Below are 144,179 nucleotides of genomic sequence, written 5' to 3'. Positions count from 1 at the left end.
GCCATGGGACTCAGTGACACTGCCCCCTACCATGTGGCAGGGGTATTATCCTCTGTAACCCTGATCTGTGTAGAGTGACTACAGCCAGGTAATAAACATCAGGCTTTCACCAGCACTCCTTACCTAATTACATAGTCATTTCTTGGCTTTTTATAACTGTGTATGGTCTTATGGTTAAAGCACAGGACTGGGGTTCCTGACCTGGTTTGGGTTCAGCAGCCTTCTGTTGTGAAGTTAGGAAAATAATTCACTTAACCACGCTGTGCCTCAGTTTACCTGTCTGTAAAATAATACCCCCCCCCATACACATGGGGAGAGCGAGGGAGCAAGGGCAAGTTAATTAACATGGAGCTCTTTAGATGGAAGGTGCTGTGCAAATGCAAACTGGCACAATTAACATTTGCCATTCTGTAATGGTTTCCAGCCAGGGAGCTTAATGTGTTATTAGTAATTAACTCCAGGAGTAAACAGCAGCACGTTTTTCCTTTGGAGATTTGCATGAGAATTAGAGTTATTAATCTGCTCTCGTCTCATGCTGAAACTGCAACCAAGACACATGCCACAAAGGATTCCTGCAAGAATGCAGCAGTAGCTGACTCTAGGCATTCATACATCCCCAGGAGTTGGTACGTAACACTGGCTTCTAACACTCTGGAACAAATTACCAGGAGTTGGCCTACAAAACAGGGGCCAGAGCAGGAAATTGCACTGAATGGGGAAACAGTCAGGTCCTATGCACATGGTAAGTTCAGTTGTTCGTTTTGCAACATTAGTTGTGTAATGTAACATATCTGATGGGTGTCAACTGCCTAACAGACAGTGAGGTCTTGCTGCCGGGCTAGGGAGGGTCAAAGAAACATTTGACCCTCAGATGCATGCGACGGTTCCATGCTATCAGAGACAGCTGCTGCCCTGGAGGGGCATCATGTTGTCACAGACAGTTTTCATATATCCTTCCCCTGGGTGAGGCTGATATGGGAGCAGATTCCAGGGGATTCCAGGTGGCCTGCACCCCTGTTTGAAATGAGCAAGAAGTGAAGATGTTTGGAATGCTGTTACGCTGTGCTAGTCGGCAGGGTAATCTCACAGCTATGTGCAATCAGTGGGAAAGGAGAACGGATGTGCTACAAAATATCATCATATTTGGGTGTATGAAAGTGAGGGGCAGTTAGGCTGCCAACGCCCTTCAGTGCCATTGACAACCCCAGCTGTGATCGGGAGCAAGGCAAGACATCTCTTGTTCAAAGGGGGGGAGTTTGTACATCACTGTGATGGCAGCTAGACCCCACACTGGCCCTGAAAGGGTTAAAGGGCGCTGGCTTGCTCAGTTAGGACATTGGGTGGCAACTACAGGGTGTGTCAGGGCCAATGAAGGATGAGACTCAGCTGTTGGGGGAGCTGGGTGGTTTGTATAAATTTAAAGGAAGGGCGTCAGGGCAGAAGGAGATGTCTAGGCCTTGGAAACATATCCTGAGAAGGGATCCCAGGGCTGTGAAAGCTGTGGCTAGGCTATAGGACAGGCGTGCGCACCTGTGGGGGGCCTGGATGGAGGGGCAGGGCTGTAGTGAGGGTCTCCAGGGACAAAGCCCTGGGACTGGACACTGAACAGAGAAGAGACCAGGAGGAACATGAGCTGAAGGCTTGATCATCGATATCTCAGCAGATGTGGATTGGTGCAGCGTGTTGGTACCCTGGGATGGGTGGAACTGAGCATGGCTTGGCTGGAGAGCTGAGTCACCACCCCAGTACTAGAGCAGCTGTTAGCCAGGGGAAGGGAGCCTGCTAGGCTGTCCCCAGCAAGGAGGGGCACACCAGCTGGTGAGTCTCTCGCCAACAATCCCCAGGAAGTATTTGGTCTCCCATAGCCTGGCTTGCTGTGAATGCCAGCAGCACTGCTGAGCTTTCCATAGGCAGCAATTATTCCTGCTCTGCCCCCAGAGCTGGTGCCCAGAGCCGCTCCTAGCTCTGATGTAGCAGTGTCTGGAATCTGGATCTTTCCAGTGCTCAGATGGCCAGTGGTGTCCCTTAGCCTCCCAAACAGCTACAGGCACAGACCTTTCATCTGTAATTTGCTAGCGGTCTCTCTCCCAGCCAGCCACCATGATTCCTGGTGCCACTGCAGGCAGCTCCACCCCCCAAAGCAGTGCTGCTTGGAGTTTGGGGGCAGCTCCTCAAATACAGCTCAGCTGCCCCATGTCCTGGTGGGAGCCCAGTTCAGTGTGGGACCCAAAGGCTCCTCTGCCCCTCCCTACACTCTTACACTGGGTGGGGGCTGGTCCATTTGGAGGTGGGGAGTTGGTATCAGACTGTTTCACACCCTGCCCTGCATGTTAAGGCTGACTCTGAAAGATTCCAACCCCTGCCCACACCCTCTGCTGCTACAAGATCAGAGCAGCTGTAGTAGTGCGAACTGCCCTCCTGCTCCAGGGGGGACGCCCCCTGTTTGCTGCCCCACAGGTGCACGCGTACGTGCTTCAGCCTCCCCAACAGCTGCTGCAGAGGAGGAAAGGAGGCAGGGCCCAACTACCGCTTCCCAGAGCGGGAGTGCTGCAGGTACTGCGGTTTGCCTCACTCTTGTTTAGCCCTAGAGCTGCCCCATCATAGGTGGGGGGTTGGGATCAGCTGTCCCAGAGGTGACCGGAAATGTCTGAAGAACGGGAGGAAGGGAAAGCCTGGCATGACTGAGGCCTCCTGGGCAGGGACTGTACAGAGCCGCTCACTTGTGGGAACAAGACGAGAGGGGTATCTGCCATGGGGAGTGGGCCCCCTGGTCTAGGGGGCTGGATGCCCTCACCCCTTGGAAGAGCGGAGATGAACCAGTTTGCACGGTGCAAATTAGTTTGTCTTTCTTTCAGAGAGACTTCAATGCATTGCTCAGGTTCCTTTAATATAACATTCCCTTGCAAATACGGCCCCAGGCCGGGGCAGCCTGCAGGACAGGAGGATTCCCAGCTGGAATCCCAGCTTCTTCTCTGATTGTCTACAATCTCCCAGTACAATCGTTCTGGCTGTATCCTCAGTGGCCTCCAGTCCCTGCTCGCTTGGCCACCTCTCCATGGACCCAGCTCTGCTCCTATGGTGGTTAACGGAGAAAATTCCCAGTGAAAACAATGGAAGTGAGAAGGGGCCCAACATCCCCACATTTACGGGGCTCTCCTGCCACTGCTGCCAGATCGACCCAAAAAACAGATCGACCCAAAAATCTGAACATGTCCCAAAAAGATTAAACTATGATTATTATTCTTGCCCTGTGTGAGTTTTCCCAGACTCCCCCAGCTCATGCCCAATGTGCGTGTTTGACAATTACAGGGTTGCCAAAGCTAGCAGATCTGTAGTGAGGAAGGTGATTTTGGGCCCCTGCTGAGATCAAGGCCCCATGGCCAGCTCATGACTATTCCTGTACTCAAAAGGGCCCCCATCTCCTGTTATTGCCACTGGGGATGAAGCCAGCAAGATAGCAGCCACTTCCCTACAGTCGATCTGCATGTGGGTGCGGAAGGGAGGCTGCCCTTAAACTTGTCTGCTACCTCCCACTGTTTTTAGTGATTTTGAAGCATTGCCCACAGGCAAAATGGCTGCCAGTGTATGGTTGGGGGCGGGGCTGGACCCAGGGATTGTGAGAAGCAGCAGAGACACCCTGCAAGGTAGAGTGGGAGGTAGAGTGACCAGATGTCCCGTTTTTAAAGGGACAGTCCCCTTTTTTGGGACTTTTTCTTATGTAGTATTACCCTCCACCCCCGTCCCCTTTTTTCACAGTTCCTATCTGGTTACCCTAGCTAGAGGCAGAGTTAGAAGTTGCAAGGGAATGCGGTGCAGGACGATGTGGGTTAAGAGGGGGGTCCAGAGGAGGAGGGAAGGGTGCTGGAACAGGGGGAGGAATTGGGAGAGGGGAGAGTGCTGCCCAGTCTCTGGCAGAGAAGTGGCAGGGGAGGCAGAGAAGTATTGCTCCTTACAAAAGGTAACCCAGTCCCATATTGTTTTTACTGAGACGTTATTGCTAATATGACTAATCGAAAGCATGTTAAAGTTTGTTAAGCTGTATATCTGTAGTTCATTGACCCCAGCCAGTGATATCTAGGTGCGAGTGTGAATCAATTAATGGTCCTCAAATTGTTTACCATCCAGCCCTCCTTTTATCACAGGAAATAACTGAAGAGAGCACCCAGACAGGAATAAGAAGTGAATGGCAGGTCCCCTTTCTGAGGGGCGAGGAGAGGGTAAATGGAGTCTCCAGCTGAGGAGCAAGGAGAGGTGTGCGTTAAAGGTTGGCTTTGCAACCTGAAATTATCCTACACCCATTGGCTGAGGAGTGTCAAAAGACTAAAGCACATGGTTTAAGTCAGTGGTTCTCAAGCAGGGGTACACGTACCCTTGGGGGTACGCCGAAGTCTTCTGGGAGTACATCAACTCATCTAGATATTTGCCTAGTTTTACAATAGGCTACATAAAAAACACTGGCAAAGTCAGTACCAACTAAAATTTCATAGAGACAATGACTTGTTTATAGTACTCTATATACTACACACCAGGGGTGGGCAAACTTTTTGGCCTGAGGGCTACATCGGGGTTCTGAAACTGTATGGAGGGCCGGGTAGGGAAGGCTGTGCCTCCCCAAAAAGCCTGGCCCCCTCTCCCTCCCACTTTCCGCCCCCTGACTGACCCCCTCAGAACTCCCGACCCATCCAACACCCCCTGCTCCTTGTCCCCTGACCGCCCCCTCCAAGGACCTCCTGCCCCTAACCACCCCCCTGTGACCACACCCCCATCCAACCCCCCCCCCGCTCCCTGTCTCCTGACTACCCCGACCCCTATCCACACCCCTGCCCTCTGACAGGCACCCCTGGACTCCCACGCCGATCCAACCCTCCCTGTCCCCTGACTGCCCCCCGGAACCCTCTGCCCCTTATCCAACCCCCCCGCTTCTTGCCCCCTTACCATGCTGCGCAGAGCACCAGGACTGGCAGCCGCGCCGCCTGCCTGCAGCCAGCCATGCTGCCGCGCAGTCTAGAGCAGTGGTTCTCAAAGCCGGTCCCTGGGCCGGCGCCGCTTCCCGCAGCCCCCATTGGCCTGAGCGGTGAACCGCGGCCAGTGGGAGCCGCGATCGGCCGAACCTGGTAAATGAACCGGTCCAGCCCGCCAGGGGCTTTCCCTGAACAAGCAGCGGACTGGCTTTGAGAACCACTGGGCTAGAGCACCAGGGCAGGCCGGCGGCTCTTGCAGCCGTGCTGCCCAGCAGGAGCTTGCAGCCCCGCCGCCCGGAGCGCTGGTGGCACGGTGAGCTGAGGCTGTCGGGGAGGGGCCGGGAGCTCAAGGGCCGGGCAGGAGGGTCCTGCGGGCTGGGTGTGGCCCATGGGCCGCAGTTCGCCCACCTTTGTTATACACGTCAGCACAATATTTATATTTCAGTTGATTCCGTTTATAGTTATATGGTAAAAATGAGAACAGAAGCAATTGTTTAGTAATAGTGTGCTGGGACACCTTTGTATTTTTATGTCTGATTTTATAAGCAAGTAGTTTTTAAGTGAGGTCAAACTTGGGGGTACACAAGACAAATCAAAAAGGGGTACAGTAGTCTGGAAAGGTCGAGAGCCTGGTTTAAGTCTCATGGTTATTTGAGGCCAGTCCCATGATTCTGGGGGTTCTGACTCATGATTTTGGATCTCTTGAGGCTGGCCATACCAAATCCCTGCTGGGCAGGGCAGGATTCTAGCTGCAGAGGGCCCTCCAGGGGAAAGGCTCTAAAGCTCACTGGCACTGCCTTGCGGCATCCAATGCCCCTACGTGCTGATGTGACACTGGGGTGTATAAACCCCACCCTGCCACAGACATGAAGGGGTTAAGGGACAGCATAGCTGCCTCCCGAACTGTGCTTAAGTGTTTGACCAGCAACAGTTGGGATAAGAGGCTCCAGCCCAGGTAGAGCCGGTGGCCACCAGAGATGGTGAGGGCTAACCTCTGTCAGTCAGTAACAGGCTGCCAGCAAGCTGCCCAAAGAGCAGGACCAGAAGCCAGACTCCCTGGGGGAGACCCTAAGCGGCTCCTCCTTTCCCTGCATGCAGTGTGAGAGCTAGAGGAGAACTAGGGTCTGGCTACCAGGCCCAAAGGGATTTGAGGACCGCTGGAATTGAACTGGGCAAGCAAAGGGCTGGTTTATTTCCAAAGGACCTGAGGCCAAGTGAGAGGGGCAGATGATTGAACCAAATGCTGAGCTTTTAGAGCTGATGCAGGCCCGGTCTTCCATACCCTGGATACGTAGGTAACATCTCCCCCACACTGCTCTCAATTTCACACGCTAGCTCCTGGGTCAGTTCCCCACCCTGCCACAGATGCTGTGTGTGACCCTGGGCAAGACACTTGGGCAAGATCCTTAAAGGTATTTAGCACTTAAAGAGCGTGCTGCTTGGGAGAGAATGAGAGCATCGTGCACTCTGACTTCTGCTAAGGATGCTCATTGATCAAATAGCCAAAAAGCAGCACTGTAATTAGAGATCGGCCTCTGGCACAAAGGCCCCAATCCTGCAAGTTGTCTGGTGTGCTCATACCCCTACGATGCCCCACTGGGTGTGTCTACATGGCATCTGGGAGCAAGCCTCTCAGCCCGGTTCCATAGACTTGTGATGGCAGGGCTCCCACTAGCGCGCTAAAAGCAGCTGTGTAGACAGCGCTTTGACATTGCGGCTCAGGCTCTAAGCCCACCCCAGTTTCAGAGCCCAATGTCTACACTGCTGTTTTTAGTGTGGCATGAACCTGTGGCCCCGGGCTGGGCGGCTGGCTCCGAGATGCAGTGTAGGCACACACCGAGAGAACAGCTGCCAGGAACTGTGCGGCAGTTCCAATCCCAAGTTTGCAGGCTGCTCTAATTGTAACCCCTGATATACAGTGTTTGGCACTTGGTTGCTTCTAAACTCTTCCTGTAACTGGTGGTGGTTCTGAGCTGAACAGCAGCTCTCTGGAGCCTATGCAGGCCATGGGTAGTGAGGACTCACAGGGCTCTGTCTTGAGTGCAGCTATTCGCGCTCCAGCTTAGTTTCTGTGGCAACTGAGCCCAGGGCATTTCACTTTCAGTCCTTGTAATCATAGTCTCCCTTTGCAGGAATGTTTTGGGGGAGGTTGGCATAGTTCCAAATGCCAGAACTGTCCATAGATCTGATCAGCCAGAGAAAATGTGTTCCTGCTGTAAATGCACCCTATTAGCCTGTTTTTCTTATCTCGTTCCAAATTTTGTTAACAGTCTATGCATTGTCTCAAAATAAATCCTGCCCAACATAACAACCCAACGTTCCTGGACAGCCCTACAATAACAAACCGGTGCTCATGAGCCACTCGGCAAAATCAAGCCAATGTTCACAGCCAACGCTTATGAGAACCCTACAATAACAAACAAGCTTTGGCAGCCCAGTGCTTACAAGCAAATGTACCACACCAAACTAGTGTCAGGACTTGGGACAATTTCCCCCAAAATTGAATTTAGCCAGCAGAGAGGCTGCCAAAGGAACTGCTGCTGTTGTGATTGAGAGTGGAGTTGGGGAGACATGGAAGAGGGGTATTCCTCTCTGAGAGTGAGTAAGGAGGCATCTCAAAAGGTCACGGAGGGGAAAAGTCACAGAAGGGACCAGACCTGGGAAGTGGGAGACGCGGTATGAGGGCTGCAGGGGTTCAGGAGCAGAGCTGTGTGAATAACTGATTTTTCCAGTGTGGTGGTCAAAATGTAGGGGGTGAGGAGGGAATGGCAGGGGAACCTTCATCTTGGGTCAACCTGAAATTAAATTTAAATTTTTTGGCAAAATAAAAAAAAAAAAGCTTTAAAAATTATGTTGGGTCAAACTGAAGGGTTCACTCGGCCTGAAACAAAACTTTTTCATTATTTTTTTTCACAAAATCAAGGTAAAATTCAGCACAAAAAGGCATTTCAAAATGAAAAACTGAAACAACACAAAAACAATGAGGAGTCCTTGTGTCACCTTAGAGACTAACAAATTTATTTGGGCATAAGCTTTCGTGGGCTAGAACCCACTTCATCAGATGCATGGCATGGAAAATACAGTAGCAGGTATATATAAATGGTAAGGCAACTCCCATCTTTTCATGTACTATGTATATATATCTGCTACTGTATTTTCCACTCCATGGAGCTGATGAAGTGGGTTCTAGCCCATGAAAGCTTACACCTAAATAAATTTGTTAGCTTCTAAGGTGACACAAGGACTCCTCGTTGTTTTTGCTGCTACAGACTAACACGGCTACCACTCTGAAACCTGAAACAACACAGTTCAACTTCTTTGGAATGTGTGTTTTTTTGTTTGGTTTTTTTGCTGAAACAATTCATAAAATTCATCAAATTTGACCCAGATCTCCATTTATTTCAGTGGAAAAAATTTCACCCAGCTCTCCTCAGAAGTTTTTGAATGTTTCCTGCTGTGCGCTGTTTATCTAGCCTCACCTGAGCCGGAAATCTCACACCTCCCTGTTCTCACTTGTTTGCTTTTCTTGAAAAGAGAAAACAGGCCAAGTCCGCTCCAGCCAAATATCTGGAAATCAATCACCCTTCATCTGCTTGGCAGCTGTGGTGTTCTTTCCAGGATCTAGCCCTTCATCCTGTTACTTGCCTTCTACCGGCGATGAGGGAAACCCCAGACGGCTCCACAGTAGGGTTCATCTATGTGGCAAAGTGTCCATGGCCAGGGATGGTGATAGCAGATAACACTGCCCTGATGAGGCTGTACTGTGTTAGACTCAAGCTAAGGGGTACAACTTCATTATAACCCAGTCTGTGCCAGGCTTAAAGCGAGCTGGGTTGCAAGCCAGGCCAGACAGAGGTAGGGGACTCTGGTAAGGCTGGTCAGTGAAGAGCAGCCCTGTCTAAAGCAGCATGTTCCATCTAGCCAACAGGTCGTTCCCACCCCAGAGTAGTTCTTTTAGTGACGTGTTGCTGTGTCCATTGGTGAGAGAGGCCCTGATTCTGCAAAGCATTCCCACATGAGGGACTAATGATTAATAATAAGGGTAACTAACACCGGAACAACTTACATCTCTCCATCTCTAAAATCAAAACTCAATGCTCTTGTAGATCTGTACTAGTTCAACCAGCGCTGTTGGACTTGAAGCAGGAATTAACCCAGGCCACAGGCTTTTTCTGAATTATGCAGGAGGTCAGACTGGATGATCACAGTGGCCTCTTCTGGCCTTAAACTATGAACCATGTGCACTGAAGTGCTTTGTGTTGAGCTGTGTAGTTCATGTAGGGCCCAGGTGGGTTTAGTGTGCATTTCAGGTTATGGAAATAAGTAACGGTGCATTGTTAGTCTCCTGGTCTTAGTGTTCTTGGGTTTGGCATGGCTCCTATTCGCTAACCTATTCACCTCCCAGCAGCAGTCAGACAGCATTCAACTAGCGGAGGGGTGGGGGAGTGGGGGGAGTGGAGGAGGGGAAGAACCTGGAAAGCAGTTGTTTGGCTTCAGGCTCCTTGCCAGGCTTTCCCCAGTTCTCACTCGCTTGTCTGGAGCGGGAGAATCCTTCTACATCTACATTAGTTAAGGGCTTGATGCAGGAATTACAAGGTGAGGTTCTCTGGCCTGGGTTATGCAGGAGGTCTCTTCTGGCCTTACAATCTATGGGTCCTTTGGAGAAGCAGAAATTGACAGCACAGACACATCTTCCAATAACTCTGTTGTCCACCTAGGGGCTGGACTGAACCGCAGCATCCTAGATTCCAAGGCCAGAAAGGACCATTGTGATCATCCAGTCTGACTGCTTGTACAACACAGGTCAGAGAGCTGCCCCCAAATAATTCCTAGAGGAGATCTGTTAGGAAAACATCCAGTCTTGATTTTAAAATGTCAATGATGGAGAATCTACCTTGGCCCTTGGTAAATTGTTCCAATGGGTAATTACTCTCCCTGTTAAATTATGCCTTATTTCTAGTCTGAATTTGTCTAGCTTCAATTTCCAGCCATTGGATGGCGTTAGACCTTTCTCTGCTAGATTGAAGACCCCATTATTAAGTATTTGTTCCCCATGTAGGTATTTATAGACTGTAATCAAATCCCCCCCTCCAACTTTCTCTTTGTTAAGCAAACTACATTAGCTCGTTAGAAGGAACATGTAAGGAGCGGCACATGGCTAATTGTCGGCAATGAGAGTATAACACAATACATTCCAGACACCTGACAAAGGAATGCTAATGCGATCAGTAACAACCTCAGATTAAAGGCACTTTCTTACCTCTGTGGTGGTGGCCAGTCTTGGGGCACAGTGCATGCTCATATTGGCAGGCCTTGGTGTCCTCCAGGTCACCAAGCATCAATCCTTGTAGTCTGTGTGCTGTTAGATTTTTTTTTTCCCCACCAAAATGGAACTTTTTTTTACTTCCTATCGCTGGAGGGAAACAGGGAGTGATGGGTAAATTTAAAAACAGTTGGAGAGTATTTTCCCTCACTTTCATACCTCTTTCTGCCCTTTAATTTTCCAGTGGAAAAATGGTGTTGGGGGGAGGGGAATAATTTGGGGGGGGGGGGGGAATTTCCTGCAGAAACAAATGCTTCCTCTCCCAGAAAGTCTGAACTTCATTGAAAAATTTAAAACGGTCAGAAAATGTAAATGAAAAATTTGCCATTTCTGTCCAAAAAATATGCGGAAATTATAGGCAGAGTTGGTGGAACTGCTTATTAAGGTGGCCCAACATGTCCCATTATAAGACCATTTTCAGTTGATTATAACTTTGCCAACTTTATCCATTTGGACTGCTATTTTCCATGCCAGGAGTCTGCCTCAGGCTGAATGTTTTAGGTAAATTTCAGCCAGGACAGTTCAGCCATTTCCAGGAACCAGGTAGGGGAAAAGATATCCTTGACCATGTCGAAAAATTCAGGCAGCCTTTTCTTTGAGCAGTTCTGGTGCCTCATGCTTGGGAGGAGTCCCAAGCATGGGGCGCCAGAGGTGGGGTGGCCTTTGGAACAGGGAGGTGCTTTTGGCTGTTCCTGGGAAATCCTCCAAATTTTGCCAAGCTGTCAGCCTCTGAAAAAATCATAGGGACCACAAGGGTCATCTAGTCTAACCCCCCCGCCAAGATGCAGGACTTGTTGTGTCTAAACCATCCAAGACAGATGGCTATCCAGCCTCCTTTAGAAAACCTCCAATGAAGGAGCTTCCACGACCTCCCTAGGTAGTCTGTCTTCGATTGCACTTGCACAGCTCAGGAACTGTTCTTAAATTCGGGAGCTTTTCCTGAGATTTAATCTAAATCTGCTGTGCTGTAGTTTGAGCCCATTGCCTCTTGAACTCCTGCCCTCTGTGGCAAGAGAACCACTTTTTTCCATCTTTTTTGTGGCAGCCTTGAAGGATTTGAAGACCTCTATCATGTTCCCCCTTCATCTCTTTTTCCAAACTAAACATACCCAATTCCTTCAGCCATTGCTCATATGACTTGCATTCCATCCCTTGGATTATCTTTGTCACTCACCTCTGGATCCTTTCCAGTTTCTCTACCTCCTTTCTATATATTGGTGACCAAAATTGGACACAGTACCCAAGCTGAGGCCTACCCAGCGCTGAGTAGAGTGCTACTATCCCCTCCCGTGATTTCCATGCTATGCCTCTGTTAATGCAGACTAAAATTGCAATTGCCTTTTTATTATTATTTATTTATTTATTAATTATTGCAACAGCATCGCATTGCTGGCTCATATTGAGGTTGTGATCCACCACAACTCCCAGATCCTTCTCAGCAGTGCTGCTGCCAAGCCAGTTTCCCCCCATTCTGCATATGTGCATTTGGTTTTTCTTCCCTAAGTGTAGCACCTTACATTTGTCTTTGTTGAATTTCATTTTGTTCTCTATAGCCCACTTCTCCAATTCATCAAGATTCCTCTGAATTTCAGCTTTATCTTCCAAATAGTAACCCCCCGCCCCAGCTTTGTGTCATCTGCAAATCTGATCAGTAGGTTCTCTATTGCTACATCCAGGTCATTAATAAAGATGTTAAACAACACCGGACCTAGAACAGCTCCCCGTGGAGCCCCACTTGAGCCTCCCTCCAAGCTGATCGTAGGTTGCATGTGCTCCACAGAAACCGCTTAGATTTGTAGCAGTTATATGCCCTGAAGATTCTGAGCAGGACTTTCCCTGCAATTGCAGCTCTGATTTGCTGTGGGCCATGCTGGGTCCAAGCACCCAAACTGAGAGCAGGGAGAGCCTGTCTCACCTGAGCTCTCAGCAACCTCCTGGCTGGGCCCAACCAACCTGGAGGAGGAAGCCACTGCCTGATTCAAATGCAGGGTGGGACATTTGTGGGGGACATTTGTGGGAGGAGGGAAAGGGGACTGGGGTGGGGGAGAAGGAAATGCACTGGTGGTTGAGGTCGGAGCAGGAGCGTGCGCAGAAATTTAACTTTGATATCTTGGGGGGGGGGGCATGTTCTGTGTCCCCACCCTGGCCTGGTAGGAGGTTGCTCTTCCTTCCCTTGCCCTGCAGCCCCCAAGGCTGGGAGGAGTTCCTGCTGCCCCTCCCCCCACATTGCGCACACCCCTGGGTCAGAGGAAGAGGGAGACTGATTGCAAAGAGGCAGATTGGGAGCCTCAAATGAGGACTGAGACTGGCTGGACAAGGAGAGTGGGACTGAGAACCAGTAGGGCAGGGGCAGGGAGGCGAAGGAGGAGGAGAGACAGATCTGACGAGGAGCCAGGGTGCATGAAGAAAACTGGCACTGGGTGGGCAAAGAGACTGGGGCGAGGAGGTGGGGGAACACTGAGCTTGGGCAAGGAACCCAAGGAGGTTGACTGGGACTGGGAGCCAGTGAGGATGGGAATATGGACTGGGATGGTGGTGACTGGTGGGGGAAGGTGGGGAAGAGACACAGAGTACATGAGGATCCAGGAGAGGGGGAACTGGGACTGGCTGGGCTAGGAGAGCGGAGGTCCAGAGGAGTAAGAATAGGACTTGCTGGGCAAGGAGGTGAGGAGAGTGGGGCTGGGTTGAGGAGCCAGAGGTGGGGAAAAGCCAGGATTGCAGAGGGTAGGGTTGGAGGCTGAAGGGCTCATGGTTGGAGGGAACGAGCAGAATGGTCTGTCCTGGCTAGACCCCACTCCCTTCCAGAGGAGAATTGGGGCCTGATCCTGACTGGAGCCTTCATTTGCTGTGGTAACAAATCTAGTAATAACAATAAACAAAGAACAATGTCCAGTGAGAATTGTTAGTGTAAAAAAGGGTAACAAGGAAACACTCTTAGGGCAGCATCAGCCTTCTCTCTGTGCACAACCCGATGTCCAGGATGAAAGAGACAGAGAGAGGCTGTCTGTCTCCTCACAAGATTGTTACTGTGTGTTAGATACTCTCCCACCCCGGGATCCTAGAGGTATTTTTGCTCCTGAGCTGTGCAAGTGCAACTGAAGACAGAAATAGAGGAGGGGCTATCTGAGGAAGTGGAATATGCAAACCGTCTGGTTTTTTTAGAAGGTGCGAATGTTGCAGTTTCGGAAATGTGTTTGCAGCATTCCTCTGGTGGAGGAAGAAGATGCTTTCTGCAGCCAGTGTATGTGTGAAAATGCTCTCTCTGTGCAGAGAGCTGTGGCAGTGCGGAGTTCACAGGTGCTGTTTTGTTGTTAGGACTTCCCTGTAGGACTTAAGGCTCTGCACAGACTGTAGGAAGTGTGTACTTTTTATCTCTCCCCACGAAGACCCCATCACACTCTGGTCAGCCCCAGCCATGGGTAGCAGGTAGCATAGATCTCCCCAAACAGCCTGGTGTAGCCCCACCCACACTCCGCTCCCAGCCCTGCTCCTGCCTGCTTCCAGTTCCCTCCCTCTCTTCTGTGGCCAAGAGGCGGGGGCAGGCAGGCTGTGGAGGTGCTCACAAGGCCCAGGGCTGGGGGCGCTCTGGCTGCGTTGCCTGCCCAGCGCTCTTGGGCTGGGGGCATGGGCTGTGTGTGCTCTGGGCTCTGGTGGGGAGGGGGGATGAAAGTGGAGGGGCCAGGGGCTAGTCTCCCCCTACAGCTTGTTCACCCACAACCCATGGCCACAGCTGAAGCCAGGATTTTTCTAACTAGCAATGGCTTAGTGATCGAATGGAATGCCTCTCCCCCATTTGTCCCAATTTCATCCCTGATGCAACTCCGCTGTTGTCAGTGGAATGACACCAGGGATGGGGCTGGCCCATAACCCTGTCCCTTGACAGTGGAGATGGATTGCTGACTGGTGTTTGTCTTTTGCTGCACAGCCAACTCCTGTTGCAGGCGGTAGGGGTGGGATTGTAAATTCTTGTGGAAAGACATTACTCTACAAGTCTTCAGCAGCCAGCCCTGCTGATCTGGCCCAGAGTATGGCTGTGTCTGTACTGAGGTTTAAATCACATTCTCTCATCTGTGCATCTGAAAATTGACCTGTAATTGCCAACTATTCATTATTTGTATTCTGAGTGGCAGAAGGCATCCATGCAACTCCCCCGCTCCATTTTACCAGTGTATAAGTGGGCTGTTCAAACGTAACCTGTTTTCTCAGTGAAGACACTCACCAGCTTAAGGAAAGCTAATACAGTGATGGATTGAGAAACATAAGCCCCGATCCTGCAAACAGTGAATCTTAATGCTGAACTCGAAGCACCTTGTGAGTGGGAATGAGTGCGGGGGAGCTGCTGATGCTCTGAGCGCAATGGAGAAGCCAACAAATTGATAAAAACAAGGTCTGGCTGTGAAGTGGCCTCTCCTGGGCCAGCAGCATGTCTCTCACCAAAGGGGATGCTGGAGACAGGAGGGCCCCTGTCTGGGGAAGAGCAGTGACCCCATCATACTGCCAAGTCACAAGCACTGAGGAATGCAGCCCCTGGTGTGCCAGACCCCGGAGATTCCGGTAACCTGCTCTTCTATTTTTAAATCTCTTTTTTTGGAGGGGGCTGGAACTTTGGTTAATTTTAGTGCTCGTGGGAGTGGACAAGTGAGAAACTGATACCCTGAGCAGTGCTGAGGTATGTCGAGCCTGCCCTGTAGCACCCCTGCTACTTCAGGCCGTGGCTCCGTTCAGCTCTGCCTTGCAGCAGTCTCTGCTGTTTGCTTCCAAGCCCCACACACAGCTTGTCAAAAGGGTATAAAAAAGGCCTTTGGAATTATAACACTTAGCTCCTCTGTGGCTCTCTTCGCCAACAGATCTGGGAGCAGCGTTACAGATGAGGTCAGTGTCTTTTCCTCTGTTTTACATATGGGGAAACCAAAGCTCAGAAAGGTCAAGTGACTTGCCCAGGGTCACCCAGCAGACCATTAGCAGAGTTAGGAATAAAACCCAGATCTCCTGAGACCTAATTCAGTGCTCTAGCCACTTGGTCACACTGCTCAGGAAGCAAGGCAGAAAGCAGGCCTCCATCTGCCAGTGGGGTGGATTCTTCATCACTTGAAGTCTTCAGATCAAGGCTGGATGTCTTCTTTTCTTTTCTTTTCTTTTCTTTTCTTTTCTTTTCTTTTTCTTTTTAAAGATGCTTTCAATCGGACTAGATGAGCATAATGGTCCCTTCTGGCCTGGGAGTCTTATGAATCTATTGTCTGTCATCATATGCTTAGATTGTAAGATTTTAGGGGCAGTGACTGTCTCCTTATTACGGTCATGTTCCAGTAAGGAGCTGAGCAGTAAAGCACTTAAGGCGGGAATGGGTGAAAATTGAACATTTCTCAGTTTGGGAGTTGACTGATGAAAAACTGAAATTTTTGGAGGAAACTTTCTGTGAAAATTTTCCTGCAGTTGAAAACCCAATTCTCTATCACCTCCCGCCCCCAGAAAAAAAAGTTTTGATAAGTTTTTGACCAGTCCTAAAGTACACAATCCCATTAAAGACAATGGGATTACTCACATACTTTAAATTACATGTGCTTCAGTACTTCTCTGGAACAGGGGTCAGCATGCTCAGCTACTTGCTGAACTAAATCCTACCTGTTGCTTACAGTGCCTGTTGTCATGGGACCTTGATCCCTGTCTTGGTCCTCTCTAGACTCTAAAATGGTAAGAATCATCGCTAGGGCCCTACCAAATTCACAGCCATGAAAAACATGTCACGGACCGTGAAATCTAGTCTTTTTATGTACTTTTACGCTATACTGTACAGATTTCATGGGGGAGACCAGCATTTCTGACCCCAAAGGGACTTGCGGGGGGTCCAAGGTTATTTTAAGTGTGTGTGGGGGGTTTGCGGTATTGCCACCCTTACTTCTGTGCTGCCTTCAGAGGTGGGCGGCCAGAGAGTGGCATCTGTAGGCCAGGCACCCAGCTCTGAAGGCAGTACCCCGCCAGCAGCAGTGCAGAAGTAAGGGTGGCAATACCGTACCATGCCGTCCTTACTTCTGTGCTGCTGCTGGCAGTGGCCCTGTCTTCAGAGCTGGGCTCCTGACCGTCAGCTGCCGCTTTCCAGTTGCCCAGCTCCGAAGGCTGTGCTGCCACCCAGGAGCAGCTCAGAAGTAAGGGTAGCAGTATCACAACCCCCCTACAATAACCTTATAACCCCCCCCACACACACACACACACACTCCTTTTCAGGTCAGGACCCCTACAATTACACCTCTGTGAAATTTCAGATTGAAATAGCTGAAATAATGAAATTTACTATTTTTAAAATCCTATGACCATGAAGTTGACCAAAACTGACCTGACCAAAACTGAATTTGTAGGGCCCTAATCATCACCAGTGTGGAGGAAGATGCGCCCCCAAAAATGGCAGAGAAACTGAACTTTTAAAAACCTCTCTTGGAAAGAAGTTTGAACAGTTTTAAAGGAAGGAACATCCTGCTGAAATAAAGATTGGTGAGGAGCCGTATAAGGAGTGGCAAACACATCTGTATGTCCTGCTTCTTAGAGTGTGAAGTGAATTAGCTAATGAACTTATGGTACCATTGGCAATTGCTTATGAAAGATAAGCATGTTTCTGTGATATCAAAGATAGATGGATGGCAAGGAGACTTTTGAAAATTTATTGGGTTTTTTTGGGATATCTCCAGTAAGGCTCCTTTCAGCAAATCACTTGAGCACATGCTTAACTTAAGGCTGTGATTAAGGCCCATTGATTTCAATGGGTTTCTTGGATAGGAATATTTTCCCAAATCAGGGCCTAAGTGCTTTGCTGAACAGGGATGGCTTGTTGAATCAGGGTGTAAATCAGTAAGTGATATAGTGCTATATCAGGAAGATTTCCCAAAGAACACATTATTTAAAAAAACACCAGTGCAAAGCGCTCTCCTGGAAGCACTTTAATGCAATCTCTTTCATGGTAATTTGGATTTCAAGAGCTGCAAGATAGGTGGTGTTCAATGTATAGCTGATCTTTTAAAATCAAATTATTTTCAATTCTTTTGGTAACCTAACACCTGATTTTTCTTCCTAAATAAATATTTGCCACCAGTATTTAGCGATGTCTGTAACATTGTTAGAATGGGAGAATTCATGTGTAATGGCATGAAATGTAGCAATCAATCCAACACTTGAAGTACAGCAATATTTCTTGATGCAGGCTCTTTACTGGAATCCAAAATGATGCAAAACGGGGGAAAAAAGCAAATGGTGGAGACATAATACAGAGAACTCTGAGTTACTTTACATACTTAATTTAATATGGAATTGGATAAAGCTACACAAAACTGGGAAAGCCTTTCTATTTTGTCGTCTTTGGATGTTTTCTTGTGCAATTTTACGCATCGCACAGCAATAAAGATCAGAAAATGCCCTGATACACAAATGGACTTGAGAAACTTCACAGTGTTTGTAAAGAAAGAAAAAAATAAGATTCTTGGTGGTATAAAAGAAACACTTCCTTCCATTATACCTCAGATTGCCCCAGTCCTGATCTAAACAGGCAAACCTTTCCATCACATTGAAGCTATTGGAGTTCAGTGTGGGTACAGGACTGCCTATGGCCCCGATCCAGCAAAGCGCTTAAGCACGTGATTAGCTTTAAACACATTATTGGGACGCTTCCTGTGTCTAGTTAAAGATGTGTGTATCTACTTTGCTGGATCAGGGCCTATGGTTGTCAAATCAGAGTCCTCACAAATGTAGGTATTTCTCTGTATGCCCTTTTCAATTAAGGACAATCTTTTTACTAAACCTCTTAAAGTGATTTGCTGAATGCCCCTCAGCCTGGTGAGAGGGACAGTTTAATTTTAGTTTTGCAGTTCCCCTTTAAGTGCTAAAGCTCTGAAGCAAACTTACTGGTGCCCTGGTTTGTTCATAATCAGCCAAATTTAAACAACCTCCTGGATGGGTTAGCAGTAGGAATTGAACCTGAGACTGTCTTCACTGCAGAGTTAGCCCAGGTGATTGGCACCCAGCTGCGAGCCCTTGGGTTAGTCTAGTCTAGGTGTGAACAGCCACCCTGCAAAAAGGCCTCCCTGGAGCACACTCTCTGTGTGTGTCATGAGGACTTCTCTAGGGGCACATCCCTTGGTTCTTTGGGCTGTGCTAAGCTGAGTCCCTCCCCTCTGTGATTCTTTCCGAGTGAATTGTGGGAGAATTTCTGTCCTGGACATTCATGGGGGAATGGTGGGAAGATGTGGGAGGACAGTCAGCATCCAAGTGGTTTAATCTATGCCCACTTTGCAGTAATGGATGGGTTAGTGGCCCAAGCGAAAGCAGCACCTAGGCTCTAACCTTACCTCTAGCCAGGCTGGGATGAAAGCCCCACTCAGGTGAGAGGGGGATCAGCAGCAGCACCTGGGCAGAGCTGCAGGGAAGATCTGCCCAACTCCAAAACACAGATTGTTGCCATGTGAGCTAAAGGGCTATGGCCTTTGGGAGCTGCAGCAGACAGCTGTCCCCAGGGATCAGTCATAAAGGGGGACAGATAATTTTGGTTTGTATGTTCCAGTTATCATCAGAATCCAGACATTATTTTTTGTCCTGAATCAGTCCACTGGGCAAGTTGTTGTGTAACAACAAAGTTACACTCCACGCTTGAGTCTCATGCTCCCCTGACTTCTAACCCGGGAGCTCCAGACTTGTACATTGGTTGCTATCTTCCAGATTGTTTTTCATTTGTGTGTGTATGCGTAGGAATTCCTGCTCCTGATGGCAGCAGGATGTTAACAGATGGTCAGAGCAGGTCAGCTGCTACTGTCTTGTGTTCCTAACAGGCGGAGGGAAGGACAGCTTACTAAATATGCCTTCCTGAATGAGCTAGGTTACAGAAAACTGATCACTTCATTCCACACAGAATCCCCTTCCTCGCAAGCTCAGCAAACTTTCCAAATCCATTATCGTGATGTGTGTGAGAGAAAACCCGGGGATCAGACAGAGACTGAGTTTGAATTAATTTCCTGTATGCAACTGTGGTGCCATTCTTTTGGCCCCGCTGGGTCACTGTGCTGCCTTCCATCATGCAATGCCATTGACCCACGCAGCATTTGGTGAATTGGGCACACCCACCCTCTGGCTTCCTTGGGAATTGGGGAACTGCAGGACTGAGTTGGCAGCATTGTTCTGGTTGTGGTCACTCCTTTCTGCAACTGGGTAAATGCCAGTGGTGGAGGATACCCCATATCTGCAGTGCATGGATGTTCCTAACAACTGGAACCCTGCCCTATGGCTTGCTTACTCTGCTCTGGCTCACTCTTTCTAACCAAAAACCTAAATACCAATGAGCTTGTCCTTTCCAGTAGAAGGTGCAAACAGGACACTTAAGGAATCCCACCTGGTTCAGTGCTGTGGTACCTGCATCTTAGGGCTGATGGGGGCTTGCCTTGGGCTGCTGCTAGGGGCTTCATCTTTCTGAGGGAACGTAAAATCAGAGGTCTCAGCCTACTGTGATTGTTCAAAGTCTCCTAGCTCTGCTTGTGGGAGTCAGGGTGTGTACCGAGGACCGAGATGCTCTAGCTACCTCACCGTGCTAACAGGTGTGTTAGGGAGTGGCAGGTCCATGGCTGGGGTAGTTGTGACTTGTTAGATCCACTCTGTATTGATAGTGAGAATGGCCCTCTGAGACAGGTGCTGGGGCTTGGGAGGAACCGGTCCTGAGCGGGAGGAACCCTAGAAGCAGCCCAGCTTGCAGGGAAGGCTTATGATGAGGTTCGTGCATGGTTACTACCTACAAGGTAATACCAAGACAGCAGCCCCACGAGGGATTACTGTCTGGCTCTGCCAGTCAAGCTTTTGTCTGGAGCAAGGTGAGGATGCCACCTATCTGTAAAGTATCCTGGCCCAATCCCATCGGGAATATATTATTTTCTGACCCTCTAATTTCCCCCTCCCATTCCCCGCTCTTTCTGTTGGATGCACTGGGCTTTTCTTCCTGCATTAAACTGTCATTTTGTGCTGCAGAGTGGCTGCCTGCTCTCCCCCCGAAGAGCTGGCTGCATTTCAATGGTCTAAGAGGTGATCCCTGTGGATAGTTCATGAATGTGGTGGCTTAAACCTCACTGGGCTCTCCTGGGATGCAAAAATCTTTTAGTGGAGGAGCATCTTTCCTGGGTGTTCCTGGTTAAACTGGGATTAAAACCAAACATGCGGAATCAATTACTTTAAAAACAAACCAACCCAACCGTGGCTGCGTAAAGAAACCTTGTCCCATCTGCCTGCGTGGATCCCTGCAGTGCTCTCCCGAGCTGGAGTTTGACACACGGCTTGCCACGCCATTGCAGTCAGCTGACAGTGACACATCCTTTCAGTCGGACACAGGTAGCTTGGTGATGGTCCGGGTCAAAGTCCTCCGGTTCAGTGCAACAACTAAGCCTGATTGCAGTGGCAGGGGCAACCTCTGAGATCATGTAGCTTCCCAGCTAGCAGCTAATACAATTGCAAATGAAGAGAGGCACTTTAAGCAGGCTGACTCCTCTAACAGCAGCAGTTGCTGAACCTTTCCAGCCCAACTGGTTTGCCCTGGAAAGCGTGGTAATAGACAAGGGGCATTGGAATAACACTTTTGTCAGCAGCTGCTGTTCCCTTGAGGCTCTTTTCAAGCCCCCACAGCCAGGCTTGTCTCAGGGAAGAATATTCCTTGCAGTCTGAAGACATTGCACTAGCCCCTCGGTTGATCTGCAGCATGGTGGTGGATCCACATTGCTTCTCCCCCAGTCCCACCCAGCTGCGGAAAGGGATCATCCTAGAAATCCTGATCCCTATACAGAGAAATCTCATCATGTCTGGAGCCCTGTGCAAGGGGGGTGTGTGTCAAGAATTTGCCCTGTGTATCTTCTGAGTCAGGCCTGCTGACTGGTGTCCCAAGCAAGCATCTCTTCCTCTCATCTCTGCAGAGCCCTTATAGCTGTGAGAGAGACCTGGGCTTCATTCTGTCTTGTACATCACCAGAGCTGACAGAAGTTCCCGCTGCAGAAACTTAATTGCTGGTTTTGGTGGATGAGCCAGAGACAGGACAACCACGGGGGTTTCAGATTTCAGGGGGAATCTGTGGCGGTGGCTGTTTAGAAAGATCTTTTAATTTGTAAACAGAGCTGATCTGATCTAGAATCAGTGAAGGGGAATAAATATGGAACCCCTCACGGTCTGTTTCCAGAGCCCCTTGGTTGTCTATTACCCCCACTTTGTAGAGGAAATGGAATAAAATGAACAGAGGGTAAGGCCCAAGGAGGGAGTATGAATTCTCTTGTTAAGAGACAGTTTTGTTCTATTTTTAGTCTATTTTTAGTTTAGTTTTGAGTTGAATTTTCCTAAGCACCTAAGTGACTGAGCCCAAGTCCCATAGACTTACAATGCCTCTTAGGCTCCTAAGTCACTTAGGTATGTTTAGAAATGTTACGCTATTCTCTGCTGTGTGTAGTGGAAATCAAATCAAATCCGCGCTACCCTAGCATAGGTGAGGGCAAGATGTGGGTGGCTGCAACCTGTGGCAGATGGCTATGGAGTCTAAGGGACCATACACCTGCTGAGCATAGCCTGACCATGCTGTGCCTTGGCCATATGCATAAGACTCCCTTGTGCTGGGGCAAAGCAGGGGAGAGGATATAACCCAGGGGCTTGCTCCCCTGGCTCTGCACCAGCTGACATCTCCCCCACATTGGGGGAATTCTGCGCAGATCTGGCTGCTTTCTGGATCCATTGCTCCGCAGGCAGTGCAAAGGGGCTAGAACCTATTTAGAATCTGTTCCATTGAGTAAAAGAAACAGGGTAACCAGGTCGTGCCCAAATGACCAACCTACACATAAAGTTAAAACTGCTCAGGTAATGTATAACGTGAGTTACATCAGCCTGGGTGCCTTTCAGCAAGTCACTCTGCTTGGACAGTTTCCCATAGTGATGTGCTCCAGTCAGACGAGTACTAGTCCTGTTCACTTGAACAGATCTCAAGTTTGGGTAGAAACATCTGGCTTCCTAGATAATTTGTCTAGTGAGTTACATCTGACAGGTGGCCACTTGTAGACTTCAGGCAAAGGTGAAGCCTGTAATAAATCCTTTAACAAGATGAACAAGTTTGAGTCACCTGTATTCCTCAGCCCTCTGTTGCATGTACCAGCTGATGTACAAGACTGCCAATTTCCAGAAGGTTTAGTTTGGAATCAAACTAAATGAAAATGAAAGAGAGAAAACAAAATCTTAATTCCCCTCCTGGCCATCTGTGCAAACCACTGCCAAGGCCTTCCGCTTTGGGGCTGTTATTGGAGAAAAGACTGTGTCCTGTATGGAATGTCAGGACAGGTTGGCAATTTCATCTCCGTCTGCAAAAACGGGAAGTTGCCCTGTGGGGAAATATTTTGGATGGCGTGAATAGATGCAGAAACTACACTGGTGCCATGGCACTGTCTTCAAGGGAAAGGAGCAGAGCTTTCCTTTTCAGACAGAGCCAAGGAATGGGCACTGCACACTGTGAAACTCTTGCTGACATGTTAACTATCTGGAGACCGTGGCTTTATCTGTTAAAATCATGGGTGGGTGGTTAAGCCACCTAGATCTATGTGTACGTGACTCTGTTTCAATACTAATAATAATACCTAGCTCTCGCATAGAGATTTTTCATCAGTAGATCTCCAAGCGCTTTACAAAGGCTCAGTATCTTTATCTCATGGAGGTATGTATTTGCAGTGAGTTATACAACATGCCCTGGCTTATTCTATGAAGAATGTAACATCTATTCCTTTATGTTAAGCTCCATTGTATGTGACTTTTACTCCTGTCCTGGAAGTTTACTTTTTACACTAGATTATATGGCATTCAGAAGTGTTCACATTCCACTTGCCTGTACAAAGAGACATGGCTCTCCTTTGACAAGTGCTTTGTAAAGAGGATTTGTCAGGTCAGCAAAGCTGCAGTTGGGTGTCGACCTGTTTCCCTAAGGCCTTGAATGCTCAGAGAAGCCTGGTTTTGATTCCAGAAAGTGACACCCATAACTACTCTTGGGAATTTGTGTTTTTAGGAAGGTTCATGCTGGATTCTGGAAGCTTTCATGTGACTCGCTTGAAATCTTTGTTCTTTCTGCTTCTCTTTGGTATAAAGTTCCTCTCATCTAGTCAGGCAGCTGAAACAATAGACTGTGACCTACATGATCAGTCACGCACCACAAATAGTGAATATCCAAGATGTATTTCAAGCAGATAGTTTGCGGAACGTGCGTTGAAATGTGTCTTCCATGACGTCTCAGTGGAACAATTTCAGATAGGGGACAAATTCCTCAAACTCAAACTGTGATTCTCAATTACTCTGTTCCTGCACTTGGGATGGGATCAGGGTGTGGGGTAAAGGTGGCTTTAAACCCTCTATGCTCCCTGTATTATGTGGCTATTTAAAGCCCTGCTCCTGCCCTTTGTATAAATTACAACCACTTCTAGGCTGCTCTAAGTTAGTTCTGAGCCCTGGGTAGCAAAGAATCATTGGAAGTCTGTGCTCTGGTTTTGCCCCCTCTTTGCACCTGACACACCCCCTATGCTGGGGCCAGGGTAGAGTCCTTATACCAGGTCTATGCCAGGCCCCTGCATAGGGGATAGCCTCAGGGGTCAGTTTCTGTCTCCTTTATGTTGCCAGACTGGCCTACAGAGGCCTGAAGGTAACTGAATCAGACCCTAAGTCAGGAGTTCTCAACCTGGGGTTCTGGACCCCTCCAGGGGTCACAAGGTTATTGCATGGGGGGGTTGTGAGTTGTCAGCCTCCACCCCAAACCCCCTTTGCCTCCAACATTTATAATGGTGTTAAATATATAAAAAGTCTTTTTAATTCATAAGAGAGTCGCACTCAGAGGCTTGCTATGTGAAAGGGGTCACCAATGCAAAAGTTTGAGAACCACTGCCCTAAGTCAGTATGCATCCGATGAAGTGAGCTGTAGCTCACGAAAGCTCATGCTCAAATAAATTGGTTAGTCTCTAAGGTGCCACAAGTACTCCTTTTCTTTTTGCGAATACAGACTAACATGGCTGTTACTCTGAAACCTGCCCTAAGTCTGTTTGTCAGTGACTTGCAAGCAGGAAAAGGGCAGAATCTGTCTGTATTTAGCTGTGATATTCTGAGAACGTTTCCCAGACCTGAAGAAGAGCTCTGTGCAGCTGGAAAGTGTGGCTCTCTCACTTACAGAAATTGGTCCAATAAAAACTATTCCCTCCCCCACCTTGACTCTGCACATTCAGACCAGCTCTAATCTTGGATCTCATCTGATTGGCATAACCAGGCTTCCTGGAGCCTCTTCACCAGAATAGCCTGAGTTTTAGAGCCAGACTTACGCTGCCAGGGGCAGCGAGGAGCAGTTTGCACCTCTCTCTGTCCCTGGGCATGTGCACTAGGCAGTGGATTCACTAGAGACAGCAAGTGATGCCATAGGTGCTGTTCTCCTCAAGAGGAGAAGCTGTAAATGTCACTAAGCACTTGTCCTGAGCCTGCTGCATGGCACACTGGGATACTTTGTGTATTTTCCTGAAGTTTGCCCCAGAAAAATCCTCGCCCACTTTTCATAAAGCCACGTGGGCATGAGCACAGAGTAACAATCCGCTCAGGGCAGGTTTCAAGGCTTTTTACAGACCAGCTGGTTGAAAATTAGAACAGTGCCTGCTCACGGGAGGTCATGCAGTCCTTGCCAAGAGTCATTGGTTGCATTATTCACCTGCCTGCCAATGGGAAAGGCTAGAAATCATCCCCTGTCTGGGCCAGACCTTTGTGTAACTGAGGGGTTTGTGCCTGTTCAGTGTCCAGGTACAAGTTGACGGGCTCAAGGGAGGCTTTGTCACAAGTGCTAAGTAAGGGGCAGGACAGAGAGGCACAGTCTGGTCCCTGGCTATTATGGGGGAGAAACAATCGGTGCCAGCCCTTCAGCTGGCACAGCTTTCTTCCCCTGCTGTGCTGGCTTTGCTCACTCCCTGCCCCTGGCCACCCATTCCCAGCCTCCCCTGCACACTTCCTGCCATGCAATAGGGTAGAAGCCCCCTCTCCTCCCCGGTTGCTCTCCCTGCCATGCTGCTGGCTGCAGTACAGGTGGTCTGTGCAAGGGAGTAAAAGAGTGCTTTGTGCTCCCTGATTGCCCTGCAGGAGCACGTCACCAGGGTCACACTAAGCCCTGATGCTGGTGACTCAAGTCTATTTGTTCCATGTATTATATTGCAACCAGTAGCTGAAACCCTGGTGTTGGTGAGCCCCAAACACTGGAAACCCAGTAACCAGGTGTCTGAGTCCATGCATATTTTAACCTTAATTTACTTAAGTGAATTTAGTGCTGGTGAAAAGTGCCAGGAGGAGATTCCTGGAAATGGAAGTCCTTGACTCCCAGAACCTTGACGGCAGGGACAAGCACCGTTGGCCTGCCAACATGCCCCAACTGTTACCACCTCTAGAGAAGCGAGAGCAGGTCTGTCCCTGTCCATTCTTAGCTTCCCAGCTGAAATTCTAAACAAGGGGTATGTCTGCACTGCATTGTAAACCTGGGTCTGTGAGACCTGGGCGTGTGGACTTGGTGTTTCCACATCCATTCTCGATCGTCTATGCTGCATTGTAAACCTGGGCTTACAATTGCTGGGCCTGGGTCTCTCAGCCTTGCTAACGCGTTCACACTGCACTGTGCAGACCTTCTGACTCAAGTCTGTGGCTTGAGTTGCATCCACGCTGAAAAATGACTGGGCTTGGACCAAGTCACGGCAGGACTCTGGTTCTGACCCACTCTCTAGCAGTGCCCTGGGACCCAGGTCCTGAGTCCTTGCTGACCTGAATTTGTGTGTAGATGGAAGTGGGGTTTGGGCTCAATCCTGAGTCAGCACTCAGACTTACTGTGCAGTGTAAACATACCCAAGAAGGCCAAGTAGAGTTAAATGGGATGGGGTTTTGGGATGAGGATGCTGGCCTAAGACCACAGATTCTTTCTATACAGGTCACTCACCAGCCAATGTGGCTGGGTGGGCTGAAGGATTTTGTAACAGGATTTGGGATGGGATTCACAAAGGTACTTGGGTACCTAAACCTGAGATTTAGGCACCCAAATCCCAGTTTTTGGCTCCACTCCAATTCACAAAACTTCCACTGAATGCTGTAGACACCTGAGATCATTCAGCACCTAAGTTCCTGCCTCTGGACATGCACCTTGCTGCCTCCCTCTAAGCGCCCAGATGCCTGCCTCCTGCGAAAGCCCCAGAGGAGCCATGAACCTGGGGAAGGTAGGCATTCACCCGCTTATGTCCAGTGCAGGTCCTGGTCCAGTAGGTGTGCGCTGAGGCTGCCTACCAGGTCAGGTCCCATTCAAAATCTGGCAGGAAGAGACAGAGGAAGTGGTGGTGGAGCAGTGGTGCTGGTGTATAGTTTATAACTTTTAGTCCAGTGGTTAGTGCACTCACCTGGGATGTGGGAGACCCAGGTTCAATTCCCACCTTCTGCCTGACGGGGAGAGAGTATTTGAACAGGGGGCTGCCGCCTCTCAGGAGTGCTCTGACCACAGGGCTGTAGGATATTCTGGTGCGGGGGGGGGCTCCCTCAGTTTCTCCTGTTGAAGCTGTTCTGGCTAAATGCCAGACCACAGAATCATGCTCACTGGCCCGACGACGACTCCTCCTCTTCTGGCCACTGTGAGTGGAGTGAGGAGGCCTCTCACAAAAACAGGCTTGGGCGCCAACACCAACTCACTCCAGGAAAGCAATTCCTGTTCGTGGGCCACTAGCAGAGCTAGGTGCTTCCTTACAGCCTGGACCTGGGCTCCCGTCTCCATGAGGGGGGCAGGTTTTAGGACACACCCCTGTCATCAGCATCTCCCATTGGCTAGCTGAGGCAGTTCCCCACCTAGCGTGCTGGCTTTGTGAATTGCATTCTAAGGTGCCTCTCTCTCTCCCCACTCATATAGGGAGCCTCGGTGCCTAAGTCAGGCTTTGGAGGTCATCGGGGTGTTCTTGTGATTTTTTTCTAGGTGCCTAAAATGTAGGCACTGTGACACTCCGCATCACAATGCCTGCATGCCGTTGTGGATCTGGGCCTTGGAACACGAGTGCTTCTAGGTGACCAGATCTCATCATGCCTGGCTTGGTGACAATTGAAAGTTGTGTTACACAGAAAGGTGCTAACGGCTGGCTTGAATCCAAAGACAGTCACAGAGCTCACTAAAGCTAATGGATGCCGAGCACTCCTTCAGGCTCAACAGAAAGTGCAAGCAAGCAAGCCCCTTTAAGTATGAAAAACAGCTAGGAGGTACTGGGAGCAACAAAGTACATAGCAGGTCAGAACTAAGCTGAGTGGACTGAGGTGTTTCTCTGGCTGCAAACACATGCGCTAGGCTGTTGGTTGTAGGCTGTATGTGTTACAGGCAGAAAGTCAGGAGAGAGAATTGTGTGTGTGACATGGAGAAAAGCAGAGACAGAGGTTCTTGGGAACAGAGCTCACTGGAGTGGCAGACATAAGGTGTGTCTGAGTGAGGGAACTGCCTGCTTTTTGATGTTGTGTATATTCTTTGTACATAAACGGGGTTACACCAAGAATACACCTGATTTAGATCGCTGATTTCTAATCCAAACAGAAACAAGCCTGCAGGGTCCCAAACACTGGCTAATCATTAGGCTGCAGGGACCTTAGTGTCAGGGACCATTTTAATTTCAGTTTCTGATGCATCAGTCAGCTGTGGCTCTATAAAGAAAATATCACAGCAGTTAGACCAGCATAATGGTTGTTAAAAGAGCAGGCTGAAAAAATTCTAGCTGTAATTTTAGAAAGCGTGAAATGGGTGGGACTGGGACCCTGTGGGGGAGAATGAATATATATATAAGCTCCTAGCATGGGAGGGTTGGGAAACAGTCAAAGCCAATTTATAGCTATATTCACTTTCTGTAACTCAGTGCAATTAGGCATTTAAATAAAATGCAGTGAAAATTCAAGCATGACAGAGGTTGGTGACCTGCCCCATGTTTGCAGATTAATCAACTGGTCACGTTGACCTTTGTTTTAAATCCAGAACCTGGTCATTCCAACAGCAGCACCTGACTCATTACAGACTTTAGGTAAACTCCAGATACAGTTCCTCTCTTTCATGTAGCTACCTCATCATGCAAGGAAATGATTTCAGGACTGTACACATGCATTACTAATATACGTACTTATACGGCACGCAGGTGTAGATTTGGCAATGATCTATTACAAACAGGATCTGTTGCAAGTGATAACTAAGTCAATATCCTTGTTGGAAGTTAATCTCTGGTGTGAAATCTTTCTATAGTTCTTGGAGAAAACTGTACTTCAGACAGAGTTCATGTTGTACAGAGCCAGCAAGTGCATCAGAAGTAAAAGGATTGGGACTTTGTAGTTTTGCAGATTCTGAGGCCAGAAGGAACCATTGTGATTGACCTCCTGTACAACAGAGGACAGAGAACTTCCCCCAAATAATTCCTGGAGCAGATCTGTTAGAAAAACAGCCAATCTTAATTTTAAAATTGTTGTGGTGGATTCCCCATCATCACTGACCCTTTGTAAATTGTTGCCATGATTAATTACCCTTGATGTTAAAAATATATCTTATCTCCAGTCTGTATTTGTCCAGCTTCAACTGCCAGCCATTGGATCGAGTTAGACTTTTGTCTGCTACGTAAACTTATTCTTGTTTGATTACAAAACCAGCTCAGTGCTATATGTTAAACTGAAGGGTAAAATCCACTGACAAACTACCGGCCTAGTAGCCTCTTTGAAGGCAGTGAACTTAATAACTGCTTTGAGGGCCCCAATGAGAGGGACTGGACACTGCAGGGGAGACCTCTTTTGGGGAGACGCAGGGCTGTTGGTGTCAGCCTGCAAGGAGTAATCAGGCTGGTGGAAGCCAGGGTCAGGCCACTGTGCTTTGAGCAGGCAGCTGGTATCAGGGCTCTGAGCCACAACCGCACCACACAGGAGCGCCCAGAGATAGAGCGCAGATAGCAACACAATCCCTTACTGCTCTGGGTGAACCCCCAAAGCATCACAGTCAGGCTATGCCCCCATCCTCAATTTCTGCCGAAGGTCTCGTTGGTCTTCCATATCAGTCAAGATATCCATTTTCTGGTATCTTATCTCAAGCCCGCCACCTCATGAGAAGACATTAGCCTCAGCACCTTAACTGATAGAAGGGCATTTGCCTTCTATCTGGACAGAATAAGAACCTTTAGGGATTCCCCCAGGGTGTTTGTATCCTTCACTGAAAGAATGAGGGACAATCAATTTCCATGCAGAGACTCAGTCCTCACCTGCCATGAGGCCACTGAGGTGCATCCCCTCCAAGAGTGAAAGCTCACTGCAGCAGGGCTCGGGACACTTCTATAGCCATTTTTAAGGATGTTCCTCTAGTGGAAATTTGCAAGGCTGCAACCTGGTCCTCAGTTCACGTGTTCTCCAAATGTTATGCTATACTACCTGCATCCAAGTCAGACATAATTGGTGATGCCATCCACTGAACTGTCTTGGGTCTGCCTCCTCAGCCCCTGCCTCCATGCTGAGCTACTGCTTGGGAGTCTCCTGTGGTGGAGCACCCATAGGGACATCTACTCAAAGAAGGAGAGGTGCTACACCTCCTGCCCTCAATCACCTCTGCTGTGGATATTCTAGGCTTTGAAGGTGAGAAGGAACTGGAGCAGTGGAGCGTTTACATCTCCCTATATGCCCTCACTCTGGAGCACGAGGTTGGGCAGTGCATAAGCAATGACCCATGGACACTGCTAATTTGAGAACTTGTGGGCATGCTCATACCGTAAGATGGAGCACCTATAGGGACAAAACATCCAGAAGGACTCAAGTTACTAATACTATAAGGTAAATAACCTCTCCTTCTGCAGTCAATTATAGGCTGTAGTTTAAAAATTGGATTGATGACCTATCATTTTTACTATGATAGTTCATCATCTTATCAGTACTCAAAAACCAAGTATAACCGATTTTAGCAAGGTTTGAGTCACTCAGTTATAACCCACATAGTGTCATCAGGCATGTACAACCCTTGATTCACCAAGGGTCTTTAAACACACTCCTTGCTTTACGCATGCGAGTATTCCCAATAGGACTAGTTTGGAATGTACCTTGCTGAAGCAGGGCCCGAGCTGAGGGATTGGTAATTGGGCACGTAGTCTTTCTGGTGGGATATTGTGCTTCTAGATTGCTGGGTTACATTTGGCTTGAGCTGGTAGTGGCTTAAATAAGTTACAATGTCATGGCTATTTGGTGGTCTGTGTGAAATGAATTTCAGGTATTCTTTGTTCAGCTCCTAATTGACATCATTAAAGCTACCATCACAAGGGATGCTTGTGATACCATCAAAAGGCATTTGTTCTCCAGGACCATCTGCCTGGGACCTTTCACCAGCCCTAAACTCCAAATATCTGTTCATAAAGAAAACACACATTGTTCCTGTAAGGATTTAAAATTCACAGACATGTCTATCTTGAATGATAACTCTTTCTGTGTGAGTTGTATACACTTTATCCCTAGATGTACTAGGGCCATACTTTTCTTCTTGCAACACATGGGATCAGTGGTACTCCAGAGCAATCACCCAATCAGAGCAAACCTGGCTTCCAAACCTTCCTCCTCCCTCACTGAAGGAAATCACCATCTCTGGAGCAATACTATGGGATTATAAAACAAGCCAGTTCCACTCTGCCTGTTAGCACCATACCGCTGAACTACCACTTAACCTTGATTTGAGAGGAAACCTTTCCCCTTGCTCCGAGCTGTTTTTGGATAGATTATTTCAGTCACATTTCTTATTAAGGCTCTACTTATACTTTGCAAAGGGTTAACAAATGATTGATAGATATTTTAGTAAATGGCTAGTTGATTTGTTATGAAGTTCAACAGGTCAATAGGTTGCTTATTACCATGACGTATAACCAGCTATAACCCCTTATCCTGATGTGCTCCTAACCATCAATCCATACTGCTCATGCCTGTAGCATGCTTCCAACAATCATTTATTAACCTTTTATACATGGAACCATAACATAAAGTGTGGCCATTATTTGATTAAAACAGCTGTGTTAGCACAGATACAGTTAAGCCACTGAAATCCACCTAACTGGCATAAAGGGACTATTCTCCTAGAAGCAGGGTCTGAATGAGCTCTCCCCTGATAGCTAACTGGGGAGGAGGAGAGACTTCAGGAGCAAACTGTATTCACATGAACACACCTACTCTGCTTAGGTTTCAGAGTAACAGCCGTGTTAGTCTGTATTCGCAAAAAGAAAAGGAGTACTTGTGGCACCTTAGAGACTAACCAATTCATTTGAGCATAAGCTTTCGTGAGCTACAGCTCACTAGAAAAGGAGTACTTGTGGCACCTTAGAGACTAACCAATTTATTTAAGCATCAGCTTTCGTGAGCTACAGCTCACTTCATCCGATGTGAGCTGTAGCTTTTCTTTTTGCGTCTACTCTGCTTAGGTATCCAGCAACATGTGGAACTGTGTTGCTCAAAGTGATCAACTTTGGTTGGTGTTGAGTTACAAACCACTTCAGTACTGAACGCAGGGGTAGTGAAATGTTATCTCTGTTGTTATCTTTATTGTATGAGTAAAGGTGAGCAGAACTGTGCTTAATCTGTCCTGATTGGAAGGGTTACCCTCAGCTGAAAGGAACGCACTAAGCCAGGGGCTCAAATGCCAGATCCCCATGAAAGTGAAGAGGGGTGGGCAGAGATGTCCTAGCCAGGTGGTGTGGACTCTGCATAAGGGTCCCTAGTCTTGTTTAACCTGTTCCTCCCCACTGTTCAAAGATAGCGCTAAATAGGCTCCATTAGGAGTCTTTTGTTATGTTAAGTGCTCACTAGAGCTGAAATCACTTGTAATGGGACAGCATTTCTGCCCAGCCTCTTCAGGTTCCCCCACTAAGAGCTAACAGTCACTAAGAACTGGGTAGAACATCAAGAGACTGACCTGCAGAGGTCCCAGCAGAGAGGCAGGTGACAGCAAAAGGTGACTGGTGAGCTGGCAGCTGACGAGGGTGGCCAGTGAGAGCAGCAGCTGGCAAGGTGGCCAGCAGAATGGAACGGTGGCTGGCAGGACGGCCTGCAGAGTGGAACGGAACAGAACAGTGGCTGGTGGGGTGGACAGCGGAGAGGAATGAGTGGCTGGCTAGGAGGCTCAGATGGTGGAGCAGTTAAGGTGCCTCCTTCTTCCCTGGGTGGGAGGTGAACTCTCACAGATGCACCTCTGAACCCTGGGTCCTCACTCATGAAGGACAACCACAGTGAGTGGGGTATGGTGAGGGAGCAGAGGGGAGCACAGTAAAGGAAATTTTGGTTGTAGAACTCAAGAACATGAGACAGAAGACTCTGCCTCATGCACGCTAGGGTGGGTGTCTTGCTCACAGCTATATGATTATGAATCCTGCTTGTGGCATTTTCCCTAATTAATGTCAGGTGACTTCCCTCTTTTCATTAAAAGTTTCTTTGCTACACTCAGACTCTGTGCTTGTGAGTTGGGAAGTATTGCCTCTTAGAGGTGCCCAGAGTGATGTGTAATTTTCCCAGGTTAGTGAGTGGGGACTTGAGCCAGTTCTGAGTTGTATTGTTGAACAGAAACCCCTAGAAATTGAACCCGGCCCTGCTTGCTGCTGGCTCCACTTGGCAGAAGGGTTACACTCCCTTCAGTGAGGGATTAACAAGGGGAACTCAACTGAGTGCTATACACAAAGGTCCCCTATTTATTGATAGGACAGTAGACATCAAGGGAGAGCATGCACTCCTAGCAATGGAGTTAGCAGGACACAAGTCTCTGTATTCATGTCATTGATTCATTTGAGGAGGGTGTAAGGTATCAGGCTGTTGTACCCTGGAGCCATATCCAGGATGCATGGTGTCTGTTCTAACAGGGCAGATATGGTATGGGCAGCGGCAGAACAAGTCTGACTCAGAATCTTCCCCATCAACATGCTCCAACACTGCCCTGAAGGCACCATCTATAGGGAAGAGAGCAGTTTGGCCTCAATTCCCATTCACTGCCAACCAGTGCTTATGCTGGTTTTGTGATGTGGATACTTGTCCACTCTTTGGTCTGACGCCACCAACACCTCTCACAGAAGCTACTAAACAGGCATTGTATAGAAACAACCTTCAGTCTGGAGTCAGACAGCCCAGAGGTGAAAGTCTCTGTATTTCATAAAAATCATACAAATATAGGACTGGAAGGGCCCTCAGTAGGTCATCTAGTCCAGTCCCCTGCACTGAGGCAGGACTAAGTATTATCTAGAGATTCTAGACCATCCCTGACAGGTGTTTTTCTATCCTTAAAAACCTCCAAGGATGGAGATTCCATAAGCTCCCTAATGCTCTTGAGCCATCTGGTCCCCCTTATGTTTTATGTCCAAGAGCCACTGGCTTTCTTCTTTTCAGGTGGGCATTCCACCCCTGCATTCTGCCACTTCACGGAGGCCCTACCCCCACTCTGCCCCTCCCCCCAACACCTCCTGCCTGCCGCAGAGCAGCTGATTGGCAAGTGACATTTTTTTTCCATGGGTGCTCCAACACCCATGGAGTTGGCACCTATGGTCACACCCACTGCATTACTGGGAGGATAAAGCTGTTGGAACCAGTGAGTCAAGCTGTCAGAAGCACAAACCACTGAACACAAACGATCTCTCGGGGAAATGTTCTCTATTTGACGAGGTTCTCGAGGTATTCAGGATTGCTTTGTCAGCTTGGGTAGAGCTGGCATTGCTGTTGGAAAGGAGTTAGCATTTCGGTGCATGGGTGCACTGCCTTGACACTGCCTTGGCTGGGATTTCACGTGCTCACAGAGAGCTCTGACTCAAACAGGGAGCTGCCAGGTGACTGATATCACAGAGTTATTTCCTGTAAGAAAGAGATGAATATTGTAGATTATGGGCGAAGATGCTCACTGTCAGACTTCCCCCAGGTGCATGAATTAGGAACAACAGTGTAACCCATGAGTCAACATTGCCCAGAAGATGCTAGTAGGAGACTGGGAGTCAGGACTCCTGGGTTCTATTACTGACATGCTGCACAATCTGGGCCAAGTCACTTAGCCTGGGGTGTCTCAGCTTTTCCATCTGTAAAGCAGGGATAAGAATATTTCTCTACCTCACAGGGGTGGCAGGACTTCAATTAAGTCTTGCCTGTGTTATGGCTTTTAATCATTGAGCAGCAAGGTTTGCCTCCAGTAGCTACACAGTTAAAATTTGCTGCCACAGCTGAGTTGTTTTCTCACGCTTGCTAGGTTGTACGTAGAGTGAGGAAATGTAGGGGACTCTCCCACCAGTGCCTTAGTCCTGCTGCGGCTACCCTGGTGGTAGCAATAGTGAGAGCACTAGTGTAGACAGACTTTCACCACGGTGTGGTCAAACTCTACTCAGAGCAGGCCTAGATGAGAGAGGGATTAAAAACCTGCAGAGAGTGTTGGGGCCTCTGCTGTTGCACTCGCCCAAAGAGCTGTACCAGTGGTACCAATGGTGGGCAAATTTAAGAAAAAAGTCTAGTGTAGAGAAGACTTGACAAAGGCCATGTGGCAAGTCAGTAGTGGGACCCAGGGGCAATGGGACCTTAGGACCATATGGCAAGTCAGTAACGGAATACAGGCATCCTGCTATATCCTCTAGGCAACACAGTCTCTCATGAATTATATTAAGCAGGGTAAGCTGAACATGGTGATCCAAATACCAGTGGCCGGTCTGTGCTAGGTCTGGTTGAGCTGTATCAGTGCTGACACAATGGTAGGGGGACTTCCCTACATTTCTCTGTGTAGCCAAGACCCTGGAGGCCTCAGCTAGCACCCAGCTGTCTCCTGGAATGGGTTCCACAGACTGGTTTTGTAGTGTGGGCAGGAGCTCACCATGTTTGTGGAACCGGTTTGGCCAACTGTTCTTCCTTCCAGCTCTCTGTGTAGTAGGACATCCCCAAAGTCCCGCTAATGCCACACTCTGTGCATGTCCTCCAGGCACTCTGTCATCCTACTGACACATTATGGGGTAGGTATCCAGCATCTTCCCACAATGCACTCATACACACATGGTTTAGGCAGGCCGGTGGGTTCAAACATGCAAACACAGCTGCAATCACAGACAAGCCATTGTGTGGACACACAGGCTAAGATCCCCAAAGGTATTTAGTTATTTGAAATCAATGGAAGAAAGGTGCCTAAATACTTTTGAGGGCCTGGGCCAAACTGACCCATGTTTCTTGTAACTGGTTAAGATGACTGTGCCTGTAATTAGTTACAAAATCACTATGATAGCCGCACTATAGATGGGCCCCTGTGGTTTGTAACGAGCTTTGAGCTCCTTGTAGGAAAGGTACTATAATCATAGAATCATAGAATATCAGGGTTGGAAGGGACCCCAGAAGGTCATCTAGTCCAACCCCCTGCTCAAAGTAGGACCAATTCCCAGTTAAATCATCCCAGCCAGGGCTTTGTCAAGCCTGACCTTAAAAACCTCTAAGGAAGGAGATTCTACCACCTCCCTAGGTAACGCATTCCAGTGTTTCACCACCCTCTTAGTGAAAAAGTTTTTCCTAATATCCAATCTAAACCTTCCCCACTGCAACTTGAGACCATTACTCCTCGTTCTGTCATCTGCTACCATTGAGAACAGTCTAGAGCCATCCTCTTTGGAACCCCCTTTCAGGTAGTTGAAAGCAGCTATCAAATCCCCCCTCATTCTTCTCTTCTGCAGGCTAAACAATCCCAGCTCCCTCAGCCTCTCCTCAGAAGTCATGTGTTCCAGTCCCCTAATCATTTTTGTTGCCCTTCGCTGGACTCTCTCCAATTTATCCACATCCTTCTTGAAGTGTGGGGCCCAAAACTGGACACAGTACTCCAGATGAGGCCTCACCAATGTCGAATAGAGGGGAACGATCACGTCCCTCGATCTGCTCGCTATGCCCCTACTTATACATCCCAAAATGCCATTGGCCTACTGTGGAAATGCAGTGCACAGTCCTGCCTACAGAGTTTAACGAAGCATATCTTTATTACATGAGCTTTTGCCTGACTTCTGTTTATACTGGGTCTATTCATTCTTTGCCCGGGCAATGATTACACATTCTAATGGATTGCACACTAATTGTCCTGACATGAAGACCAATGCTACCTTGTATAAGGATAGGTCCCATTAGCAGAGTTTATGAAATATGGTGTACAGTAACCATTTATATCTGGTGTAGTCCAAATCAGGGGTGCTCAAACTTCCTAACTGAGGGGCCAACTTCCCAGGAGCCTAATTTGCAAAAAAAAATTGAGCAAATTGCAGCTTCCTTACCTTTGCTATGGAAGTGATCTGTTCATCTAGACATGACCTTAGAAAAGCACACTGAAGGCAATCATTCCTCACTCTACCTCTCACAGAAAGGCACTCTGCTCCTCACAGAAGATGCTCTGCATTTTACAGGATCAGGTACTATGAGTGTGACCTCCAATTATCCAAGTGTCATTAGACCCAGAGTTAGGGCTTGCCCCTGTATCAAAGTCCTCTTCCCAGTGCACATTATTAAAGCACTTACGAAAGAAGAACAGAAATTAGTGTGGCAAGAAATCATCAGACTTGGTAACACAGACGTATGTATGAAACCACTGATAAAATCAGGGGGCCAGGTCCTCCGCTAGTAGAGCTATGTTTAATCACAAAAGCTGGGGCTCTGTAGTGCACATTTCCTACACACGACAGGGGAAGGAAAGAGGCTGCCTTTGTTCCAAAGTATAAACTCACCTCTGTATTTCTTGAGTTTCTAAGATTTGCTATTTGTTCTCCTTTTCACCTGTGACATTCTTGTAAAGAGTATGCACTCAAAACACAGCTACGTACCTGAAACCTTCTGTTGACCCTAAAAGTAATTGGTGCAGAAGTCCATACATAATAGAGCTATTAGAGATTGTCAGAAGTGGTATTTTCCATGTGGAAAATTTCAATTTTTTTGGCAGAAATTCAAATACTGAAAAGTTTTGGCCAACATCTAAAATGTTTCAGGAATTCCATTTTTCAAAGGCAAATCAAAAATTTCAGACACTTCTTGCAAAAAATATTGCTGAGTCAAAAATGCAATTTGCCATCCACAGCGGTTTACATGGAAAATGTTCAACCAGTCCTAATACATACCTACATACTGCATGTCTGTCTTTTTCATAGGCATCGAGCACAGAGCTTCACAGTGGTCACTTTGAGGGCAAATATAATCTGTATTTCTGGAAGATTAATTTGTTTTTTTGTAATGCAAGTTAATGCTGAATCCAGTGTGTTTTTCCAATTTCTAAAGAAGAATTTCTCCCCACCCAACCTAATCAACCACTAACTAATCTTGAAATTCAAATCCAAGCTGAAACTTGCTCTGGAGTGGCACATTTTGTTTCATATCCTGTGGATCACATTCCTCCCTGGTGAAACACCACAGGCTTCTAGAAAGAGACACCAGGGATTAATTTGGCCCTGTGTGTCTTGGTTAATTTATGTCAAAGCTCTTTGTGTTTCAGACAGTAAAATGGGAAATCCATTCACAGAACCACCCGCTGGTCATCTGACAAACCGCATACACTAAAAATGTTGAAGGTGTTAATTTTTTTAGACATCTGAGTTAATTGCTTCAATATTAAAGTCCATGTGAAAGGGATTTTGTAAGGAGTATAATGCTTAAGAAGATCAATAGAGGATTTTGGCCAGCTAATCCTGCTATAGATCAATGCCTAAGAGGTTGGAATTAGTACTCTGTTGGAGATCTTTTCCTTGCTATTAACAGTTATCCACGTGAGGATGTCTGAAGTTAATGGGAGACATAAGATGTATAATGATGACGGGAAGAAATATCCCTGTTGAAAGTAAAAGAGGAGTGGCTCATTGCAGGAGGGGGGGTAGTCCCTGGTTACTTGCGATGCCACTGAGATTTTGTGTCCTGCCAGGGATCACTAGGAGCACTACTGATAAGGTCTGCTAATTGCTATAAGATTAGATTTGAGACACTGGGGCCTGATCCTCAGCTGCATTGCTGCTGATCTACATCATGATATGCCAGCACGGAGGGGTCTTAAAGCCAGCATATCCACCTGCAGGAGGATCACCCCAGTGTAGGGAGATCCTCCAGCCGTGAGAATTTGCCAGATCCTCCCAGCAGGGGCCATGGGAAAAGGGGGCATGGTCAAAGCTTCTGTATGACCTGGTGATCTCCAGTCAAATATCAGCCCAATCAGTAGACTGCTCTAACTTCTACCAGGGAGTCAGCCCTGCATGCAGTCAGCCTAGGATCTTACTGAAGAAGTAAAAAGGCTGTAAAGGCAATCTGTCCCCCACTGATACTGCCCCATTCTGGGCACATTGCACCTTTCCCTGACAGACAGCTAGGTGCTCTGTTTCTCTGTCACCACGGCAGCACTTGCATAGCTTGCCTTGCCTGAGTGTGGGTCCCTGTGGCTCTAGGAGAGAGGCTGGACTTTAAAAACACCCATGTGGAGGAGACAGAAACAAAGGGAGGGGATCGAGACCACAGTCAGGACGGGATACAGCTATGGATTATGCCAGGGCAGTCACTAGAGTGGCCGGGCTGCAGCGGGAATCTGTTTTGACATCTTGTCCGAGGGCCTGTAAATCTTGGCTATGGCCCTGTATCCATGCATTCTCCTTTAACTTCAATGTAGTAAAATTCCTTCCCTGGTCATGGTAAAATTCACGCCTCGTCAAATGGCATAAATGAAGAAGGTTATGGAGAAACATGTAAGTATCAGATGCAACACCTGTCTCCTCCTGGAGATGCTTGTCCAGATCCTCAGCTGGGGTAAATCAGCACAGTACCCTTGATGCCTGTGGATGCCAGTGGATCTACCCTGATGTACACCAGCTAGGGATCTCAGACAAAGTTGTTATTAACCAGGAGGACCCAAAGAAACATTATACCTCACTGTAACTGCACTCTTCAGTGCAACCTTTAATTACTGTGAACTTGTCACCAGTGCTCATTATAGGTGAACCTGGTTGCCTGACACTTTCCATTACAAGACTCCATTTTTAGGTACTTCTAACTTTGCCAAACTTTAATAGTTTAAGCTGAACTTTTCAATGCCTCGGGCTGGATTTTTTTGAGGGAACGTTTTAACCAGAATGGTTCAGTCATTTCAGATGTTCCTGTGCTTCTTAATTTGTCCCCCTGGTGCATACGCATTATGATACAGCTTTTAATTATTTGATCACATTCTGTTTTTCCACAGGACCCTGCCCCATTCAATGGACAGGCTGGATAATGTACTGCGGATGAAGCAGGGTTGTGCAGTGAAGGAGTCTGTTGTCTGTCTCGTTTGTGGCAGGATTTGGAAGCCCCCAACCCCTGCCGCTTGAGGGTGTTTTACTAGGCAGCTTTCCCTAAGGCAGTGTTTTCCAAACTTGGGACGCCGTTTGTTCAGCGAAAGCCCCTGGCGGGCCCAGCCAGTTTGTTTACCTGCCACATCCGCAGGTTCAGCCGATCATGGCTCCCACTGGCCACGGTTCGCTGTGCCTGGCCACTAGGGGCTGTGGGAAGCAGCGGCCAGTACGTCCCTCGGCCCTCGCCACTTTCCGCAGCCCCCATTGGCTGGGCACTGCGAACTGCGGCCATACAGCCCGACATGTGTGGTGAAGGCTGACCTTTCTTTGGCGGATTCATCTAGCGGTATCTGCCAGTACCCCTTGGGTAAGTCCAAGGTAGAGATGAACTGGGCCTGTCCCAGTTTCTCTAATAGTTCATCTGTGCGTGGACCTGCGGACGCAGCAGGTAAACAAACCAGCTGGGCCCGCCAGGGACTTTCCCTGCACAAGTGGTGTCCCAAGTTTGGGAAACACTGCCTTAAGGGGTAGCGCAGTGCCTGGGATACAGGAGACCTGGGTTCTAGTTAGGATTGCCAGGTGTCTGGTTTTCGACCGGAACGCCCAGTCGAAAAGGTACCCTGGCGGTTCTGGTCAGCATCACCGACCGGGCCATTAAAATTCTGCTTGGCGGCGCAGTGCGGGCCTGGGGTAAGGCTGGCTCCCTACCTGCCCTGGCTCCGCATGGCTTCCGGAAGCATCTCCAGGTCCCTGCAGCCCCTAGGCACATAGGCAGCCAGCGATGCTCCGCATACTGCCCCCATCCTGAGTGCCGGCTCCGTAGCTCCCATTGGCTAGGAACTGCAACCAATGGGAGCTGCGGGGGCGGCGCCTGCAGGCACGAGAGCAGCATGCAGAGCCTCTCTGGCCGCCCCTGGGCCTAGGGGCCATAGGGACCTGACAGCCACTTCCTAGGAGCTCCTGCAAGTGCTGCTAGGACCGCGCACCCTGAACCCCCTCCCACATCCCAACCTTCTGCCCCAGCCTGGAGTCCCCTCCCACATCCAAACTCCCTCCCGGAGCCCACAACCCCCCACGCCTCAACCCCCTTCCCCAACCCTGAGCCCCCTCCTGCACCCCAAATACCTCATCCCTGGCCCCAGCCCCGAGCCCCCCCCACAACCGAAGCCCTCACCCCCGTCCCGCACCCCTGCCCCCGCCCGGTGAAAGTGAGTGAGGATGGGGGAAGAGTGAGCAAGGGGGGAGGGGGATGGAGCAAACAAGGAGCAGGGTCTCGGAGAAGGGGTGGGGACAAGGTTGTTCAGTTTTGTGCAATTAGAAAGTTGGCAACCTTAGTTCTAGTCCCAGCTCTGCCACTGGTCTGTTGGGTGCCTTGCTTCCCCACTCTGTGCCTCAGTTTCCCCATTTGTAAAATTGGGTTAAACAGAGCATGGGCTAGGTTGGGTAAAACGTCCCTCAGACCTTGGAAGGGAGGGATAGCTCAGTGGTTTGAGCATTGGCCTGGTAAACTCAGGTTTGTGAGTTCAATCCTTGAGGGGGCCATATAGGGATCTAGGGCAAAAATTGGGGATTTGTCCTGTTTTGAGCAGGGGGTTGGACTAGATGACCTCCTGAGGTCCCTTCCAACCCTGATAGTCTATGACCTATGACTAGAACAGCATCAAGGCCCTGGAAAACTACAACCCCCAGCCTCCTCAGAGAGCGTTGGCCAATGGCTGCCAGCCTTAGGGCTGTAGCGATGCATGCTGGGATCCAGCCGAGAGCTACGGTGTCCCGCGGACTTGCTCACCCAACCTAGTCTTGGGCCACAAAACCTCTCACTTTCCCTCCCCGCCCATTCTCCATGAGCCGCCCCTTCAGTTTGCCCCGGCTCAGGAACTTTCACCTTCGGGGACCTCAGCCCCCACCAATCAGGGCTCAGCTCTCTCGGGGCGGCGCCCACAGGAAGCCTGAATATCGCTAGGTCAATACTGACAGGTTTCAGTGCTAGCCGTGTTAGGCTGCTACCAGTCGCCCGGAAACGTTTATCATTATGTTGTAACTCATTTCGCTTATCTGTACATTTTTGTTGTTACTTCTATTATTAATTCTTCTAAAGACGCTTAAATCGGTCCTGGCTTTGGGGAGGGCACCCCTGGTTCGCCGCTCTCTGAGAGGGAACGATGCCGAGAGAAGACTACAACTCCCAGGGTGCGAGGGTCTTTTGAAGAGGCCCTTCCGTTTTGTAGTCCAATCACAGTGGGAGTTCTGACTGCGGGCTGGGGATGGTATCAGTCAGTGGTCCCTCTGAGCCAATCACTGTGAGGGGTGGGAGGAAGCCAGCGAATGTGCAGGCCCAATTGTGTTCTGGCGACGAGTGGAGGCGTGGTTTATGTGAGGGGAGGTGACGTGACGCGTCTTCTTCCAGCTCAGCGCGTGAAGGGGGGGACTTGGGGGGAGGGTAACGGCTCCGCTGGGTCCGCTCGCGCTGCGCTGTCCTGTCCTGTCCTGGAGAGCGCTCCGAGACGGGGGCAGCGGCGCGAGGCGGGTGGAAGTGTCTGAACCCCCAGCGAGGCTCCGGCCCCGGCCCCGGCGCTCCAGCCCCGGCCCCGGCGCTCCAGCCCCGACGCTCTCGTCCCCCTCGGCAGCAGGCGGGAGGATGCGCCGCCGCCTCCTTGCCGCGGGAGGCAGAAGGGGGAGACGATGAGGAAGCCGCCCCGCCGGCTCCTGGCCCTGGCTTCCTGCCTCTTCTTCTGCTCCCTTCTCTGGTGAGTGGGTCTCTGAGCCCGGGGCAGGGGGCTGAGCCGGGGGGAGCCCTGCCCCGGGCTGGTAGGGGCGGTGGTCTCACCGACCCCTCTTCATGCCGGACTCCGTGGCCACTCCGAGCACTCCCCCATCCCGAGCCCCTTCCCAAATGGAGCATGGGGGTCGCATTTGTTGTGTATGGCGGGCTCCCCCACTCCAGTGGGGCCCTGGCTGTGGGGCACGTTCTCCCTCACCTGTGCTGTGTATGGCGGGCTCCCCCACTCCAGTGGATCCCTATGGCACTGGGTATGAGGGGTGCCTTCCCTCACCCATGCTGTGTCTATTGCAGGCTCTGCCACTCCCATGGGGCCCTATAGCCCTGTATATGGGGGTTGTCTTTCCCCACCTGTGCTGTGTGCTGGGCTTTCCCTGCTTTTCCCTGGTCTTATAGCCCTGGGAATTAGGGGTGTCTTCCCTTGTGCTGTTTGGTGGGATTCTCCACTCCTGTGGGACCCTGTAGCCCTGGGTGTTGGAGGGTTGGGGTGGTCCCCCCCCCCCCGTGCTGTGAGTGGTGGGTTCTCCTGCTCCCAGTCACCCAAGTTTCCAGAGGAGATTTTCTTCCAGTTAGTATCTCCTTCCTGTGGCTTAGATACCTCTTCCCACAAAGATCCTGTGCTGCCCCCATAATCTCCAGTGACAGGTGTATTGACTTCCCTTCTGCGGGACACTGCATCTAAATTGCTGTACCAGCAAGCAAATCCCAATAATCAACTCCCATGTATGCTGCATTCATGGTGGCAGGAGAAGCAATGTTAGTGTAATTTGGAAAGTGCTATGGGGCCTTTTAGGATGGAAGACCTTGTCTAATCACAGAATGGGATTGTCTCTCTGTTGCAGCCAGGGCTGAGCTTAATGGTTTACAAAGTGATTTAAGATCCTTGGTTGGGAAATATCTCTTCTACTCCCACCCATTGTGTGCTTGAGGTGACCAGGACCATCACCCCTAGTGAAGTAGTTGACGGTTGGGGTGTCTTTAAACTCCGTGGAATCCTGGGGATGACTTACAGCAATGTTTCTCAACTTTTTTGATACCAGGGACCGGCTTGCTGCCTTCCTGAACTGTCAGAAAAATCTCAGAGACCAGCACCGGTCCATGGGCCGGTTGTTGAGAAACACTGACTTACTGTATTAACTTTCATTTAGCTATCTCACTTTTCACTTTGGCTGAATATTATTGTGGTGACCATGTCCTTTGACAGGGCTAACATATTTTCTTCATAGCCTGTTTGTAAAGAATTTTGTGATCCTATGGCACCACCATCCTTTCAGGCACGTAATCTTAGTGTCTTCTTCAACTCTGCTGCCTCTCTAGACTGCACATTTAGGCCATTTCAAATTCTTCCAGTTTCTTTCTCTAATATTTTTGAAATCCAGGCTTTCTTCTAAATTCATATTACTAGAGCTGTCATCGAGGTCTGTGTCTTCCATGCAGGCTACTGCAGCCTTTTCCCCTCTGGTTTTCCTGACCCCCATTTCCCACTGTGTGCCCCCTTACTCTTCAGATACATTGCAGCTAAAATAACCCTGTTTTGTTTTCTGATCATGTCACCCCCTTCATCACATCAAATGTCGTCTTGTCTTTAAATTTTAAAATTATGCACAACATAGCCTGTCAGGCCAGGATGTGAGACGCAGATCTGAAGACCAGTTTGCTCTCAATTATGCCAGCCTCTATTTTTTCCCACAGACACCTTTGTGCTTGCTTCTTTACACATGGAATGCACTCCCTGAACTAGTCTGTAAAACTTGTTCTGTTACCTTCCAAGTCCTTGAGGTCTACTTATGCTGTAATGCCTAAGATAAGGTGCCAACCAATAATGACTAGACAACTGACTCAAAGGGACTTTAAAATTTATTTTTAAAAGCTGTGTATATATATGTGGCCTGTTAATGTGATCTTGCTGTTTCCCTTGGCCTCGTTCTTCTGTTATTCCAACAGTGGCATCTTTTTCTAAATTATTGTAAGCTTTTGAGGCAGGGGCTGTCCTTCTGCTGTTTTTAAGTGCTATTGCTATGTAGAAGATAAAATAATCTTGAAGCTGCAAACAGAAGTAAATAGGAAGTAATAATACATCTAGAGAGAGAATGGTATAGACTTCACAGAAATCTGTGGAGAGGGAAGTTGGTAAATGCACACTCCATGTGGGGTTTTATTGAATGTTAATGGAAAGTGAGAGAATTTGGGGAGGGGATATTTCCATGTATTCCTTTCCAATTTCATAAATAATTGAACTGAACTGACTTAGTTGCTTGCTTGTCACATTTCACATATGACTGCCAGAGGAGAGTCACTTTGTAGCCTCCTCAGATTGGTGCGCCCAAAACACCCAAGAGGCACGTGTTAGAAGTTCTTAAAGAAGTTGCAAACTTATGTTGAAGTAAGAGAATTTCTCTCTGTATATATTTTTGTTACCAGTCAATCTTGTAGACAGTATGAGCTCTTGAAAGTTATTGCCAGTGGATCATTGCTTTCCTTTTCCTCTGAAATCTATTTAATTTTGGTTACTTTTTTGAAGGATAACGGGTGATGCGGGATTCTCTTTTAAAAACAAATTACTACTTAAACCACTGAACTTGACTTTTTGAAAAATCTTAGAATAAAAAATCAATATAACATTTTTGTACTAAAGCTGTTAAGGGGATTCTCCACTTGAACAAACTACAAACATTTAGAGAATTAAGAGGGCAAGAATTAAAGGAACACCCTCAACGTTGTAAGAGAGTTGTGCGCAGAGTACTTCATTCTGTAACATTGTAAATATTTTGCTGCTTGTGAAAACAAACATTTTTAAGTATCTGTAAATGGACAGTGCACTATGATTAATAGCTGAGGGTCCAATCCTACAGTTAGCTCCATATGGGTGGACTAATGAGTAGCTCCTTGAATTGCATTTCCCCGGGGGCATGGGAGTCAGCCTGTGCAGTCAATTGCATGATTGGGGCTCAAGGTTTGTAACTCTACCAGAAAACATTGAGGCAAACTGTACTAATAGCTTAAAGCAGGGATCGGCAACCCTCGGCCTTTGCCGCTTCCTGCAGCCCCCATTGGCCTGGAATGGCAAACCGCGGCCAGTGGGAGCTGCGATCAGCCGAACCTGCGCACGCTGCAGGTAAACAAACCGCCCTGGTCTGCCAGCAGATTTCCCTGACAGGCCGCGTGCAAAAGGTTGCTGATCCCTGGCTTAAAGATTTCTAGCACAAATCTCTCAGCTCATCCCTTTTTTAAGGTTGTGTGTGGGGGGGTGGGGGGATTCAGGAAGAATCTAGCAAATAGTTCAAGTTGTTGGAAGATGAGAATTGTTATAACCCGTGTTTAAACAGTTAGTTGCCATTAGCTTTTCATACACAGATTTAACCTATTGAGCAAAACTGTATTGGGGTGTTTTAATGGTTTCCACAAGGGTTTTTTATCCATTAAACAATGAAGATACTTAATAAAAGTAGAATAATTTCTTCTTTCTTTCTTGCATACGTGCATTAATCTCCTCAGTGTCGTGTTTGGGGCTGATAACAAATTAAGTGTTCCAAAGCTGAAATTCATTAATAATGGAACAGGTTGTCCTCTTAAGTTCCCTGCATTTTAAGAATACAACTAGCTTCTTTTATTAGTAACTGTTATACAGAAGGTCACAGCAACTTTTATCTGTTCCATGGTAGAGTAAGAAAAGTTAGGATCCCTTCTTCTTGGTTATAAGAGTGCCAAATTCTGCAGATTACTGAAAAGAAATGTGCTGTTTCTGTATCATAAGGTAACTGTTAAATTTCACTCGATTTTAGTTTGAGAGAAACTTGCTCTGAGATTTTTTTTGTTACCTTTTGTTATCTCTAAAGCATTCAAGGATGGACACATTCTTCTGTCAGGCAAGGTTGTACTGTAGTTTCTGTCAACTTCAGCGGTAAAATTGCAGACTCTTTACTATCCCAACTTGCTCCAACACTCTTCTTGGTGTCTCTCTTTTTTTTAAATAGTCTAGATCAGTGGTTCTCAACCTAATTACCATTGTGGGCTCCATTCAAAAGTACTTGTATTGCCCTGTGGATGTGACATGGACCACAGTCCTGTGCTGATTAGGCTGCAGGTTGAGAACCGCTGGTCTAGATGTGGTAAGGAAATAAGATTGGTACAACTCTCATTCTTTTAAAATAGTTCTCTAAAGTGAACTTTGTGTTGGTAGAAGGTGCTGGTTGGGCAACAATAGAGATTAAAGTACTCTCTACAGAATGGCAGCACAACTTTCTCCAACTTTCAGTTGTGGTATGGACACTTGATGATGGGTAAGAAATCCAAGAATACTAACTCTCATTTCCTACTAGCCACCAAATAATCCTCTAATATTTAAGGGACACCTGCTTAGACTTCAATAAAATATGACTAAATTTCAAGTGTCTGCACACATGCCAGTGAGTTCTTATGACAAATGTTGTGGCTCTACAATCACATTTCCTCGTTATTAAAGTTTTTTCTATGAAAAACCTCCACTAACACGGCATGGCTGTTTCTACAGGGGAAAGTAACAATGACACAGACTACAAGAAATGATCAGATATACAAAGGAAACTAGGAAAGATCTTCTTCTTCTATTTCTGTTACCATGGTTATAATACTTTTAGCCCCTGTAGATATGGCTTGCAGCCATTCAGACTCTTAATCTCACTCTTTAATTGGACTTCCTTAGTTCTCCTAGGTCAGCTAGATAATTCCTGAGTTTGAACCAAAGTAAATTTTACTTGAAAGTGTTTTTACCTGTTCCAGCTGTGGATTCTAAGAAACCTAAAAGAATCTAGAAAAATCTCAACTTTGGTATTCCCATATTTCTTGTAACTTGGCCATTTGGGTACTCATTATGCACTTAACTTTACATTTGTGATCCTCTATAAACATGTATATTTATAGGGATAGTTCCTCTTTTAAAGATTACAGCTATCTTCTGTATTAAGTCAAAAAGAAAAGGAGTACTTGTGGCACCTTAGAGACTAACCAATTTATTTGAGCATAAGCTTTCGTGAGCTACAGCTCACTTCATCAGATGCATACTGTGGAAAGTGTAGAAGATCTTTTTATACACACAAAGCATGAAAAAATGGGTGTTTACCACTACAAAAGGTTTTCTCTCCCCTCACCCCACTCTCCTGCTGGTAACAGCTTATCTAAAGTGATCACTCTCCTTACAATGTGTATGATAATCAAGTTGGGCCATTTCCAGCACAAATCCAGGGTTTAACAAGAACGTCGGGGTGGGGGGGAGGGGTAGGAAAAAACAAGGGGAAATCGGTTACCTTGCATAATGACTTAGCCACTCCCAGTCTCTATTCAAGCCTAAGTTAATTGTATCCAATTTGCAAATGAATTCCAATTCAACAGTCTCTCGCTGGAGTCTGGTTTTGAAGTTATAGGGCTTCTTTTCCATGGGTCCAGGTGATGAAGATGTCATCAATATAGCACAAGTAGAGTAGGGGACGTTAGGGGACGAGAGCTGAGGAAGCGTCGTTCTAAGTTGGTGTAGAGGGCTTCTACATCCATAGTGGCCAGGATGGTGTTATCAGGAAGATCACCGATGGATTGTAGTTTCCTCAGGAAGTCAGTGGTGTCTCGAAGGTAGCTGGGAGTGCTGGTAGCGTAGGGCCTGAGGAGGGAGTCTACATAGCCAGACAATCCTGCTGTCAGGGTGCCAATGCCTGAGATGATGGGGCGTCCAGGATTTCCAGGTTTATGGATCTTGGGTAGTAGACAGAATATCCCAGGTCGGGGTTCCAGAGGTGTGTCTGTGCGGATTTGATCTTGTGCTTTTTCAGGGAGTTTCCTGAGCAAATGCTGTAGTTTCTTTTGGTAACTCTCAGTGGGATCAGAAGGTAATGGCTTGTAGAAAGTGGTGTTGGAGAGCTGCCGAGCAGCATCTTGTTCATATTCCGACCTATTCATGATGACGACAGCACCTCCTTTGTCAGCCTTTTTGATTATGATGTCAGAGTTGTTTCTGAGGCTGTGGATGGCATTGTGTTCCGCACGGCTGAGGTTGTGGGGCAAGTGATGCTGCTTTTCCACAATTTCAGCCCGTGCACGTCGATGGAAGCACTCTATGTAGAAGTCCAGTCTGCTGTTTTGACCTTCAGGAGGAGTCCACCTAGAATCCTTCTTTTTGTAGTGTTGGTAGGGTGGTCTCTGTGGATTAGTATGTTGTTCAGAGTTGTGTTGGAAATATTCCTTGAGTCGGAGACGTCAAAAATAGGATTCTAGGTCACCACAGAACTGTATCATGTTCGTGGGGGTGGAGGGGCAGAAGGAGAGGCCCTGAGATAGGACAGCTGCTTCTGCTGGGCTAAGTGTAGTTGGATAGGTTAACAATATTGCTGGGTGGGTTGAGGGAACCGTTGCTGTGGCCCCTTGTGGCATGTAGTAGTTTAGAAAGTTTAGTGTCCTTTTTCTTTTGTAGAGAAGCAAAGTGTGTGTTGTAAATGCCCCATCATCTCAGGCATTGGCACCCTGACAGTAGGATTGTCTGGCTATGTAGACTCCCTCCTCAGGCCCTACGCTACCAGCACTCCCAGCTACCTTCGAGACACCACTGACTTCCTGAGGAAACTACAATCCATCGGTGATCTTCCTGATAACACCATCCTGGCCACTATGGATGTAGAAGCCCTCTACACCAACATTCCACGCAAAGATGGACTACAAGCCGTCAAGAACACTATCCCCGATAATGTCATGGCTAACCTGGTGGCTGAACTTTGTGACTTTGTCCTTACCCGTAACTATTTTACATTTGGGGACAATGTATACCTTCAAATCAGCGGCACTGCTATGGGTACCCGCATGGCCCCACAGTATGCCAACATTTTTATGGCTGATTTAGAACAATGCTTCCTCAGCTCTCGTCCCCTAACGCCCCTATTCTACTTGCGCTATATTGATGACATCTTCATCATCTGGACCCATGGAAAAGGAGCCCTTGAGGAATTCCACCATGATTTCAACAATTTCCATCTTAACATCAACCTCAGCCCGGTCCAGTCCACACAAGAGATCCGCTTCCTGGGCACTACAGTGCTAATAAACGATGGTCACATAAACACCACCCTATACCAGAAACCTACTGACCGCTATTTCTACCTACATGCCTCCAGCTTTCACCCAGACCACACCACACGATGCATGGTCTACAGCCAAGCTCTGTGATACAACCGCATTTGCTCCAACCCCTCAGACAGAGACAAACACCTACAAGATCTCTGTCAAGCATTCTTACAACTACAATACCCACCTGCGGAAGTGAAGAAACAGATTGATAGAGCCAGAAGAGTTCCCAGAAGTCACCTACTACAGGACAGGCCTAACAAAGAAAATACCAGAACTCCACTAGCAGTCACCTTCAGCCCCCAACTAAAACCCCTCCAACGCATTATTAAGGATCTACAACCTATCCTGAAGGATGACCCAACACTCTCACAAATCTTGGGAGACAGGCTAGTCCTTGCCTACAGACAGCCCCCCAACCTGAAGCAAATACTTACCAGCAACCACATACCACACAACAGAACCACTAACCCAGGAACCTATCCTTGCAACAAAGCCCGTTGCCAACTGTGCCCACGTATCTATTCAGGGGACACCATCACAGGGCCTAATAACATCAGCCATACTATCAGAGGTTCGTTCACCTGCACATCCACCAATGTGATATATGCCATCATGTGCCAGCAATGCCCCTCTGCCATGTACATTGGTCAAACTGGACAGTCTCTATGTAAAAGAATAAATGGACATAAATCAGATGTCAAGAATTATAACATTCATAAACCAGTCGGAGAACACTTCAATCTCTCTGGTCACGCGATTACAGACATGAAAGTTGCGATATTACAACAAAAAAACTTCAAAACCAGACTCCAGCGAGAAACTGTTGAATTGGAATTCATTTGCAAATTGGATACAATTAACTTAGGCTTGAATAGAGACTGGGAGTGGCTAAGTCATTATGCAAGGTAACCGATTTCCCCTTGTTTTTTCCTACCCCTCCCCCCCACCCCGACGTTCTTGTTAAACCCTGGATTTGTGCTGGAAATGGCCCAACTTGATTATCATACACATTGTAAGGAGAGTGATCACTTTAGATAAGGTGTTACCAGCAGGAGAGTGGGGTGAGGGGAGAGAAAACCTTTTGTGGTGGTAACACCCATTTTTTCATGCTTTGTGTGTATAAAAAGATCTTCTACACTTTCCACAGTATGCATCTGATGAAGTGAGCTGTAGCTCACGAAAGCTTATGCTCAGATAAACTGGTTAGTCTCTAAGGTGCCACAAGTACTCCTTTTCTTTTTGCGAATACAGACTAACACGGCTGTTACTCTGAAACCTGTATTAAATCAGTGGAGCAATAAAGATCCATAATTTATGGGACAGCAATTAAAACAGGTGTATCATTAATTTTCTTGTGTTTTTTGGATTAAACCGTTATGTTTTGGAACTTCATCTGGACGTAAAACTTTGAGACAAAATGCACAAAGTACTGCTAAAATACAGGAAAAACCACATCTTTCTAAAAACAAACCTGGATCAAGGGCATACTGACCCTGGTAATTGATGAGAACGGGATGTTTGAATGGTTTTAGATGACTGCTTTTGATGCCGGGCTTCCATGCCCTATCAGTAATCAAGGGCAACATTAAGGAACTAAGCTTTAGGAATACGTTCCTCTAAAAATATATATGTTGATATGGGTCAGAGTTCCGATTACATGAAGCATTTGTCAGGCAGTCCTAAGGGACCTGGGAAATGTGTAAAGGATATTGTGTGTTTGCAAAACACTGTTCTTCGGCCCTCGGTGGTAACCTCAGGAAACAGTCAGTGTGTATCATGCTGAACTTAACACTTAATAGTTTTGGTTTTCTGCAAAGCCAATTAAATGGTGCAGCCCCGGAAGCTTTGAGATCACTTTGGGATTCTTTGATACTTAATTGCATAGCATTTGCTGCTTTGTTTGAATTCAGACTATTTTTGATGGCTATTTAAACACTAAATAAAATGGTATAAATTGTTTTGAATCCAGCTTTTGTCCACTACTACTAGCATTTTCAGAAGCATTGTTGGACCTCAGGTTGATGAATGAAATGACTTTTGTAATCTTGACTTCTATAGCACCTTCCATCCCAGAATCTGAAAGTGCTTCACATGTCAGTTTAGCTTTACAAATCCTTATGAAGCAGGTATTACCCCATTTCACAGGTGTCGGGAGAGGGAGAATGAAGCACAGAGAGGTTAAAGACTTTTCGACACGAGAGATTTTGGTCCTGGTGTAGCTATGCTGGTACAGAATCCCCACTGCAGTTGTGCTACACTAGTGGAAAGCAGGGCATTCACCCCCTGTGAGTTATTCAGTAGGGCACAATGGAAGCACGTCTACATATCTATGCTGGGGAATTGAACCAGAGTGGCTACATTGGTGCCAAAATCTCTAATGTGTAAAAGCCTGAAATAACTTGTTCAGGGTCAGTGGCATGGCCTGGAGTAGAACCCAGGTGTCCTAATTCCCAGTCCTGTTTACTAAATACAAGATAATTCATCCTTCCCTTCCTGTAACAAATTAATTACATGAAAACTCATTATGAACTTTAACATTAAAGTTGAACTAAAATGCTTTCCTCCCTAGTTTTCTTGTCTTTTATACTAACAGTCTTATTGGCACAAATTATATAAGGTTACATGGATTTGTATGTTTGCTGGTTTATTACAAGCTTTCATAACTGAAATAACTGTTAGGGGAAAAAAATCTCAAATCTTGATCGTCTAAATAATAAACATTGCAAATTTTCCTTCTATGGCTGCCAGTCACAGAGGCTTCCAGAGATGCTGCACCAAGTCCTCCTTTCCCAAGAGGATACACTGCAATGCCTGCATAGCAGTTGTTGTTTGCTAGTTTTTTCTTGTACAACAGCTCAAACTTGCCCTCTTGCCACAGATGGAATCAGGCTCTAGCCAAACTAGTTACCACAGTGGTGGGCAGTCTCCATTAGTGGCTCAACTGTTGCAAGCTAAATTGTAGGGATGAGGGAAGCCCTTCTTTCCCCCCATGTACTATGGATGAAATTATTCCTCTTGCGTCAGTGATTGGAAAAGAGGCTGGGTAACAATGGCAGAAGGAGATTTTGCTGCATATATTCAGTGAATACAACTCGCATCGATTTTTCCTCTCCTCTCATTTGTCCTCTTCCCTTCCCCCTCAAAAGTCCTGAGTTAGGAGTGCACTCTGCGAGGCTCAGTGCCATCCTCTGAGTATGTCTACACTGTACTAAAACACTGGTGGCTGATCTGTGTCAGCTGACTCTGGCTTGGGCTGCAGGGCTATAAAACTGCAGTGTAGATGTTCAGGCTTGGGCCAGTCCCAGAGCCTGGGCTCCAGCCCGGGTCCAAACATTTACACTGCAGTTTTATAGCCACGCACCCTGAGCCCCACAAACCCGAGTCAGCTGAAACAGGCCAACCATGGGTGTTTTATTGCAGTGTAGACATACCCTTTGTGAGACTCGGTGCCACCCTGTATTTGAGGCTTAGTGCCTCAGTGTATGAGAGGCTGTCAGAAGAAGAGACAGACCAAAGATAGGGGATCATAGGAAGCTCACTCTCCGGAGTGTACAAAGCAACTCTACAATTCCGTTTCATTGTTGTTGTTTTTTTGTTGATGAATTGGAACAGGCAGTCTTTGCAGCAGGCTGGTCTCTCTTCTGCATAGAGATCTTAACATTTTAAATGGTATTGGGGTTCAGGACTTTTTTTTGTATTTCATTTAAATCTGTTCATAAAACTTTCTGCTATGGCATTAAAATGTTTAATCAAAATAAAATTATTTCATACCTGTTGTGAAGAAACTTTTTGTGAAGAAACAGACTTAGGCACTCAGTTTTATATATTCAAAACCTCTTTTTCCATCTGCTGACTTCTAAGTGAAATGCATGTTCTGTGTATAGAGAATTTTATTGTGGAGGTGCGAATTGTGGCTCTGTAGCTAAAGATGAGTATTTTTCAATTAAAGCAGGGATTTGCATACTTTTAGAATATGAATTTATCTCTTGATCTACTTTGGCTACTTTTTTCTCAAAAACATAAATGTAGACTTTCACTGTAAGCCCTATTTTTATTCCACGCTAAATCCCTCAAGGAGGTCCTTTGAATTGAAGTGTTTCCTGTGGGTTTTTATGGTAACTTGAAATGAATTGGACAAACAGTTTCTGATGTATTGAGTTTTATTTTATTTTTTTAAGTTGTCTTCGAAAATTATTCAACTACCTCTGTGTCATGTCATATCTCAACGGTGGCTTGTCCTAGAAACTTCAAATTTGTTTGTTCAAGGTGTGAGAGAATCCTACTTAAATGGAAATGCAACCCTGTAATTATAAAAAGAAAAGGAGTACTTCATCAGTGAGCTGTAGCTCATGAAAGCTCATGCTCAAATAAATTGGTTAGTCTCTAAGGTGCCACAAGTACTCCTTTTCTTTTTGCGAATACAGACTAACACGGCTGTTCCTCTGAAACCTGTAATTATAGTCACTGCCATTACTCTGTGAGACCCTGCCTGTTGCAAAGACATGTCGTCTTCCAGTTTTCTTTCTCCTTCCCTGCAGGTGGTCTATTGCTCCTTAATTCTTTAAGCTGCTGTTTATTCTGCCTATTGTAATCTTTTTTCCTTTTTGGTTTTTTTCCAATGAAATCACGTAATGCCCAAGGAAAAATACATCTACTTTATTCTTAATCTGTCCTTCAGAAAAGCCATGTTTCTTTTGAAATGGACTATAACTATTAGCCTGGAGTAAAATATTTCAAATTCTGCTCTTGGTGCTCTTTGGTGGTTGTCTGCTTGGAGAGGTTAGTGGCTTTTGGAGAATGCAGGCTAGAATGCTTTTTAGTTTAAAACAAGGTATTCTAAAACCTGAAATTAGTGAAATGGTGAAATCTGTGAAATCCATAACTTTTTCACAAGGAGGGTGGTGAATGGGTTACCTAGGGAGGTGGTAGAATCTCCTTCTTTAGAGGTTTTTAAGGCCAGGCTGGGATGATTTAGTTGGGGATTGGTCCTGTTTTGAGCAGGGGGTTGGACTAGATGACCTCCTGAGGTCCCTTCCAACCCTGAGATTGTAGGAAAACATTCCCATGTTTTTAAAATCTCTTGAAAATAGTTCATTAGGATTTGAACACTGCAGCATTGTGTTAGTGCAGGAGAACTAGAAATGTGAAACTGAGTACAAACAAAAATGAAACTCACTAATCAATCTTAATTTTCCAAGATGCAAAAGTCAAAGAAATCAGCATTAATGGTAAACATATTAAAAATATTTATCTAGGAGTGTTTATTAAACAATTTTTAACTTGGCATTGTTCTTTCAGACTATTTTCTGTCTAAGCTTACATCACTTAAAAGGGAACCTTTTTAGTCTAAAAGCTTTTAGCCCCATAAGATATCACAATAGGCCATTTCAGGACAGGAAGTTTATTATAAATCAGAGGTGGGCAAACTATGGCCCGCAGGCCGCATCTGGCCTGCCAGCTGATTTATTCTGGCCCTTGAGCTCCCACCTGGGAGCGGGGTCTGGGGCTTTCCTTGCTCCCATGCTCCAGTCGAGGAGCAGGGTCAGGGGCTGCTCCGCACATGCGTGCCACAGTTCCCAGAAGCAGTGGCATGTCCTCCCTCCAACTCCTACGTTTAGGGGCAGCCAGGGGGCTCCATGCGCTGCCCCGTCCGCAGGCACCACACCATTGGCTGGGAACTGCGGCCAATGAGAGCTGCAAGGGCAGTGCCTGTGGACAGGGCAGTGCACAGAGCCACATGGCCGCACCTCCACATAGGAGCCGGAGGCGGGATATGCTGCTGCTTCCGGGAGCCGCTTGAAGTAAGCGCTGCCCGGAGCCTGCACCCTGTATCATTTTTGTATTCAAAGTTATGAATATTGGCTGGGTACTTGTTTTATTTTAAGTAGCCTTAGTAAGGCATTTGGTCAGCTTCTTAAGAAAGGAATTTGCAAGTTAGGTGCCTAATCAAGAAACACTTAATGGACTATGGAACCTTGGAAGACTCCAATCCACATAAGAAGTCTACTTGGGACATTCAAGGTAGCACGTGAACAATGGCTGCCACCTCTAAAGTTTGAGTCATGCATGAACATGTGACTCCAAAACTCCAGCTTGCAACTGGATTCTGCATAGGAGAGAGAAGGGGGTCTCTACCCACAAGAGAGAGTCTATTGGAGACCCTTCCATTTGGTCTTCAGTTGGTTCAAGAGAGCCTCTCCACATCCAAAGGATACATGAAAGAAACTGAAATAAAGGACAGTAACCACAGGGGTGTGAGTGATTGCTGGACCCAGACTAGAAGGAGCCTAGTCTGTAAAAGAAACTTATTGGAACATCTTTGAGCGTGAGATTTCTTCTGTAATCACTTTCTTGCTGTATTAGATTTAGACTTGGGTGTTTTTATTTTGTTTTGTAATTTACTTCTGTCTGTTATCACTTGGAACCACTTAAATCCTACTTTTTGTATTTAATATCACTTTTTTCCGTATTAATACATACTCTGGGTTAATTAATACCTGGAGGGGACGGACAGCTGTGCATACTCTCTATCAGTGTCATAGAGGGCAAACAATTTATGAGTTTACACTGTTCAAGTTTTATACAGGGTAAAACTGATTTATTTGGCGTTTGGACCCCATTGGGAGCTGGGCATCTGAGTGTTGGAGACAGGAGCACTTCTTAAGCTGTTTTCAGTTAAGCCTGCAGTTTGCGGGACGTAGTTCAGACCTGGGTCTGTGTTGCAGCAGGCTAGCGTGTCTGGCTCAGACAAGGCAAGGTTCTGAAGTCCCAAGCTGCCAGGGAAAACGGGCTCAGACGTAGTCTCAGCACATCAGTTGGCAGCCAAAGCCTGGAGCATCCTCCCAGCCTGGAGCATCCTCCTACACCCCAAATCCCTCATTTCCAGCCCCACCCCAGAGCCCGCACCTCCAGCCAGAACCCTCATCCCTTCCTGCACCCCAGCCCCAATTTCGTGAACATTCATGCCCTGCCATACAATTTCCATACCCAGATGTGGCCCTTGGGCCAAAAAGTTTGCCCACCCCTGTTGTAAATCTATTATATAAAGTGTCTGGCTGTTATACAGCATAATGGTTTTCAGACAAAATTTCTTATTCATACAGGTTGATAGTAGAATCCTGCTAACAACCATGTTTTAACATTGCTGCTCTTTGCCATTTCTGCTTCCCGTGTGGCCAGCACTGAACAGAGCATAATGGCTGTCAGACTGTATTTGTTCTAGCCTTGTTCTAGAATAACTTCCCACCAGTAAGAGGACTGTTTTTAACATAGGTGTGAACTTTCTGCCACCACAGCTATGCTGAATGAAGCATCTTTTTAATTTTTTAACAAGAAACTCTGTTCTTTACTAGATTTCAAGAGCTTTAAAAATATTTAACAGTTATCACAGCTGAATGTACACCTGGTGTTTGCACAAACTTGTGTTTAAAAACCCCAGTGTGGGAGATGCGGGGGAGTAAGCATCAAAGCCATGTGCTTTATTACCTTCCTGTGTTCTGCACATTTCACATGAGGCATTGCTGTTTGTTTTTTCCAGTCAGAATGCATTAGTAGTATTTATGTATTTTTAATTTAATCTATCCACAAACTGTTCTATTAAGATGGTAAGATGGTCTGGTAAGATGGCCAGACCACATGTAGCTGTTTAATGTTCTTAAAACACCTGAACCTCCTTGAGACCAACAACCCTTATGAATATGACAACATTTAAAAGCTATTCCATATGCAACTAAATGTGTTGGTCAAATTTTCATTGGGTCCAAAATTTTTCATTCCTTCATCTCGTCCAGGTCTGCTACCAGCATAGTAAGATATTAACTTCATTGGATGGAGGGATAACCTTTTTTAATTTTTTTGGTAGACTGGAAGCTCAAGAGTTGTCTAAGGGGGCCTTCAGATTCTCCTCCATTGCCTTATGAGCAGCCATGGCATCCATACTCTCTGTTTGCACATCTTTTTGCATCTATCTTGTATGGAGTCCTTAGCCCTTTTAATTCAAGCATGCTAGCAGGGAGAGCTGATAGTTATTGCCAACAAACTGCAAGAGAATTGCCAATTTAACTGTTTTTCCTGACTTTCTAAAGTTTAAGGGCATAATAAGAACATAAGTGGCCATATTGGGTCATAATAATGATCCATCTAGCCCAGTAATCCTATCTTCTGACATTGGCTGGTGCTATATGCTTCATAGGGAATGAACAGAACAGGGCAATTTATTGAGCAATCCATCTCGTTATCCAGTCCTGGTGTAGGAACAGCAGGAGCATGGGTTTGTGTCCCTGACCATGTTGGCTAATAGCCATTTGTGGACTATCCTCCAAGAACTAATTTTTTGAAGCCAGTTATTCTTTTGGCCAGGGGTGGTCAATTTATTTTTTGTCAGTGTCTGAATTTCTTGGTCAAGGTTTAGTCAAGATCCAGACTCCAGAAAAAATAATAATAATAAAAAAATCCCAATAATGATAGTAAGTAAATAAAATTATTTTTGGGGTCTGTTCAAAAGTGTCTGGCAATCTAGATTTAACCCATGGTCGACCTGTTGACTGCCCCTGCTTTTGGCCTTCACAGCATTCCCTGTCAATGAGTGCCATAGGTTGACTCTGCATTGTGTGAAGAAGTACTTCCTTTTGTTTGTTTTAAACCTGCTGCCTATTCATTTAATTGGGTGACCCCTGGTTCTTGTATTACGTGCAGGGGTAAATAATACTTCCTCATTTACGTTCTCCACACTTCATGATTTTATATTTCTCTATCATATCCCCCTTTAGTCCTCTTTTCTAAGCTGAACAGTCCCAGTGTTTTAAATCTCTCCTCGTATGGAAACTGTTGTATACCTCTAATCATTTTAGTTGCCCTTCTCTGTACTTTTTCCAATTCTAATATATATATTTGTATGGGGTGACCAGAACTGTACACAGTATTCAAGGTGTGGGTGTTCCATGGATTTATCTAGTGTCTTTATTATGTTTACAGTCTTATTTATCCCTTTCCTAATGTTTAATATTGGTAGCTTTTTTTTGGCTGTTGCTGCACGTTGAACAGCTGTTTTCAGAGAATTATCCACAATGACTCCAGGATCTTTGAGTGGTAACAGATAATTTAGATCCCATCATTTTGTTTGTATAGTTGGGATTGTTTTCCAGTATGCCATTACTTAGCATTTGTCAACATTCAGTTTCATCTGCCATTTTGTTGCTCAGTCATCCAGTTTTATGAGATCCCATTAACTCTTCACAGTCAACTTTGGACTTACAAAACTACTTGAATACTTACTGTCTGCAAACTTTGCCATCTCACCATTTACCCCTTTTTCCAGATTATTTGTGAGTTTTGAACAGGGACTGCTTCCAATACAGGTCCATGGGAACCGTGCTATTTGCGCCTCTCCAGTGTGAAAACTGACCATTTATTCCCTTTGTTTCTTGTCTTTTGACCAGTTACTGATACATGAGGACCTTCTCTCCTCTCTTCTCACATGACTGGAGAGCTTTTCTTAAGAGCCTTTGGTGAAGGCTTTCTGAATGTCTAAGTACACTATATCCACTGGATCACTCAAGCCCAAATGTTTGCTGACCCCCTCAAAGTATTCTAATAGATTTGAGGCATAATTTCCCTTTACAAAAGCAGCAATGACTCTTCACTAGCATATCGTGTTCGTCTGTGTCTGATAATTCTATTCTTTACTATGGTTTCAACCAATTTGCCTGGTACTGACTTACCGGCCTGCAATTGCCAGAATCACCTCTGGAGCCTTTTATTTATTTATTTATTTATTTATTTATTTATTTATTATGACCTTCAAGGATGTTTTTCTTAAAACCTCAAACAACTGACACTGACTATGGGACAGATTTTTGAAAACACCAGTGGCAGTTAGGTGCCTACCTGATATTGGTGTTTTTTCAAAACCTATCTCATCTTCCTTAACACTGGGTGGGTTTAGGTTGAACTGATGCGAAGTTTAGGGGCTTATGCCTTTATCTAGTAGGTGGGAAGACCCTGGAAATAAGCGTTTTTGATTATACTCTGTGCTTCATTGCCCACTGCTTGGAGTTGCCCCTGAACATAGGTCTGATTTTAAATTGTGTTGAACAAGTTCATGCTTTAAGTTCCCAATCTGATATGCCTCCAAAAATGAAGCCATTTTATTATGGGGAAAGTGGAAAAAATTTGTCTGGAACAAGGTGTGGTGGTTCATGTTTTATGGGTAGATCTCACAATGTATTGGCATAAGAAAATATCCCTTAAAAAGCAGTTTTGGTTTTCTTTGCCGAGGAGGTCCCTGTAGTATAATGTACCAGATGAATCTCCATGTGCCATCCTGGATGCCATCAGATAATTATGTTTACAGGGGTTCAATTTACTTTTGGCTAACTTGTCTAATTCACTCTTTCACTGGCTACTCACTTGGTGCTAACTCAGTTTTTGGTCCTTGACCAAAAACTACTACTATTCTAATAGTGTCTTCAGATAATAGTCTTCTGCATCAAGAATAACTGCTACCTTTTAAATGACTTTAAACAATGCGGAACTTATTAAGAGCTACGTTTAAAAAAACAAAACTGGACAGTCTACTAGATCAGCATCAGTTTCAAAGTCACTCAGATTTTACAATCATAACATTCTAATACAGCTTGGTTTGTTATGGATGCCTGGTTGTCAGTGGAACACTGCTAAATCATAACATCACACATACTATTTTATTCAGAAGTGGTGAGCTGATGTTTTTTTCCTTCCTCTTCAGTAAAGGAGAACAGCACATGCCTATCATATGAAGGGTAAAGTTTTCATCTTGTAAGCTTGGGCTAGCAGCCAAGACTTGGACTTGTATCTCTTCTTAACCTTAGGAATCCAGTGGGGCATCCAGGAAAGTCATGTGTAGAAATATACCAGTGAAAATGCCACATTGTTCTTTATCAGATTTAAATAGTTTCTGTTGCTGTCGTCATTGAACCATCCGTAGCAAACTTGAATTGTCATATAAAAACTTCTGCAAGGTCAGAGACTCTTAGAAACAGTGACTTATTCAGAGAGAGGGGGTAAATCTTAATGCCAAAAGAGAAATATATAATAACAAGGACAGGGAATGATAAAATCTTAATATTGACTAGAAAGCCTTAATGTCCAGATATTCTGAAAAAGACTGGTGGTAGTTTTAGCTATTCTCACTCAAGTACAAGGTATATTTTGTTACTCCTCGATAAGTGTGGAAATATATGTTTGATACTATCTGCACACTGATACATAATAAACAATAGTGTGGCATGTTTGGCCTGAGGCAAAGGAATTACTAACATTTGAAGAGGCATTTGCATTAAGGAACTACTTAAATGGATTTGCTGTATCTTGGACTGGTAGAGCTGCAAATATTATACGAGTTAGCATGTTAAAAAAGGGCAAGATTCCCTTTTGGTCAAACAAAACAATTAACTCCCTGCACAAATGGATTCTATAAAATTTTGCCACTGATTACTAGAGCAGAAGGTGACTCTCAGTATAAGATTATATGCCAAATATACTCTATCTCCAAGTCTAACATCTGTTAACCAGTGTTTAGAAATATCTGCTTGGTTTTCTTTATACAAGCATTATTTAGTGCAGAGGTGGGCAAACTACGGCCCACAGGCCACATCCGGCCCACGGACCATCCTGCCCGGTCCCTGAGCTCCTGGCCGTGGAGGCTAGCCCCCGGCCCCTCCCCCGCTGTCCCTACTCCACTGCATCTGCACGGGCAGTGCGGCTTGTGCCCGCCCACCTCCCAGACTTTCCAATAAGCCTGTTCTGCCACTCTGAGCAGCATGGTAAGGGGATGGGAGGAGGAGGGGTTGGATAAGGGGCAGGAGGTCCTGGGGGGTAGTCAGGGGGCGGTAGGATGGGATGGAGGTTTGGGGGGGGGGCGGTCAGGAGACAGGGAGCGGGGGCTTGGATAGGGGGTTGGATCCTAGGGAGGCAGTTAGGGACGGGGGGTCCTGGGAGGGGGCGGTCAGGGGACAAGGAGTGGGTCGGGGGGCCTGTCAGGGGGCAGGGGTGTGGCTACAGGTTGGGGCAGTCAGGGGAAAGGGAGCAAGGGAGAGTTGGATAGGGGGTGGGGTCCTGGGGGGGCAGTTGGGGCAGGGGACCCCGGGAGGGGGCGGTCAGGGGACAAGGAGCGGGGGGTTGGATGGGTTGGGGGTTCTGAGGGGGGCGGTCAAGGGGTGGGAAGTGGGAGGGGGTGGATAGGAGGCAGGGGCCAGGCTGTTTGCGGAGTCAACCCCCATTTTGCAATCTCAATGTGGCCCTCGGGCCAAAAAGTTTGCCCACCCCTGGTTTAGTGGCATATTGTATCAAATCAGCAGGCTGCAGACTTTACTTGACCCTGTTTTTGAATGGATGCTTAAAATTAGAGTTTTTATAGAGAGGTATAGGTTAGAATTTTGGGTAGGAGGAGAAAGGTAACAGATGAAGATGTGCCAAGAAGGGGCTAGAGACTAGAGGAGGGTAAAATAGCTGCCCCATTTGAAAACACTCTTCTGTGTGTCTTTTTAGGTGGTATTCTTGGGGGGGGGGGGGGGAGATTGGAAGTAGGGAATATCTGCAACATGAAGGCAAGATGACTCTGAATTTCAAATTAGAAGAATGATTCTGCCTGTTTGACGTGCCTGAATTATGATATTGTGGTGGTGATAATAGAACTGAAATGTCAAAACTGCAGAGGTTGGTGATTGTATATAGTTAAGCAATAGTTAGGAACATAAATATTTTCCGAATCGTTTCTTTTCGATCTTTGTTTCTGTAAATTACTTTAACTTAAACACCACTTGTGTTATTTACTCCTGTCTATTGTGGTGTTGAAGGTTTTAGTACTATTTTTAGAATAAACTTAATCCTCAACCACAGAATCGTAATCATTTCAAACCACATGAAAATGTTTTTGTAAAACTTGTTCTGTTGGTTGTCACCCATTTATATTCACCTTTCTCTGGTTTTTAGCTTCTCTAGCTTACGGAGGTCAAAGCCGTGGCTTATGTACATGTGGTGATTTTGTTTTTGTTTTTTAAATTCTCCCCTACCTCTTGTGGAGGGGGGAAAAAGTAAGTTGTGATTTGTTTTTTCATGAGAAGTGAAATTGAGCTGCTTAGCTTAGGAACTAAAATGTCCAGCCCTGGTTAGTAAAGCTGATTGCACATTATGAAAAATCTGTTCCATAGATGCAGTACTCCTGGGGGAATTCTGCGCTATTGTGTGCATAATTAACGAGCCAGGCACATCTTTATTTTTATTTGTGCAGAAAAAAGCTTCTGCCGAAATGTTGCTGCAGTTCCACCTTTTGCCCACCAGAGGGCACTGGGGTGATAGACCACAGCAGCTGCTCCCAGCAAGATAAGGAAGGGAAAGAGTCTGCTGTATTCGCAGCACCTATCAGGCCAGGTCAGGAGACAGGGACTATGGGGAGACAGACAGCATGGTATGCTGTGGGGATCAGACGGGCTCATAAGGGCTAGTGGGGGAGGACAGCCTGGGACAGGAGCTGAATGGGAGTGGTGCCACAGGGCGACATCGTGATAGGGGAAGGGTGCAGAGCTACATAGGGACAGGGGAGTGGGTGGGTGTGGGTACAGAGCCATAAAGGGATGGGAGGAATGGGTGTCTGAGTGGGGGTGGAGGGACACATGGGAACATGGACAGATGTGACTGACTGAATGGGAGAGGCTAGGGATCAGCCAGGGTCTGTATGGGGGAATATCCCTAACAATCCCTTCTCCTCTCCCTTCCCCCCCATAATAAAAAAATAAAACACTGTTCCATACTTTCCCCACTCATACTCAACAACCCTCCAAGTTCACACCCAGATTCCTTCCCAACAATTTACTTCCCTCTCCCTCAGCTCCTCCGTTACCCCTGACTCTTTCAAGCCTTTGCACTGGTTCTGAGGGGGTGCAAGTATTGTAGTTTAAATGAATTATTACTCAGAGTTCTGTATTAATATGCCTAGTAAGGACTCTATTTGTCAAAAAACATTTCCTCAATCTTTTTTGTGGTATATATTGTTACAGACATACTTGCTGACAGGTATTTTGAAATAAATGACCAAAAATAATTGAAACTGGTATGATTATATTTTTGTTTTAACAAAATATGCAGAATCTTTAAATTTAATGTGCAGAATTTTTATTTTTTTGTTGCAGAATTCCCCAAGGAGTAATGCATTTACATTGCTATGCTTTGTCTATTTTGTTAAGCACAAGCCATCATGGACGCTACTTTTATTATTACACCCTATTTTAAGAGACATAGGCCACAACTATAGTAGGAAAATTGCTGCTTTTCATTCTGACAGTTCACAGAAGACTTCAGCTCAATCTGCATCTGCAATCAAAAAAGCAAACTCTGTTGATGTATAAGGAATGAGATTATATAGACCAGTAGTTCACCCTTACCTAGTGTATTGGGTGAAGTACTGGTCAACCCATCACAGAAAGGATGTGGCAGAATTGGAGGGGGTTCAGAGAAGGGCAACAGTGATTCGGATCCTGGGAGAAAATGTATTGAGTGCTTACCTCAAAAAAGAGAAGAAATAGGAAGGGACTTGATTAACAGATTAAAACAATTGGAGGTTGAAAAATCAAACAGGTTGTGAAATGCCAGATGTATAGTGCAGCTTTAATTCTTCTCCCTTGAATGATGCAAGGGTCCTGTGGAAAGAATATGATTGTGTAATTAAGCCTGTATTATAATTTATGTACATAAGGAGTCAGAACAAAGTTTGTGTGGGCAACTGTAAATCTTGCATTCCCTATCTTTTGACTTTGCCGTTTAAAAAACTTAACGTTTATATATGTAACTTCCTTTTTTATAGGACAAAACAAACTGTTAGGTGCAAATGTCACAACCCTCTGTTAACGCATCATAAGCAGAGTTTGAATCCTGAACCTTCATTTTTGCAGCGCAGATTACCATGGTTTGAGCTAAAGAACTAACTGAATTAGCTGGCAGGAAGGGAAGGTTATTCCCCAGAGGTGGTGGTGGTGCGAACAGACTGCTGGGTTTTGGATGTGATTGGGTGCGAGATTCTAACCTGGCCCAGTTCTCCCTCTTTCCCACCATGCACACACATCTACTATGGCAGTACAATGTCTGCTACTGCTTTGGCGGTAAGGTGAGCCTGGCCTTAGAACAGGGATGGGCAAACTAGAGCCGCGGGACTGTCCTGTCTGGCCCCTGAGCTCCCAGCTGGGGAGGCTAGCCCCTGGCCCCTCCCCCGCAGCCTAACCGTGCCATGCCACCAGTGCTCTGGCCTGCTGGGTAGTGCGGGCGGCGTGGCTGGCTGCAGTGGGGCTGTGAGCTCCTGCTGCTCCTCTGAGCAGCATGGTAAGGGGGCGGGGAGTGGGGGGGTTGGATAAGGGGCAGGGGTCCCGGGGGGGGGCAGTCAGGGGATGGGGAACGGGGGAGGTTGGATAGGCGTGGGAGTCCTTGGGGGCCTGTCTGGGGGCGGGGATGTGGATAGGGGTCAGGGCAGTCAGGGGATGGGGAGCACGGGGGGTTGGATAGGGGGTGGGGTCCTGGGTTGGTCAGGGGACAAGGAGCAGGGTGGGTTGGATGGGTTGGGAGTTCTGAGGGGGGCAGTCAGGGGGTAGGAAGTGGGGAGGGGGCGGATAGGGGGTGGGAGGCACAGCCTTTCCTACCCAGCCCTCCATACAGTTTTGCAACCCCGATGTGGCCCTTGGGCCAAAAGTTTGCCCACCCCTGCCTTTGAATGTCTATTATTCTGACACCGTGCCAACATTTTTCCTTAGGAATGCAAGGGGAAGAAAAGTGATAGTGGTGATAGCAGCTTCTGTCACAGAAAAAAAAAATTTCAGTAAGTCAAAGAACAAACAGTAGAGGTGTGAAGGTTTGTCAAAGATCACAAAAATCTTTTATAACGGAGAGTGTTAGGCAACCTAAATATAGGGATCACTTGCTGCTCACCTTACAGTAATGAATATAGTATAGAGGAGTTGTAAGTGATCTTCCATTCTCTCCCTCTCACCCCAAGAATAAGGGGGAGGGATTCAATGAAATTGAGGGCAGCAAATAGAAAACTAATTACCCATTGCGTAGACACATTTCCTTGTCTGTCTGTAGAATTCATTGCCACAGGATGTCATTGAGTCCACCAGTTTAGCAAATTTCAAAGGAGGATTGGACTTTTACATAGATAAAAAGTATATCTAGTTGCAGTAGTTCATATAGAGGGCAAACAATTTACAAATTTACCTTGTATAAACTTTATACAGAGTAAAATGGATTTATTTGGGGTTTGGATCCCATTGGGATTTGGATGTCTGGGTGCTGGAGACAGGTAACCCGCTGAGCTGTTTTTACTTAGTCTGCAGCTTTGGTGGCGTGGCCCAGACCCTGGGTCTGTGTTGCAGCAGGCTAGTGTGTCCAGCTCAATAAGGCAGGTTCTGAAGTCCCAAGCTGGCAGGGAAAATGGGCTCAGAGGTAATTTCAGCACATCAGGTGACAATCCCAAGGGGATCTCTGTGACCGAACCTGTCACATTGTCTACCAGCATGCTCATTTAGAATTAACTTTTTTGTTTGGAGTATACAAAGTCGATGATACTAGAATAATTAGAGGAAATAGTTTGTTTGGAAACTGAAGTATAAGTTGTAGTTGAAGTACAGCATGATGTGTTTCAGTGTGTTACTTGACAGTTCTTTAATGTACATTTCAGAAAATAGTCCAAAATAAACTTTTACTTTCTAGTGGCATAATTGGACTTTTCATTTTCACTGAAGTAAGAGGTATCATTGGGAGTACAAACTGTTTAATAAAACTAATATTCTAAAAAGTGCTGTTTTAAAAAATCATTTGAAACAATGTTAGCCAACTTTTAAAAAGACATTTCTATTATAACATGGAAACTGAGCTGTCATTACATATTGCTTTAAGGCCCTGCTTGGTCTCCAGGCAGCTATCATTCCCCGTACCACTTCAGAACATTTTTCACTCTGTTTAGGCATTTATATAGCCACTTTCACCTTTGAGTGCCTCAATTCTTTCTGAGCTAATAGGTTCTCCATCTAGCTCCTGAGTTTGTCCCTCAAATAAATATAGAATTTTGTGTAAACCAAATCATATCTATCTTTTGGTATCCAAGCCTAAATATCTTTCTTTACCAAGCAAGTTAAAGGGCAATTTGCATTTCTACATCTAGAAAATATAGCACGAAGGGCACATCAAATTTTCTTTATCTACTTGGATCAGAACAGCTATTGATCATATCCTCAACTAACAAAATTCCTCCTGAAGGAGCCAAAGGTGCAACTCCCTCATGAACCGCCGTCCCCCCACCCCCCTGAAAAAAAAAAAAGCCGTATACAAGCACATATGTAAAGCTACTATCTGGTTTACCATATATTTGTTCACGAAGCACTATAAAACTTGGGCTTTTCTTTACCTGACAGAGCTTTGTTAGCATCCTTCAGTTTGCTCTCAACTTACAATATATACTTTAAATACGTTTGTTTATATTTTCAGTTTGTATGGGACAACAGAGCCTGTTTTTAGGTATGGTAGTTATCTTTATTGCTCGTTACTGTTTGCTACTGCCCAAGGGTACAGTATCGTCAGTTGATCTGTGCATAGGCAACGGAGAAAACTTTGGTTTCTGACCTGTGACTAAAAGGTAAAGAAATCTCAAATTTTAGAGAGGCATGTATCCTTTTAATGATAGCTAGTCAGTATCTTGTCAACTTCCATTCTGTGCTTTTTGTTTTCCGGTGTTCAGCTCTGGAGGCATCTCCTTAGGCTGTGATATCATGCAGTTGGTGTGCTAAGGGAGTATTTTTCTGTGAAGTATTAAAAAATATCAGATGCCTTTATAGCCAGGTGGGTAGGAGTTCCCTACTGCACAGTGCCCATAATCACTGGATTTACCATTCTGGCAAAGTAAGTTACAGATAATAAACTAAAATGTTCTTTTGAGAACTACTTATAAAAAAAATCTGAACTTTCTAATGAGAGGCTTTGTATCTCTTGATCAGAAAAATTCTGCATGTTCTGTGTGGGCAAGTAGTACTCTGTACTACTGTGAGATTGCGTCTGTCAATGCCACATCCCTTGACTACAATCCTGAAGGTCGTGGGTTCGAGTGTTACTCAATCTCATACTGAAAAGCCACCTCCAGTTTACCCAGCTGCAGAGTGGATACCTGATCCATTAGGTTGGGGCAGTCAAAGGTGGTCAGACATGATGCTGGCCACATCACTTCCTTGTGTACTGTTGGCTATGAAATTAACTGTTTCAGCCCGATGGGCCAATGGTTTGGGGGAAACTTAGACTTTGACTGTTGTCAGTCTAGTTTAGAATGTAATATCCCACGTGCCCAAGCATTGTCTATTTCTAAGATGAATAGAACACCCTGAGCCACTAAGCACACTGATGGCACTGCACAAGAAATGAGTGAATATTGGCCTATATAGACTACACTTCTTAATTACAAATCAGTCAGTAAAAAGTACAAGTATATTTCAGAGCTAACTTCCTAGTCCATCCTGCTATGAGATTAGTTCGTAAAACTGAAGTGAGATTCCTAGCACTGCTTGCAAAGGATCATCATTAGCCTAACAAAGTGTTGGGCTTTTTTAATATATCCAGGTACTTTATAGGAACAAACAAAAATAAGGTTGAGTGAAATAATCTGTGTATTAATGTATGTATTTAAAATGAGACTTCAATTTTTAGTTCCTGTTTTGTCTGTGTTTTGTTTAACAGGCTTCCCAGCTGGCATGTTTTTTGTAACGAGAGCCCTTCATCTACATCACAGTACTCTCCAGATAACTATGCCCTGGCAAATGAGGATGAGAACATCCACGAAAAGGTACAGTGGAGGTTTGCATATTTTTCAGTAGATGGGCTTAATATCACATGACTAATTGCAAAGCTAGTGGTGGTCCTCATTTTAAGATTGGTTCTCAATCAGTGATTTTAAAAAATATGTACTGAATGCTCCGATTAACTAAGGTCCTAGGGCTAGTCATCTAGAAAATCTTCTTCTTTAACTTCCACCGTGTCTCTGTCTCTTAGATCATGCAATGTCCAGGCTCACTGTAGTTTTGCCAGCTTGTGCTCTAAGTGATGCACAATCAGGGTGGATTTAATTTAAATCACTAGTCAGGAAGACTCGCTTTAAGCATGGTTTTCTACATAAAAGTGCATTCTTGTTGGTTGTGAAAACATATTCTTCACAACTCAGAGATAGATGTAGGTTTCATTTTTAGAATGTACACACTGTACATTTTTAAACAATGATTTATTTTGAAAACTTTTCAGATAAGTTTTACAGCTGTATCAGAAAATGAATGCTTGTTTGATTTCATTTACCAAAGGTAATTGAAGCAGATATTTATGAAGTCAGTGGGAGGTGAACTATCTCCAGTTCAACAGGTTAATCATTAATATTTGGAAGATTTTTCTTGCCATGCTGTATTAGGAGGAGAACATCACCAGACAGACATTTAAATTGTTTTTATTTAACTACCACAACAACTTTAAGTATTCTGGATTTTTTTCTTCAACAGCAAACATATATATGCTTGTTTTGTTAAAATATTATATGTCCCTCAAGTCTCACATTTATCTCCAGACTTCTTGTCCAGATCTATTCTGCCCCCAACAATCTGCTATTCATTGAGTTTTCTGAAACTTTGCACTTTTAGGGAGAGTTAAGGGATTAACTCTGTGTACGCAAATTTGCAGAGGGACAATAGAGTTGAGGTCTGTTATTTCTCACCTCTATATATTTATTTATTTAAAAACATTTTTGCTGTTAACAAGCATGTTACCTCTGGGGAGACGCATCTAGTTTGAGAACTGCAAAACTAAACATCTCTGATGTTATCTGCTAGACTGAGCACTGAGTCCCATTGTGTAGATTAACCTAAATCTATACAGAAGCCTGTGGAACCCCATAAAATTGGGTCTCTCTAATCCATGTACTATTGGAGCTCATTTACAAAACTTTTCGTAAACATTACATGAATATATTGTCTCATACTATAGAATTAGAATTTATAATCCCTATTCCATGATGAGATATCTTTGAGCTATAATGTATCTTAATTAAAACTATTTTTAGATAGGTTTTTTCCTCAAAAAGCATTTTCTCAAAAAAATCTGATTTTCTTTTAAATCATTGGTTTTTTTATCCACTCTGTGCACAACCTTGCAGTTCTGATGACCTCAGCTAGAAGAATACAAGATAAAGTTTAAAATGAACAAAACTACACAATCATAAAAAATGGGACTTGTCACTAACCCTTCATGCCCCAGTTTGATTTTATGGCTAATGTAATATGCGCACAGTACTCAAAGAAGGAGCCGAGTGATCTGTAGTGGGGCTTGAGTTTGTGAAACCACCCTTGTACACTTTGTACTGATTTTCTGATAACCACCTTCACCCTTATTCCCTTAGAATGCTGATTTGTTTCAGAAGCAGATGTCTAAAATTTAAACCTAGAGATTAAATTCATTCCACCAGATCCAAAGTATCTTTTGTAGCTTGTTTTAGAAATGACTCTGTGTATGAAGATGCAATTTAGAGTTGTTGATTCTTTACCATATTACTCTTGACTGGGTCTTCAGAACTCCTCAATTCAGGAGGGCAATCTTGCAGCGTTTGACTAACCCTCCTTTTAGAGGAATTTCTGCTAGTTAATCTTTCAAGAGTGGGGATCTGAGCGGCTAATACATGAAAGAGAGGTCACTTACCTGAAAGTGTGCAAGATTAATTTCATATGCAGATCCATGCTTGCTTTCCTCCTTTTTTGAAGTCTGTCTTAACCAACTGAGGGTTAGTTAGGAGCTACAGTTCATTATATAGCCTTGCTTCTCTTTGTGTATTCAGACATTTAGCATGTTTAGCCTTCAGAACCACTGATTTTTCAAGTGGGCATATACAATGAAGGCATGCATTTCTCAAGCTTGTGAATATATACAGACTATATTTCAAAGAACTGCAACTATAGGTAAACAATTTCTCAGATATCCTTCGCTGATCCAGCCAAGAGTGTAACTTCCCGCATATACAGTCCCTAAATTATTTTCTGTATGAGAAGTTATAGCAGTTTATCTAGTTGAACTGACATAAACCCCTAACAGACACACTTACATAGATTTAAGAACTGTTAAGACTGTTTATCTTGAGTCAAATTAAGCTAAACAGATTTAGGCCACATTATAGTGGCATGTCTGTGGCACCATAGCTGTGCCGGCATAACTCCATAGCGTAAATGCAGCCTACAGCAGCAAATAGGGTTTTTCCATCACTGTAGGAACACCACTCCCTAAGTGACAGTAGCTAGATCAACAGAAGCATTCTTCGGTCAACCTGGCTGGATCTACGCCAGGATTAGGTTGGCATGGTTACAGTACTCAGATGTGAATTTTTCATAGCCCTGAGTGCTGTAGCTGTGTCAACCTAAATCTTAAGTGTACACCAGGTCTTAAGGAAATGTTAAATTGGTTTGTGTTTTAGTGCAAACCCCTTAATTGAACTAAAATTATTTAAACTGGTGTGACTTTTCTTGTACAGACAACGATTTAAGAGCATTTAGCTTATATACATTAGTGTGTAAGACATGTCTTCAGATGTTCCATAACTCAGCTATTCTTTTGTTGGTTATTCAGGTCTAGAAAGGTAAAATACTCCAAGGTTTGCATCAAGATCAATAGTGGGAAAGTGTTTTTAATAGAACACGGTTTAAATTCAAGCATGGTATGAATATTTATTATCCAATTGTTTCTTTACTTTGTAATGTACTAGGAGGAAACAGGCAGACCCACTGGAATGGAGTCTTTAGAACATGTGGACTCAAATATACACAGTTATCCTAGAGAAACTGATTTACTTGATGACTGCACAAAAGATCGCCAGGCAAGCTTTTTCATTCATTTTTCATTTGGTACATTTTTCAAACATTTAATGGGTTTGAGCTTTTCACTTTTGTTTCAAGGTTTTATAACTATTTATATTGCATTTTACTTGCATGGAGATATTGGGCACAGAGCTGCTGGAGGTGTCACTTTTCATATGGGGAAAAAAACCCAAGGACCAACACATTTTATTATTAAATTCCAGCACGTATAATGTTTAACAGTGAGGGTAATTGACGATTGCACAACTTACCAAGCATGTGGTGGATTCTCCATCACTAGAAGCTTTTAAATCAAGATTGGATGTCTTTCTATAAGCTGCTCAAACACATAACTACTTGTTTGGCTAGAAAAAGGAGCCACTTGGTAGTATTCTATTGCCTGTGTTATGTAGCAGCTCAGACTAGATGATTGTGCTGGTCCCTTCTGGCCTTGAAATCTATGAATCTGTAGTACTTTTTGCCTACCTAAATGCAGTATTCTTCATTTTCTAAACCGCTCTTACATTCCATCTTTAAGGTGGCTGCATTTCAATGGAGAGTGCAGGATTGTGCATAATAATGTACTTCAAGAACTTTGTATAAAAATTAAAGTTTAGAGAGAAGTTATTTGATTTCTGTTAAAATATACCCCATACTGTCTAGGGGTCAAAAGACAAAGTATGCTAACATATTTAACTCTGCATTTCAGGTTATAGATATAATTCCATCATAAATCCTTCCCAGCCTTTTTGTGTTTAGTGTAATGACGCAAGCTAATCCAACTGATGAGTAGGGGCGCTTGGTTAAGAGTACTTTCCATTCCTGAAGGAAATACTCTGGTCTGTTTTGCACTTACCACAGGCACATCTGCAAATGTATTCTGCAGTTTATATAGTTTTGCATGGTGTAGTCAATGTGATCGGGTAGCTAAAATAGAAGACTAGGAGTTAAAACCAATGGTAAGCTATTTGTTTGTTTGAACCTCATTTTGTTTATTTTCCTGTATGAAAAATGCATCTAAAATACTTACATCTCAACTGGGATGTTGTCAAGGTTAATGTTTGTAAAATGTGTTGAAACCTTGAGATGAAAGCATTAGGTAGTATAAATTATTTTTGCTCTTAATGTGAGACCTTAAACATATTCCTGTTCCAATATAATTTAATTCCGTTGCTTAAACATTTATTTATTTTTGTAATGGCATTATTAGTTTAAAAAAAAGTGGTATACGTTCTTGGTTTGGGGAAATGTTACAATTTTTAGAAATATAGCATTAATAGGAAAAATTTCCCAATTGTATTGTTGGGTATAAAACAAAAGTTGCAAACATGTCCCAAAGTAGCATTTAGTATCACGTATGTTGCTTATGAATGAAAGCATGCAATGTTCCTTTATGGTGTCAGATTCTCACTTTCGTGTGTGTGTATTCGGTTTTCGAAGAGATCAGTAATTCAGATGTCTGTTTTTATGTAAATACAGGAGAAATGTACATTACATCTCACTTATCAGAAGTCATTCAAATTTTGCACTGATTTCTAATATTTTAAACAGACTACAGAAATGGGTGAATTAAGTCTGCCTCAGGTTGAGACACTACCTTCAGTAGACTTAAATGAAGCTTCTTCTAGCGTAGCTGCAAGCATTGAAAACATTTCCAGTTCATCTACCTCAGAGATCTCTCCAGTCTCGCAGCCTGAGTAAGCCTTTTATTTTGTTACCATTTTGGTCTTTATTGCAATAAATAGTATTTCCCCAAATAGGAGGCCCTCCTAAATTTTTAGGCATGAGGAATTGGTTGTAATAATGTGTAGGTCTTGGGATTTTGCTTGCCTAGAGTACGGTTGCATTCTCATAGCTATATGTTTTTGTTAGAAAATGCCACCTGAAAGTATTTAATCAGTTCTTCAAAATCTCCATGGCGACAGCTTACTCATTGATTTACAGTGGCGGAAACTATTGTTGCTATTATGCAAACTTCAGCCTACCACACTCTTACTATTTTTGCTACATACTGATTTATGATAGCAAGGCTACTCCAATAGACTGTACCACTTCTGCAGTGTACCTGTCCTGCACTGTTTGCCTGAAGTGTCAATATTGATTATCAAACCAGTGATATGTACTGAGAACTGAAATATTTTTTTCATTTCACAATAGCAAGCTTGCTAACTGTATTCGATATACACTGCATAGTATATCTGAAAAATACATGTCTTTATCTGTTCCCTGTTAAAGGCTGCTAGCCCTCACAAATAGGCTTTGCCAGAAAAAAGGGCAGGGGTAGCACCAGAACTGTTTCCCTGCTGGGCTATAGTGTTTCCCTTAAGGAGATAAGTCTCTAAGAATTCTGTTATTCCCAGGCAGCAGCAACAGGGCTGTCCTAAACTCTCTGTTCTGACAGCAGGAGACTTTTTTTCCCCGCTTAAATGGGATCTCAAAACATCTTCATTTAAAAGAATTCAGCAGTACCTGTACTGCTTATGATCCCAGTGGATCATAGTCTAGGTTATCAGTGGCTGCGTGGCTCTGAAGCAGTCTCTTCAAAGGGCATTCCTGGGACATAGAGGGATCACTCTGCTGCCCACTCTATAACGACACAACATGCAGGAAAATAACAAGAAAAAGTTGAAGGTCGCTATAGAATTCAAGTTCTGTAAAATTCCAGAGCACCAAGCCCTAGCATAAGAATTTAGGCTTCTCTTGCAAAGTTCCCTCAGTCCCCACAGACACATCAGGGTCTTAAAACAATGCTCAGCTAATCATTTTGCTGAAAAATCTCTGCTGCAGTACTTAGGCAGAGCCGAACAAATTAAGCCTGACTCACTATCATTAAATTGACAGATTAAAGAAAAATCAGAATAAATTGGACTCATTAAATGTAATCAGTTAAAAAAAATTTAAAGTCTGAGGATACGTCTGCACTGCAATAAAAAAGCCCCAGCACTGAGTCTCAGAGCCTGGGTTGATTGATTCGGGCTGTGGGGCTACAAATTGCAGTGTAGCTACTGGAGCTCAGGCTGGAGCCCAGGCTCTGAGACCCACCCCCCTCGTGGAGTTTCAGAGCATATGCTCCATCCTAAACCCAAATGCCTCCGTTGCAGTTTTTGTCCCTTAATTGCCCTATGCATCCTGATGCATTCACTGATATTCTTCTATGCCAGTGATGTTAGAGACTCCTGGTAAAAATCACAAGAGCTGGCAGCACTCCTAGTGGGCTTCTTAACCCCTTAGTTCATGGAGTCATATAACTTCATGAGACTCACCTTTCATTAAAAACATTTCTAGCCCTCATGGCTGGGGAAAAGCTGGAAAAAGTGAGCTCTAAAGGCTGAAACGAGAAGGCAAATTTAAAACATGGTTTTTAAAATCGTGATTTTTAGGGCTAGTCAATGATATTATGGGGCCTGATTCATGATTTTCAAATGGTTTGGATTGGCTTCCGTGAATAAATAAGGGAAGAAGGAACAGGGTGACAAGAGAAGGTGAATGTTTCTTTACACTTAGAAATCTTTTTAATCAACAGAAAATGACTATTTTAATTTCTTTCTATATAGATGCTTTTAAGAAGCATGTGTTCAATCATAGACAACATATGGAAGTTTAACAAACACTTTTATAGTCCAAGATGTTAAAGAAAAAGTTGTATAGCTATCTTATTTTGTTGTTGTGAGCATTGAGTTGTGAACTTCCTGTTTAGCTGCCTTCTCTGTTAGTATGAGACATTAGAACCACCACAAACATACCTGACTCATTCCATCTAAACTCCTGTTTTTACTCTGTAATAACTTAAGAGTTGTTCCTTTTGGACCTGAAACGGCTCATGATTCATCTCTGCCCAAAGACACCTTTCAGAAAAATCAGTTGCCATCTGACTAAGAGGAGAGATTTTATGGTTATATAAACTTTATTTTCTGACTTGAGTTTCAGTTAGCGCTCAGTGTGAACAAATGATGTGCACATATTTTGTAGTAGTTTTTTTTAACAATTTACATTTGTAAATGACTAAACAGAACAAAGTACATGTGCCTAGTGTTCGTTCTACTCTTTCATATATGTAAACTACACATGTATATCTTCTGTGAAAAAAAATTCTCATTGTGGCTAATAAAGTTAAGGTATACCCTGAGATTTTTTCAGTTAATAGTTGCACCATATTTTATTGAATTACTGATTATTCATATTCACATTTCCTGTTCATTCATCTTCTTGGTCTTGTAGGGTCAGGAATGTGCAGAGCAATTTAATATTAATACGTTCAAGTTAGCTTTTACACGTTGGCATCTGAATTTGAGGTTTAATGCAAAGGCATGATTCACCTAGCTCTGCCACCGAAAGGGGTTTAAAGGAAATAGCTATTAATGTAATGGACAGAATAACTGGTAATTATAACCACTGGTTTTCAAGATTCATATTTAACACTAATCCTAAATGAACCTGTCTGGTAAAATCAGTCTTTTAAACAGGATAATAAGTAGTCCTCCTTTTGTACTCGCAGGGATAGACAGATCCCTTTGCTGCATGATCAAGAATAAGTTTTTGAATGTCTGGGTTTTTTCTCCCATTTAGCATTTCCATTTGAAAGGTGCCAAAATTAGTTCCTTAAATGTTTGTTTCCTGTTGCTGCTTCCGTTGTAGGAGTAGCACCAGATGGCAAACTGAAAGACTCAGCCTTTAGATTGGTAACCTGCTGTTATGCTTTGGAGGAGAGGGGGTAAGGGAGGGAACAGCATTTTGCAGCCCAGTGTCAGCATATTGGTGTGACAATGTTTGTACTGCCTCAGGTGAAGATTGCTAGTGCTGAGATATGAGAGGCAGAGCAAAGGCTTTTCTTAGTTCTGATTTATCACCCTTAATAGATAATGTTCCCTCTAATTTTTCCCATCCATTGTGGAATTAATTTTATGTGCACCAAAATGGAGGTGATGTGGGGCCGAGGGGTTCCGTGTGTGTGTGTTTGGCGGGGAGGGCTCAGGGTTGGGGTAGAGGGTTGGGGTAAAGAGGGTGAGGGCTCTGGGGGTAGGGCTGGGGATGAGGAGTTTTAGGTGCAGGCTGCCCCGGGTTTGCAGCAGGGAGAGAGGACTCCCCGCAGCCATCTCTCCCTGTAACAGCACCTGGGCTGGGAGAGAGGAGCCTCGTCCCGCAGCAGCCATCTTCCAGGCCCGCCTATGGCCACAACCCTGAGTGCAGTATGCACGCCTGCACGGCTCTGCTAATTTTGTGTGACCCCCCCCCGCAATATAAATTAAAAACACTTGTTTATATATTTAACTCCATTATAAATGCTGGAGGCAAAGCGGAGTTTGTGATGGAGGCTGACAGCTTTTGACCTCCCATGTAATAACTTTGCGATCCCCTGAAGGGTCCCAACCCCAAGTTTGAGGACCCTTGTTATAGACCATTGTGTACTCTTACCCTGTATGAATGTAGGCAAAAAGGAACCAGTCAAAAATTCATTTGTTCCCTCTTCTCTCTCCATTTTTTTTTCTGCTTCATCTCTGATGAAAGGCAGCCATGGCCTTTTATTGACCTAGCAAGTTCAAATTTTCTGGAAAGGAAATAATCAAGACACAAGGACAGATTCTTTAGCACAGTTGTGGCCCCTTTACACAGTGGCACAAAGGGGCTGTAATGCAGCATCATTTGGTCAGCAGAGAATTTCCCTAGTATAGGGGAATGGCCTGCTAGCACACATGTGGTGCTGCTGCTGCCAGGCCCTGTGTCTTTTCATGCCACCCCCTCCTGGCATAAGAGGCATGACAGTGCTCTGTTCAGCTGTACATTTCCCCTTTGATGTGTAGGATTCTTCATAGACCATATCAGTGGTGCAACTTGCAGCCAGTCAGGCAGCTCCAAGTTGTGTTGGTTAAGGCTCACCCTGAGAATCTCACAAATGAGCTTGTTACAGCGCCCTTTCCCCCAGCCCAAGCAAAGTTTGGACAGAAGAGATAGTTTCCCTCTTTATTTTGTAATAGTAATGGAAAATTCACTACTGCAAGAGTGTTAAGATGTCTTAATGGAGTCTTTTGAGAGTGGGGGACTGGGCTGTCTATAAGACCGATGTTGTGTGCTGCTTCTTGTACAATGGCAAATGGAATAGAGATGGGAAATAGATCATCCTTGATGTGAGCAATACACTTCCAAAGTAGTGGCATAACATTACATATTTTTCTTCATCCACTTACAAGATACATGACTGACATTTCCATGGTACCATATATATGTGTTCTCTCTTTTTCTCTATCAAAATAGCTTCATTAACTTACCTCTTTGATTAGCAGGGTACTTCTAATATCAGAAGGGTAAAAAGCATGTTATTTCTTTCCCTTCAGTGCAATAGAAAATTCCCGTGCTGATATCCCTGTAGTCAGCTCTAGTGAAGCTGAGCAGTCAGAACCTGACTGTGATATTGGTGGGACACTTGAGGCTGACCCTCAGAGTGAGCCTTCCTCTTTTGTCAGTCCACCAGAGAGGTGAGTATTGAAGTAGGTTGTGAGCCTAAATAACTTCAATGTCTTTTGCTATGCTGGCTTTGCAACATGGTCATTCACCTGCTCTGCTTGCTTCTATATCCATTGTTCATGTACAAGTTCATATGCAGTATATATTAAATGTTATATGAAGATTATAAAACTGCTTAATGTGTTTGTTATAGCTTCTAATATTCTTGTGTATTTTTCAGCCTTGTGGGTCAGCATATAGAGAACATCTCTTCTTCACATGGCAAGGGAAAGATGACTAAATCTGACTTTGAGTCAAAGGTTGCAGCAACTGAAAATGGGCCAGAGAAGGCGAAATCTGCTTTGAATGCTTCAGATAACTTGAAAAGGGAGGTATGTAATATAACTTGAAATATTCTGGCAGGACACACAGAATTAAGAAACTATCCAGGAGTTGTGTTTAAATTGTAAACTTATCTTTTTGCCTTTTCCTCTGCTTTGATATGTACATTGCCTCAAAGATTTCTTCAAAAACTCATAACCCCCCTTGCTTTTTTTCAGTTTTAAGTATCAGGTTTTCATTTCTCTCTTGCTTTAAGAATTAGTGTTCCCTTCATTTGGGGGATTGATCTGTAGTTCTGATTACTGCCTTGTGTGATGTGATTTCACTAGTTAGGTCATTGAATGATCTTGCCAAGATCCTTCATCACAGAGGAGGAAGGGCTGATATTCTAAATCTAAAAAAATTGTAGAAAGCTGACCAGGAGGGTGGCAAACGAGGATCTTTTATCTCATAATGGGGAGAACAGTAAAGGGAAAAAACAAATTTGATTTACATCAGAAAAAGCACTTTCTTTTCAATATAAAAAAATGGTTTCTCTCCCCTGTACTGCCCCATTCTTCTGTGTAAAATGGGCAGTTTCTGTTGGAAGAGAAAAAGTCACAAAACTTACTTGGAAATAATGCAAGAACCCCAAAACAACTATTAAAAAAAACCCTGATGACCGCCATCCAACACAAAAAGTGGAATCAGCTACAACTCCAGAGCCCACACAATGCCATCTCTGGGAGAAACCATGGCACAAGGACCTGCCACGTGGACACTACACAACTCCCCAACATCATAAATTTATGAAGATTATCTCTAACCAGAGCTGAACTATCTGTACTCTCCAAGGGATTGAACTTCGGCGATGACACAGAACCTGATACCATACTAAACATGGGGAGAACTATAAGAGTTCTTCTGCTGCCTTTTGCCTCAAAGAATTTTTTCACAACAATGGCGACACCACCCACAATTACCATGTCCCGACTGACAGTCATAAGAAAAAAGAATCGTCTGACTGGACCTCACAGAGAAGACAAAACCACACTCTTGATCATGTTGATTGCTTCAGGAAAAAAATTGACTGTGAAATCCTTAACAAACATCACATCCACCACAATCTCTCCACTGCCAAGGGGACAGGTATACAGACCCTGAAATCCAACCACCAAATAGTGCTCAAATTAACAGACAAAGGAGGCATTATCGTAGTCCTCAACCATGACTCCATTAATGAGGCCAACTGACATTTCTCCAACACCACCCACTACAAAGAATTCAAAGAAGACTGTACACCCCAATTTACCTAGGAAATTAAGGATATCATGAAATTCTTCCCCAAACTACTCCAAGAGAAACTCCACAGCTTCATCCTCCCACAAATCCAACCAAGACACCTTTTACATGTTCCCAAGATACACAAACCAGGGAATCCAGGCAGACCCATAGAAACCATCCTCAAACCATTCACCACGCAAAGAGCCACCTTCCTCTAGGACACAACCGATTCTTCCAGAAACTCCACAACATTAGTAACCTCGCTCAGACCACCGTCTTTTTTGCACCATGGATGTCACCTCCCTATACACCAACATCCCTCACAATGATGGCATGTGTGTCTGCCTCAAATATTTACAAGATAATGGACAACCCTCTGATTTCCACCCGCGGCACATCGCCAAATTCATCCGTTTTCATCCTCACCCATAGGGTGACCAGATGTCCCGATTTTATAGGGACAGTCCCAATTTTGGGGGCTTTTTCTTTTATAGGCACCTGTTACTCCCCACCCCCGTCCCGATTTTTCACACTTGCCCTCGGGTCACCCTACTCACCCATAAGTTTTACATTCAACAACAAATACTTTGCCCAAACCATGGGAACAGCCCTAAGTACTAGGATGGCTCCCAAATGTGCCAACCTCTTCATGGGTCACCTTGAAGAATTTCTGGAAAAATGCACCACAAAATCAGTGATATACTTCACATATATCAGTGATGTTTTCATCCTCTGGACAGATGACCTAAACTCCCTCAGACTTCCACCACAAGTTCAACCACCATGATCCATCCATTAAAATTTCTGTAGAACACTCTCACACTAGCATCAACTTCCTGGACACCACAATCCGCTTCAACAGTGAAACCCACCAGACTACTATGTATGAGAAATCCACAGATCACCACATCTGCCTTTATAGATCAAGTAAGCACCTCAAACAGATCAAGAAATCTGCTATCTACAGCCAGGCATTCAGATACCACCGAATATGCTTCAAGTTGAAAGTCTGGGATATATAACTTCACACTTAAAACAGTCTTCACCGAACAAGGACATTCCACCACAGAAGTAGTTGCATCATGGAACAGGACACCCAAATACCCTGAGAGAATCTGCTTCAATACAGAAATAAAAACCTCCTCTGACCACATACCTCTAGCTGTCACCTACCACCGCACACTGGAACCTGTACAGGTTATCATAAACTGTAATCCATATTTTTTGGGGACCCCATTCTGAAAGATCATGCCTGAACCCCCTCTTCTGGCCTTCAAATAACCCTCTAGCCTCTCCCAGCTCATCATCAGAAGCAAGCTCCCCATAGACCAGGACACACCAACTCAAAGTGGCACGAGACGCTACCAGAACAGATGCGCAACCTGCAGAAACATCTTTATTCTGCAATAATCAATACCCCCATAATACACTTCTCAAGATCCATGGGTTCTACATATGTCTATTACAACATGTGGTATACCTCATCCAGTGCACTAAATGTCCAAATAACTGTGGGTGAAACAAGTCAATTGCTACACTCTCTCTCAAATGAACTCTCAGAAAAATGAGACACAAACACCTTATCACCCGTGGGTGAACAGCTTTTTTTTTCACAAAGTGATCCATCTGTCTGACCTCTCCGTTCTCATCCACAAAAGAAAACTGCACAACAGCTTCAAAAGACAAACCTGGGAGCTTAAATTCATAACTTTGGTAGATACTAAAAATCATGACCTGAATATACACACTGGATTTATGGTTTATTACGACAATCTATAACCCACTTAACATTCCCTCCAGTTTCCCTCCCCACCCCCTCCCCCACCCCCCAATGACTGGAGAGGTGTTAACTGGCGACTTCACCTTGAATGGTCCCTTGAATGTGTTAACTACTTATGCTGTTTCACCTTATATTTACCTGAATAGGTAATCCAAAGATCATTTGATTACCTGTTTGGTTAATTCCCTCTGAAGCACCTGGCATTAGCCATTGTCTGAAGACAGGATACTTGGCTAGATGGACCTTTGGTCTGACCCAGTATGTACTCCTGGGGGAATTCTGCGCCATTGCGCATGCACAAAATTTATGCCCATCAGATTTATTTGCTTCCCCGCAGAAAAATGACACTGATGGGAAAGCAAAAGGAAGCCACAAGAGGGGTCATATGATCCTCCCTAGCAGTATGCGTTGGATGCCCAGGGCAGCCGGTAGAGAGATAAATCACTGTGGGGCAGGAGGCAGGACTGGGGAAGACCTGGCTGGTGGCTCCTACCTATGCCGGGCTCAGCTGTTAGACCTGGCTGGGCTGGGCTGGGGAGGATAGGACTTCCTCTTTCTCTGCGCGGCATCGGGGGATGGATCAGACTTACCCCCAGATTTCCCTCCCAGCTGTAGAAAGCTCTGCAAAGCCTCCCTCCCCCCACTCCCACTTCCTGCACCCATGGCTCCTCAGTTGCAGGGGAAAGGATCACTGTACAGGGAGCTGCTCCCCCATCCACCCAACCCCTGTGCATCCAGACCCCCTCATACCCAGATCCCCCTGCTGAGCCTCATTTCGTCCCTGCCCCATTCAGAGTCCCCCTGCTGAGCCCAACTCCCCCTACACCTGGATCACCCCAATGAGGTACCCAGATCCCCATACTAGTGAGCCCCAACCACTGTTCCTGGTCGCCCACTTCACTGAGTCCCACTCCCCCAGCATCTGGATCCCCAACCACCTTCACCTGGATCCCCCTGCAGAGTCCCATTACTGCTGCCCCCATTACCTCCCAAGAAGCCTTTGGGTATCCAGATTCCTCCGCACCCAGATCCCCCCACTGAGCAGCTCGCACCCAGATTGCCCCACACAGACCCCCCTCAACCCCCACCTGGAGCCCCCCACACTAAGCCCCTCCACACTTGGCTCCTGCCTTGTTGAGCCTGTCTGCCCACACCTGGTGCACCTGGCATGGAGGGGCAGGGCCCTAGGGTATTTCTGGGGCAGGCCCTGTCCTTACGCTATGTCAGGGTTGGTTGCAGCCTCACCACTGAGTCCGTGTCCCGGGGCGGGAGCTACACAGTGATCTCCCACCTCTGCAGCTAGTGGCTTGTGCTCCCCAATGCCTTGCTGGAGCCTCCGCATTTATTTGACAAGATTTGCAGAATTTTAAAATACTTTTAATTTTAAAACTTTAAATAATTTTAGAAATACAATTTTAATTTTTTGGCGCAGAATGCCCTCAGGAGTAAATATGGCCAGTCTTATGCTCTTAAAGAGCTCCTCTTCCCAAACCTGCAGAGAAACCCTTTGTAAGCTCAGAAGCTTCTCTCATATCAACAGAATTTGGTCCAATAAAAGATATTAACTCCTCCACCTCGTCCATTTAATATTATTTTGATTTGGAATTTGTTTGGTTTTTAAAAAGCACTGCAGTTCTTTGTATTTTCTTGATTTAATGTTGCTGTCTAAAAACCTGAATCCTGTATATTGCTTGATTATTTTGTTTTGCAGAAAGACTATAAAAAAGCAGGAGAAATTGACCCTACATCAGTAATAACCCCAAAGGACCCAGGAGACATCCCAACATTTGACGAGTGGAAGAAGAAGGTTATGGAAGTAGAAAAAGAAAAAAGTAATTTCTCTATGGTTAATTCCTTTGGTCTAAATATGAGCCACTTCCGTATTCTAGTGTTTCCTCTTCTATTAACTTTGTCTAAAATTTAAATAGTACAAGTAAATGCATTAGGATACAGCCCAAAAGTCCACTTCTGTACTAAAAATATATAATACAGAAATGCAACCGACTTCCTTTTGTAGTTGTCTGTCAAAATATTATCCCTGTAGAATATGGCAAGGCATTGGCATTTGGCAGTATTTCATAAACATCAAAATTACAAGAATTTCAACGTTAATTAAAGCAACTGGGACTTGTGTGCAGCTATTTCATTGCAAACTGTTAGGCAGACTTCCATTTTGCAGAAGAAACCCTGATGCTGAAGCAGCTAGTCCTGCTCAAGTATCTCCTTAACTGAACATAGAAATATCAGATTTTAAAGATAGTAATCTTGCAGTCCTATAGAGCTGGGAAAGGGAACATTTCCCCATCTTCCCATGGAACCTGGTGCTTATTTCGAGCCCAGAAATGTCCTACAATAACTATTTTAAAGTCATGGCATATATAGTAAATCTAAACAAATTAATATTTAAAGGCTTTTATGGGTTTCCCTAAGATTTGTGCTGTTCTCACTCAATAATTAAGACACTTGACATTAGGTGGAGGTCTACAAAAAAATAGTCTTAGTGACATTTTTAAAAACTCAAGTGTCTGTATTATTGAACTTTGGTAAAAGAGATGGCATATAGAGAATACATGATGGCAAAGTTTTATCAACACTCATTTAGGATGCCCTGCATACCTTTCTTTTCCTTTGTCACCTGTGAGTACAAGGAAGTTTCTGAATGAATGCTACTAAAACATGTCTATCCCACCATTACATAGCTGTGTCTGTAAATGTCCAAAAAGTTTTGACGTGTGGGCCATTATCTTCATTCCGATATCTACTGTATCTTTCTTGGTTTTTATAATATTTAAAACTTTACTACAAATTACATAAAGAAAAAATTTGGGGCCTTATTCCACAAAAGTCAGGGAATTCTGAGTAATGGTAATCACTGTTGCCTAAGCCTTGTCATACATGCGTCACATCAGACATTTGTACAGCTGTCGCCTGGTCAAGAACACAAGGTACGTATTACATTGTGTTTTATTTACAGAGCACCAGTCACTGAAATCTATTTGAAATATTGTGCTCTCTTCTGATAGAGAAGAGAGAACAAATTGAATGCCTCTTGCACTTCGGCAATTAATTTCCCTTTTGGGAGTTTGTCAACAGTTTAACACTTTAAAAATCATGCCCAAATTCTTGTTTCGTATAGATGAAAGCTTCCCCGCATTGGCAAATTGAAGTGCTAACATGGGAACAAGATAAATTATTTAAGTTAACTATTAAGTTCTACATAAAAATTGAAAGAGGAACCTTAAAAGCAGCTCTATGGAAAGAGCATTATTTTTACACAGTTTTATCACGTACAGTGAATTAATTTGTACACTTATGTTGAAGCTTGCAGCTTTGTTACTCAAATGTTGAATAACAATACTTTCTTCAGATCTGAAAAGATTAAGCCCATACAGGTCTTTTGTTACCTTGTTAACAATAAAATGTATGTTGTCTGCAGGTCAATCAATGCACCCATCCTCTAATGGAGGACAACATGCCACAAAAAAAGTTCAGAAAAACAGAAATAACTATGCCTCGGTAGAGTGTGGTGCCAAAATACTGGCAGCTAATCCAGAAGCAAAGGTAATTTTATTGACTAATTTGGGGTTATGAATGTATATGTGTGCATATTTTAAATATGATCTTGTACTGTGTTCTAGCCACACTTACCTTAAAACAAAACATTGGTTTTCCAAGTCAGTGTTTCTAACCGTTTTTCAGTGGGGTTTTTTTTTCGGCTTTTGAAATACTGGAATTCTGTGAAAACCTCTACCTAGCATAGGAATCTATATGGAAGCTAGTTGTGTTGTGTGCTGTAAAATCTTGCCAGCTTATTTAATAAAGACTAATCCTCTGGGGTCATATGTGATCTGAGATGTGTTATCTTCTGCATGCTGTCCTGTTCAACCAGTTCCATAACTTGGTATTTGACTCTTAGAATTATATGTGCACTCTAAATGCAGAAGTATGGGTTGAAAGGCCATTTATGTTAAAGGAAATGTTGCTTTATTTTAATTCTTTATTACCTGTCATAACTAAAGAATTTTATTATCCATTTAGAGTACATCAGCAATTCTGATAGAAAACATGGACCTCTATATGCTAAATCCATGCAGTACTAAAATCTGGTAAGTTATGTAGCACTGTGCATAGGGTTTTTTGGTTTGCCATCCTGCTGGGAATATGTGCAAACTGGTCCATTTACTTGAGATCAGAATCTGCCTGCCTTAAGTGACACTAAACTATTCAGAGTGGGGTAGAGAGGGAAAATACTCAAGAGTTTAGAAGAAGGTGGACCTTCATTAATTTCCTCCACTGCAGAGAAAACCCAATTTGGTGGTAGTACTACTTTCTCTGTGGTGTTGAGATATGGTGATAGAGGGACGGGTTCACCTAAGTTTTTTGAGTTTTGTGCTTGGTCTCTGTAGCTTAGTTGCTCCCATGGCATCTGAAACAAGGAGGTTGCTCTGCAGACTAAACCAAGGAGAGCAGCATAGGAAGAAGGGAAAAGAAAACACAGAAGGCAGTTCTAGCCCTTCCCACCTCAAAGAAAACAGTACTGTGCGGTTTTTTGGGAGTCAGATCTCTCTTCTAAAGTTCCTATATTCTTTTCCTTTCTCCCCTGCTTCAGTCTAACACTTCTTATACCATGCCCACCATTGTCACAGGAGCCCTCTTCATGATCAGTTCTTTTGTAATCAGCAAGCTCAGCTTCCGAGTCCAAGAGCTGGTGCCACTTAGCTCAAGATTGATTGCCCAATCTTTTCCATAATTCTGAATCTTCTCCACACATGAACCAGCAGAACATTTGAGTGCCATGGTTTTTAACAGAGCTGATGTTTTTCATGACACACTATTATTTAGCTTTTTCTGTGAAATCTATGATCTTAGGGAAGAGAAAAACCTGTGCATCCACTTGGCTTTTGTAAAGACCTAAGTGAATCTTTCACAACTGTATAGTTGCTTTTGAAGGAGTTTAAAACACTGATTTGAATCGTATTTTTTTTTTTCCAGGTTTGTGGTGATTTTTAGTTTGGTCTGTATGTAGGATGGATTACCCTAGGTATATCAGATGTTGGCGCATATGGCATTTATCAGTATGCTATTGAATATATGCTGTAAATCTGTTCCAGTTGCATAAAAATTGAAAGTCTGCTTTTAATTCAAATTGTGACTTGTACAGTATTAAATGTATCTCAGGATTATAATTTTTTCAATAAACTGATTGATATTGTAGCACAGTGAGTTACTGTGCTGAAACTCTGAGTTTAGACAGTAACCTAGGGCTCTAACTCTCCTGGGCTGGGAGCACCATGGAAACAAATATATTCGAATCCTGGAGAGAGACTAGGACAGCTGTTTCTCTTCATTATTGTACTGTATCTTCTCTGATTAAATCAGTTAGCATATTAAGTCCTTTTCAAATACAGGCTAGTTAAGATGAGGTGCACTGAAGAAACGAATAAAGGGAAATGTTTAACCTGGAATGAGGCCTGGGAGTGGCTAATTAACAGAGTCCTTAGTAGTGAACTTGAAAGTTGAATATTCATAATAAATGTCATCTGAAGAATTTACATTATTTACACTGGGCTTGTCACTTGACAGTTGATGTGGGCTCTTTTTTGCTAATCCTTTATGCTTTGAAATTTTCTTATGCATCTTCAGTTGGTGGCAGTGCTCTTGTTTTGGACTATTATTTCTAAGTAACAATTAGCAGTCTGCACAAGCCTGCTTCTCCTCTAAACAGATAGCATATATAAAAATATTCAGGTATCTGGTTAGAATCATAGGAATATAGAACTGGAAGGGCTCTCAGTAGGTCATCTAGTCCAGTATCCTGCACAGAAGCAGGACTAAGTATTATCTAGTCCCATCCCTGACAGGTTTTTATCTAACCTATTCTTAAAAACCTCCAGTGGTGGTGATTCCACAATCTCCATAAGTAATTTTGTTCTCGTGCTTAACTACCCTTACAGTTGGGAAGCTTCCTAACGTCTAACCTGGATGCAGTTTAATTACTGCAATCCATTACTTCTTGTCCTATCCTCAGTGGATCAGGAGAACAATTGATCACCCTCCTCTTTATAACCATCTTTTACATGCTTGAAGACTGTTATCTTGTCCCTCTTCAGTCTTCTCGTCTCCAGGCTAAACAAACCCAGTTTTTTCACTGTTTCTGTGTAGGTCATATTTTCTAGACCTTTAATCATTTTTCTTCTTCTCCTCAAGATGTTCTGCAGTTTGTCCACGTTTCCTGAAATGTGATGTCTCGAATTGGAAACAGTACTCCAATTGAGGCCTTTTCAGTGCTGAATAGAGTGGAAGAATTATTTATCGTATCTTGCTTACAAAACTGCTAATACATCCCAGAATGATGTTGGCTTTTTTCCACAGTATTACATTGTTGACTCATATTTAGTTTGTGATCCACTGTAATTCCCAGATCATTTTCTGCGGTACTTCCTAGGCAGTCATAATCAATTGCACAAATGGCATATTCCTTCCAAGGGTAGTGCTTTGCATTTGTCCTTATTGAATTTCATCCTGTTTATTTCAGACCGTTTCTCCGGTCTGTCAAGATCATTTCGAATTCTAAGGCGCTTGCAATCCCTCCCAGCTTGGTATCATCTGTAAACTTTTTAAATGTGTTCTCTATGCCATTGTCCAAACCATTTATGAAGATACTGAATAGAATAGGACAGAGGACCGATCCCTGCAGGATCCCATTCAGTATGCCCTTCTAGTTTAACTGTGAACCCTTGATAATTACTCCGAGTATGGTTTTCCAACCAGTTGTGCACCCAACTTTATAATAGGTTCATCTAGGCTATATTTCCCCAGTTTGCTTATGAGAAGGTCATGTGAGACCGTATAAAAAGCCTTACTAATGTCAAGATATCAATCTACTGCTTGCCCCCTAACTGCAAGGCTTGTTACCCTGTCAAAGAAGGATATTAGATTGGTTTGACATAATTTGTTCTCAATAAATCCAGGTTTACTGTTTGTCATCTTATCGTCTAGGTGTTTACAAACTGATCATTTGCTCCATTACCTTTCCAGGTACTGAAGTTAAGCGAAATGATTTATAATTCCCTTGGTTGTCCTTATCGTCATAGGGCTTGTCTACATACATAGCATTGTGGTGGCACAACTGCACCACTGTCGTGCTTTAGTGAAGACGCTACTATGACAGCGGGAGAGCTTTTCTCGTCTGCATAGTTAATGTACTTCCATGAGATGCAGTAGCTATGGGAAGAGCTCTCCCCTTGACAGTGCTGTCTACACTGTGGATTAGGTCAGTATAACTATATCTCATGGGTGTGGGTTTTTCACACTCCTCAGTGGTGTAGTTATACCAATGTAAGATTGTAGTGTAGATCTGGTAGAAAGCTGTATTGTGGAGTAAGTGCAGGTTCCACCATTTCCTGCATGTTGTCTCAACTTTATACACTACGTACTCTGGGCTGCACGAACAACTGGAGAAGTTAATGTAAAACTTCTTTAATTTCCTGTGTGCATTACATGGAAATGCAATGATTGGGAGTGCTGCTCTGTTTTCCTTTGTGATCTTTAGAAATTTGGATCTTCAGAAGGTGATAGGAACTGCTATGGCAATGTGAGACTATAAACTACAGACAACTTTATGCAGGTTCCCTCTTCAATTCCCTCCATCTTCCTCACAGTTTAACTCACTATCTTTTTTCTTTTTATTTAATAAATGGTGTGAATTTTTGTTTTAATAGTTCAGTTCTCAAATTTGTACATGTGGTGGGCACAAGTCCTTAAAGCAATACATTTTCCAAGCTACCAAATCCCCAAACTGTCCAAAAACACCCTCTGCGTACTTAAGGTGTGTGTGCACTACAGCGGCACAGCTACAACATGGCACCTGTGCAGTGTCTACACGGACAGAAAGCATTGGTCCATCTGTGCAGGTAATCCATCTCTCCAAGAGTTGGGAGCTAGGTCAATGGAAGAATTCTTCTGTTGAACTAGCTCCTCTACTGTGGGGGTTTAATAATTAATAATTTCTGTTAATAAAGAGCAAGCCAGAATAGAATCTAGTTTGCTCTTCTGGAGTTGTATTGGCTTTGGAATATTATCAGGAATAAACAGTAGTAGGTACTTACTGAAATAAATGGATATGGCCCTGAATACTCAAAGGGGGCAGATCTGTGGGATAAGATGTCACTTTTCCGAGTAAGCTTAATTTGAAAGAAACAAGAGTTGCATTATTTTACATTGAGAAAATGGATGTTTTGAGCTAACATTTTATTCCATTCCCTGTATATAGAATTTAAGAGCAGAATAATCTGCAACCCACCCACACATCAGAGGAGCAGTTTTTTTGACAGATTTTCTAAAAGTAGCAGTGAGTGGTGCCTCTGTATTGTTGTAAAGCTATCTTGTGGCACATTTCCATTGTGAATGAAAGATTCAGTAGCACTAACTGTTTTGAATTGTGTAATGAAATGGTGTGTTTGCTGGGGGTCACTTATTTCCAATATCCCTTTTTTGTCTTAAAGGTTTGTTATTGAGCTCTGTGAACCAATTCAAGTAAAGCAGCTTGACATTGCAAATCATGAATTATTTTCATCTACTCCTAAAGACTTCCTAGTGTCCATTAGCGACAGGTATGTCATATAATAAGAATTTGAATTTGTGATCACTTGCGTTCAGGAAGCTCAACATAAAGCAGGAATAATACTCAACAATTGCAATGATCTCATAACTAATAGAATTTGAATACCAAAATACTACGTGTGGCTCATTCCTTTGCTTAATGTAAATGGTGTGAAATAATATGGAAGAGTTACTCTGCATGTGTGTGTAACAGGTGTTTTTCAAAATAGGTAGATCAGCTATTTACCTTGATATCCTGTTGTACTTTCTAGATCAATCTTTGTCATCCTAAATTGTGGAAAGCAAGTAACATCTTTTAAGAGATCCCACATCTTTACCTTCCAGTGGTACAAAACCAGTTGCCCACATCTTGAACTCCCAACCAATGTTATCATTAAAGTAAAATATTAACTCTAGTAGATCCCATATTCCCACCCCCCCCCTTTTTTTTTTGCTTTTTAAATCCTTTTATTTTCTTACTTACCATTTTCAAAACGGAAGAAATGACACCATTAGGCATTATTGCCCTTTCCCACCCTCTGGAAGTTGTTAATCATACATTTCTATCACATTGTTTTTGTACTAAAATCACTGTTTTAAACTGTGTGTGTGTGTGTGTGTGTGTGTGTGTGTGTGTGTGTAAAAGCCGAAGTCCCATTGCATGGGGCTGAAGCCCAGGTTCCTGAGCCCTGCCACCTGGCGTTGAAGCTGAAGCCTGAGCAGTGTAATTTCATTGGGGCCCCAGGCAGTTGCCCCACTTTCTACCTCCTAATGCCACCCTGGCTTCTATATGCAGAAAACCAGTTATTGCGGCATAGGTGGGCCGTGGAGTTTTTATAGCATGTTCGGGGGGGCACTCAGAAAGAAAAAGGTTCAGAACCCTGGCATAGGGGATCTACTGATCACTCCTTCTCAGTAACTTGTGAAGGACATTATCTTCTCTTGAGCTTTGATGGCTCAGAAACTATGGGTGCCTGGTCATATTTCAAAATTCCAAACTTTGTAGCTGTCATGTTCTCTGTCCCCTAACCTCCAGCTACTTAAACGTGGGCAACACTTATAGCTATATATTCATCTAAAGCAGTCTGTAGTAAGAAGCAGACGCACACACCTTATTGCAATACTAAACTAGGTATTAACATGTTTGTAAACTTTATATTCAGTTAACTTGTTCTTAATTTAGCAAGTCCTTAGCTAAAATCATCCCTGAGCATGAAAAAAACTTTGCTCTATGTTAGGATATAGATATTCAGGCCTGTTTGTAAAGGCCTATACTCTAAGAATTTAGGTGTATTCTTATCACTTGGCTAGTGATAGAGGTATAAAAGAAAGAATCAAAATCACTGTTTGCTGGTGTAAGGGCCTTCTTTTACTGTGACAGTCTGAGGCCCTGTTCTTAGGCTAAGGCCTTTGGCTAAGCAGCAGAGGCAGCCATAAGCTGGGAAGCGAACGGTCACATCCTCACATTCCAAACTAGTCACATTGAAATAAGGTGCTATTGGGCTGTTAGGCACTATCAGGACAGGATTGTATTCCTATCACCTCCAGAGAAAGGGAAGTGCCTAGAAAATGTAAAAGGAAACTTAGTTTGATAGCATCCTGTCTGGCAAGAACTCACTTATCAATAGCTGGGATGTGAAATCCTCACTTCTGTATTGTTTTGTCATTATAGTTCCCACTTTGCTGTTGTTTGTCTGTATAATCTCTGTCTGGTTCTGTGATTGTTCCTGTCTGCTGTATAATTAATTTTGCTGGGTGTAAACTAATTGAGGTGGTGGGATATAATTGGTTACATAATTATGTTACAATATGTTAGGATTGGTTAGTTAAATTTCAGGAAAATGATTGGTTAAGGTATAGCTAAGCAGAACTCAAGTTTTACTATATAATTTGTAGTCAGTGAGGAAGTGACTGGGGTGTGGGTGGGGATGGGCATGGGCATGTGGGTGTGTGAGATTGGAACAGGGAATGGGGATAAGAAAATTGGAATCATGTTTTGCTAAAGGGGGAAATGGGAACAGGGAATGGGAGTAAGGAAGTTGGAATCATGTTTGGCTAAGGGTAGGAATGGGAACAGGGACACAGGTGTAAGGCTCTGTGGTGTCAGAGCTGGGAAGGAGGATACTAAGGAAGGAAACTGGAATCATGCTTGCTGGAAGTTCACCCCAATAAACATCGAATTGTTTGCACCTTTGGACTTCGGGTATTGTTGCTCTCTGTTGATGCGAGAAGGACCAGGGAAGTAAGTGGGTGAAGGAATAAGCCCCCTAACACTCTAAACTGTAGGCATTTTGAAATGCCTGGAATCTCAGTAATTTAGTAACTGAACTGGGACTAATTCTATTATCACTGAGTATGATACTTTAACAGCAGTGTTTTATCTAATGGTTTAGGGTCTCTTTTGTTAAAAGAACAATACTGATGTTCTGTTGAACTTGGGACTGACAAACTTCTTTACTTTGCAACATCCAGACCATTTTTCCTTTTCAAAGCAAATACTTCAATATATTTTGTTTGGATTTCAAAATCAGTGCCCAGTAACACAGGCCTTGTGCATAATCCTTTAATAATTGTATAGGCATTATGGAAGCAGGATTGATTTCAGTAAAAATATTTGCTTTAGAGTTTCTTAGAATGGCTAAACAGGGAATATTGAAGTTATGAAAAAAGAATTATGAAAAATATTAAAAATGAAATATCAATTTAAAAAAAATATTAATTAACCTTAATTATTCAAAGAATATTAAAATTATGCAAAAAATTCTTGATGATTCTCTACTTCTTTTTAAAGAAGTCAACATTTTTGATATTTTCCAGGTACCCAACTAATAAATGGATTAAATTAGGTACTTTTCATGCAAGAGATGAGAGAATTGTCCAAAGCTTTCCTTTGGATGAACAGATGTATGCGAAATACGTTAAGGTAATATTTTTAATGTGCACTGAATGCAACCATTCTCACTTTCAATGTAATAAAGAATTTTGAAGAATGACTTTCGCATGAGTCACCAATATAATGTTACTTGAGAGTCGGTTGAAAAGTTCTTGCTCAGTTAGCAGTCTGAATTTTTGTTTACTGACATACCATGATTAATTCAAATACAAGAGGTTATTAAGGAGAGGCTGATAACTTTAGCATTAATTTTCTCAACTGCAGCTGATTTTGTAACTTTGGTTTTGGCTGCCACTGTTTTACTTTGCTTTTTAGGATTAATGAAGCAAAACATTTTCAGAACCTTTATTTTCTTTATAAGTACACCACTACCCCGATAAAAAGTGGTCCGTGGGAGCCAAAAAATATTACCGCATTATATCAAACTTGTTTTGGCCCCCCTGCTCCTTGTCTCCTGAGTGCCCCCTCCAGAGACACCCTGCCTACTGACAGGCGCTCACCGGCTGCGGTGGGAAGTGGAGCACAGTGAGTGCCAGTAAAATGCATGGTGCTCCGCTTCCCACCGCCAGTGAGTGCAAGGAGGTTGGGGAAAGGACGCCCGCTGCACTCGCCGGCGGCAGGAAGTGGAGCACTGGGGCTGGGAGCTGGTGGAGTGGAGTGGGCTGGGGTCGAGCGTCTCTGCTTCCGCCACCACCAGTGAGTGCGGGGGAGGGAATCCCTTCTCCCTCCCCTCCCCTGAGTGACACGGCTGGGGCCGGGGAAGCGGAGCGGGCGGCTCCCAGCCCCCCGCTAATCACCCGGGCCACTCTGGGCCTGCGGGGCCCCCAGAAGTGCCCCCCCCCAGCTCCTGCCTCCCAGACCTGGGGTGGGGTGGGGGAAGAGGCCTGCTTTACCGTGTTATATCGGGTCGTGTTATATCGGGGTAGAGGTGTACAATATATACCAATACACATGTGGTGCACACTTCCACAGGTTCATATTACCTGCGGTAGTTTATTCTTTATCTCTACAGTGTAACCTACTCTCTAGCAATTATACACTTCCTCAGTATTTTTTACTCTATATTGCTACACAACTTCAAACAAAAATAATGATGCATTAAAATCTGAAAATTTTAGAACATCAGGTTTGATATCTAGTATAGTATTCATAGTGGAGTTCTTGAGCTGTAACTGCCACATATGCTAATTCCTCTGAATTAGTTAGGCTTGCTGCTGGAGCCACAATTTAATAATTGATAAATTCACAAAGGCTTGTTTTTGCATTGAGAATACTTTATTTAAGATTTCAGGAAAACGTGTGAAATCTAGCCTATTTAGAAATCCTCTCATAGTTAATGAAGAGAATGCATTGGTACAATTGCAACTTGCTTTTGTTCTGAAAAGGATACTTTTGCTTCCAAATACTTGCATTTAGAGTTTATTATTTATTTATTTATTTAGAGAACGATCTCTTTCTCTAGTTAACATCTCGTCTGAGCATCCAAAACCACATTATTTGATGCATTGGCATGCTTAATGTTTGTTTTCACTAATAAAAGTGAGCATGTAACAGTGCCATAAGTAAACCTTAAATCTGAGATAGGCCAGCTTTCTATTTTCATTCTCATTTCATTTCATTTTCATTCCCTAACTGCAATTCAAATATACTTGCACTGCAGTGGTTTCTGGAGTAACACAATTTGAATGGAAACAGTGCGGATTTTGATTTGCTAATCTCCCCCACTTAAAAAAAATAATTTGCAGCATACTAGCTTTCGTTGAGCATTTTCTCTCTCCTTTGAACCTGTGTTTAGATTATAGTTGGTTCAAGTTGTAGTATATCTTTTTTTAATGTCATCATGGTAATTTACTTTATACCCTTCTTTAAATTCTATCACAATACTGTTTAATTTTTTACAGAAATTAAACTTTGGCATTGTCCAAGGAAACGTAAACACTTGAAATTGCTGAATTTCTGTAAAAATTGTCTTGTGCCATAAAATTAAGCAATCTATTTTCCTAATGATGTGGGAGTGATTTAACTTGTAATCTATGCTAATAACTATCCAGATCTTTTACTCTTCAACTCTTAATTGCATAATTACACCCCAAAAAATACTGCATGAGTCTGTAAAATGACAAGATAAAGACTTCTATTTGCTCTGCCTGCTGGCTGAATTAATAGCCTAATCAGTATAGCCAGAACTGTGACTTTATCTTTTAGTAAAGTATCAAAAGTGTGCTAGATGCTATAGAATTTTTAAAATCTCTTGTGTATATAATCTGCCTTAAATATTATGGTCCAAAAACCATGAAATCTTAAAAGTGCTAATTGTTCTTGGAATGTATTGGCTTTTATAATATCGAATATAGTTTGCTAGCATGTTATAAATATAGTAGTGGCTAAAACTTTCCTGTTGGTTCTTCAGCTGCTCTATCACCTATCTTCCCCTAGAAATATTTCTGTAAAACAGAACATGTTATATTGAAATTAGAACAGTTACAGTATGTATAAAGTTCATACTAAATGTTTCTTCTAAAAGTTCTCATCTTTCAGTAGGCTGTTTAATGCTCCCCCCATCCCCAACTTAATAATAATCATATTTATTAAGATTAATTCATTTCAATATTCTGTGTCTGGCATATCAAATTTTTTTAATCATTCTATAACAGAAAATTTAGAGTCTGACTATATCTTTCGATTAATAGAAACAAAGATTTCTGTGCATGTTATTTCTTTCTGTCTGCAAATTGAGGGCTAAAGTAAATCTAGGTTTACTTAAAGCAAACTATGTAGTGTTGCAGCTTTATCCTTCACGTCTTATTTCTTTGTGCATTTTATAGTACTTATTTAAAAAAAAATTCTAGTTGCCTGTGGCATGGCCTTTGTACTGATATCTTTTTTTTTTTCTTTTCCTTTCTCTTGCTTCAGATGTTCATCAAGTACATAAAGGTTAGCAACCTCCTTTCTGAATGTTGAATGCATAAGGCTTGGGTATAACCTGTGGCTTGGCATGTTAATGCATGGCAAGAATAAAGCTTTCCAAGAACCTTTCTGTAATGAGCAATCTGCACATCACTTACATAAACCTAACTTGCAGATTGAAAACGGTATGGATATGTTGAATGGAGGTTTAACTTGATGGTTCTTTGCTGGTCTTCCATTTTGAATACTTCTTATTCTTCAGGTGGAGTTGGTATCACATTTTGGATCAGAACACTTTTGTCCTCTAAGCCTTATAAGGTAATATAGAATGAAACATTTAAGCTGAGAGTTTTCTTTAGTTACTTTTGCAGCACTGCAGTAATGTTTTCTAGTGCCAACTGGAAAACACAAGTTTGAGCTTTTAGTAGCTTTATTCCTTTTGAAATTCATCAGTGTATTGTTTGCTTATAAGATCAAGTTACAAGCTGCTGCATAGCTTGATGCTGCCAAGTCACTGAAAGCTTTTTTATTTAAAAAAGGTAGCCTTATGGACTAATTCAAGTTTTCCATATTAAGTAGTAGCATGATAGAAAGCAGAGATGTTTGTAGAAGTGGACAAAGGCATTCAAGGCTGGCATAATTGTCAGAGCAAAGCATGGGGAGTGCAATACAATAAAACAAGTGAGTGGATAAGCAAGGAGGGGAAGGACTATGAAAGGCCTTAGGAAACATAGGTCTGATCAGTCTGGCAGTTCCTGAGCTCCATCTAGTCCAGTATCATACTGTCTTTGATAGTGGCCAGTATTAGGGGCTAGATTCATAAAAGGACTTAAATGCCTAATGGCCACCTTGGGTACCTAAATCCCAGAGTCAGGCCCCACTAGGATTTGCAAAACCCTGATTCAGCTGCCCCTGAACCTTGTAGACACCTGCAATTACTTGGGGCCTAAATTTGTGTATTAAGTTTCCCTAGAAGCCTATGTTTATGCCTCTGATCATTCGCTCTGCAGTCCTACAGTAGGCGTCCAGACGTCTAAACCCTAGAACAATGCATGGACCGGGGAAAGATAGGGGTTCCTCCACTTATTCACCTGCAGAGCCCAATCTGTTAAGCATGCTCAGCCCTTGCCTACCAGCTCGGGCCATGTAGGTGAGCTTACACAAAACACTTGAAGGGGCAAGGAGGAGGAGGACCCCTTCAAACTTTTAGCCCACTGGTTACGGTACTCATTTGGGATGTGAGTGATCCCTGGTTCAAGTCCCTCCTGTGTCTAAGGGGAAGAAGGGATTTGAACTGGGATCTGCCACCTCTCAGGTGCATGCCATAATCGCAGGGCTGTAGGTTATTCTGATATGGGGCTCCCTCAATATCTCCTGTTGAAGCTGTTCCACTATGGATAAATAATTTTAAAAAGTCATTTCATCAGGGGGACTGGATTTTGGGTCTTCCACTTCCCAGGTGAGTGTTCTAACCACCAGTCTATAGAGTCAGTCACATGTTTTCAGGTTCTCTCTTGCCCAATGAATTTTTCTTTGTGAATCTCGCCCTATGTAATTCAAAGGTACAAGCAACAGCCCCTTACACCCCCTTAAAGTCTCCTCGTCCTTAGGATTTTCATTTTCCCAAGCTTTGAACCTGGGACCTCTGGCACTGTAAGCCAGAACCGTACCCCATGGCCTTTGAGCTAGCCTTGAACATGAGGACAAGAAGCTAGAAGGTGGTGTAGGAAAACAGGGAGCCAGTGGAGGGATTCAAAGATCAAATGACATGGTCACTGTTGAGCCAAGAATGTGGTCTTAGAATCTGCATTTTGAATGGAAGTGGGGAAGAGGATGGTACTGTGTGCATCAGGGAGGCCAGAGGAAGAGGATGCAGTAATCAAGACTGAGGATAAGGGTCTGAATGAAAGTTCCAGTTGTGTAGATGTGGAAAAGTTTTTTGGAAAAATTTTTTGGAAATGTTTTGGAGGAGTTAGCAGCAGGTTCTAAATGCAACACTTGCAGAGTGCTAACAAATTATTTTTTGGAAGTGCGTTTGTTTCAAAGGAAGGGAGTCTGGTCAGCTTATGGAAGGTGTCAGTTTGCTGACTGGCTAACAAAGGACAAGCGTTGCTTAGTTAATACATATTTATGGCAGAAAGTACAGCAATTAGATCTTTGCACTCAGTTTTAATTAAATGTTTATAGGGTGTTTGGCACTAGTATGGTTGAAGAATATGAAGAAATTGCTGACTCCCAATACCAATCAGAACGACAAGAGCTGTTTGATGAAGACTATGGTAAGCAAACAGAACTAACTGCTGCTTGTTAGTCATCAAACATACTTTCTGTACTTGGTGATTAGCTAGTGTTTTTCCTCTGTCTGTGCTGAATGTTTTATTCTGAAGTTAAGGATTATTTTAGTTATCTTCATCCTTACAGTGATAAAATCTGCCGGAAAATTAGGAATGTGCTAGAGGTTATAAGCTTATTACAGGGGTGGGTGGGTGAGGTACTGTGGCTTGTGATATGATGGTCCCTTCTGGCCTTAGTCTATGAATCTGAGTAATGTGCCTGTTTTCAAGGGCTGTTAGAACATCCCATTAGGCCTTATACAACCTACTGTTCTTTGTTATAAACCTCTGAAAATTGTTCACTTGGGGGCACTACTGTCTGAGTTGGTGAGAACTACAGTAGGCTGGCTGACCATATATACACCTCAGCCATCCTCCCCAGACCTGTCACGTTGGATGTTGTGAGCATGCTTCTCCCTTTGTGAATCCTCAAGCCATCCTTCATCCACACACAGATTCGCATGGTGACAGACATGCTCTGTCTTCAGGTGGTTACTGACCCACCCTGAGCTGGCAACCATATTTCTGATTACCTCTGCTTCAGATGCAAGCCCTGGCTTCTTGCAGGACAGAGGGGAACAAAAGTGAGTTTAGTTTTGAAAGGAGGGGAGACACAGGAACGTAAATGAGAAAGAGAGAACGGTGACGGAAGGAAGACACAAAGCTGGCCTTGCACATACAGTGAAGGAAATTAGACAAAATAAAAAGAATGTATTTGGAGTAAACATGGACTTTTCACTCAGCCTTGTGCTGAAGCATCCCATTTTCATTCTTAAAGGGAAGAGAAGTGTAGAAGAGGTTTTGCTGGGCTGAGGAAGATAGAAAAATGTGGGCATGCTTTCTCTTCCTACATCCCAGATTCCAAAACATGCAGGGAGTAACTCCGGCTTTTTCATCCCCCTCCCTCATCAGAAATATTTAAATTTTTCACTTTGAAAATCTAGTCACCTTATTTCGTAGGAGTTACCTGCAAGAGCTTCCTTCTGAACCTGCAGAAGTGCCTTAAAAAGTACTGTCTGTAGTTTATATAAAGGGGCTTCACCCCTCAACTGTCTCAGTTCCTTCTTGGTCGCTGCAGAGAGATAATGGAACTCATCCTGTCATGTCTTCAGGCATAGGCATTTCCTTAGCCTAGAATCCTAGATGAAGATTTATTATAAATCACTGATGTACTATAAATAGCTTGCTCCCTTGTCCCCAGAGTCCACCATCCCTTACCAGGACTCTCAGGCCCTGAGGCTTGCAAAGACCTCAAGAGGTGTTTCTCTTGCCTTGTAGTCAGCCCTGAAAGGGATGAGCCATGTTTTGTGCTTCCCGTGTCTTGTTGAAACCCAATTTTTTAACCAAATTTGTGGTTTGCTGTGCCTTTATTCCCTGGGTTACGGGGGAGAGAGATCTGAGGTTGTAGACTCCTCTGGCTTCAGTGCCTACAACCTGATACTCCAGTGGGCTCATTGACAGTATCAATGTACTTTTAACCCTGATTTTCAATTTTAGTTTGTCCTAGATACTGTAATTTATTTTTACTTTGTGAGACTCTTTGCATATAACTCCAACACTGGACCTTGAGGTGTATTTTCACTGTTCATAAGGCTTGTAACTTTCTATTGTTGCAACAATATTTTCTTCCATTTTAAACAGATTATCCATTGGATTACAATACAGGGGAAGAAAAATCTTCAAAAAATCTCCTTGGTTCTGCTACTAGTGAGTATAATTGCATGTTTCTCAGAACACTTTCATAATGCTGTCTAGTAATAAAATGGTTTATTTTACGTGAAAGTGAGATTCCACTTTATTGTGACACATTTATTTCATTGAATAATGGGAAAAATCATGCTTTTGTAATAATTCAGATTTAGGGCAAAATTTTCAAACTCCTAAATGCCTTAGGAGCAGACTGAGACGAAGTGCCTAAGTCTCTTTTTTAAATAAGACTTAAAACTCCTAAAATACTTAAAGCATTTTTGAAAATTTTACTTGGTCCTTTTCTCTTAGCATCAGAGCAATAAGCATGTTAACCTAAATAAGTGAAAAGTTAAATGTGACTGTTTGTTTTTTAAAGTATTTACTGTTTTGTTTAACAGTGCAGTAGAACCTTGATTATTGAGCACCTGGCTAAAGGGAAAGGATAGAGAAGCACTGTACATCTCTGAGCCAAAATCTTTGTGCATAGCATAGCTTCTTTATCCGTTCTTAAACCAGTCTGCTTTTGAGGGAGCTGATGGCTCAGGCACTTCTCACATTCTTCCTCTTTAACCAACTTCATTTAATCTTGGTGACTGTACCTAACCTTCTGAAAATAAGTGAGTTTTAGTGAACTAAGGTGACTAGTCATGGCACTACTTCAGTTTTAATGGGAGTCCTCGACTTCAACTGCATTATTTAAGATAGCACCAGTCATCCAGCCCGTCTAGAATAATTGTTGCCTCATTGAGCTTGTTCCTGTTTATCAATGCTAGTGATCTAGCTTTTGCATGCACAATGAATATTACTTCTGCATAGTGCTCAAACAGGTTAGTAGTCTTGTATCTGCATAGGCAAGCATTTTTTTTAATCCCACACTGTACAAGTTTGAAATGGAAAAACTGAAAGCAAACTAGAGTATAGCTGTGGCTTAAGTATGAAAAGGTCATGGCCAGGAATGTTGCACAATATCTTAGTGGGAAGGAATAAATTCTCAAACAAACAGCAAAGTGCCAGATATGTTGGGCTTTCAACTCAAAAAAGCAGTGTGTTAGTTTCCCTGACGATGCCCCATTTATCCTTTTACCAGTCGTTAGTCTTGAGTTACCCATACCCAGAACAGTGTTGATAAAGTACTTTAAAATATGACGCTATATATGCAAATACAAGTGTATGTAACTTAATATGACCACAACTTTGGTGGTGTGAGAAGTGCAGTGACTTTCTTTAATGGATGTCAAATATGTTTTTATAAAAATGACGAGTGCGGTGGCACCTTAAAGACTAACAGATTTATTTGGGCATAAGCTTCCGTGGGTAAAAAACCCACTTCTTCAGATGCAACCGGACTCCTTGTTGTTTTTGTGGATACAGACTAACACTACTACCCCCCCGCCCTGATACTTGACACTGTTTTTATAGTGTCTTTAGTATGCCAAAGTTTGTGTAGAAACCAGTGACTATATAGCCATTAAGCATTCATTAACTCTTACATTGCCTTGGCTAGTAGTCTGTTGTTGAGAGAGCCATTTGACCAGTACTCTGGGATAATCTGCATTCCTTTTTCGAAAACCTTTGTGAGGCTGTGCTTGGGCAAATGTAAGAGGGACAAAAGCAGCCTCCATTTAGTCAATCTAGTACAATGCCATCTCTAATCTCAAGTAGTGAGGCTAATATCTATGTAAGATATTAGATATCTTAGAACCCCTAAGTTATATGAAGGGTAAGGAGGGAAACCTCAGAAATCTGATTAGGGATTTGGATGATCTTAAGAGCTGTCTTGCAGTTTTTCTTGCCATATTGACCAGTGCAGGTAGCTCTTGTGCCCTCACTCCTTCTCTTATCATCTGGAAGATTCACAGAGCAGCTTTAGTTGTCTCTCTTTCCTGTGTCTTATCTGCAGCAAGGAATCTGGTTCAGATTTCAGACCTGAGCTGACCTATGTTGCTTATGATCTCTTATAAGGCATTCAGAAACTACAGTGATAAGCATGGAATAAAAACCTAGAGGAACAGATAAAATTCATGGTGTTCAGGAGTGTAGCTCTCTTGAGCTTTTTAGACTGCAGAAGCCATTACCCTCTGATCCCACTGAGAGTTACCAAAAGCAACTACAGCATTTGCTCAAGAAACTTCCTGAAAAAGCACAAGATCAAATCTGCACAGACACACCCCTGGAACCCCGACCTGGGATATTCTATCTACTACCCAAGATCCATAAACCTGGAAATCCTGGGCGCCCCATCATCTCAGGCATTGGCACCCTGACAGCAGGATTGTCTGGCTATGTAGACTCCCTCCTCAGGCCCTACGCTACCAGCACTCCCAGCTACCTTCGAGACACCACTGACTTCCTGAGGAAACTTCAATCCATCGGTGATCTTCCTGATAACACCATCCTGGCCACTATGGATGTAGAAGCCCTCTACACCAACATTCCACACAAAGATGGACTACAAGCCGTCAAGAACACTATCCCCGATAATGTCACGGCTAACCTGGTAGCTGAACTTTGTGACTTTGTCCTTACCCATAACTACTTCACATTTGGGGACAATGTATACCTTCAGATCAGCGGCACTGCTATGGGTACCCGCATGGCCCCACAGTATGCCAACATTTTTATGGCTGATTTAGAACAAAGCTTCCTCAGCTCTCGTCCCCTAAAGCCCCTACTCTACTTGCGCTATATTGATGACATCTTCATCATCTGGACCCATGGAAAAGAAGCCCTTGAGGAATTCCACCATGATTTCAACAATTTCCATCCCACCACCAACCTCAGCCTGGTCCAGTCCACACAAGAGATCCACTTCCTGGACACTACAGTGCTAATAAACAATGGTCACATAAACACCACCCTGTACCGGAAACCTACTGACCGCTATTCCTACCTGCATGCCTCCAGCTTTCACCCTGACCACACCACACGATCCATCGTCTACAGCCAAGCTCTGCGATACAACCGCATTTGCTCCAACCCCTCAGACAGAGACAAACACCTACAAGATCTCTGTCAAGCTTTCTTACAACTACAATACCCACCTGCAGAAGTAAAGAAACAGATTGATAGAGCCAGAAGAGTTCCCAGAAGTTACCTACTACAGGACAGGCCTAACAAAGAAAATAACAGAACGCCACTAGCCGTCACCTTCAGCCCCCAACTAAAACCCCTCCAACGCATTATTAAGGATCTACAACCTATCCTAAAGGATGACCCAACACTCTCACAAATCTTGGGAGACAGGCCAGTCCTTGCCTACAGACAGCCCCCCAACCTGAAGCAAATACTCACCAACAACCACATACCACACAACAGAACCACTAACCCAGGAACTTATCCTTGCAACAAAGCCCGTTGCCAATTGTGCCCACATATCTATTCAGGGGACACCATCACAGGGCCTAATAACATCAGCCACACTATCAGAGGCTCGTTCACCTGCACATCCACCAATGTGATATATGCCAGCAATGCCCCTCTGCCATGTACATTGGTCAAACTGGACAGTCTCTACGTAAAAGAATAAATGGACACAAATCAGATGTCAAGAATTATAACATTCATAAACCAGTCGGAGAACACTTCAATCTCTCTGGTCACGCAATCACAGACATGAAGGTCGCTATCTTAAAACAAAAAAACTTCAAATCCAGACTCCAGCGAGAAACTGCTGAATTGGAATTCATTTGCAAATTGGATACTATTAATTTAGGCTTAAATAGAGACTGGGAGTGGCTAAGTCATTATGCAAGGTAGCCTGTTTCCTCTTGTTTTTTCCTACCCCCCCCCCCCAGATGTTCTGGTTTAACTTGGATTTTAACTTGAAGAGTGGTCAGTTTGGATGAGCTATTACCAGCAGGAGAGTGAGTTTGTGTGTGTATGGGGGTGGGGGGGATGTGAGAGAACCTGGATTTGTGCAGGAAATAGCCCAACTTGATTGTCATGCACATTGTGTAAAGAGTTGTCACTTTGGATGGGCTATCACCAGCAGGAGAGTGAATTTGTGTGGGGGGGTGGAGGGTGAGAAAACCTGGATTTGTGCTGGAAATGGCCCACCTGATGATCACTTTAGATAAGCTATTACCAGCAGGACAGTGGGGTGGGAGGAGGTATTGTTTCATATTCTCTGTGTATATATAAAGCCTGCTGCAGTTTCCACGATATGCATCTGAGGAAGTGAGCTGTAGCTCACGAAAGCTTATGCTCTAATAAATTGGTTAGTCTCTAAGGTGCCACAAGTACTCCTTTTCTTTTTGCGAATACAGACTAACACGGCTGTTACTCTGAAACCAGTCTAATCAATGTTACCAAAACCCAAACACTTTTCAGTAATTCTGGTTCTGTAAAGATATCACTTGATAGGATGGGTAGGCAATCAGAGTAAAAAAGAAATAGTTTTATTTATTTATTTTATTTATTGTTCTAGACTACTTGGGCCATTAATTTATGGTTTCACCTCAGGGAACTCTTTTTTTTCCTTCTGTCTCATCGAGGAGCTGAAAATGTTCTAGAGGACAGTGAGGCATTGACAGTTGAGCTTAATCTACTGTTGACTCAGAAGACTGAATTTTTTTTGAGTGCTAGAGGGATTTCCACCTGTCTTGTGCTAGAAATACAAGATTCAAGAGTAGAAAACCAATTCAATACTAATATAGCAAAAATTCTCACCTGGAATTCTGCTTCTCTGAACTTTTCTGCAGTCTACAGTAGATCTCTTATCCATTGTAGACCTGTATTGAATCAAGAAATACAAAAAGATCTATAACCTTCCACCAGCTTTGATAGTTGCTTTCATGGAAAAAGTGAAGAACAATATTTCTCGGTTCAGATGGAAGAGGAACATTTTGCTTCAATTGTAGTAAGACCTTTACTGCCACCACCATGTGCAGGAAATATGTTAGCAGCATGTTGTTTCGGAAAAATTTTAATTGCCTTTTCTGCCAACATATTCTTGAAATAAAACATGTACATTTACAACTTCCTATTTTAAGTATGTTTGGAAGCCAGCACAAACCTTTTAGCTGAGAGCCCCACATGTAAAGATTTGGCATAATTTTGCAAAATAACCTGGAAACCAGTGTTTGAAATTATGTCAGGCAGTTAGTTTGTGCAAATGCATGGGTAGATAATAGTACAAATTTCTGTGAGGATTTCTCATCATGTCCTCTCTGATAAGGCATGTTTTTTGTTCAGATGCCATTCTAAATATGGTGAATATTGCTGCTAATATGCTTGGAGCAAAAACTGAAGAGATTTCTGAAGCTGAAGGTAAATGTTGTTTCCTTAGATGCATAATTTGTTAATTTATTAAAAGATACAGGTTTTTAAACGTGTTGTAGATTCCTTGTTTCCCACCTTCATTTCTCCTAAGGACTTGGGTGATCTGAGTGCAGAGTAGTTAGAGTGGAAGGCACATGTGCAATCACTTGGAATGCGTGTGCCCCATGCACAGTCATCGGAAACTCTTCCCTCAGTGGTATCAGTCAAGGCGCCTTGAGCACCCTCTGCCATCACAGCTGGGCCCTTTATACCAGCATATCTCGGAGACCCCTCACTTCCTTCTTACTGCCTGTGGTGGTTGTTACAATTGCTTGGCTTGCCCTAGCAAATGCTCTGTGTGTTCAGTGTAAATTCACTGAACAGTAAATAGTTTCTAGATTTATAGTTGATCATACTTCATAGTGTGGATACGATTAGTTACCTTCAGTTCCCAGTTTTGGGGTTTCCATTTCTCAGTACTGAGGGATGCCTCAGTCACCCAGCTTCAAACCCTGTATCTTTTGTGCTGGAGCTTAGCTGTCCTGAATCGGCACTGAGTGCTTTGGTGTCATGCACTTCCTATTGTGCCCAAGACCCAGCACTGCTCACCCTCCCCAGTACCTAAAAAGAGGCATCAGACCACTGAGAGAGGAAGGTCATCAGCACCAAATCCCCTAAGTATAGGGAGTAGAGTACAGCTGAAACCTAAGCACTCCTCTGCTCTGGTACAGCTGAAACTGGCACCATTGACTCTGGTGCCAAGGCAGGTACCATCAAGTCCAGGACCCAAAGGGCCCCTTCTACTTCTGCAGTACCAAAATGACCTAAGACAACCTTGGTACTGATTAAACCAGAGGTGGTTGTGGCAGTGAGAGATCTGCTGAGCCTATTGATACCAGTATCCACGGCAGTGCAGGAGACGGCGCTCCTGGTACTTGCAAATGGAGGGGTGCCAATATCATTGGTGCATTACTTGGTACTGCAACAACCTCCTGTGCCTCAGACTTCCTACCCATCAGTACGGTCGAAGGGGAAGCCTGCAGTGTTCACTTCTGTACATTCTTTGCCAACTCAGCACTGGTCTATGACACCATCGTGAGCATCACCCCTCTTGGTTAGCAGAGGGTGATTCGCTGTCCTCTGAATGAGAGACCGGCTTCTTCTTTTCCTAACCTTGGAACCAGTCACTGTATTCTCCACCTAGGTGTTACTCCCCTGGGTTGCCTTTGAGATCCTCTGGGTGGAATGGGATTGAGCATCTGGCCAGGGAGTCACTGAGGCCCACTACCAGCTCAGTGGTCCTTCTGGAAACTGGGGGGATTCCCCCCAGTTTCTAGGTCTTACACAAGTTGTTCCTTCTCTGTACTTAGAGAGGCATGGGGAGTCTACTTGCAAGGAGCTGCCTGGTCCTCAGTCTGGTATTAGGCCTAGTACCGGGCAAGGCAGAGGCAGCTCACAAGGAGCTGTGGGCTTCTGTGAGTTTTGCAACTCAGGATTGCCAACCAACATTCTCTTTTGGAACATTATGATTTTAACATTTTGAGACTTCTTGTTTAAAGATTAAGGACATGTTCCTGGAGGATGCTAGACGTTCTCTTTAGTTGATGAGGGGAAATCCATGCTGAGAAGTTTGCTGCAGGCTGGACTAGATGTTACAGACTTGGCTGCTAAGGTTGTTGTTTTTTTGTGGTTTCCATGCACAGGAGCTCTTGCCTGCAGTCCCTGGGGGTTTCCACATTAGGTCCAACAAACAATTCAAGACCTGCCCTTTGAAGGGTCCTCACTTTTTTAGAGCAGACAGACTTTAAGCTCCATGAGTGGAAAGATTCTGGAATTACTTTAAAGTCTTTGGGGTTGTATGCTCCTGTCCCACCCAGGAAACTTTCTCCAGCAGCAGACCCACCGTTACTCTGCTGCTGCTCATCAGGACATATAAAGAGTGAAAAGTAGAGGTTATAGACACAGGCAGCTACGTTTTTTGGCTTCTACATCAATGCTTGCTCCACCTAGACACCCAGGGGTTGCTAAACAGGCATTTTGATGGGTGGCTCAAGGACGCCATACTAGTTTACAACTTTTTAGTGCTTGATCCTGGTCTACTTCAGACCAATGGGTCTTAAGTTCTGTGCAATTTATTTCTACCCCTCCCTCCCTCTCTCTCTTCAGGGAGCACTCTCTCAAGGGTTTCCTCCTCCAGTAGGTTGTCTCCTTTGGATGGGAGCCACAGAGGAGGCGCTGTGGTGTCTCACGGGGAAGGGGTTCTATTCCTGTTTTTCTAATCCTGAAAGCCAAGGGAGGTCTAATATTAGACCTGCACCCTAACTCAACAGATATCTCAAATCTAAAGCTTTACATGGCCACCCTGGCTTCCGTTATTCCCTCCCTGGATCCTACTATGCTGCCCTTGACTTAAGATGCCTACTCTCATGTGGCAATTTATTGAGATCCCAGAAAATATCTGATTCATAATGAAGCACTCTCATTACCAGTTTACCATGTGGGTACTGCTGAGGGAAAATTTTCCAATGAGACTCTACAGTGTGTGCTCACACCAAGAGTGGAATCAACATGTGCAACACATTTTGAACAACAGTTACAGAAGGCTAACTGTGTTTTCTCTCCTTTTCTGTGATATCTTTCCCCATAGTGCTGCCACCATAAACTCACCCTCCTGATTAGGGAAAAGATACTACTGTGATTTCTGTAACTATTCTTGATGGATTAAATAGCCTGGGGTTATGCATACCAGTTTGTTCTTTCCATGTCAAACTCTGCCTGATGTGGTCTTTAGCCTGTAGCTTTACACAACCTTAGTTATAGAGACTAAAATACTATCTTTCTTCTCCCCTCCTTCTCCATAGAAATACTTCAGCACATCTTTCATATGCAAAACAACACCAATAGGTGTCCAATTCATCTAAATGTAAACATTGAGATTCTGTATCTTGTTTGTTAATGCTATCAAATAAATGTTTATAGGGAAAATAAATATGCCTGGTTAATGAGAATTCAGATTTTTGAGCATGCTGTATTAACGTTTCCTGTTTTCTCACCCATTTTTATGCTTCCTTCCTGTTGACTTCTGTGGTATTCATGCAGCTCTCAGGAAGCTTCTTATACTAATTTGATTTGTGGTTCCATATACTTCAATAGGAAATAACAGTATGTCTGAAAATACCACAGTTGCTGCTGCTGCCACTTCGACAGATGCACCAAAACTGCCGGAACCAACCCTTCTTCCTTCACCAGAGTAAGTGATTGTGTGTTAAATTTAGTGCTAATGAGGTAGAGCTTGGCCATCACTAGAAATCTTCTGCATCAGACTGCTAGACCTCAGCCCTCGTTTATACTAGAAAACCCAAATGTAGACACACTTGCATTGGTTGACACCTTGTCTATACAGGTTGACTTTGGGCTTGACTTTAACATACTTGAGGTTCAGGTCTCTCATATTTATTGATAGTTTTCAGAATGTAGTTACTGTGTATTGCGATGGTCTTCACTGCATGAAACTATGTGTAAAGTGATTTTTCCAGGAAAAGCTAAATTACTTCTTGCTTGTCTCAATGAAATCATTGTATTGTACCTTTTTAAAACAGGAAGTCAAAGGTTCTGGGTCAAACTGGTTTTTGTGACCACTGAAACAGTTGAACAAAACCATACACAGGCTTTGTAAAACAATCTAATCACACAATGGACAATATTCTTAGGCAATATAAAATTTCTAAAAATTCAACCCAGAGAGAGTAGGCAACACATTGGACTAATTCATTTTCTTTTTTTCTGGGCCCTGGGTTCATCATATCTTAACTTGTCACAAGTGAATTGCACTTCATAAATCTGTATCGTGTTGGCTATTGTTGCAAATAAACTTGTCTATTTTGGAGGCTAGGAAGGCCATTGTTGAGGGTTTTTGGTTTTGAATGTTAAGGAATTTAACACTTCCTTAGCATATTGACACTACAGATCAGACCACAGGCAACTTATTCTTTCTCCATTAATTACAACAATCTGGAATTGAGTTCTGCTTTGGAACCAAGCCTGGAATTCTTCTCCTCCTCTTTCTTCACAGGCCTTAGTCAAGTTTCTTGGGATCTGATTTCTGCTCTGCCTTTATTGTTGCAGGGTACCGCTACTCAGTCCCATGTAGAACTGGCTCTAAAAGGGAAGACTAGGTTCTATAGGTTCTGTGTAATTGATACTCTCTTCTATAGGTCTCTGGGTTTGAGGAACCAACCTAGAAAATATGTATCCTGATACATGAAAATAAATTTAGCGATCTCCAAATTGACATTTGTCCATAGTACAAAACCACAAAGCACAGTTGTCAATTTTTGTTCAAGAGAAACCTATGTCTGGGATAGTCAGGGATATTAAACCAAGTAGGATTGAGATGTATTGCTGAGTTAAATGAGTGATTTACTTAATTGGAATGGCTCCTGCTTACATTATTTCTGACATTTATTAACTGATATTAGTCTTTCCTGAGCATCACTTTCATGCATTCATTTTTTACAACTACCACCATATCCTACAAAGGTATATGCTGTGTTTATTTTAACTTCTGTTTGTAGGCTTGTAACTACAGAGATGCCACAAATAGATAAGGAACAACTAGTCAAGGAACAATTAGTCCTGGAATTAACGAAGGAGAGCCCCATTGTTCAGCTAGTTCAAGAGTATGAAGAGGAGGCAAGTCAATCAACAGTGACCCTGCTGCCTAGTGATGAACAAGAGGAAGAAACATCAACATGGTTTGAATCTGAGACAGAAATCTATTGCTATGAGCTGGTGACGGTTTGTTGTATTTCTAGCTTTTCAGAATATCTATATAAGTGGTGTTCAGCTGCAGAAGCTGTTCATCGGCAACGTAGCAAAACTTCTGAGAGCAAGCAAGGGGATTACTCTGTTACCATTCAGCATTCACAGCCAGTTCCAACAGAATCTTTACATGTTTCAATAGATGAACCTCTGCCTGAGAAACTAGACAGTGAAATTACAGGGAGAGCACCTGGATCTACTGTTGCAAGTGACTTAAGCAGTGTACTCCATGAGTATATCACTAACCAGACTATAGATTCTATTGAATTGGAACCCAGTCATCCTCAGACTGTCTCTCAATCTCTCCCTTTAGAAGTTACTTCTGAAATTAAGCCATTATCTACAATGGAGGTCTCCTTGGAGCCTACAAAACGTGAGGCAGCACAGTTAACTTCCCAGATAATTCCCCAAGAGGATGCTGTTGAGATGCATACTGAAACAGAAAAGAAAGCTGAGAGCTCTTGTTCTGAGAAACAGTCTGTGGTCTCTGAAACAAACGTTGTCAGTGAATTCAAGGAGATCAGCACAAGAGAGACCGATTCTGTCCAAATCCTCTCAAAACCTACAGAGACTGTACCACAGCCTGAATACACAATAGCTACAGTAGGCAATGATGATGGGGAAGCAAAAGTGAGTGCTTCAGAAATGCAGAAGCAAGTATTGTCTCCTGTTGTAGAATCTTCTGCATCAACAGAAATAAAATATGATGAGCAAACAACTGAAGAAGCTTTTCTAGCTATTCCCGTTTCTGGTGGACAGCAGAGAATGGCTACAGACTTCTATGCTGAATTGCAGAATTCCACAGATCTAGGTTATACTAATGGAAATCTTGTTCATGGATCTAATCAAAAGGAGTCTGTGTTTATGAGACTTAATAATCGTATTAAAGCCCTGGAAGTAAACATGTCTCTCAGCAGCCGCTATCTAGAAGAACTTAGTCAAAGGTAAGACTCCTAATAAATTATGAAAATCTACCTTTATCATGTCTTAAAATGTGTTTAACATGACACAGCCAATGATTAGAAAAATCTGTAGGCAACGTGTATTTGAGTAACCGATCAGCAGTGTAAAGCTTTTTTTCAGACAATTGAGAAATAACTGACCATTAGTAGAAGCTGCCAAAAGTTTAGATTTCTGTATCTGAATCTTTCCCTATGTATTTCAGGTTGCCACTGAATTTTATATTCTACTGCAGAATACACAGTGCTCCATTTTTAAGGAGTTTATGTATTGCCTCGGGATGTGCGCTAATCCTTCTGCAAGCCTTCCAGTATAGGATCTGATTCTGCTGTCTCTTAAGTCACTTGCAGAAGCATCCAGGCCTATAGTAATTTCCCTTACTAAGTGCGACAATCTATGGTAATCTATGGTGGCATGTAGTCCTTTTTTGGTTAATACAGTAATGTCAAACTCCTGTGTTTGTGTTTTTAAAAAGAGAAGGATAGGGAGGGGAAACACAACCTGCAGATTATAATGAAGTTAGTATAACTATTCAATAGTTATTTCTGATGCATGCATGGGAGTAAAGGTTGGTTAATCTTCTCGTCATACACTAATTACAGAATCGTTCCTTAATAAAGGCTATAGTTGTAAATGTTTGCATTTCTCCTATTTGCTGCTGCCTCAACACTGAAAGCTTTTTGCAGTGCATTCACCCTAATGTAGCTCCCATAACCATGCTTATCGACTCCAATCTTCTGGTTAGTGCTATTTAATGCTGCTTCCTGTGACTCACTATTAATCAGCACCAACAGTAAGTAGCAGAAACACCTTCCCACTCCAAACATTTCTGGCATACAACCCATTGCTAACTCTTTTAATATTAAAATAAATTCATATCTACTAAGGTCAAAAGGGACAATTATGATCATCTAGTCCGACCCCCTGCACAATGCAGGCCACAGAATCTCACCCACCCATTAAATAGGCTTTAATTTGGCTCCTAAACAGTGTTAAAAGTTATCTGAGAATTAAACGAGTAAAGACAGGAAAACAGCAGAGTTGTTCCAGAGGGTGGGAAACTTCAAAGGAGAGAGGTTTTCCCCCTAAAACTGGTTAGATTGTGGGAAGGGGAAGAGAGGAAGTTAGTACTAGATGAATGGAGGAAGGTGCTGTGGTGACAATCTGTGTAATTGTAGTCTTTAATATGGAACCCAATTCATTTTATAGGTACCGAAAGCAAATGGAAGAAATGCAGAAGGCTTTCAATAAGACTATAGTCAAACTTCAGAACACTTCAAGAATAGCAGAAGAGCAGGTACAAATTGCTTCTGTTTAGAAGTAGGTGACGGTATATCTTAATCAAGAGATTCTCAAGAATGTGTAAAAGCTTACAAGGACAATGTCAGTATTTTAAAACTTTTTGTTTAGTGACTGTATTGAGCACAAATCTTTAGGAATAGTCCATGTTTTGTTACTCTGAAACAGTTATGTAAAAGCTGCATATTTGATAAGGATTGCTTTTCTATTTAATGTCCTCCTGTTCTCCATTTTGTAATTAATTAAATTTTAGGTGATTTTCCTTTTCTGTAAATGAATGGGAAGCTGACTCTTTTCCCTTCTATCTTAATTTCTTAAATTTACTTTTCGAGAAAAACAAATAACTGGTATAAGTAATCTGAAGGCGATGGATACAATTTTCCAGAAGGGCTTCCAAGTCCCATTTTCAAAAATCGTTTAAGCACTTCTGCTTCTAAATCACATAAGCATTTTTGAAAATTTTACCTTCTGTTTATACAGATCCATACCTGATCACTTGCTTCTTTTGAACTCTTATTTTCAACCTTTATAAATGTAGGTCACCCTACTTTGAAAATGAATGAATTGACAGCTGCTGTGAGAGAGGTTTGCGGGGCTGGGAACCACCTGTAGATAGTTATGCTTGCATAAGAGTTTCCATTCCAACTCCCTGCTTTCAGTAATTTAAAGCTTCTGAAACTTATTTGAGCTGAAATCTTACAGGCTGTCTTGGTCCAAAAGTGAAATTTCTGTTTAGAAAGTGTAAGCAAAAGTTTTGTTTGCTACACTGGTGCCTTCAGAAAGCACAATACTTTTTTTCATCCACCTTCCTTGTGTATACTGGGAAGTCCTATGGAGCAGCCACTTTAGACAAGGCTTTGCCTCAGACTTGTGGTGTTTTTGTTTTTTGGGTTTTTTTAAACATATGTTGTACCTTCCTTAATGTATTTAGAGGGTGAAGATTGAAACTGCTTGAGCATGCTTTAAATTAATTCAGTAATCTCCCTCCCCCAAATGTACTAAAGTAGTTTGCAGAGCAATTGGCAATGCAAGGTAATAGAAGCAATTCCAGACTTTAAATGCAAGGTTTTTTAAACATCCTGTTTCCACTAGGTCCTGAAGCATTTTAAGTGTCATCTCATCAAAATATAGTTCTTGACAAGTGACTTATCAGGGATAGGATATTTATATTGCTATGGTAACTGTTGAAATTCAGGGGAAAAACTGTTCTAAACAACATATCACAAGTATTATTGCATTCAGACTTTCACTGGAAGTCTTTCAACTACTGCTTTTTGAACACAACATAAATCCCATTTAATGAACTTACCATAAGATACATTGGTTTCATTTTTGTTATGCTCTTTACAGAATGGAATAGTTAGAAATCATCATAGTGGGATGTATTGGTATTGTATTACAAAAGATTATTGGATGTAGTTAGGGCTCTTAGAACTGCTAAAGATTTTCAATAAAGCTTTTCATGCAGAAATCTGACACAGCTAAAATGTTGCTTTTACTCTGTTTCAGGTGCTGTGTAGAGAATAGCTTTCTGTATTATAGAATAAGATCTCCTAACTACTGTAAATGTTTTCTGTGTCTTTAGTCAGCATGTAAATGAATTTTTCATAAGCCTTTAGCTATGTAGTGTCTGTTGCTTTCGTGGATAAGATGGAATTATAATTTGATAAATAGTATGGTACGTGTTAGCAGAATCCCACATACTGAACTAAGTGGGGGTAAACCAACTTTTTTTAAACCCAGGATCAGCGGCAAACAGAAGCCATCCAACTGCTACAAGCACAGTTGACCAACATGACACAGCTGGTTTCCAATCTGTCAACAACTGTGGCTGAACTAAAACATGAGGTAATTAGAACTCAACAGTATGGCATGAGAGACTTGTATGAAATGTTTCTTGGATTGTTGGTGGCTGAGTCTTGCTGGGGTAAAACTTAATCTGCAAGGAGATGCAGGTAGCATTGCTTTCAACCCCCTTTGGCAGCCAGCCAAGTATTTAGTCATCAGTGAGAGTTTTCTTGGCTACAGCAGGACTGCTAATAAAAATAGCTGCTGAAATATGGGGACAAGGGGCTGCAGGAGTATAGAATGTAGTAATGGGTAGAAAATTAAAGGCTCTAGTCAGGTTGACCTAATACCTGGAGTTCATGCCTTAATGGTGAGGGCTTTTGGTCAAGTGAGGTGGAAAAGCAGCAGCAGCTCACTCTCTGATGCATGGTGCCTCCAATGAAACTAAAATGAGACTAGGCAGCTAATTAAATATTTGTCTATATGAATACCAACTGATTCAGAGCGAAAACAAAAGCAATTAAAAGCCGTTTAATAAAAATGACATAACTAAACTTAAAACCAACACTATCTATTCATTTTTGGTTATTGAGTATCAAGTCATTGATTTGCAGGATCAAAAGAATGAAAGGGACTTTCAGAAGTATGCGTGGTATTTCTTAAATCTGCATAGAGAAAAGTGGAAAAATGTTAGTTTACCTTTTCATCATAGTGCTGCTAAGGATAAACAAAAGACTAATGTTTCAGCTTCGTGGTAAATGAACAAGAAGATAGAAGAAATAACCATTTACTGTTGTTCTCCAATCTTTGCCAAGAATTCAGGATTGTTAATTATCCTGTGGATTCCCATAAATTATAGTGTAGCAGAATTACTGAGCCACATATAAAGTTTCTGTAATGGACCAAGGCATATGCGGTCTGGCCTAATTGTCACAGCTGGGCTGAGGTCTGGATGGTAGTCTCCGGACAGGAGCTGGAGGAATCGTAAGAGCCAGGTTCCATAAGCAAGGGTCAGGATCAGGCTGGGATCAAAGGCCAGAGATCAGAGGCAGTGCCATGTTAGCATAAAGAGGCATGAATCAGGATCAGAGTCAGGCTGGAGTCAAAGATTGGAGATCAGAGATCAAGCAGTGTCAGGATATTGCAGCAGGCTGAAGTCTGTGTTGCCCAGATAACTTCCAGGATCAACCCCTAGGGTTAAATAGGGGCAGATCAGAGGGCCACAGGGTTCTGTCACTGTGGATGGCTTGGGCTGCACTTCATGGCCTCCCAGTGGTACTGTGGGACTACAACTCGTTGCACGCTCCACAGATGCGGGTTCTAGTCCTGGAGTACTTATAGTGGCTTCTCTAGCAACTGGTATGCTTTACTAAACAATTAAGGCTGTGAGACACGACATGCAGCATAAAGACACAGTCGGATATGAAGCAGACCAACAATGTGTAAAGATGATGTGGAGTTTTATTTGCCTAACTAAGCTAAATGAAAATTCTCTAATATTCAGAAGTACTAAAGGAACATAATTCTAAATACTAACATGCTATTTCTCGATCAATGAATATGGCTTTGTAGTTACTGCTAAAGAAAAATAAATTAAACAGTACAGAATGGTGTACCTTATAGTAAATACATCTTGTGATCTTGAGTTGGAATTGTTGCATTATTGTGTGAAATGTGTACATAGTCCACTGTGGAAATAATTTAAAAAAAAGAAAACTTAGAAAAAAATTACAAATTCACTTAAAAAGTAAGTAGCTCACATAAAGTGCAAGAGTGGAATTTTGTTTCTCCTGCAATAATTGATGAAACTCAAGCACCTAAACCTTGCATGAGGAAAAGGTTGGTCTTTTGTTTCAGGTGCTGGACTGGAACTTGAGAGATCTGGGTTTAATCTCCAGGCTTCCTGTGTATGACCTTGGTTAGATCGTGTCATCTGTTCTTCAATTCTCCATCTGTAAAATGGGAATGTTTTCTCCCACTTGTTTGTCTTGTGTATTTAGTTAGTAAAACAGTCTGTGCCTTGAGTTTACAGTGTGTATGCACAGTGCCTAGGACAATCTCAGTCAAGGTCACTTTGATATAATAGTAAACAGTAAAGCAGGGAATGCAACTCCTTTCACTGTTTAGGTGTTGGGGTGTCCTAATTTATCAGTTGTTAACAGGTCCAAAAATACATGCTTTTTGAAGGAAAAAGTTGAAATTCCATGGAACACCCCTCAAAAATATTTAATATTGGCAGTCTTCAAGGGCCATATTGCCACAGCTGTGGTCAGCAGAGGCACTTGAGCAGGATCCCTGTTAAAGAGTGGGAAAGGTGGGCAGGGCATTCTGTGAAGGCTTCAAGATACTGGAACTTGCTTCCATCCCCAGGGTCCAAAATAGCTTGAGATTGGTGAATTTCTGAACATGCTGCCAAAGACATCTTTTAAGGTGTTTGGAAAGGGTTGGGAGTATTTCCAACAACAATAAAGGAATAGAAAGGAGTTTCTGTAAGTGGCTGGCTGGCAGCGTTCCTGTTAAAATGATTACTTTAATGCTTCTGAGGTTTTATTGTATCAGGGCATCTAGAGCCTTGGACAGGCATCTTTTATATTTTAAATGCATACTGCTTTTTTCTGATTAGCTGACGACATTTGGCCTTATGTTGTTGTACATTCACTTGGTTGGGAATTGTGAAATAGCTTGTTGTGCTTTTTAATATAATATGAACGGCTTAGCACAAAACTCTAAAAACCTTTTTAAAAATATACATGGAAAGTGTAGCTAGAGCTCCCCCCCACCCCCCCAAAAAAAGCTGGAATAATTCCCCTTTGAAAGTTACTTTGATTGTAAAGTAATGCCCTTGGATTTCAGTTTTTTGCTACAATAATAGCAAGCTTAATAAAGTTTGTCAGCCAGTGATCTTCAGAATCAAGCACTCTTTATAATGTATATACATAAAAAAAAAAATCCTCCCACGTAGATGAGGCGTGGTAAGGGACGTGTCCCTTCAAAGTAGATGAGTGACCTTTTAAGAGATCAGCTTTATATAAAATAAGATTATCCAGGTTCCATGGAGTAGAACAGTTTTTCTTCAGAGAAGATAGTTTCTTATTAAAAATGTTCTTACATGTGTATCTGAAACCTAAATTAAGATATTTTTATATGCTCTTCATGGGAGAAACTATAACTCCATCTGTTTAGAAATCACCTAACTTACTGTGAGTTCCAGCACAATTTGAAAAATAAGCATTTGTTTAACAGAAATGTACTCATTTTCTATACTAATGAGAAGTCATTGTAATCCAGGCAGTGTACTCGCATACCTCTTCAAAGTTGTAATGAAATTCAGAAGCACATAAGAGCAGCCATACTGGGTCAGACCAAAGATCTATCTAGCCCAGTATTCTGTCTTCCGACAGTGGCAAATGCCAGGTGCCCCAGAGGGAATGAACAGAACAGGTATTTATCAAGCGATCCATCCCCTGTTGCCCATTCCCAGCTTCTGGCAAACCCTAACCCTAAGGCCATGTATGACTGTGAATGTGTTTGAACATTTCTTTAATGCAGCTGAACTTTTATCTGATCTTAATGCTGTAAAACGTCCCTAGAAAATGCTGGGTATACTGGCTTTAATAGCTGTCAAACTTCACTGGCAGATACACTTACAGCATATTAAATGCTGGGACTTGACCTGTTAGCTATGTAGCAGACTACTTAACTTTGAGAAATGGATATTATAAAGTGAAACAGTGAAAAATCCCTAGAGTTGATTTGAAAACTGATCTATTCATTAAAGTTTACATGAAGCTGAACATGTTCGGCTTCAGCTGCTAGCTCCATTGTATTTAAACTCCTCTTATTTAGTCTTCGGATTTTTTATTTGTAAAATCCAATTATTTTTCAGGTGTCTGACCGACAAAGCTATCTTGTGATTTCTTTGGTTCTCTGTGTCATCCTGGGTTTGATGCTTTGTATGCAGCGTTGCAGAAATACATCTCAATTCAATGAAGATTACCTCTCAAAAATCCCCAAAAGTAATCACTACCCAAGCCCCAAAAGGTAATATATCTGACATTTTAATCAGTTCTTACAACTTTATATTTACAATTTTTATCTAGCATTTGATAGTTGCTCGCTTATTCTGTTTCCATCCAGTTGAATTGTTCGTCAATTTTAATTATACCAGTCTGTGCTTTTCTGTAAGTTCAGAAGTTTGGGTTCTGATGAGCAAAAGACATACCTTTTAACATCTAGACTTCTATAGAAGAATAGTTCCTGTGAAGGAGTTTGGAGAAAGTAGTGCCTTTTATTTGCAAAAGGGTCTAACATCACTAATGTAGGAATGGGATCAGATCCTGGATGTGAAGAGAGACCACTGCATCTCACTCTCCAGTAACTTCCTTTGGCCATCAGGAGGAGCACCACTAGCAAGGTCCAGAGCAATTTTGAGAAACCTTGCCATGGGGAAGGCTTGCTGTAGTGTGAAGGTGTAACGCTGACAGAGCCCGGTCGTCTGTGGGTGGGATCGAACCTGGGACCTCTGGAGCTAAATGCATGAGCTAAAAGTCACATGGCCCTTGGATAAGGCTGTAGAGCTGACTCGTTGATCTCTCTCTCGTCTCAGTGCCATGAGATGGGGCAAAGCACCACACCCAGGAGGTGTGTGGGTTACAAAACTATAAAGAGTGGTAATGGGGGAAGAGAGTATCTCCCAAGAGTACTCTGGGAAATGGAACTTTATTGTGTTTTTTGTCATTACAGATGTTTTTCCTCCTATGATGATATGAATCTAAAAAGAAGAACTTCTTTTCCACTTGTCAGGTCCCAGTCTTTTCAGCTAACTAGCAAAGAAGGTATGTTTTATGTACGGCTAATTCTTCCTAGTGGTGGTTGTAAAGTCTGTATCATATGAGTTATGTATTGTAGATGTATGATCATGTAGTTTGTAAACCAATTTCAAAAAAGGTAATCCAGAAGCACTCTACTTGTAGGCTACTGAAGTCTATAACTGTGTACATTGGGAAATAGTGAATTGAAGTAGTTCAGTGGGTAATGTGTGTTCTGTTTTAGAGACTATAAAAAAAAATGTATAAGTTCTGAGTTCAGCGCAAAAAATCAAAATCGTTTAGGGTTACTACAGTGGAATTAACAAAAGCTTTCATGGGGTGGGGGAATCCTAGAACATTTTACAAACTTAAACAGAATGCCAACTATACATGGTCAGCCACATCAAGAGTAAGAGCACTTTATTTTAATATTTTAAAAGCAAACAGTAATGCTAAACTATTTAGGAAAGAAGAGGAGAATAGCAAACCATTGAAACTGCAGGGAAACTTTAGGTGGGCAAGATATAATAAAGCTGGAATTTGGTTAAGACACAGGGTCTAACACTCTTACAGAAATACTTTGGTATCAATAAAGATAAATAGGCAGGACTTTGGTTTTAATTTCTCCTCCACCATTGTACATTTGGGGCATTAGTTCAAAACTGACTGAGCGCATGCACCACTTGAAGCCCGTAGCACAGTAATCACTTGGCCTGACCTTGTTTAGCTAGAAATTGGAGGTCAGAGTGCTATGTGATACTACTGCACCATATGCTCACTTTAATATAAGACTCCTCAGCAAGCCAAAAAATTTTAACTCCTTAATCTTGGACCTTTTTAAAAGAAATACAAGGAATGCTGCATGCTTTACTTAAAAAAAAAAAAAAAAAAAAAAAAAAAGAGAGAGAGAGAAACCTTTTTGGCATGAGTTACACAGCTGAATTTGGAGTTTCAGAGGTAGACAAGCCTATTCTTTAAGGAAGTCATGAAAAATTTTTTTTCTGTAAACCCTGAAATATAATACTTAAGTTTTTGCTGCTCTAGATTAACACTGAGTTGGATTTCCATTTTTTGGGTAGCGAGTGGATACTCTGATACCAGACTAGATTTAAAAAAAAATTCTCATTTGTCTTGTTTGTTTTTCTATGTCAGCATAGATGTTGGCCAGCAACTATATTTCCAGTCTTTTTTTTTATCCCCCATTTTAGTCCACATGAACCTATGTGGAAACTACTTCCTGCTTCAGGAACAGAGTTTCAGAAGAGAAAAGAGTAAATCAGGAGAGTCCAGTTGGCGATCACCAAGCCTTGAGAACAATCAAGTGGGGGTAGAAATCAGTCATTGTTGGGCTGAATTCTTACTCTAAATTAAATGGAGAGCACTTTTATATTTGGGAGTCTTAAGAAACTGGGTTCATTTTAGAATAGTTTTGTCAACTTTGAATAAACGAATTGCGGTTCAAAGAATATTGCCAAATATTTTTCAATGAAATGAGGGCACAGAATATGTAAACTGAACTCCTATATAAAACTTGTGTATAATTATAGACTTAACTTGAATTTGAGTATTGTTATACCTGGTAGAAGCTTAATTTTTTTCTCAAAGTTCAAGATTTTCTGAAATGTGAGCCTAAATTTAAGCTCCTAAACAAGTGAGCGCACAGCAGCTCCCATTCAATCCATACGTCATCAGAAATGTGCACTTACAGTACCCCGTGCTCTGCAGAGAAGAATGTGTGTTTGTTAAATCAGGCATCTGGTTGAGTTTATATAAACTGGGGGATACTAAATTCAAAAAAGTAATGTTCTGAGAGATTGCTGTAGATTGATGTTAAAATAATCTCTGGTGTTTCTAGCAAACTTGAACTCCCTTTATCCATGGCTATGCTAGCTAGACTTTTAGTCTGTTATACATTAATATATACATAAAAAAGTATTTTTTAATTCTTTTGGAGGTCCTTGATGACACTAACTATACATTTACAACCCCCTCCATTACTCCCAACCCGCAATGGCCAAGCAAAAATATTGTAAACATGTTTTATTTGATACGTTCAACAATATAATACTAAATACCAAGAAGACTGCCATAGTTAGATTTACACTTCATATCTTGTAAATTTGGGGTCACTGTCTTTAAGGGGTTAACATCATCTGCACCTAGCTGTGGAATCTGCTGGTAAGTTGTGCTATTTTTGGAGGATCGCTTCCCCAGACCATGTATCTTCACTCTAGCACTTCTAAAGTCGGGGGAATTGGCCCAGAACTAAGCCATATTTTGCTAAGAGGAACTCTGAAAGGAAAAATCTGAGTCTGATAGAATGTTGACCTTAACTTTAATTTACACTTGTCAGTATCCACAAGTCTCTATGCACTGGTATGTTTACAGTTTGTGTGTGTGAGAGATCTGAAAAAAATTAATCCAATATGAAATTTAGCATTCTATAATACGTTCATTTGTAACAACCCTAAAGGAGTTTAGGTTCCAAAAACATTTCCCTCAACATTTTGGGTGACCAGCTTGAGACCATTTAAAAAAGATCATAACTCTCTCTGACGGTGAACACCTGTCTTAAAGTGGCACAAGCTGAGCAATCAAAATATTAAGGCATCCAAATTCACTAGTGACTTTGCCTCTTTCACAGATAAAATCTTTTTTCCAGCTTTCATGTTAAAGGAAAATTGAATCCAATTTCCTCAGGTCAGCACCCAGGTAAAATAAATGAAGTGCTACTCATCGCCAATTAACCAAGAAGTTATGCTTTTTTTTGCCACTTGAGATTTTTTTCTACCTGTGAGCCAAAAGAAACCACGCAAACAAAAGTGAGAGTGAATTTCAAAAGTGTAGTTATGGAGACCAGCTAATGCCCAAATTACTTTCTTTACTAATATCCTCCATGTTTGGTGGGGTAAACCTTTGTGCTTGGAAGCATGATTATGAAAATATTGAAGGCATGGTACGCTGCTGTCGTGTCAGTCTGTTTCTTACAGCCCTAGGTACACATTGTGATGCCTCCAATTATATCCTGCGGTAGACAGGCTTTCTGTGATGTAGCCTTTTCCAAAATATTTCTGCAGAAGAATCTTTAGTTATATGGTCTTTCAGCACAAGCAAGTTTATTTAATCCTGAGCTTGTTAGGATGATGATCAGTGAACTTCTAAGGAGAATTGTACAAGGAGGCCAGAAAAAAGCACTTTTTTATTTAATAAGGTAATACTTAAATCTGCCCCAAATACAGGGTCCTTGAACACTCCCCTCTCTTCCCTCTGAAAATGTATTTTGCAAATGTTGCCTATGGTCTAATCCCTTAAATGAGATCTGCGGTTGCAAAATGATATAACTGGGTAGAAATTAGCTACTCTGGAGATAGAACTTTATACTGAACATTGTGATGAGTTTACTTTCCATGCACATGCATCCTGTTGATATCTAATAGGAGCTTAAGATGTCTGCATGGAAAGCAGACTAATAGTCTTGGGGGGAGGAGGAATGAAATATCCTGTGTAGTTTCATGGTTTTAGAAATTGTCTATGGTTTCAATTACATTTTTATTGTCCTTCCATATGTATCCTTTCTTTTCTTACAGTGGATCCAGATGACTTCTACATTGTAGAACCGCTAAAGTTTTCACCAGAAAAAAAGGTACAGTAGCTTCCTTCCGGTTTCTGCCAGGGGAAAAAGTGTTCTGAAAACATGACCAGTAGATGGTGCTTTTGTCAGTCACTTCTCTACAACCAGTCTTGAAAGAATTAGGTTTTTATCGGTAAATGTCAGTAAATGCTGACTTCACCGTACACACACACACAAGCTGATGATAAACATTTACATCAATGATAAAAATTTACAGATAGGGACAATAAGAAAAATGCTGCCTGAGAACTTTAGTTTGATTTAAAGATATTTACTGTGTGTATTTTGCCATGTGATGTTGATAATTTAACGGTTAAAACTTTTTAACTTTTTGAATTTCTGCATCTACAATCATTAAATAATTCTAACCCCTCCCCACAATTTCCTGCAACTGTGAAAATTTAAATAAAAATTAAAAACTGCTTAAAAATAAACATCAGTGTTATCTATCAGTTACAAGAGTTCTGCCCAGCCTATGTATGACCTACCAGTATTCATACTGGATATTATTTCCTGTTTGCATTGCACAAGCTAAGTGTTTCCTTTTTTCTGCTTTAGAAGAAACGTTGCAAATATAAAAGTGAAAAGATTGAGACAATCAAACCAGCATCAGAGCCTCTGCAGCCATTAGCCAATGGGGAAATAAAAGGAAGGAAACCCTTTACGAACCAGAGAGATTTCTCGAATATTGGAGAGGTATATCACTCCTCATATAAGGGTCCTCCATCTGAAGGAAGCTCCGAAACCTCATCACAATCTGAGGAATCCTATTTTTGTGGCATTTCAGCATGCACAAGTCTGTGCAATGGACAGACACAAAAGACAAAAACGGAGAAGAGGGCTTTAAAACGAAGGCAGTCTAAAGTTCCAGACCAAGGGAAGTTCATAAAAACTCTAATACAGACTAAGACTGGGTCAATGCCAAGCCTACATGACATAATCAAAGGAAACAAGGATATAACAGTGGGAACACTTGGTGTCACAGCTGTTTCTGGACAAATCTAAAACTAGTCGAACTTCTCATACAGGAGAGTTTTTGTTCATCTGAGAACAGTCTGTTGTATCGTGTGGGAGAGTGGTGAGAGAAGAGATGAGCTAACTGGAAAGTATTCAGAAATTATGGTTTCTGCCTTTTTTAAATAGATGGGATTGTGTCAATCTTGGTTATGAGTTTCAGCTTTACAAGGCTGAAGACTTTCTATGTGGACAGCTTGGGGGTGGGAGGGATCATTTTATAAAGCTTTTTTCAAAATTACTGGGGCAAAGATTGTTGAAGCCCAGTTTGTTGGGTGGAATAGGATAAAAGCTTAATCCTCTTCCTTTAGCTTTGTTCCTACTTCTTGCACCTTCCCGTATTTATGTGCCTTTTGTCTATTTATAATGCCACTGGAAGAGGGAGAAAGATAAAATTGTCATTTGATTTCTTTTGTAACTTCTCTCTTTTTTGAGGATGCAACACTACAGTGCTGTAAAAGGACTTGTTGGCGTTCAGCTGGATTCAGTAATGTGGGCTGCATACTGTAGAAATACTAACATGGTAGACTTGTTGATTAGATCTCCATTTTGAAAACTCACTTGGGGAAAATACCTTGTTAGAAGGAATTGTAATGCCATTAATTGCATTTGTAATCAATTTCAGATGTGTATTTTATTTAGATGCGTTCCATTAGTGACCGCTGTGCAGTAACACTCACTGTACGTGACGGGTCTCCTACTGACAAACATGCCTTTGTTTCCCAGACTGACTTTTGGAATTCTCTGTTACGATATTTAACCAAAAAGGATCGATGCTTTATTTTGGTCACTCTGTTTTCTGTTCTAAGAATTTGGAGACTGGGGACTATCTACAAGGAGAAATGTAAGGGTGACTAGGTACAACTGAATATATCACTATCCTAACCAGTGCTGGGTACAAGTTCACATGACAAATGAAAGTGAGTTTGCCAAGCCTTGAAGTCTAACAGCTCAAGTCTATTTAAAAGTGGATATTTCCATAAAGTTTGCTTTTGTATTGGCTAACACATGTGCAGTGTGTGTATGTATGTATGTTTGTTACTTTCATATCTGAGTGTTTTTTATTTTGACCATGAGTGTATATTTGGATAAAATAGAATGTGTGACTGCATAAAACGTTGTGAATGTGTAGCTGAGTGAATGGGACAAAAGGTTATTCCTTTTTGAGAGGTGTTATAGGTTCATGTTGTAAAACTAAGTTAACTTATTGAGCACTTTCAGTGGTACCCTTTTAAAAACAGATCGAATGCCTTTTCTGGGTATTGTATGTAATGTGACTTATTTAAAGCCTTTGTTTTTGCTGCTTTCATGTTAGTTTATAAATACTTTAAGATGATGGACTTTTAGAGTCGGTCTGCACAATTAGTCATTCAGCACACATGGATCTGATTTATAGAACATGTTATCAGAAAGGGCTCCAAACAAGAATGAAGAAAAAATGTTATACTATCTGAGTGCAGCATACAACATTGTGGAACAAGAATATGTAACTACAGAGCTGTAGTGCCATTAGAAACTGTGAATTTCCAAATAAATCTGAACACTTGTCTTATAAATTTAGTGGCATTTTTTTTCTTTTATGAATCACATGTTAATGGGTTGAAGCTCAAACTCATGAAGCAGTGTGGCTTAGTTCATAGGGCACTAGACTGGGCACTAGGCTGGTTCTTCTTTGAGTGCTTGTTCAAGTTGATTCTATTCTAGGTGCATATGCGTCCACGTGCACAGTTTTCGGAGACTTTTGCCTGAGCAGTATCCGTAGGTGCCACACTCATGCGTCGGTATATTACGTGCCGCCGACCCTATGCCCTCTCAGTTCCTTCTTACCGCCCATGATAGGGGGTTGGAGTGCCTTGTCTTGCCTTTAGCAAGAGTGTTAGCAGTTCTTCGTAGTCTTTTGTTCTACCTAATCTGTACATAGCTCATAGTAGACAGAGGAGGAACATACACTGCATGCCTTGGACATTAAGAGGGCGCTAGCTTTCTACATCAACAGGGCCAAGCCCTTCTGTAAGTCTACGTAATTGTTCATCGCGGTGGCTGACCGGATGAAAGGGCACCCCGTATCCACCCAGAGAATTTCTTCTTGGATCACTGCCTGCATGTGCCACCCCCAGCAATTCTCACCACCCGCTCAACCAGTGTGCAGGCCTCTTTGGCAACTTTTCTGGCCCAGGTGCCTATCCAGGACATCTGCAGGGTGGCCAGCTGGTCGTCTGTCGATGCATTTATGTCCCACTACGTGCTTACCCAGCAGGCCCGGGCTGATTCTGGCTTTAGCAGGGCAGTACAGCAAGCCGCGAAACTGTGAACTCCGAGCCCGCCTCCATAGATACTGCATGTGAGTCACCAGGAATGGAATCGACATGAGCAAGGACTCGAAGAAAAAAGGTTACCTTTCGTAACTGTTCTTCAAGATGTGTTGCTTATGTCCATTCCATTACCCACCCTCCTACCCCTCTGTCAGAGTTGCCAACAAGAAGGAACTGAGAGGACATAGGGTCAGTGGCGCCTAATATACCAATGCGTGAGTGCGGCACTCCAGGGGGCGCCACAGACAACCCGACGGATATTGCTAAGGAAAAGTCTCAAACAACTCTGCTCATGGGCGTGCACACACCTAGAATGGAATGGACATGAGCAACACATCTCGAAGAACAACAGTTACGAAAGGTAACCTTTTTTTTTTTTTTTTAAAATCCTGGCCCGGCCACTGATACGCTGTGTGATCTTGGACAAGTCACTTTACCTCTCTGTGCTTTGGTTTACCCTCCCATCATCTGTGTTCTCTAATTAGATCGTAAACTCTTGGGACAAGGACTTTTTCTTATTTGTTTTGAAGAGCACCCTGCATCAGGGAGCCCTGATCTCAGGGCCTTTAGATGTTGCTGTAATATAAATAACCTATTTTACCACTTCTATCTTGATTTATCATTTCAACTTCACTGGTAAGAAACTTAATTTGTGCAACTTTTTCGTGTTCGGTGTCTTTAATTGTAATTTACCCGGAGCATCATTTGAAGACAAAGTGGGCATACTGTCACATTTCCACAGGCAAGAGGTTGTTAGGCCTGTGTTTAAAAAAAGTCTTGATCTTGACATCTTGTTAATTATTGCCCTGTCTCCTATAGCCTTCTCTTCTTTTGTAATATTACTGCCAAGTGCAAACAGGTTATCCTTGAACTTGGAAACTACAGCTAGAGAAGAATATTGCTAATTGCTTGCTTAATTGTTTTGGCCACATGGAGCATATTACACCTGTTCTCCAAAGGCAGCACTAGCTATTTCTGGATGCATTTCAAATTATCAATAAATTCCTTATGACTCAAATCCTAGCTGTCCAAGAAGCCCAGTCTCTCCCTTTGTGCTATCATGATAGGTGAGACAGTGGGGGCTGTTTTATTTATACTCTCTCTCTACATCAGGGACAGGACATTCTTTCATGAGAACAGAATTGCAAGGAATACAGTGACCTTTACTCTTGAGTGGAAGTCTTTGACGCTTCTCAATAAGTGGTATATACTGTCTTAGCTCTTGTCTAGACTAAGAGTGTGCAGCAAGCTGGGGTGTAAATATACAGTGCACTAGCATGCTGTGCACTCTCTGTATGGACCCTGCTACTGCACACTAAAAGTTCCCTAGTGTATAGTGACTTACCCTTGTATCAAAGCAGAGTAGATCAAATTGCACTAGAGAACTTGTTGTGCATGGCAGCAGGGTCCACGTGGACCGGTGGTGTACTGTAGATTTACACCCTAGCTTGCCGTGCACTAACTGTTCATCTTAAACAAGTCCTTACCTTTCTAAGCATCTCTAGAGACTGTGATAGGCACGTCTTATAAATATCCAGGTAAGCTAAGTATTGCATGCCACGCTGTGGAGTCTTCTACAATAAGATCCTTGCCTTCCTGGTAAGTTTAAAATGAGCAGTATTGGAATATTTTATGAAGTCACTGCATACTACTGGTTGTACTGTACTAAGAGCAGCATCAGAATTTGTCCTGCCATTGTGGTCATTCCATGAGCACAGGCGTCAAAGGTAATACACAACAATGGGGAGGGAACAGAGCTATCAAGTTAACTTGAATGGAGGAAACTTTTTAAAGACTGTGTGGCTCTTAAAATTCCCCACTGCAGCCTAAAGCCGAAAGCGATATATGAGAGAGAGAGAACTGGGAGTGCTCAGATACCATAGTGATGGGTTCCATATCTAATCCTTGGGCAATAGAACAAAATCCTTCATAAAGATTTTTAAAATTGCATTAAACTTCTTATAAAAGGGCATCTTTGACTGAGTGAAAGTTGGCAGTGCTGATTCAAAGAACCAGAGAGAATGGCAGCTTAGTGACTTTCCATTAGAGGAGAGCTCACATAACTACATCATCCTCTTCAAATAGTGTCTGTGGTTGCTTCACTTCAGATGCACATGCACCTCTCGCCCTCGATTGGAGATATATAGCTAGGAGGATCTGTTCGGCCCACACCTGTGCCCTCTTCCTCCTCATGGCAGACACAGGCCATATGGGGGTTGTGATGGGTTCCCTTTGGGGTGCCACCTGGAACTGGGGTGCCACTGAGCCCTCTGACCTATCAGCCTGGGTGCTCTCTCACACTGTGCTGCTGTGACAAGCTGCAGACCTGCTCCTGGCCTTACACTTCCACCAGCATTCACACAGGCAGGGACACACCCAGCTGCTGTTACGTGCAAGCTCTCTGACCAGCCACTGCATGAATCAACAATAGAGAGGCTACAGCCAAAATAACCACTAGCTTCCCAGCCTAGGACCGCAGAGCAGTACCACCTTGCCCTGGCCATATCCCAACCAGTATGAATTTATCATCCAGTTTGCCTCCCCCTCAATGGGCAGAGGAAATGCAACAAGCCTGCGTTAAAGCAAGCTGCAATTTCCCTCCCCCCCGCCCCTTTCACTTAAAGGCACACCGGGTTTAAATGAAAATATAAAACAAGTTTCAGAGTAGCAGCTGTGTTAGTCTGTATTCACAAAACGAAAAGGAGGACTTGTGGCACCTTAGAGACTAACCAATTTATTTGAGCATAAGCTTTCATGAGCTACAGCTCACTTCATCAGATGCATAAAGTGGAAAGTACAGTGAGGAGATTTTATATACACACAGACCATGAAAAAATATACATTGTATGGAGAGTGATCACTTAAGATGAGCTATTACCAGCAGGAGAGTGGGGTGGAGGGAGAGAAAACCTTTTGAAGTGATGATCAGGGTGGGCCATTTCCAGCACATTTCCAGGAGTTAACAAGAACATCTGAGGAACAGTGGGGGGAGGAATAAACAAGGGGAAATAGTTTCACTTAGTATAATGACTCAACCACTCCCAGTCTCTATTCAAGCCTAAGTTAATTGTATCCAATTTGCAAATTAATTCCAATTCAGCAGTCTCTCCTTGGAGTCTTGTTTTCAAAGTTTTTTTGTTGAAGCATAGTCACTTTGAGGTCAGAAATCAAGTGACCAGAGGGATTGAAGTGTTCTCCGACTGGTTTATGAATGTTATAATTCTTGACATCTGATTTGTGTCCATTTATTCTTTTACGTAGAGACTGTCCAGTTTGCCCAATGTACATGGCAGAGGGGCATTGCTGGCAGATGATGGCATATGTCACATTGATAGGTGTGCAGGTGAACAAGCCTCTGATAGTATGGCTGATGTGATTACATTGGGCAAACTGGACACTTCCCCCAGTTCAGTCTTTGTTCCTCAGGTGTTTCCAGGAGTCGTCTTGTGTGGGGAGTGAAGAACAACATGATATCACTCCCAGCCTTATATAGCTTTAGCATATGGCGGGAACCATTTGTTCCAAAACGAGTTTCCAGACCAATGTGTGGAAAAATACAGTCCAGAGTCATGTGGCCTTGTTACATGCCCCTGCATACTTTGCTGAGTCATAGCAACCATTGCTTACAAGCTGTCTGGAATGCTTACAGGAAGGTTAAGTTTTTCCAGGGTCCATTGTCTTTGCTGATGGGCCATCACCACTGGTTGGCTTCTTCATTGTTGTACCTGAAAGGCTAGTTGTGGGGGTCACCCAGAGAAAGCATATTGGAATACAGATATATAGTCAATATTCATAACTTTAGATACAAAAATGATACATGCATACAAATAGGATAATTATATTCAGCAAATCATAACTTTTCTGATGACACCTCACATGATCCATCTTGTACAAAATGCATCATAATTATGCCATAATCATCATAATATCACTGTGAAGAATATGAGGTGCAGTGTCACAGGGATTTATGTGCAAACCACCTTCAGTTACTTCTCTACTGCCTCGACCTGAAACAGAACACTAGCACGTCTTCCTAGAGCATACTCTGCCTTTTCTCTTTCTCAAAGTTAGTTTGTAGTTTTAGTTTTGTTTACTGTTTTAGATGAGAGGACTGTTTTCCCCCTCTTTTCCCCAGGGAGACAGGTCTTCTGGCAGGGTATGCCTGGTTTATCAGTCTTCAAATGTTGCCTTTCTTGCCAGGAGGCTGTAATGGTAAGCCACAGGCACTCCAAATTTGTAGGACTTCTCAAGAACTACAGCATATGACAAGGACCAAAAATGACTTCTTTTTGGACAAAAGTCTTACTCATCCACAACCCTGCAGTTCCAGATGGCGAACTATCAGGTGGTCATGGTCAAACACAATTTTACGAACCACAACAAGCTCACAGCCTTTATTGAACAGCTGCCACATGGCTTTTGGGAGTAATTCCAGTCCATAGTTGGAGGGCCAACTCTTGGCCAGAATGGCTCTCCAGGCATCCCTAGATGCTGCAGACACTGCTGCCAGATCCGTCTCTGCAGCGGTAGTTATGCGCAGGGTTCCTGCTCTAAGGAGGTGCGGCAGGTGTTATTAAACAGTAGAAAAACATGAATGCACATTACATACCTGAAGAAATGGAAGAGATTCATCTATTGGTGTGATCGTTATTCCCTCTGACCAGAATCCATTCCTCTTTCCCTCATTACCTGCTAGATCGGAAGACACCTGGGTTATCCATCAGGGTACACCTGACTGCCATATCAGCCTTTCATCCATGGTCAATGGATTCTATATTTTTGCTCATGCAGTATAGTCCAGATTTATTAAGGGTCTGGGTAATCTCTTCCCATACATTAGACACCCCATTGTTGCCGGCACAGAGTGCCCGAGGCAAGCAACAACTGGGTTCGTTGCCCGGTATGCGTCGCGCCAATGACCACAACGGGGTGGAGAAGCAGAGAGATTTATTTGGAGCTCCAAATAGGGCGCAGGGAGACTGAGCCGTCTCAAATCCTGCAGCAGTGTAGCAGATTCCAGTATACATTTTATACCTTTTCCTACTTCACTACATAAGCTTATGCAACCAATTACATGTGGCCCCGTACAATACCGTAGCCAATCAGCTAAAGCAGCAAATTGTGTTTTTCCTCAGTAGCATTGCCCGAGCCTTGCCTTATTTGGTCCTATTTGTTACTGATTTCTGCCTTATCTATCTGTTTCCCAGGCCGAAGCTGGCCTTGGCTGGCGAGCTGTGTGCAAACCTGTCTGTCTGTGTGCTAGCTTCCTCAGTGTTATGCAGGATCACAGAGGGTTCAAGAAGCAAAGGGGCCTTGGTTTATCTGGGCCTAGAGCAGGAGGGCTTCCTCGACACTCATGGTCTTCCACCCTCCCGAGTTACCTAGTGTAGTGCCCAGTGTCCCCAACACCATCCCATCCTGGAACCTCAACCTGATTCTCAGCCACTTCATGAGACCTCCATTTGAACCAATGGTTCATTTATCTATGAAGACGGCCTTCTTAGTTGCCAACATGTTGGTTGGTGGGGTCAAGGAGATTGGAGACTTGAGGGCAGATCTTCTCTCTTCTCCCCCCCCCCCATTTGCCATGTTTTTTAATAACGTTTCTACATTCACATCATAAGCTCCTCCCAATGGCTAAATTGGATTTTCATCTTAACCAATCTATCTACCAGTTATTTTTTTTTCAAAACCTCTTAGTTCTCCGCATGAATCCTATTCCTATACTCTGGATGTTAGAAAGGCTGTGGCCTTCTACCTGGGTGGGACTAAGCAGTTCAGAAGATCTAGAACGGGATGGGCAACGGCAACATTGGGGTTGCAAAACTGTATGGAGGGCCTAGTAGAGAAGGCTGTGCCTCCCCAAACAGCCTGGCCCCTGCCCCCTGACTGCTCCCCTCAGAACCCCCGACCCATCCAACCCCCCTGTCCCCTGACTGCCCCAACCCCTATCCACACCCCCACCCCCTGACAGGCCCCCGGGACTCCCACGCCTATCCAGCTCCCCCTGCCATCCACTGACTGCTCTCCCCCCCCAGAACCTCCGCCCCATCCAACCACCCCCTGCTCCCTGTCCCCTGACTGCCTCTGGGACCCCCTGCCCCTTATCCGACCCCCCGGCCCCCTTACCATACCGCTCAGAGCGGCATGTCTGGCAGCCATGCTACCTGGCCGGAGCCAGACCCGCTGCTGTGCTGGCCTGCAGGAGTGTGCAGCCTCACTGCCTGGTGCGCTGTCCGCACGGCGATGTGGCTGTGGGGGAGGGGGCTAGCCTCCCCGGCCAGGAGCTGGGCAGGACAGTCCCGTTGGCCGGATGTGGCCCGTGGGCCGTAATTTGCCCACCTCTGATCTAGACTCTCTAGATAGATCATGGGGAACTTCTGAGCTATGTAGAGCTGCTACATGGACCTCAGTCCACAGGTTTTCAGTGTATTATGCCCTGCTCTGTGCCGTCAGATCTGATGCAACATTTGGCTCTGCAGTACTGTCTTCAGTTCTGGAACCTGTTCTGAAGTGCCTTCCTCCTCCTCGGGATACTGCTCAGAAGTCACCTGAATCGGAGTACCCATAGGGACCCTACTTGAAGGAAATGTTACCCTGTGCTGTAACTAATTCTTTGAGATGCTGGTCCCTATGAGTGCTCCACTACCTGTCATCTTTCCTCTCTTTTTTGGTTGTTCCCTAGGCCAAGGGGATGACCAAGTTGAGAAGGAACTGAGGGTGGTTCACCCGCGCACCCATATATAGCCTCGGTGTCTGCCATGAGGAGGCATAGGATGCATACACAGGCCAAATGGACACTGCTACCTAGAAATCTCTGATGAAGGTGCTCTAGAGGAGCACTCCTAGGGGGACACATCTCAAAGGACCAGTTACTACACAGGGTGAGTAACGGTTCCTTATGTAGTTTGAAAAACAGCTGTTAAACTCATTCTGCTATTCCAAACTGGTGTCCAAGTGAAAATGTAGAATGTTCTAATTAAATAGTATAAGCAGGATAAAAATCTGAATTTCCCAATATGTGGGTAGATCACTTCTGATATGGTCAGGATTTCAGTTCCTAAATGTTACAGACACTGAGCCAGATCCAGAAAAACTGGCATCAGGCACACATTATAGGTCTGTGTGCCTGCTAAAACCACCTGTGTAAGGGGGGATTTATCCAGGGGAGGTTAAGTGGCTTGTCACCACTGACAACAGATCTCCCCTATTTTTTCCACCAGTAGGAGGATGGTTTGCGTGTTTCATCAGGTCTCATTTGGAGTTCCACCACCAAGAAGCTTTGGCTATGTCCCCTTTCAGGTCAGTGTCACTATTCTGCAGGCTGCACTGGTCTGACTAATCAGCAGTGTGGATTGTTTTAAATCAAAACAATTTAAATCAGCAAGCAAGAAACCTTGATTTACATAATTGATTTTAATCTTATTTTGCATTTGTACTTTTGGCTATTTCCTAAAGAAAAGTTTATTCTCATTGGTTAGTAACCATTAAAACATGTTGATTTGCAACTAAATAATTTAGTCTTTATGCTAAATTTGGTTCTACTTTTTGCTAACTAGGGGAATATGCTATATCTGTACATATGTAAATAATGATATAGCTTAACGTATGTTCAGATCTTAGTTTTTACATTTTTTTATTATGTTAGAAAAAGGTGAATGATGCATTTCTTACCAGCAACGATTCATTTTTTTTATTTGTGACTTGTGTCAAGCTCTTTGGGTGGAAATTCAAATTCAATTAAAAATCTAGAAAAACAGCATTTTAATTCTATTAAATAAAGCTCCTCTTAAAATTGCTGAATACACAAGAAAAATATTTATCCAAACATGTTTTTTTTTAAAACTGATTTAATAAGTGTTGACTGTAGTCAGTGAATTGAACTGGTTGTTTCTGGTTGCCATGTCCTTCAAGATTTTAGAAGTAGTAGGTCTCATAATCTCACACCTAGTTTTTATTCATAAATTGGAAGAGGAAAATAAGTTTTCCTGCTTGTTCAGCTCCCAGCTGGCTTCTTAACTTTGAATGAACTCAGCATTGAACTGAACAAGTTGAATAAACTGAAATTAAGAAAATACTCTCACTGAACCTGCAGAAAAGCCCACTGCTACAAAAGCTGATTTCAGACTTCATCAAATTCTGGTTTTAGGTGCTTGGCCAGTGACTTCCACTGTTTTCAGTGGTTTGATTTATTTTTAAAAAGGTTTGGAAGCAAACATACTGTGTAATATTAATTTTTTTATGTAAATAGTCAATTTAGGCCTTATTGTAGGGTTGTCATAATTTCAAAATTAATTTGACATGGGTTTACTTTTTAAAACAAAAATGAATTTAATTTAAATAAAAATTCAATTTAAATAAAGGTTGTTAAACTTTTTTAATCATTGATTTTTAACCACCCTGTTGTTCGCCACCCTAAAGTTGGAGTCTTTATGCAGCACCTGGTTGTCTACCCACCACAAGGGCTTCAGCACAGTTCATACCAGCATCCTTGGGAGAATTTGGTCCGCAATCTTTGTTCTGAACTCTGAATTAGTTCTGATCAACTAATCCCCTGATTTTGCATATGACCAACAAGAGGATCATCACTGGATTAATTACTTATGCTACAACTGAATTCCTTCATTTAAAAATTCTCACATCATGGTCTTTCAAGGTTTGTTCCTGGCAAGTTCATAGTTTAGTGGAACACCAGCTGCACTGTAGTTGAAGTTAAGAAGCCATCACTACATAAAAGTTGACTCTTTTTTAAGTGCTCTAAAATCTCCATGTCTACTCAGAATGTTAACTTGCCTTGAAATTTGGGGTACCATGTGGGGTCGAATTAGTGATCTGCTAGCAAGGGGTTCACTAGAGTCCGCCCCAGCCCCCAAAGCTTTTCTTAAAGTTAACACAATCTATCACCATTTATTTATTTTATTTTATTGCATTCACCTGGAACTCAAACCATGGCTTGGATCATCCCCCAACTGATCTGTTACTCATCATTTATCCCAGCTAATGCATCCTTTGGGGACGCAATATTGAAAATGTGATTTTAAAAATTAGGCACTCTGACTTGGTGCGTGCCAAATACATTACAGTGCACATGTGCAGAAAGGCTAGCCAACAGGGTTTCTAGCCAGTCAGTTGTCCGTGACCTGGATGGCTTGAGAGTACTTGCTGTGGCTATTGAACATGAGCTACAGCCATGCTGTCATAAATATAAAGGGAAGGGTAACCACCTTTCTGTATACAGTGCTATAAAATCCCTCCTGGCCAGAAGCAAAATCCTTTCACCTGTTAAGGGTTAAGAAGCAAAGGTAACCTCACTGGCACCTGACCCAAAATGACCAATGAGGGGACAAGATACTTTCAAATCTGGAGGGGGGGAAAAAGGCTTTTGTCTGTCTGTCTCTGTGTGATGCCTCTGCCAGGGACAGATCAAGAAAGCAAGCAATTCAACTCCTCTAAAGTTAGTAAGTAAACTAGCTAGAAAATGCATTAGGTTTTTCTTTGTTTTGGGTTGTAAATTTGCTGTGCTGGAGGGAATGTGTATTCCTGTTTTTGTGTCTTTTTGTAATTTAAGGTTTTGCCAAGAGGGATTCTCTATGTTTTGAATCTGATTACCCTGTGAGGTATTTACCATTCTGATTTTACAGAGGTGATTCTTTTACCTTTTCTTTTAATAAAATTCTTCTTTTAAGAACCTGATTGATTTTTTCATTGTTCTTAAGATCCAAGGGTTTGGGTCTGTGTTCCCCTGTACCAATTTGTGAGGATATTATCATCAAGCCTTTCCCAGGAAAGGGGGTGTAGGGCTTGGGGGAATATTTTGGGAGAATAGGACTCCAAGTGGTCCTTTCCCTGTTTTGTCTAAAACACTTGGTGGTGGCAGGGTTTTACCTAATCCAAAGGCAAAGACTTTGTGCCTTGGGGAAGTTTTTAACCTAAGATGGTAGAAATAATCTTAGGGGGTCTTTCGTGTGGGTCCCCACATCTGTACCCTAGACTTCAGAGTGGGGAAGGAACTCTGACATGGTGGCAGAGTGGTGGGATCATTTTGAACCAGAGATCATTTTGAACCAGAAGCACAGCAGGATTTTAAAAGGTTTTTTAAAAGGTGATTACAGCTGCACGTCCTGTCTCTTTGCCTGGGGACAGAGCAGCTCCATAACAAAATGATTTTTCTGTAGGCTGGGAACAGATATCCGAGACAAAGGTATCAGGTTACAGCACAGCAAATTTTACAAGCCAGGTTTTTTTTTTTTCTTTCTAACTCTTGGGTATAGCTAGGTTAAAAACAGAGGGGCTAAGATGACAGAAAGCAATGCCCAACAGAAACTGGAGTTAGCCAGAGCAAAAGCGAAAGAGAATGGTTGAATTAAAATGACTCGAGGAGGAGGCTGCCCACCAGAGAGCTATGGAGGCAGCTCGAGAGGGAGAGAAAGCCCAGGAGGCTGCCCACCAGAGAGTTATGGAGGCAAAAGTAAAAGAAATGGAGAGGGAAAAAGAGAGGAACCATGCACTGGAGATAGAGAAGGCAAAGGCTCAGCAGAATATACCGAATAACCCTAACAATCCTTCCCCAACAATCCACAAAAGGGAGCGACTATGTCCACAGTATGATGAATCCAGTGATATTGCTGAATATTTTCTCACCTTGGAGAGACTGTGCACACTCCATAAAATTCCTGATGCTCACAAGATGACCACATTGGTCACAAAATTGACTGGAAGAGCTCTGGACATATTCAATAAGATGCCTATTGATGAGGCTTCTATGATAAATTCAAGGATTTGGTTTTGAAACAATTTCAAGTTACACCTGAAACTTACAGAATAAAATTTCAAACCCTTAAGAGAGGGCCTGGACTAAGTAATGTGGCTTATGTAAACCAGATGACAGATCTGTTTGATAAATGGCTCAAAGGACGGGATGTAACTAGCTTTGGAGGAATGCGGGATTTGATGATACAGGAGCAATTCCTGAATATGTCCAAGGATGATATAAAACAGTGTTTATGGGATAAGAAAATGGACTCAGCAAGAAGTCTTGCTGCTTATGCTTATCAATACGAGCAGTCCCAGACTGCCAGAGAGGCGGGGGCAAACCGGAACAAAACAGGTGGAGGGAGGAGAGAGAAACAACCCTGGTCAGTTTGAGCGGATACCAGAAGTGACACCCTCAGACTACATTCCAAGAAAAACCCCAAACACCTTATCCTCTCACCGCACCATTCTCCAGCAACCCACCTCGCCCCAGTGACTAGTCAGCTGGGCGATGTTTTAAATGTAATGAGCCGGGGCATGTAAGGGCCAACTGCCCCAAGAACCCCAACAGATTACAGTTCATTGCACTAGGGTCCCACCAAAGGTGCTCGGGCCCAGATGCCTCCCAGATACCCTCATAATGGAGGGAAACTGAGAGTGTGGGTGGGAAGAAGGTTACAGCATGGAGGGACACCGGAGCACAAGTGTTGGCTATCCACACTTCCTTAGTGGACCCCAATTTAATCAACCCAGAGGTCCAAGTGATGATTCAACCCTTCAAGTCAAACTCTTTTGACTTGCCTACAGCCAAGTTGCTGATCCAGTACAAGGGCTGATCAGGAATGTGGACTTTTGCAGTCTATGATGATTATCCCATCCCCATGCTGTTTGGGGGAAGACTTGGCCAATCATGTGAAGCTAGCCAAGAGGGTGGGAATGGTCATCCGCAGCCAGGCTAAGCAAGCTGTCACACTTAGCTCTGTTCTGGAGACTTCTACCAGGACCCGGTCAGAGGTGATGGAACCAGACCCCATGCCAACGTAGTACTACTACGCACTACTACGTACTACTGCAACAGTAGTAGTGGATCCAGTCCCAGAGACCCAGACAGAGCCAGTCCCAGAACCGGAACCGGTGGAACAACCAGCACCAGAACCATTGCCAGCGCTGAATCCAGTGCTTGCAACCCCAACACCAGAGGGCCCCACCGAACCTGCACTGGCAGCAGCCGATAACCCCACATAAGAGGCTCAGCCGGAGCCTGAATTCCAACATAGTGCACCAGCGGAGAGCAGTTGACAGTCAACGGAAACAGCCCCATCACCTGCATCGCTTCCAGAGGGACCAAACCCAGGTCCACAATCCAATGAGGAACTGATGTCTCCAGCATCAAGGGAACAGTTCCAGACCAAACAGGAAGCAGATGGAAGCCTCCAGAGAGCTTGGATGGCGGCACGGAGCAACTCACCGCCTCTCAGCTCTTCTAATCAATCTAGGTTTTTTGTAGAAAGAGGACTTTTTTATAAAAGGAAACTCTTTCTGGTAGATACCAGGAAGACTGGCATCCTCAGAGACAGTTGGTAGTTCCAACTGAGTACCTGGTAAAGTTCTTAAGCTTAGCCCATGATCATCCTAGTGGCCATGCTGGGGTGAACAGAACCAAAGACCATTTGGGAAAGTCGGTCCACTGGGAAGGAATGGGCAAGGATGTTTCTACCTATGTCCGGTCTTGAGGCATGCCAAAGAGTGGGGAAAACTCCAAGACCAGGTCAAGGCCCCTCTCCAGCCACTTCCCATCATTGAGGTTCCATTTCAGTGAGTAGCTGTGGATATTCTGGGTCCTTTTCTGAAAAAGACACCCAGAGGAAAGCAGTACATATTGACTTTCATGGATTTTGCCACCCGATGGCCGGAAGCAGTAGCTCTAAGCAACACCAGGGTTAAAAGTGTGTGCCAGGCACGAACAGACATTTTTGCCAGGGTAGATTGGCCCTCCGACATCCCCACAGATGCAGGAACTAATTTCCTGGCAGGAACCATGGAAAGCCTTTGGGAAGCTCATGGGGTGAATCACTTGTTTGCCACCCCTTACCACCATCAAACAAATGGCCTGCTCGAGAAATTTAATGGAACTCTGGGGGCCATGATATGTAAATTTGTAAATGAGCACTCCAATGATTGGGACCTAGTGTTGCAGCAGTTGCTCTTTGCCTACAGAGCTGTACCACATCCCAGTTTAGGGTTTTCACCATTTGAACTTGTATATGGCTGTTGGAGACTCCAGAGCATGGCCACTAGTTAAGTCGAGGGGATGGAAGGCCATAAGGGTCAAGGAAGTCTCCCTGCTGAAGGCCTAAGGGCTTCTTTTCAACCCCCCTTAATAGAACTCAGGCCTGGCTAGTTTGAGTAAGCTCTTTTGCTCTTAAAACAATGTTGCAGTTGTAGATAATGCCTCATAGTGTAAGGTTTGCTGATGCCAAGTTAAAGATAACAGGAGAGAGAGCTACAAGGCCAGACAGGATGTGCTGGCTGTTTAAGTTGCTAGGAATGCTTGTTAGAGGTTGCAGGAAATAAACATTGTTGTAACCCATATAAGGAAGGCAGAGAATTTGTGCAAAGCTTTGATTGGCTGATGTGTAGTGCAGTAGCATTAAGGAATATAAAAGTGTGTGTAATTACCTGCTCTGATGTGCAGGATTTGAGATTTCTTTCCCTGTACCTTTCTTTGGAATTCCAAATAAACTTTTCTGCTTCTCCACCCCGTTGTGTTTATTGGGTGACGCACACCGGGTAACAAACCCCTGCTGTTGTTTGCCTCTGGGTACTGGGTGCTGGCAACATGGCCGCGAGGTTAAGGGGCCATTACAGTTGGTGAAGCAGCAATGGGAGGGATTTACACCTTCTCCAGGAGCTAACATTCTGGACTTTGTAACCAATCTACAAAACACCCTCGGAACCTCTTTAGTCCTTGCTAAAGAAAACCTAAAAGATGCTCAAAAAGAGCAAAAAAGCATGGTATGATAAACATGCCAGAGAGCGTTCCTTCAAAGTAGGGGACCAGGTCGTGGCCTTAAAGGTGCTCCAGGCCCATAAAATGGAAGCCTTGTGGGAAGGGCCATTCACAGTCCAAGAGCACCTGGGAGCTGATAATTATCTCATCGCATTCTCCACCTCAAACCGAAAGCCTAAGGTGTACCATATTAATTCTTTAAAGCCCTTTTATTCCTGAGAATTAAAGGTTTGTCAGTTTACAGCCCGGGGAGAAGATTACACCGAGTGGCCTGAAGGTGTCTACTACGAAGGGAAAAGTGATGGTGGTGTGGAAGAGGTGAACCAGAGGTGTCTAGTTGGCAGCCGGTGTCAAGTGGAGTGCCCCAGGGGTCGGTCCTGGGGCCGGTTTTGTTCAATATCTTCATAAATGATCTGGAGGATGGTGTGGATTGCACTCTCAGCAAATTTGCGGATGATACTAAACTGGGAGGAGTGGTAGATACGCTGGAGGGCAGGGATAGGATACAGAGGGACCTAGACAAATTGGAGGATTGGGCCAAAAGAAATCTGATGAGGTTCAATAAGGATAAGTGCAGGGTCCTGCACTTAGGACGGAAGAACCCAATGCACTGCTACAGACTAGGGACCGAATGGCTAGGCAGCAGTTCTGCGGAAAAGGACCTAGGGGTGACAGTGGACGAGAAGCTGGATATGAGCCAGCAGTGTGCCCTTGTTGCCAAGAAGGCCAATGGCATTTTGGGATGTATAAGTAGGGGCATAGCGAGCAGATCGAGGGACGTGATCGTCCCCCTCTATTCGACATTGGTGAGGCCTCATCTGGAGTACTGTATCCAGTTTTGGGCCCCACACTACAAGAAGGATGTGGATAAATTGGAGAGAGTCCAGCGAAGGGCAACAAAAATGATTAGGGGTCTGGAACACATGAGTTATGAGGAGAGGCTGAGGGAACTGGGATTGTTTAGTCTGCAGAAGAGAAGAATGAGGGGATTTGATAGCTGCTTTCAACTACCTGAGAGGTGGTTCCAGAGAGGATGGTTCTAGACTATTCTCAGTGGTAGAAGAGGACAGGACAAGGAGAAATGGTCTCAAGTTGCAGTCGGGGAGGTTGAGGTTGGATATTAGGAAAAACTTTTTCACTAGGAGGGTGGTGAAACACTGGAATGCGTTGCCTAGGGAGGTGGTGGAATCTCCTTCCTTAGATGTTTTTAAGGTCAGGCTTGACAAAGCCCTGGCTGGGATGATTTAATTGGGTATGGGTCCTGCTTTTGAGCAGGGGGTTGAACTAGATGACCTCCTGAGGTCCCTTCCAACCTATGTGATAACTATAACAGCCTGAAGGGCCACAAACTCCTACAGAAAACATCTTTGTTTTAAAAACAACAACAAAAACAACACCAAACAAATCGGGCAATTCACTGACACAAAGCATTGTTAATGCGGAATTAAGTTTGCCCTGCAGTGTCCTGTGCCTTTCCAGAACTCTAACTTCTAAAAACCATGAAATAAGAGTTAAGGTACCTGCCCACAGAACCTTAATTCTGCCTTCTTTGAGCAATGCCTCAGTACACCCATAACACAGCAATAACTCCTCTCTTGCTAAATTTGACAGCCCCATTGCTCTTACCCAGGGGATTCCATCTAACAGTGTACTTCCTCTTCCACAGCCCTCTCTCGTTTCCTACCTCACTGCTGACAATCTCCAAGGCCAGAAGACTCCTGTGCTCCGCTACTGACAAAATCTACAGGATTCACCAGTGAGTTGAGGCAGCCTGGATCACACATGCACATCTCTCCTCTGATCACATGAGGAAGGGTTCGACCCACCCAGAGGCGAAAAGCCCCACAGACGTTGTCAGACTCCAATCACAGCTTGGACAAGCTGCTCTAACAGTTGTTCCTAGCTCCAGGGTGCAGAGTTAAGGTGCATTGGTGGGTATCTTAACTCTTCATTCCCTGTTTTTTCAGAAGCTTGTGTGTCATCTGAAATTTGAGCTAGAAGGGCACAGGATACAATTGGACTGCTTTAATGAAGCATTGTCAGTGATTTGTCTATGCCAGGCTACAAAAGATAATGGGTTTTAGCTCTTGCCTCGCTCCACCAACTGATAGTCAGGTAATCAGATTATTTGTTTCAGAGTAACAGCCGTGTTAGTCTGTATTCGCAAAAAGAAAAGGAGTACTTGTGGCACCTTAGAGACTAACCAATTTATTAGAGCATAAGCTTTCGTGAGCTACAGCTCACTTCCTCAGATGCATATCGTGGAAACTGCAGCAGGCTTTATATATACACAGAGAATATGAAACAATACCTCCTCCCACCCCACTGTCCTGCTGGTAATAGCTTATCTAAAGTGATCATCAGGTGGGCCATTTCCAGCACAAATCCAGGTTTTCTCACCCTCCACCCCCCACACAAATTCACTCTCCTGCTGGTGATAGCCCATCCAAAGTGACAACTCTTTACACAATGTGCATGACAATCAAGTTGGGCTATTTCCTGCACAAATCCAGGTTTTCTCACATCCCCCCCACCCCCATACACACACAAACTCACTCTCCTGCTGGTAATAGCTCATCCAAACTGACCACTCTTCAAGTTAAAATCCAAGTTAAACCAGAACATCTGGGGGGGGGAGGGGGGTAGGAAAAAACAAGAGGAAACAGGCTACCTTGCATAATGACTTAGCCACTCCAAGTCTCTATTTAAGCCTAAATTAATAGTATCCAATTTGCAAATGAATTCCAATTCAGCAGTTTCTCGCTGGAGTCTGGATTTGAAGTTTTTTTGTTTTAAGATAGCGACCTTCATGTCTGTGATCGCGTGACCAGAGAGATTGAAGTGTTCTCCGACTGGTTTATGAATGTTATAATTCTTGACATCTGATTTGTGTCCATTTATTCTTTTATGTAGAGACTGTCCAGTTTGACCAATGTACATGGCAGAGGGGCATTGCTGGCACATGATGGCATATATCACATTGGTGGATGTGCAGGTGAACGAGCCTCTGATAGTGTGGCTGATGTTATTAGGCCCTGTGATGGTGTCCCCTGAATAGATATGTGGGCACAATTGGCAACGGGCTTTGTTGCAAGGATAAGTTCCTGGGTTAGTGGTTCTGTTGTGTGGTATGTGGTTGTTGGTGAGTATTTGCTTCAGGTTGGGGGGCTGTCTGTAGGCAAGGACTGGCCTGTCTCCCAAGATTTGTGAGAGTGTTGGGTCATCCTTTAGGATAGGTTGTAGATCCTTAATAATGCGTTGGAGGGGTTTTAGTTGGGGGCTGAAGGTGACGGCTAGTGGCGTTCTGTTATTTTCTTTGTTAGGCCTGTCCTGTAGTAGGTAACTTCTGGGAACTCTTCTGGCTCTATCAATCTGTTTCTTTACTTCTGCAGGTGGGTATTGTAGTTGTAAGAAAGCTTGACAGAGATCTTGTAGGTGTTTGTCTCTGTCTGAGGGGTTGGAGCAAATGCGGTTGTATCGCAGAGCTTGGCTGTAGACGATGGATCGTGTGGTGTGGTCAGGGTGAAAGCTGGAGGCATGCAGGTAGGAATAGCGGTCAGTAGGTTTCCGGTATAGGGTGGTGTTTATGTGACCATTGTTTATTAGCACTGTAGTGTCCAGGAAGTGGATCTCTTGTGTGGACTGGACCAGGCTGAGGTTGGTGGTGGGATGGAAATTGTTGAAATCATGGTGGAATTCCTCAAGGGCTTCTTTTCCATGGGTCCAGATGATGAAGATGTCATCAATATAGCGCAAGTAGAGTAGGGGCTTTAGGGGACGAGAGCTGAGTTATTTGTTGGGAGTCTCAGCCCATTGAAACAGGGAAGCAGAGGCCTGCAGCCCCGTTGGAGAGTTCAATAACTATTGACCGCATGATGTACTTGAGTGGGTGTGTGTTGAGCAACTGGTGTCATGTAAGAACAAAGGCCTTGGCTACCCTAGAAAGAGTTTGCTATACCAACCTCCTAGTGGAGACACATTTTATACCAGTGAGAGAGACCTTTTTTCCCAGTGTAGCTTATATCAGGTTCCCAAACAAAATAAGCTCTGCTGGCAAGGTTGTCTACAAGAGAACTTTTCCAAGCAGTTTTAGGAGGGGTGTTTTTGTTTTGTTTTGTTTTTTTTCACACTCCTAATCAACAGAGTTATGGCAGCAAAATTTTGAAATGTAGGCCCCTTTAGTCCCTTGGGTATACCTTGCATCTGCTTTGGCTGGAAGGACCAGCACTCGAAGAACTTTCAAATGTGAGACCACTTTGCTGATAGTCGTTCAGTGCCTTCTCTCAGCGAAAGCTAGGACAGAGTGAACCACAGCTTCCTCTTTTGCTGTGCTGGTAGTTTTTTCTTTACTATTAGCAACACCTCTTTGATGAAAAACCTCTTAGAATTTCAAGCTCCCTCATTGCTTAGTTTTTCTCTTCATGTGGGCTCCCCAGTCATCTTTCATTTCCTATTTCACAGTTTTATTAACATGATGCTGTATTTCAAAATGTCGGTTTCTTTCTAGGCCTTTTTCTCAAATTGATCATAATGCGAGTTTATAGAGATTATAGATCTTTCATTCAAAGTGCTCAACAGAGTCTTACCTGAAATTATTGTAAAATAAGGGTCTCATTTCATCTGGTGATGTCTCACAAACTAAGCACGGACAGGCTTGGATGGGACGCCCAACAATGCCAATATGCTGCATTGGGGTGAGCTCTAACTTCATGTTGCCAATTCTTGTGATTTTTATCACAAGTCTTGAAATATTTAGTGTTTGTAAAGTCCTAGACCCTGGAGTCATGTCAATACTTCAGAATCACAGCTTTTGTTTATAAAAATCAAACCATCCCCCCCCCCCCCAACTTTCTAGCCCTCATGGTTGCAGAGAAATTCTGGAAAACCTAAAGGTGCAAAATCCAGAATTATTTAATTGCTGTGCTGAGGACAACCAGTCCTGG

The 144,179-nt window shown here is 43.6% G+C and overlaps 1 protein-coding gene across 9 annotated transcripts; it reads left to right on the top strand.

Moving 5' to 3' along the window:
• The first annotated feature begins 41,995 nt into the window (after nucleotides 1–41,995).
• SUCO (SUN domain containing ossification factor) lies at nucleotides 41,996–124,718 on the top strand. Of its 9 annotated transcripts, XM_073356309.1 has the most exons (24): nucleotides 41,997–42,340; nucleotides 68,197–68,302; nucleotides 71,246–71,356; nucleotides 72,888–73,033; nucleotides 77,666–77,806; nucleotides 78,016–78,166; nucleotides 82,871–82,991; nucleotides 84,596–84,720; nucleotides 85,198–85,265; nucleotides 89,664–89,771; nucleotides 92,578–92,683; nucleotides 95,567–95,587; nucleotides 95,823–95,878; nucleotides 97,748–97,839; nucleotides 99,535–99,600; nucleotides 104,776–104,850; nucleotides 107,995–108,091; nucleotides 109,416–110,606; nucleotides 111,832–111,919; nucleotides 113,665–113,769; nucleotides 117,596–117,750; nucleotides 118,453–118,544; nucleotides 122,105–122,160; nucleotides 122,707–124,718. In XM_073356309.1, the coding sequence occupies exons 1-24, from the start codon at nucleotides 42,276–42,278 to the stop codon at nucleotides 123,151–123,153; spliced, it is 3,789 nt and encodes a 1,262-aa protein (XP_073212410.1). In that variant the 5' UTR covers nucleotides 41,997–42,275; the 3' UTR covers nucleotides 123,154–124,718. The 9 variants fall into 9 exon arrangements, with proteins under 9 accessions (XP_073212414.1, XP_073212416.1, XP_073212410.1 ...); XM_073356313.1 differs by lacking the exons at nucleotides 118,453–118,544; nucleotides 122,105–122,160; nucleotides 122,707–124,718 and adding exons at nucleotides 115,567–115,616; nucleotides 116,998–117,150 and having other exon boundaries at nucleotides 41,996–42,340; nucleotides 117,596–117,713; XM_073356311.1 differs by lacking the exon at nucleotides 77,666–77,806.
• Nucleotides 124,719–144,179: the final 19,461 nt, after the last annotated feature.

The sequence above is a fragment of the Lepidochelys kempii genome, chromosome 8, assembly GCF_965140265.1.
Source record: "Lepidochelys kempii isolate rLepKem1 chromosome 8, rLepKem1.hap2, whole genome shotgun sequence".
NCBI classification, from domain to species: Eukaryota; Metazoa; Chordata; order Testudines; family Cheloniidae; genus Lepidochelys; species Lepidochelys kempii.
This window is presented reverse-complemented; position numbering and strand designations above follow the sequence as displayed.

Coding starts and splice junctions, on each gene's coding strand:
- SUCO (XM_073356309.1), top strand. CDS start 42,276: ATGAGGAAGCCGCCCCGCCGGCTCCTGGCCCTGGCTTCCTGCCTCTTC. Junction 104,851..107,994: donor AGAGATTTCTGAAGCTGAAG/GTAAATGTTGTT, acceptor ATACTTCAATAG/GAAATAACAGTATGTCTGAA. Junction 111,920..113,664: donor CAAGAATAGCAGAAGAGCAG/GTACAAATTGCT, acceptor TTTTAAACCCAG/GATCAGCGGCAAACAGAAGC.